At 41.1% G+C, this 144,179-nt stretch overlaps 1 long non-coding RNA gene across 1 annotated transcript; it reads right to left on the reverse strand.

The window, feature by feature from the left end:
* Positions 1-42,089: 42,089 nt before the first annotated feature.
* LOC114232597 (uncharacterized) lies at positions 42,090-100,846 on the reverse strand. Its single transcript, XR_008555840.1, has 4 exons — positions 100,773-100,846; positions 92,102-92,219; positions 43,994-44,226; positions 42,090-42,180 (listed from the first exon to the last, which is right to left on the reverse strand). It is a non-coding gene; the product is annotated as an uncharacterized LOC114232597 (long non-coding RNA).
* Between the last annotated feature and the right edge of the window lie 43,333 nt (positions 100,847-144,179).

A 144,179-nucleotide genomic window follows, 5' to 3' on the forward strand; every position in this document is an offset into this window, starting at 1 on the left:
TAACCACTTGAAATGGGAATGAGAATTCCCTTTTCTGATGTTTCACAGGACCCATTGTCTTTGTTACTTACTTTACACTTACCACTCACTGTGTTGCAAATTACTTTTCTTTTTCATTGTGCATTATCTTTTCATCCCCAGTGGAATCCTAAACCCCTTAAAGGCATACTTTTGGGCCATTCATTCATTCAATATGTGTTTTATGGGCAACCACCATATAGGACTTAATATTTGGTGCCATAGGGGACACAAAAATTGATTTTTTTAAAAATTCATTCTGGACCTATATTGTCATTTTAGAATTTGATTTAGAAGGCATTGACATAACAAGTCCTCTGAGTCCTTTAAAACTATAGAGGAATTCATTTCAATGATCAACCATACCATACCATTTCAATTCATTACAAGGATGGCATTATGTAAATTAATGGATATATTAAATGTTATTCTTCACTTACGTTTCCACATTGATTGGCCGTTGCTTATCCAAGCAGCAAAGACCTTCCCTATTGCATTGTAAATAGATGTAGACAAATTGTGATCGTTTCTAAAAATATTCAAAGTCATGTTACCTCACCAGTTGAGTCATGCTTTAAGATTAAAAGTCTTTGAGGAGGGTTATGACAACCTAGATAATGACAGCCTGGTGATTCTGCACAATACTCGGCACGTCCATGAACCGTGCACATGCATGCAGCACTGAGAGCTGAGACAAAGGAAATGGGTTCACACTGAAGTGAAGAAGAAAAAGTAGATTGAAACTGCTGGTGAAGGAATCTTGGTTAAATATATGGAAGATCTTATTAAAAATGAATTAACCTTAAAATGGCTTATTAAGCCCTCTTTCACCCCTAGAAAATATTAGGTATGTTACAGGAAGTGCAGATGCTAGAAAACCAGGGGATAAAATAAATAGCCTCTGGATAGGTCCTCCCCACCTTTCAAAGCCTAAATCCTAAGGCTCAGGCTATTTTTGGTTTCCTTTCAGAACGGAGCCTATACAATGAAAGCAAAAGCAGCTCTTTCTTTCTTTTTTTTTTTTTTTCTCTGACTACTCCAAGATCTGTTTTTGCCACAACTTCATAAGTATTTCAATTACTTGTTCCCTCAACAATCCTGCAGCGAAGCGCTGCCCCCACCCTCCTCTTTATAGATGAAGATATTGAGGTTAAGTGATTTTCTCAGGGTTACAAAGAGACCTAGCAGCAATGAAGGAATGAGAACTCGCGGTTCAACCTTCTGGTGGATGAATAGATGAGTTTCTGAGCAGCTGCTATTATATTGCAAAGAGGCCACGTAGATGCCTGGCTGAATGTGCAAAGAAACCGGGTCCAGGAAATGAAAGGGAGGCTGCGAGGACAGCTTTCTCCTTCCTATTAATGACACAGTCAATTGTTTAAAAGTTGGAAAGAAAGGCCCTTTAGAGAAAGAGCTCTTTAAAAAGAGGACAAACAGCAGGGCACTCAATTTGGGACCCTGCCTCAATGAGGCCCTTGTTGTCTGTCTTCTCGCAGACAGCGCGGCTGAGGAAGCTGGGCTGCAGATCGGAGACGTGGTGCTGGCTGTCAATGGCTCCGAGGTCAGCAGTGTGGAGCACGCAGAAGCTGTGCGCCTTGCAAGGAAAGGTAGGTGGGCGAGCCACAGACTCGACAGTTAATCCGAGGAAGCACAGAGCTGCACTTCACCAGGGAGTTCGAACAGGTGGGAGAGGCAACATAATGTTTTCATAGGAATAAAATCACATCTATCTCTGCCCATGCTCCTTCTGTATCAATGGCCAGCCACAATAGTGAAACCAGAAAATGGCAGTAAGCCAAATGTGCTCTATTTAATACCAACGTATTTCCTTCAATTCCCTCCCTCTATTGTCTTTCTTCCTTTCTCTCTCTTTCTTCCTTTTTTCCTTTCTTTCCATCAGTTGTTAGAGTTAAGAGACTCAGAGTTTAAATTTAAAGAGAGAGAGAGAGAGAGAGAGAGAGAGAGAAGTGAAGAAATTACAACTTAAAGCTTTTACAGATTCTCCTACCTAGGGCCACTTGAAGCCTGTCCTTAAAGCAATTCTTTCACGGATGGAAACAAGAGAACAATAACACATGCCCTGTACCCTTGTACCCACTCACATTAAACTTTGTGGGAAGGCTAACACCATCTTCCTCTCTGCAAACCAAGTTACCTCCTTTGGTGTGAAGTTACAAATCCTTGCCTCCACACAGACCTGAAAGCATGCAGCTGGCAATTGCTTTATTCCATCATCGGCTTACTTGGTGAGGTGCCCCCCATGCCTGGCTTCCCAAAGGCTGCATGCACACCTCCCTGCCCCTGGAGCATATTATCAGACAGTGATATTAAAATGGGAGCATTTGAGATGGGCCACAGGTGCCCCTTGCTGAGCTACATCACTTGCCCTTTTTTGTGAGGCCATTATGCCTGGGGGTTAGCAACAGCAAGAGACTTCTCTAGTGCAAAAAATCACTAACAAATGTTGCGTCCTGATAAGCTATTCTGGACTTTTTTAAAGAAAGAATTTAGCTTAGTATTTGGCTAACTCTGAAGGAGTTGTCATGTACGAGGTGCACCAGGAACCCAAGGACACGATCAATTCACATGTGCACAACTACTTGTGAGTCCTACATGTGCAGATGAGAAATTAAGATAATATGGTAATGACTGTACGAATGAATTGGTAGCATCCCATACAATATGGGAATTTTATCCCATTACTTTTGGATTTACCTGTTCCTAGGTTCTTTGTCACAAATGATTATTTTTTGAGTTAAATAAAACCTAATTTTAGTAATACTTATACTTATAGGATTTATTTTCTTTTCCCCCAAGAAGTTTAATGTTCTTTATAATACTGAACCATTCAGCCTCACTATATCAGTTAATGGAACATCTCTAAAACTTGAACGGAAGGTTTTCAGATTTCTAAAAGATGACGAACTAACATTGATACTGAGAGAAGAGCTAAATCTAACACCCTTGCTTGTGCTGTTCCTGGCCACTATTTGTAGGATGGATTTACCTGCTGCTATATTCTGGCTTCCACCATACCTTGGTTTCCCTTCCCCAAGAAAACACTCACCCTCGGGGCACCTCCCTGTGTCTCCAATCCTTCTCAAACCCAACAGTGGAGATGCTTCAGAAGCAGAAAGGCAAATTGTAGATCTGATGTTCGAAAGTGAGGACAGTAAGAAACTTTTGAGAAGACAATGTCATTGTGGATGTTCGGAGGAGTGGGATCTACAGCCAAGAGCAGAAGAGGGCTGAATGCCTCATGTGGGGCATAGCTGGGGGACCCTTTCTTAATGTTTTCCTCCCCTATGGCCCTCAGTGGGCCATTCCCTACCACTGAAAGCCAGACAAACAGAAGCACCTGTTCTGGACAGGTGGAAACATAAGGTGGCGCGTCAGCCCAGCTGGATTAGGGAGATGATTATTCCTTTCTCAGGCTTCCTCTCCCGCACATCTCTAAGACTAACTGAGAAATAATAAAAAGAAAAAATGCAAATAAAAAAAATAAAAAAAGAAACAATGAAAAAATAGTTTAAAAAATAATTAAATACTACTTTGAACTATATAACAATAAATCTGAAAACTAGATAGATAAAAATATTTTCCAAAAACATTCATGGTGCCAAAGTAAGTGCAAGAATAGATAGAAAATTTGTACATTTACAATAAATTTCCATCCTACTCCATCCACCATACAAAAGCCCAAAATACCAGTCCCTTTTATAAATGAAATTTATTTAACTTTCAAAGAATAAGTAATTCCTATTCTATAGAGTTTTTTCCAGAAAAAGGGAAAGAGAGAATGCTTCTTGGCTCGTTTTATAAGATTACTATAACTTTGATTCCAGAACCAGATAAATATATGATAAAAAATAAAATAATATATCTATTTTACTTATGAAGTATAAGAACAAAGAGTAGATATTTGAATCAAGCTGTTTATTCAAATTACACATAATACATCATAATCAAGTCAGGTTTAAAATAAAGATGGCTTATCATAAGAAAATATTTTAACACAATTCATCACATTAATGGACTAAAGAAAAAACATCACATGACTATTTCAATAGAATAGAAAATCATGTAATAAAGTTCAGAAAATTTATTTAAAATTTTCTAAACAATAGGAATAGAAGTTTCTTTTCATAGCTTTGTAAAGGGAATCTACCAAAAATCTAACCATGAAAAGAAAAAGTATATAAAAGAATGTACCCAACAACAAAACTTTTAATAGAGAAACTTTGGACACATTTCTTTTGAGATTGAGAAGAATAATGCCAATTTTAGCAACCTCTGTTTATCTAATATCAAAGGTCCTGACTTATCCAATAATACAAAAAAGAGAAATAAAGGTGTATTGTCTAGAAGGAAAGAAATAAAACCATTATTATTTGCAGATTATATAATTGTAACAAAATCAATAGACTAATGCTTAGAACGAATTAGGGAAATATTGACCAAACCAAGATCTCCTTATAAAAATCAGTAGTGTTCACCTACACCAGTAATAACCAAAAAGAAGAAGAAAAAAAAGGACACTAAGATATGATAAAAAATAGCAAAAAAAAAAAAAAAACCCTACAAGGTAGAAAAGAATTAATTTAATAAGGAATGCACAAGAACTTTATGAAAAAAATATGTACAACTTGACCAAAATACATAAAAGAAGACATAAGTACCTGGAGATGTACAGTATCTTTATAGGTGGAAAAAACTGTAAAGATATTAATTCTCCCCAAATTAATAATTAAATTTTATTAAACATATTTGAGTAGCTTGTCAAAGTTATCCTCAAATATATGCAAAAGAATACATGTCTACAAATAACTACATCATTTATGAATGGGGCAAGCAATGGCAAAGAAACTTTTTATACAAGATATTAAGGTACATTACAAAACCATAATAATAATAAATAAAAAGTGGTACTGTCACAGAAAAACACAAGTGGGATAGAATGAATTAGAAAGTTTAGAAACACACTAAAACAAACTAAATATTTATTAAAACTTGATGTATGATAAATGTATCATCACAAAACAATGAGGAAAGGACAAATTTTTAGTACATCATTTTTATACAGAACTATAAGTATGCTACCTTATACTTTATACCATCTACAAAGGTGGACAATAAAGAAAATTGTGGGATAGTTAACTTGGTTAGTGGTCAAAGAAATGCAAGTTAACAAGATGACATTTTAGATCCACCAGATTAGAGGGGGAAATTATAAATGATATGATAGCCAACTTTGGTAAGGATATGAAGAAATGGGAACCCTCATGCACTCTTGTTAGGCCATAGGCATTTCAAAGAGCAATCTGGCAACATCTAGTAAAGTACCTTATCAATCTTTTGCACTAGATTGCACTTCTGGGTTTAAAAGCCCAAAGAAACTGCTGAGAGGACAAATACAAGGACATTCAATGCAATGTTCTGTGTGGTAGAGAATATTTCAAGGAAGTCTGGTTGACCAATGGATATGTAACGTACTTGGACTTCTATGCCACACTTTGAAACAATAAAGGAGATGAGCATTTAGCATCATGGATAGATCCTTTAGAAATGGTTTTGAGTTGAGAGAGAGAGAGAGAGAGAGAGAGAGAGAGAGAGAGAGAGAGATTAGCACAGTATCATTTATGTAAAATAAAATGACATACACAAAAGAGTGTGCCCACAGTCCTATGCTCTATGAGTGCCTACTGTGAGGAGCAGAATGTTGGAGGAAAGTTAGGAACAGAGGGAGAAAATAAAGTAAAATAATACAAAAGGGAGCTTCATCCCAAAGACAATTGTGTGCAACAACCTGAGTGTCATGATGGGCTGGGCGGTCTGTACCCAAGTTCAAGAGTGACAGATGAACACCTCCTGAGCAGGGACCCACCCATACACAATTTTGCCTCCACCCACATTCTAAAATTTATAGGCAGTATGGTGAAGGAAGGCAAAAGCAAAAGCAAAACTGGACTATTGAGATGCAGTGGGTCTGTGAGAAGAAACTAAAAAGAGGATGAGAAAAGGGAAAAAATAATAGGAATAAGTTCGTTTTATGTAGTGCTTCACAGGTTTGATATTGTTAGCAAGCCTATAAACTGGTCAGGGTGTTTCTGGAACACAACATTTGAGACAAGCTTTTGGGTGTCCTCTCTGTGAGAGAAAGTCACCAACTTATCTGAAAAAGAGCAATATTCATAAAACAACTGACAGAGACTTTTGTTAAACTCACTGGATGTGTACAGATCTTGAAATATATATTTAAGCATCCATTAAAAAGAGGCTTATTTAAAAATCAAAAATAAATAAAATAAAAATCCAAATGTTTCTGCTTGCCTGTTGTATCTGTTTGCCTAAACTTCTTAAGAGTCTACCTGATATCATTTTGGCCACTATCTATTTCTGTACAGTTTCCTTCCCAAGTATTTAGACTTATAAACATTAAATCACTTTTCTCAAAACATTAAATCATAGATCTCCCAGTATGTGAGACTCACCAGAGACACTCTTTCAAGTACAGAGCTCCTGGTGGTGGCCTGCACGTTGTCATTTTAATCAGCTCTCCCTGGTGGTTCTTTCAGAGCCGGCTCAGCATCAGTACACAGCGCGGCATTGGCATCGGGGAGGCATGGCCAGAGGGTTACAGCCATAGGTCAGGAGTCTGTTTTGTTATCTTCCAGTGCAGGTGTTACCATATCTCCCTAGACTTGCATTAGAAAGGGGGTCCACCGTCTGTTATAAGGTCAATTTTTCAGTAATTCTATTGAACTAATAATTCTAGCCAATAATAATCATAGAATAATATAGTAATATATATTACAGAAAATTATAATATAAAAATAAAAGTAATTGAATAATAATCCTATTCAAAAACACTACTAATCACACCCACTTGTACAAATTACCTTAATGTTGCTGCTGGGAAACCCAGAACAGATTTAAGAAAGCATTCAGTATCACACCCAGAATGACCATAGTTCCATGTGAATCTTGACCTAATTAAGTCCCTCATATGCTCTAGTTTGGGTTTTTATAGACCTAGTTACTTGCAGACTCACATAGAAGGTTTAATGCTCCAGGGGAAAGGCTGGAAAGAAGAAAAGGGAAGGAAAACAATAAAGCGTCACCTCCCTGGAAGCCCTTGGCGTCTGAGGGCTCCTTGTTTCACTGTGAGCAGGCTTCACTGAAGACAAGGCAGGGTGCCCGCGGAGCGGGACCATGGCCGCTGCCCCAGTGCCCCCCCACCGAGCAGCCCCGAGGGACAGCGCCTGTCTGGCAGGTCTCCCTCCTGCGCCTGCGGGGGTGCTGGAGTTTGTCTGACAACAGAGGTGCGACTCTGACACGGTTTAAGATTGGTGGCATAATGGGAAGACAGTGATGCAAGGAGCAAGTGTGAATTAGAAAAAGAAGTCACTTTTCTCTCTCCTGTAGCTGTAAATAACCTCACCCACAATCCCTTACTTCCAAAATTCTAGGCCCAAGTGCTAGGGAATGGGAGTTTGCTAGAGACTTTTTTCTTTTTAAGGACATCATCACCAAAGAGCTGTGTTAAAGACACGATTTTCAAACTCTCATCGCATGAATAGTTCCCTTGACTATTTCACCTCAAGCCATTCATCTTCCCATATCCTTCCTCCCACCCACCCACACGCAGCAAGCAAGATTTCTGGGATGTCTAATAGAAAGCAATGGTTATGTGTGTTCTTTCTCTAGGGTGGAGAGATACTTAGAGAAAGAAGTAATCCATGGAAAAACTAATAATTTCGTGGTTGCAAAATATTGGGGCTGAAAATGAAAGCATGCAGGGGAAACTAAATCATAGTCAAGGAAAGGAAGAAGCGTGGTGGTTGGTAATAAAGCTCTGTTTATGAGCAGAGCTTCTCAGCAACTGAGAGATGCCTGGGGACTTGCTACTCAAACTGTGGTCTGACATTACCTGAGAGCCTGTTACAAATGCAAAATCCTAGGCCTCGTCCCAGACCTGAATGAGGACATGCATTGCAACAGACCCACCAGGTAATTTGCATCTGCCTTTAGTCTGAGAAGCCCTGAACTGGGACATTTTAATATTTTATGGTCCCAGTAAATTAATAGATAAATAATAATAAAACCAGGAGGTTTTAATTGTTTGTACGTTACATTGAGTTTACACACACACACACACACACACACACACACACACACTATAGTAACTACATAAATAATCTAATTTGGAGAGGACATCTAAAGTCTAAAGTCTCTGTGAACGCCTAGGTCCCCTGGCCCCTGATGGAATCTGCAGAGGATAGCACCACCATCACCCAGCAGCTGTTTGGAACTCAACAGCTCCCCGTGCATCAGGATCACGTCCTAACTCTGAACATGAAAAACGTTCCTTTAATAGATGGCACCATGCTGCAGCAGGACCATTTGCATCTTGCCCCCGAGAGAATGTTCTTGGTGCACCGAGTCGTGTTGATGGCTGGCTGAAGCTCAAGCTTAGCCTGATCAGCATCAGAGAAACCCACATGCAGTCTGTGTAAGCAAGAGGAAAATGACCTCCAGGGCAGCCCACTGCAGCAGCACATAAATAAGTTGGCAGATGTGTCAATGAGGCACATTAGTCCAGGAGTGCAGCTCTTTGGGGACTGAAGTCCAAAGACAAAGACATTTGTAGTTGCCGGTCAACCTGGAGCATTTCTGCTAATTTTTCTGGATGTGTTTTTGACAGGAGCTTAAGGGCAGTTCAATAAATTAAAATGTATTTACATGGCAATGAAGAATTATCTTGACACACAGAGTTATTTAATTACCAAAGTGCTTTGTGTGCTGCTAAAGTTAAGACTATGTCAGCCTTTCTGGGACAAACCTTTATTTTCAGGGCCGTGTGAATGATCCCCGGGTTGGAGCCTGTCATTTGTGTAAGCGGAGTCTCCTCACTGACCCCCATTTCCATAAACAGCTCTAAACAGATCAGTAATCTCAATGTCAGACATCATGATGAAGTCAGCACGGCCAAGGCCAAATGTCCCCCTTCCGGGATGTGGCCTGCCTCTCAGAGGAATTGTAAATGAAGCCATACCCCATTTGCAGTCTTCAAAACTTGTCAGGGTTGCTGTCTGTCTGAATGACATTCAGAGAATTTTCCTGAGGCATCAAGAGGTGGGCGTATGATGCAAGTCTGTGTCCATGCTGGCAGCATCAAAGCAGTTGGTAAACAGTGATCGCATATCACCAGGGACAGGGACAATTTCCCCTAAGCTATGCACCATTCTGATCCTATTGGAAAGGAGGTCCAGGCTGGAAGGAAGGCACTCGGAGAAGTCGAGGACACACACCTGGAAGCTTAGGGTCCAATCCTCAGCACTAAGTTTGGTAGAATTGCTGTCTACTTCCAAGTTCAAAGGTTTGGCATTGATTTTGGCCAGAGATAATATTGGTGACAGGAATATTAGCAGTGGCTTAGATCCTCTCTTTAACTAACCCAGGTCAAGGAGGCTCATTGAATAAAAGTAAGAAAGGAAAGCCAAACCATCACCTATCTTCCTTCTTAGGATGCAAATCAAAATACGTTAAAGATTTCGCTTGATGCTGTTACAGACAGTCAGAAGGAACAGACTTGAGTGATTCATGATCAGACCCAACAAGGCTGATGGTTGAATAGAGAGAGTTCTGCACCAGAAGTTAGGAAACCTGGGTCCCACGTCTGATCCAATCCCTTGTGAGCCGTGGGGCCTCACAAAAGTCACTTTACCTCCCCAGCTTTCATTTTCCTCTTCAATGCGAGGGACTGAATTACTAAAGAATGCTGACTCATTCCAATCGTGGGATTCTATTTCATTTATGAAAACTATAACCTCTTTTTCATCCATTTTTCCCCCCCTGAAAAGCAGCAATCCATCCAGCTGATTGAAAGATTCAGCCACTGAACCCTCCCAAATTCATTCCCCTAGGCCCAGACATCCTGACTCTGGTGGTGGGATCTGACATCAGCCGCTGTCCCAATACCCCTCGGCCCACCTGCCGCGGCTACCTGCATAAGAGGACTCACTCTGGCTTCGTGAAGGGTTGGAGGAAGAGGTGGTTTGTGCTGAAGCATGACGGCTGCCTCCACTATTACAGACATAAGAAGGTAAATTGAGGGCAGGTGTAAGGGCTGGCATGGGTGAGCACAAGAAACCCTTGGAAGTGCAGTCAGTCCATGACCAATGCATTGTCTTGCAAGGTGCTAGGATTCTGGAAACCGTGTTCTGTTCTGTGACTTCCAAAACTTCTCCACAAGGCTCAGAGCATTGTAATTTATTTTCTCTGCTGCCGCATAAATCGAGGTTGGCATACGTTTCTATCTCCTTTATTCCTATTTTCAGTTCCTCTGTGAATACTTCCTTATCAAGCCAAGAAAATAAGAACCAAACTGCATACTTCGTACCTTAGAGAAATCAAGGTGGGTTAAGGCAAAGCGCAGCCAATATCCCACTAGACCGCGTGCCTGGGCACTGTTCCCCAGGTTACAGTGACTGTTGTTAGCAAGGCTTTGGAAGCTGATCCCCAAGAAAGCCACCTGGAATACCTTGTTTCATCCCCCAGATTTCATTAGCGCAGTGATTTCTAACTATAGGTGAAGGCTGGACTCATCTGGGGAATGTTCTCCAAGGGTGCAAAGCCGGTCCTCCTCCCAGAGGTTTCTCGTTCTGTCAGTTAAGGACGTAGCCTGGGCCTGTTGGTCGGGGGAAAGCACTTCAGGGGATTCTAGAGAGCAATTCTGAAGAACAACCTGAAGGCTGTGTCTTGTCAGCAGATGTGTTTTCTTAGCCCTATGCAGTACGGTGTTTAATGATTTTAATATGATGCAAACATAATATTCAGAGACTTCATATAGAAATCCCAGTTTCCAAATTCGCCTGAAAAATTCCTTAACGACATTTGGTGGAAGCTAAATAGCGGCCCCCTCTCCTAGGGAGCACGGGAACTGTCCAGTTCAACAAGGCCACTCGTCCTGTGTCTCCGGCCCCGCTGGCCTCACTCCAAACCATGTTTGCGACCCTCTGTTAACAAGTGTTAGAGACAGGAGTTTGGGTTGTTTACCTTTTCATGACACAATCTTATTATTTCTGCCTTTATTTCCACTGCCCTAGTTTCTTCATTTTAAGCTTCTTTTTTTGTTATATATAAGTGTGTGTGTATGTGTGTGTATACTTTGAATGACCTTAATTCTTTCTAGAACAAAGAAAGGAATCTATCTATGTAAAAGGCTAATATGCTAAGTGTCCTTCCCACCTTCCGACCAGTTGCTATGACACGCACTGACCACCAGGGGCCAGATGCTCAATAGAGGAGCTGTCATGATGCACACAGAGAAACAGCCCCAGGTCCACAAAGCAATACTCGGCTTCCCCCAAGTGGGACACAGGCCCCGTCACCACCCCGGAGCGACAGCCCACCAAATTGCAGCCGATGCTGCTGAGACCCCATGGTGCAAAATGCGGCCCACAGCCCAGCCCAGAAACGTGGCTGTGGGTGCCAGGTAATGATGTCACGTAGCAATGCCTGGCTTCATCTCCCTAGTGATAACTAGTCCCCTTGCAGTTTCTTCAGCCCAGGACACAGGTGGAAACGTTTTACACTTTAGCCAAATGTCTATGAAGCGTTTTCCCGTGCCTCATCTCATTTGATCCTCACAGAAGTCCTGGAGTAGGTAGATAGGAGACTTGGTGGAATCCTATTTTCTTTTCATTAGCCAGAAAACAGAAATTTAGAAAGCTTAGAAACTTGACCCGACTGAAAAGAAGAAGGAAATGGTGGACCTTGAAAATGACTTCAAGTTTTCTCATTGTGCAGAATATGGTCAAACACTGCTGCAGTTAAATATTTTACCCTTTGTTCTCCCTGCGTGATCTACAATAATAACCTGCTTCGTGTTGATATTTATTGCTGTGTTGCTGACAATTACCTGAAAGAGAAGTTGGGGTGCTTCACTGGGCTGGAAAAAGTTTAGCTACATCAGAAAGCAGGTCTAATTACACAAGTTTATTCTATATCTATAAAAGGCTAAGTTGACTCGCACATGTGCGATACATATAAAGCTCTCGCTGGCACCAATCGCACGCGTGTGTTTCGATCTGTCATTGTCGATCGTGAATTTGGTTGACACTTTCATTATAGAGAAAGGGCGAATAGCGATATTAAAATATTTCTTCTAATTAATTTCCTTTCAATGTGCACAAATTCATGCACCGGGCCGCTAGTATATCAATAAAGAAATCAACACATATTTTAAAGTGAGGAGTAATTTTGCATATTGAACCTTGTGAAGACTCTCTGTTCTGTGATTATTTCTCACTTATCTGTGACACAGACTAGGATTTGTCTGCCTTTCATGGCTATGAGAGCTGCACAGCTACTTTGGAAAAACTTTGTCTCCCTCCAGTGCGGGAAAATAAGATTCTCTGTAATCAGAATGAGAAATGATGGTTCGGCCGTGTTCTCTGTATTCTGAGTATTAGAGGGGAACAGACCAGAAGTGTCCGATCTGGGTGTGCTTCAAAAGCCCCTGGAGAGTTTTCCAAAGTGCACACGCAAACCGTCTCCTTCTCTCTTACCTCCTAAGTGGGTCCTGGAAACCAGGTGTTCTTTCTTAAGCTTTCAAGGTAGTTATGATAGACCTGACTGGTAACCTGGCTGAGTCCCACAACAGAGTTTATTTCCATCTATAGTCAGAAGAAAAAAACGGGAGGCAAAAGCAAAGCTTGCCAGCTTTTCTTCCATGGTTCTTTATCCTGAGATTTTGTTCTTTTTGCTTTCTCTTATGAAATAGTGACAGCAGTAGATGCTGGCTTTTCTTTAATGGCCTTCCTCAGTAAAATAAATCCATAAAAGCAACCTTTTGTCAAGCACCCCATATATTAAAATTCCTGGTTCTTGAAAGTCAGAATGGTTCCTGGAGTCAGTGTTTTAGGCCTGGGTTTGCCAGGTGGCAATCACGGGACTGGTGCTGCCTGCAGGTGTTATGTTTGGCTTGCACAATATTTTTATAAATTTTTAATTAAATGCATTCAGGTGTCGCATGCGCTATCCAACTTACCATAATCCCTACTACTCCTCATTACCTTACTCTGAGCCCAGTAACATAAACTACCCACTAGGCCCTGTAGGGATTTGAGTATTTGAATCCTGGGGGTAGAATTCATATGAAAAATTAGTTCTGTGGTTGTATAGTGGTAGGAATTAAAATAGATTTTTTTTAACTGCTTCTAGTCCTCTTTGGAAAAGAAATGTGGATCTTACAGTAAGTTTGGACACAGCTAAGGAAAAACTATTTGAGTAACTGCAGTTGTGACCATCATTGCCACATAGGTTTTAATGTGGAGATGGTGAAATATAAAAACACAGTTTTATTCTGTTTATAAAGGGCCAAAATCAGATCCCTTGTGGTGCTACAGATTCCAGAACACATTATGCCTGATCTTTAGAATAGATAGCAATGACTAAGAAGAATTAATGAGGCATAATAAGAACATAACAGAATAAATTAGCAGAAAACTAACTCAGCCATACAGTATTTATTCATGCAAATACGTATTGAGTGCTTTTTATGAGCCAGGCATTATGCTAAGTACTGGGAACACACACATAAAATAACAAATATTGTACCTGCCCTGTTTGCACTTATAATTCCATAGAAGAGACTAATATTAAGAAATGGATTCACAAATATATATTCAATTATGACCCTGGCCAGGTGGCTCACTTGGTTGGAGCATTATCCCATACACCAAGGTGGCAGTTTCAATTCCTGGTCAGAGCACATACCTAGGTTGTGGGTTCGATCCCCGGTCAGGGCCCATTCTGGAAACAACCAATCAGTGATTCTCTCTCATATCGATATTTTCCTCTCTCTCTCTTTCTCTTCCTTTCTTTCTAAAATCAATAAAAAAATATCCTAGGGTGAGTATTTAAAAAAATATGCAATTGTGATTGGTACATAAGTAAAATTAAGGAGTACTAGTAGGTGAAGAGAATTGTAGCAGTCTGGATACAAGAAATACAATCCCATAGTGATTTAAACAAGTGAAGTTTAATATAGAATACAAGAGGCCTGGTGCACAAAATTCGTGCACTGGGGGTGTCCCTCAGCCCAACCTGCACCCTCTCCAATCTGGGATCCCTCAGGGGATGTCCAAATGCCGGGATCGGGCCTAAACCGGCAGTTGGACATCCCTCTCACAATCCGGGATTGCTGGCTCCCAACCGCTCGCCTGCCTGCCTGATTGCCCCTAACTGCTTCTGCCTGCCAGTCTGATCACCCCCTACTCACTCCCCTGCCAGCCTGATCAACGCCTAACTGCTCCCCTGCCAGCCCAATTGCCCCCAACTGCCCTCTCCTGCCAGCCCGGTCACCCCTAACTGCCCTCCCATGCATATTCCCTCTTTATTAGATAGGGTTTTTTCTTTAACATATTGGACACTGTACCTGCCGTGGTCTTGCCAAACCAGTAAAAATGTAAACCCAAACTAAAAGTATTATAAAATAAACTCCTTAAACAGGAATTTCATGAGACCTTGGAAAGGTGATATCATGTGGTTGTTTCCTCCTTTTTTCCTTCTCTTTCTTTTTCTTGATGTTTCATGTTTTGTCCTTTCTTTCTTTTCTCCTTTTATTCCTTTTCTGTCTCTCTTTATCTTAACTTTTCAGTTGGTAGAATCATCAGTACTTAAATCTGTCTTGCTTCCAGAAGATGAAGAACAGGGAAATACACCGTCATCTGAAGAAAAAGATGGAGATGGCCATCGACGGGAAGGCAGACTGCAAGATAGTGTGTGAGTGAGAGAATGAAAAAAGAGTGTGTGGACGTATGGGAGTGTATATTTGTGGGTGAGGGTCAGCTATACTCCAAGGGACTGTTGGGGACTGCCGGACCGGGCTCCTGTGACTGGGAAGCCTACACTGCTGCTTAAATCTCTCCCGGAGCGACGGGCTCTACCACGGAGACCACGCCATGGGGAGAGTGGCTGTTATCTGAAGCCTATACATCCCGCAACTCTACAAAGAGAATACCCAGGGACCAACTGCAAACCCAGGAACACCGGATCTCAGGCAGTGCAAATACGCTGACTCGGAGGAACTCTGCACCTTCTCAAGAAAAGGTCAGATTACGCCTAGGGAAAGGAGAGAGAGAACTACATAACCAGACACCCAGAGAAGAGAGACCATGGGGAGACAAAGAAACAGCCCACATATGAAAGAAAAGGAGGCAACACCAGAAAAGGAAGTAAACAAAATGGAGGCAAGCAACCAGTCAGAGAAAGAATTCAGAGAAATGGTCATAAGGTGGCTGAAAAGAATGGAAGACAAATTCAACAATATGAGTAAGAACCAAGAGGAAATGAAGAAGAACCAAGAAGAAATGAAAAATGGCATTGCTGCTATAAAGAACTCAATAGAAAGCATCAACAGTAGACTAGAAGAAGCAGAGGGCCACATCAGTGAGCTAGAAGACAAGGTAGGAAAAAATACCCAAGCAGAGCAGCATCTAGAAAAAAAAAATTAAAAAAACAGGAAGAGAGCCTAAGGGAACTTTGGGACAACACGAAACAAAACAATATCCGCATAATAGGGGTGCCAGAAGGAGGAAACTGAGCAAGGAATAGAAAACCTGTTTGAAGAAATAATGACAAAAAACTTCCCTGATATAGGGAAGAAAAAACTCCCCCCTTTCCTCTCACTCCAATCATTCGGCTGGGGGCAAGGGAAGTTCTGAGGCTGAGATCCTGAGGCTGCAGGTGTGTGTGGGTGGGATCACTTGCCAGGGACACGCAAGGTTCTGAGGCTGAGACCCCGAGATTGCGGCTGGAAGGGGATCGCTCCGTGGGGGCATGGGCGCTTCTGAGGCTGAGACCCTGAGGCTGCAGGTGTGTGTGTGGGGATCACTCCGTGGGGAGTGAATTTGTTTTGTTTTGTTTTGTTTTGTTTATAAAGGGTCAGGAGGACCTCTGGGCAGCATTCCGCCAGGCTGCTCATGCTGCCCGCTCTCAGCGGCCGCCCCCGCTGGGACTGGGGGACTCCAGTGGGGCTGAGAGGACTGGGGGCCGCCATCTTGTGGCTATGGGCGCCGCCATCGTTGTTGCAGAGTGACGGTTAATTTGCATATTATTCTTTTATTAGATAGGATTATTAAACTATGAGGGAAAAAAAATAACTATAGGCTATAAGAAAACTGCATGGTACTAAGGGAGAGTCCCCAAGGAAGGACAATCAGAGAAAGGAAATCCCTCTCTAAGGTTGAGGATTCAGATCTCCTTGGGAAATGCACTGCAACCACTGGATGGCAGGGCCACTCACTGGTTTGCTGGGTCAGAGCCAGTCTGCAGTCCCAGGACCCTTTGGAGCACGGGAGAGGCAGGGAATCGGAAGCTGGTAGCTGGTGCCTGGGTGTGTAAAAGGAGTGGGGATGCCGGTGTGGCGGGAGGCCTGCAGCATGAGGTGTGCTGTCGGGAAGGCCAGACAGACCTAGGGGAGAGGGGAAGCGAGCAGAGCTCTCAGGCACCAGGGCTGGCAGGAGACCTGGAGCAGAGGACATCCACCCGGGAAGGGTCACAGGAAGGCGATCACCAGGCCACATTGGGGCTGCAAGGTCTCCAGGGACAGCGTGTTCTTGGGTGCATGGCTGGGGCAGAGCACCCCCAAATGTCCACACTCCCACGCTACAGACCCACCCAGAGCACCTGGAGAGAGCAGGAGTGCCCCTTCCTCCTGAAATGTTCCTCTACTGCCCTCTACTGAGAAAGCGTAACACCATGCTTACTGCACAGGAGTTCCATCCATAACTGCAGAGCCCATATCGAGGGCTGAACTTGGAGCTGAGAAGCAGTAAGTGGACAACTGGCACACGAGTAAAACAGAGGGTCTAGTATAAATTAAGAGAAGGAGTCATATTTAATGAATTCCTTCTTGAGGATGTAATATTTCAACCGAGGCCTGGAGTTTGAATAAAAGTTAGCCAGACAGAAAGTTGGGCTGAGCATTCTCCAGGAAGAAGAGATAGCATGTGTGAAGTCCCTGAACTGGAAAAAGGCTTGGGAAGTGTAAGGAACTCGGAGAAAGGCCCGTGTGGCTAATTCAGAGTACAAGGGGGAGAGCAGGGAAGGCGGGGTCAGGCAACGCTGGGCCCTGGGTCAGTGACAGGAGTTTTGTATGTTCTTCTAACTACAATAAAAAGCCTCTAAAATAGCTTAGGCGGGGAAGTGTTGTTTTTAAGGTGTAAGATACCAGTATAAGTATGAATGCTGCTGAAGAGTAGAATCAAGCAGAGAGAAAAGTTAAAGGTACAGAAAAAGAGGAATACCTAATGGATACATAAGCCATCTATCCTAAAAGTTGGGTATCTAGTCCAGAGGTACCCGCAGAGAAACTGAACTTTATGAAGGCTAAGATTGAATGTTCGACCAGGTTAAAAACAAAAAGACACATTCTCTGTACATTGTAGCACAACAAGGCGGTTTTGTTTTGTTCCGTGAACCTATGTATGCAAGAACCCACATGTGGGTGTGTGGGGGAGAACCAGGGGCTGGGAGACACTTCACACACTGGGTTTCACAGATGCTCAAAGAAGAAAGCAGTGTTATGCCTTCAATAACTGCCTCTATTCAGGGCTTCTGATGGTCACAGCCTGTTTCCGTGGCTGTGCTGGAGGAGGAGTCCAAGGCGCTGAACAGCACACAATAGTGTGAGAGTCCTCATTTCGAACAAAGAGTAAAATGTGAAGCATGAAATAAGATTACTCCTTTGAGTCATGTGATCTTGAACCCCTTTTCTAAGTGAGACCTGTTGATGTGTTACTCTCCTTTATGAAAGGCAAATGAAGGATATGCCTTCCCCAAATTGCCAAGATGCTAACAATTCACTTTTAAAAGCTGCAAAGCCCTAAAACTACATGGAGGCTGGGTGAAGTAGAACAGAGTGTGGGCTTTGAATGTCAACCCAGCTCTACAGACCCCAACCTTAGACTAGAACGGTTCCCCTGACCCGCGGGGGCTTCCTCCCAGGACACCCTATGAATGCCTGACACCGAGGGTCGTACCTAGCCCTACTCCCTTCTGCAACTCTGCCAGGAAGGTAGCAGCACAGAGGCAGCCTCTCCAGTCATTTTTATGTGGTTTTTATTTTTCAGAACAAACCTAGTTCTGAGTCTGTGTAACCACCCCTTACTTAGTAAATGGCTTGGTGTCACTCATTTCAGAGATCCCTTGCTGAAGTCTCAGTGCTTTCTGGCGCAACACCTTGCCATCAACGAGAACACATTTTTGGTTCATGTCTTCCACCGATAAATTTAATGCCTTTTCCATTTTAACTAAGCACTTAAAATGCACTGTAGCTGTAACTTTTTGCAGCTTGAGGTGCAATAGCAAAACTAGCAGGAATTTCTTTTTTCATCTTCACATTTTCATGGCTGGAAGATTTATTCTTACCGTAGATCTTAGCAACCTCACCATACGATATTTTTCTTTCCTTATTAAGTTGAGAACTTTTACCTTTGCACTTAAAAGAATCACTTTTATGGTTTCTCTTTGGCATCAAATTGCCAGTATCCCTACTCCTGTGTTTGGGCCATTGTTAAATAGAATGAGGGTAACTTGAACACAAGCCCCATGATTCCACGATAGTCGATCTGATACGAGACAGCTACTAAGTGACTAACAGGCAGAAGTGTGGATAGGACAGATGGGCCGGATGGAGCAGGAAGGTAGGAGATTTCAGCACTCTACTCAGAACAGAGCACCCCCAATTTCAAACTTACAAATTATTTAATTCTGGAACTTTTTATTTAATAGCTTCGTATCTCAGTTGACCACAGATAACTGAAACTGCAGAAAGGGAAACAACAGGTAAAGGGGAACTAATGTAATTTTATACTACGTCTTTAAGCAAACTAAGCGTTACCAGACAATGGGTGACTCCTGGGACTTGCCCTAGAATTGATCCAAGAAGCAGAGGAAAAGCCGGCCCACAGAATGGGTTTGAATGGGCAGTGTAAGGCATCAATGCAGTTGATTTCTGATGACACCTTATGGCTCTGCTTGCTATCAACATGATTCCAGGTGACCATATGGAGGAGACAGAATGCTGGAGCTCTGGGGAGTGATCTGGCAAGGGCTGTGTTAATCATTTGCATATAGAGTTGGCACCATATGCCTTGAGGTCACCCAGGAAGAATGTCGGATTACAAGAGAAGAGAGCTGAGGTCAGAGACTTGGGGATGAGGACAGAGCCCGTCAGAAATCTGGTGCAGGGGAGAGGATCCGGCCTTAGAGGCTGAATAGGAACAGCCAATGAGACAAGAGGAAAACCGAGGGAGTCTTATGCTCTCATCAGACAGAGATGAATGTGTTTCAAAAAGGTGAGATTGGTCAATAGTTGTCAAATGCTGCTGTGAAGTAATGGCCCACTGGATACAGGCCTCTTACTGGGAGAGTGGACCTCCCTGGCTATGACTGGTCTTATGTGGAACTTACTTTTTTCCCATCTAAAAGCATATTGTCTCAGCTATTCTGAGAGGGGAGGGGAAACTGCCTTGAATGCACATTTTTGGGGACTAACTTTCTACCTTTCTTCCCCCTTTGTAAGGCAACCTCTTGGAAAGAGTTGTCTGATACTATCTTCCTCCACTTTCTTTCCTAATCCACTGCAATCAGGAGTCTACTTTCATTATCTAAGTGGCTGCTGAATTACAGTCATGCCCAGACTATTCGGGAAGAGAGTGAAGGATGAGAAAAACGTTGAGCCACCAACATTTAATGGGACATGATATTATCTACCTGATAAGATTCAGGTGAAGTGAAGTAGCATATATAAACTAATAATATAATCAGGGCCAGCACATAGTCTCAAATACTACTTTTTATCCCCTTGGCCCACTTTACCCTTTTCTACATACCCTGCCTATGGTCCCATGGTTCATCAGTGAGAACAGATTTAAACTCGTGTCTGCTTGGCTAAAAAGATCATGTTCTTTCTTTCCGTTATGCCAAGCTTCCTTCCCAGTACTTCCGTCCCATTGTGTGCCCACCTACAAACCACCTGCCCCTGGAAACCTCCGTCTCTAACCCGTTTCCCAGGTTCACCCCTAGGAGCTTGAACTCACTCTGCTCATCTGCGTCTACTGCAGGAATCATCCTCCTCTGGATGCCCATCTCATTTGTCCTCACGTCCTAACTGAGTCAGCCCCAGAAGAAGATGCAGCACAAAAGAGAGGCGGACGTAAAAACCAAGTGAGCTCTGTGAGCATCATTTACTGAATTTACAGGAATGGGGTGAATGCATACCCCACCAATGAAAGAGAGCTTGCGGCACTCAGAGAGCATGGAACGAGTCAGTATGTGCATGTGTCCATAGAAGAGAGGATCTCCAAGTTTCCAATAGTTCATTCCCAAGTCTCAGTACCTCATTGGAGTCTTACATTGTCATTTAAGAGATGCCCAGTAGGTGGAGCAGCTTACTCACAGATGGTTTTTCGTGGACCGCCGAGGATAGTATTTTGAATCATAAATTTCTTGTTAATTCAGGAGATTGAGAAACAATTGAGACCAACCTCCTCCTTTTCCAAAATACAGAAATGATAAAGATTATATAATTGACAATAGCATATCCAGCACTTAAACCAGGTGGCTGGTGTTCACCTGAAATCCTGATTATGCGATCTATGAATCTCCACCTTGGGGTAACATTCCATAAGAAGGCCACGCCAAGGCACCAAGCGGCACATTCTGGGTGAGGAGGATGTACGGACACACAGTGATGTTGTCTGCCGTTAGATGACCTCATTTCTTAGGATGATACCCTGTTGGAGCTACCTCTCCTGTATCCATAAGTCCCAATTTAAAAAAGGACATTTTAGAAAGGGCAGAGTACACCTCTTAGCCTTTTTTGCTTTCTCCCACCACCTGCTGCTGTTTCCCCTACAAAATCCCACCTGCAAAGTGTATGTTCAGGGTGTAAAGCAGAAGAAAGCCAATTTCCTGAGATGGCTTCCTTCCTCGGTGGTCCCAGTACTTGGAATTCCCAGGGATGAAGGCGGGGCCATGTCCACTTTTAAGAGATATTCACATCCATTCAGTTATCAGCAAAACACTTATTGAAAGCTTTCATATTCCTATGAAAATATTCCTATGAAAATTCCTATGAAAATACTCCTATGAAATTCCTATGAAAATATTCAATTCCTATGAAAATATTCCTATATGCCAGGAATAGAGCTGTAAAAAGAGTAGACAAAGCCAACAGCTCTCCTGGAATTACACTTTACTGTGGGAAGAAACAGGGAAGAAACAAGATAATTTCTGATACTGATAAGTATTTAGAATTTCGAATGCCTGAGGGAGAGGTGGGGTTGAGAGATTCTTTTCAAGGACCTGTCGAGGAAGCTTGTCTGAGAAGATAATATTTAAAACACAGATCTGGGAGAATGATTTTTGCAGAGGAAACGGCTAATACAAAGACCTGAACAGGGAGTGTTAAGCTGTTTTCAATTAGTTCATCAGGTTGCCTTTTTTTTTTTTTTTTTTTTTACTCTATAATCTTTTACTTTAAAAACTCACAACACATGGTAATGTAATAGTTATACTCAACGTGGGATGGGTTGGGTCACTGTGTTTGAATATTTGAAGTATTTTATTAAGAGAGATATTCTATTATAAACAGCTCCAATACTAGTCATGAGATGTCCCCAGAGTGCTTGGGGACCATCACAGGAATGTTTAAATACAGCATGCTTTCCTCTAAAAAACATAGAAAATTACTTTTTATGGATGAATTATATTTCAATTTGCTACCTCCAGATGTGGAAGGTACCAAGTCCCATGGGTCTGAATTTAAAACACTAAGCAGCTTTATTTTTCCTTCAGGGACCATGGTATCCGGGGTTTACATTTAGGTTTCAAAGCCAACCATTTCTCTAAGGAAAGGGGAAACATAAGAGAATTCTGCTGGAATATCTAAATTTAGCAAAGAAAACATAGGGGGGAAAAAAAGCCCTATAAAGGATAACAATCATTTTAACCGAGCAACTTCATCCCACTAATTTCTAGACCAAACACCTGTCAGTCATCTCGATGACACAAATGTCACTGAAGTGTGCTCTGAAGGGCAGGCGGATTGCTGCAGCGAGTTCTAGCATATTCTCGAGAATCAGAAATGCACGCGCACACACACACAGAGTAAGGGGGGAGAGGGCCAACCCCCTAAAATAGTTTGTCTATAGATTTTTAGCCTCGCGTTTTTTTAAACACAAAAGCACTTACCTTCTATCCTGAAAGACGGGCTCGCCTCTCCTCTGCACGGGTGGCCCTGGCGCTGGCAGGACAGAGCACTGGTCACAAAGCACTGGCTCTTCAAGCCCCAGGGACGGGCACGGCGCTGGTGATGAGCGGCAGGTGCAGGCGGGCACAACCCGGACGCAGGCCGAGCCGGCGGGCTTCCTTCTCCAGCCCGGCTACCAGCAGCCGCCCTCCCCCGGCCTCGGGATGGCTTTGCCCAACACGCGGGAGGATGCTGGCAACGGCCCTCCTTCCGCGCACCTGCACCTGCGGGCCCGCTAACCCGCGTCTTCTCACGCGGGGCCGGGGACGCACCTGGGCACCGAGGAGTTGGATGGGCCTCCCTGGTGGCTGAGCCCATTGGACTTCTGGCGCTGACACCTGCTGGGCACCCTGGAAGCCAGAGTCCGGATTTAATTTTCCCGAGAAGTCGTCTTTTTCATTCCGAACTTCCACGCCTGCGTCATCTGGAGATGCTCCAGGACAAAAAGGCGCCTTCAGGCGCTGAGGCGGTTTTTCCGGTGAAAGTGGTCAGATTTCTCCTCGATTCCATCCTACCGATCACTTGCGGAGCCTAGCAGGGGTCCTCAAACTTTTTAAACAGGGGGCCAGTTCACTGTCCCTCAGACCGTTGGAGGGCCGGACTATAGTTTTAAAAAAAAAAAAAAACTATGAACAAATTCCTATGCACACTGCACTTATCTTATTTTGAAGTAAAAAAACAAAACGGCAAAAACAACCGCATGTGGCCCGCGGGCCGTAGTTTGAGGACGCCTGGCTAGAGGTTGTAGCCCGGGCACTGAAATAGCTTCGGCGAGGGACACTGACTTCCTAAATATTCCAAGATGATTTCCTTGAAAAAGATCAGCTGTGGGCTCAGGGCCGCCTGGGCTCTTTGAAAGTGGGGAGGAGTCACTTTGGGGCACGCATCTTCCTGCTTGAATAGCTCCTTTGCCCAGGTTTTTGAAAGCCTCATTTAGACTCCGCTTTTGTTTTGCTGAAAGGTCTTCTTGGCCGGTGGTTTTTTTAAACCCTGGGGGCTACTAGGGCTTGCTGGACCCAAACCTGACTCCCACAGGAAATCAGCCCATCAGGGTGTGTTTTTGGGGTGTGTTTTTTTTGGTTAGTAAAATATTTTTTAATCTGATCAAATGGTTACCAGTTGCTGTGAGGCACCTTTTATTTTACTTTTTTAATCTTTATTGTTGAAAGTATTACATATGTCCCCTTTTCCCCCCATTGACCTCTCCCAACTCTCCCCGGGTCCCCACCCCAGGCCTTCACCACCCTAGTGTCCGTGTCCATGGGTTATGCATATATGCATACAAGTTCATTGGCTGAGTTCTTCCCACCCACAAGGGTGCTTCCCAAGTGCTACTTGCTACCTGGCATAAGGAAAATACTGAAGGAACTAAAGTTTAAATGAGGGAAGGGAAAGGGATGATCCTAGAACACAGCAGGTGTGTCCTTTTCCCAGCGGGGAGGTGGTAGGCAGCTGAGTCCAGCTGTGTGACATTAGTTCATTGGCTTTCTTCAAAGGTACAGTGTTATTCTCTGGAAGGTGTAATGTGGTGGGCAGGAATGTATTCTCCCTTAATCTCAAGCGCATTGAGCTCTCAACTCATCCTCTTCTGGGGTCACGATGGGCAGAAAGTTTCATTCGTGAGACTGTGGGTTGAGGGAGGCGATTTCAACTCCTGCCCAGACCACCAAGAGAACACAGCAAGTGCATTGGGAATGGAACTTGCTATCCATTCCTCATGTCTGCTGGTATCTTTGTATTCAATTTAGAAAACCCTGGCCAAAAGGCAAGAATAATCTGGACTTCTTACTTACCCACCTCCCATCGGTAATTAGGTATTGAGGTGTGTGATTTTAACTAACACTTCCATTCACCTCGCTCCAGTAAACAAACGAAAAGAGCAGGGTTATTTGGTTACCTGACACAGCCTGATGCATTTAATGCTTGATTTTTTTCATAGTTTTATCCTCAAAAACTTGAAGAGAAAACCCATGCCTTCTTTCTTCCACATATTTTTCTAGTAGGCCACGACGCCTCATAGTAGCAACAGCAACTGCAGTCACTAGTACAGCCACAGGGCCTTTGGAAAGATGTGTGTGTTTTTTTCCAGAAACCTAACAGCCTTTGCTTAAAGACTATTCAATCACTATTCACACTCTTCAAATGCTTTAACTGAAATGTCAGAGGCTGCATCCAGGTGGAAATTATTTTATGACTCCATAAGACATTATTTTTCTCTGCAGTAGCCTTATCTCCTTATTTCAATAAAATATCTGCTAAATATCAGCAAAACGAGAATGAGTCAATTAAAGTTTGTATATTTGTTCTTCACAAGCAATTTTCTAGGTACAAGTCCAAGAATGGACAATTAAGGCCAATTATTCATGAACTGAAGTGCCATTTGCATTTTTCCCTTCGGGATACATTTGTTATCATCACTTACAGGGAGAGTATTTGCTTGCAGATCTGCCCTTTTACCTCCGAACGGGAGATAATGTTTCTATTTAAACTGAGTCATCCTTGTCCTAAATATTGCAGTGGCAAGGACTGCCATCTCCTGTTTCCTTGGGCCAAGCATGATGACAAGGCAAACTAGGCTATGGTTCCTAAACCTCTTTGCACTCACTGCCATTTTGTGTGGTGGTCAGATGTGTTTATCATATTGCAGAGAATTCTAATACTGGATGAGTTGCAGAAAATTCTACCCTAGAAATTTTAAAATAAAATGCTTACAAATGAAGTGCCTGTTCTAGCTATGAAAAATGTGTTCTGAAAGCACTGAAGGAACATTTGCAACTTGAAACTTTTCATCAGAATTTGAGAGAACTCAAGGTCAGTTTAATATTAATTCTCCCCCAGCTCTTTCATCTAACAGATATCAAGTTGCATTTGAACCGGTAAAGAGATATGAATTTAGGTCAGTTTAGCCTTCAAAGAATGAATTTCTTGAGAAATATTTTGTACCCATCTATTTAGTCTTAAGTATCACAGGTTATTTTGAGGTAAAAATGACCAAAAACCTGCCTTTTTCATAGAAATGGAAATTCATTTCTGGTAAATTGAAATTGCTTTTGAATAATTTATGGGAACAGAGAATTCATCAGATCTGATAACATCAGTAGCCATGAGATTACCTTGTTCTGTAATGGGTGCTATGGGAACTGGAGAGCTGGAGTTGGTTAACATGAGACTTTCTATCCAGAATCTCATACTGGTTAAAGGCAAGCAACATTTAAGGAATGCAAAGACTTGGTCAAAATGATTTAAGAAGGAACCTTAACAGAAAATTGCTTCCATCTAAAGGATGTTCTCTATTCCTCCCTGCCTGATGCGGATATTCATTCCACTGCAGTTCCCAGTCAATATACAAGGACCCCTCTCTTAGTATCACCACCCTCTCTTCCTTTTCATTTGATGGGGTAAGGAAAACCTCCAATCCATTACTGATAAACTCCCTATTTCTTGTATTCAAATATTAAAATTCTTTCTCTCACTCTTTTAGACCTGCTGCTGAATCTAACTACCTTGAATCTCACCTGAAATTAAAAAATGTATAATCAGGGAACTCCTTCAAAAATACATGTTTAGTCTTCTTGTTCATTCATTTAAAATGCTATGTTGATCATCTTTTGTGTGCAAAGGACACAGCTAATCATTAGTTTAGAAACTAAGTTGAATAAGACGAAGTTCCTATTTTTAGCGTGGATAGAATTTCTGCACATATAATGTGGGAAAGAAAATTCCAGATGGAAGTAACAGCCTGAGGAAAGTCTGGACTAGAATGTGTTGGGACCCAACCATGGAACCTCAAGTGGACCAATTTGACTGCATCATGGGGTAGATGGAGAAGACCAATGGAGACTTCGATTATAAAGATAGAACAAAGCCAAATGCTAGTTAACCTTAAAATCAGAATAAAAAGTTATACTCTATTTGGGAGACAATGAAGAACCACTGAATGGTTTTGAACCTCAGAAGCATAACTGAGAGACATAGGAAGCTTTTTCTATTTTATGAGCCTTCCTTGATACATCGTCTAAATGCCAATTCTTCTGTAACCAAGCATAAGCTCAATCTCCATTTGTCCTTTTGTTGGTTTGTTTCTTAAAGAATTATTTCTATGTTAAATAAAATGCTGTACTCTTCCTGGATCTAGTTAGTTTGTTGTTGCTGCATACCAGAAGCCAGCAACTTTTCAAGGTGAATGCCAAGTCTCCACTGATTCACTTCCTTTTAAGTGGTAGCAGGAGATGAGAGAGGAATTTCCTTCTGGGAAATTAATGCTGCATGAAGCACGAGGACAAACCTATTGACCATCCAATGATTCCAATGATGTGGAGAGAGAGGGCAGGAAGGAAATTGTTGACTAGAAAATAGACAAGAGGGTATTTTCGGGTACAAAGAGTGCACCAAACATGAGTTTCCTCTAGAAATGACTCTGACTGCTCCCACTGAGTGATCTTGTATGTTAAGAATCTTGGCGCATGTGCATAAATTGATAACCTCTGTTACATAACTTCTCAAAGGGCATAGGCTTAGGCCACACACTGAAAATGAAAGCACAGTAAATATTTTCTTTGCTGACATTGTGATGAAACTAGAATAATTTTAACAGATTTTGTTTTTGTGAAAGTTCCTTCCAATTTACCTCATTTCCTATGACTAAGAGATGGCACTGGTGATAGAGAAAAAATACTATGTATACTGTAGAACTTTGTGGAGGGTCCCATGTGGGGGTTTTGTTGTTGTTAGGTTTTCTCCTCCTTTAGCTTACATATAAAATGACAAATTAAAATATAGTTTTCCAGAATATTGTACACAGAATTTTCATTAATAGTTTCTCCCATTATTGGAAGTAAATAATAAGATTTCAGGGGTTGTAACTGAACGTCTGTAACTTGACAGTTTCATAAATAATCAAGAACACAGGAATATGAGGTTTGGTCAGTAGATTGGAGCAGCAGATGCAAGGATGAGTAGGATCACAAAAGGTAGACTGAGCATTCAGAGACCAAAAGTGTCAAGGGATGAGAGTGGGCCACAGCAACTGCAAAGCAAAACGAAAGTGAAAAATGCTCACTGTCTGGCCACCGGGAAGTCATTGTTTCAATAAGGATAGCACGAGGGTGCTTTACCTGAGTCCTGTGCCCAGAAAGACATGAAGGAAGGTAACTGTCACAGAAAAGGTAAAAATTCATATCGTATTTAAACACAAATTATTAAAAAGGTACAAGGGCCGAAACCGGTTTGGCTCAGTGGATAGAGCGTCGGTCTGCGGACTGAAAGGTCCCGGGTTCGATTCCGGGCAAGGGCACGTACATGGGTTGCAGGCACATCCCCAGTGGGGGGTGTGCAGGAGGCAGCTGATCGATGTTTCTAACTCTCTATGTCTCTCCCTTCCTCTCTGTAAAAAATCAATAAAATATTAAAAAAAAAAAGGTACAAGGGATATGACATATTACATTTGGGGGAAAATAAGATTATGAGAATTAGGGTGAAGAGACCAATGGTGTTCCATGGTGGTATTCAAAGAGTCCATAGAAAAAAAGAAAAAAAAAATTAGAGAACAATGTATAAACTGTTCATAACTAAATTATTTTCATTTTAATGGTTTATCCTTTCTTCTGCAATCACATTCTTCTTAATTTTCTGATGTTAAACTGTCTTTTCTTTTTAAAATACAAGTAATAGATGGCAGTCTTTTCTTAAACAAAAAAATATATATTTTTTAAGAATTGAAAAGTATATCCAATCTTCCCAACTTATGTTAATTTTCTACTTTTAGAATGGGTAGTTCAGAACAGTGATCCCTGAACCTATTTATTACATATATCTTTCAAAAAAAATTAGCACACATCCCTAGCATATGGGACTGTATAAAGTACATTCATATGCTGCTCTATAATATATATTGATAATATTAAACTTACACAAAAATATAAATATAAAAGGATGAAATAAAAATAAACATTAAAACTTATTTTATTTATTAAAGATTCAAAAGACACTTCATGTTCTCTCTCATCTTAAAAATATTGTTGCGATGCCCTTATTTGATACATTTTATTTTTTTAAAATCTTAGTATAACACTTTGTGAGACAGAAATTCAGTTTATTTTTCCACGGAGTTTTAGTGGTGCCATAACTTAACTGCACACTTTACAAAGACAGCAGAGATCCGAACGGAAAAGTGCCTTACTGGCTGTACTTCCTGAATTATGATACTCATTTTTCAGTCCCATCCACCAATTATGCAAAAGCTTTTCCTTTAAATTTGGCTAGTAAATTTCCATCTGCCCTGATGTCAGTCATTCATCCATGCAAACTAACTGGGCAGTGTTGCATTCTGCTATTTTTAACAAATGGATTCAGAACATCTTATTTGGGCATTTTTAAAATTCCAAGTGCCTTAAATGTGGAGATATGAGTTTTATAGGTGAAACCCACTGTTTGTGGCAAGTAAATCATTACTAAGAACAGCATTCCCCAAATGCTTTTTTCATGAGTTTCTTTCAAAAGCAGTTCCTTTCTCATCCATTATTAAAATGTGACCTTTGCCTTGAAGAGACAAATCAAGTCTGCTTATTTTTTTATATATCTGCTAGGTAACACAGTACTGATAGCTACTTGTCATCGCCAAAAAGGTCAGCAAACCCAGCTCATGAGGGCTTTGTTTTGTTTGATTTTGTTTATAAACATAACCAGCAAACCTCTGTGTTGTGGAAAAGATTTCATGGCCATTGTCTCATATCCTTAGAAAGCATTCTAAAGATATTTTTAAATATAAGGTAATATATTTGTATCCCTCTTACCCATATATTAATTTCACATTGCACTATGCTGAACACATAGCGTGGTTGAGCAGTCAACACTTCAAAGTGTGGAACTCCCGCTCTGCCCTTGAGAGGTGGAGTCTTGGGTCCAGGTTCCTAACTGTAACTGCTGGAAATGCAGGCTACATGATGATGCCTGGGAGATACAGTAAATGTTTATAAAGCTTACTTTATTATCATGCTTGTAGATAAAAGTCTAAAAATAGAAGTTCTATTATTTTCTTCTTGCATCTCGGTCTCTGAGGTGTACATACAATGACTACCAAGGCCTTAGTTGATTTGGAAATTGTGCTTTTTTATTTTTTGAATTGACTGTCAAAGATCAGTAATTTTAATGGCAAAGATTATTAATTAACATTTTCAGTTGTCTTTATGAACATAGTGGTATATTATATAAAGTGTGGTATCCACGAATTCTTTAAGTTTTCCAAGAACAAGTTAAAAGTGTAAGGACATGAAGCCTAGAAAAATAATTCTGGATAAATTAAAATAAAGAATTCCTTTTTAATGAATAGTGTTAAAACAAATTCTAAAAAAAAATCTTTCTCTCCACATCTTTTCTAAAATATTAAACTGCCTGAGATGAAAGGAAATCTGTATAGCATATGTTGGAGCCAGACTTTCCTGCTAATCTATGAACACACAGCTTCTGTGTCTGAGTTTTCACAATAAGAACCTAGGCAGAGCCTTTCCTGGTTCCCTAACAATTGCATTCTCCCTTCAATTAAAAGATGCATTTGATTTCTATTAATACCACCTTTATCAGGATCTTGTGATTATTACTCAAAGAGATCAACCAATGGAACTTAAACACAAACAGAAATTTAATTGAGGATTACTAAAAATTATAAATAGCCTGAAACAAATATGCAAGGAATAAAATAATGAAAACATTAGCCTTTGACATTTTGTTTTAATTAATTTTTCACTAAATTGATAGTATAAAATTAGCAGATTACAACAAAACACTATAAAAGGATAATCAAATGAAATTAGTATCACTGGGCCATATACTAATAAATTTACCAATAAATAACAAGTTTCCAGAAATATTAAATAATACTTTGATATTTGCAAAGGTATATATTCTTTTTTTTTAATTCATTTTTTACAGAGAGGAAGGGAGAGGGATAGAGAGCTAGAAACATCGATGAGAGAGAATCATCGACCAGCTGCCTCCTGCACACCCCCTACCAGGGATGCGCCCGCAGCCAATGTACATGCCCTTGACCGGAATCAAACCTGGGACCTTTCAGTCCACAGACCGACGCTCTATTCATTGAGCCAAACCGGTTTCGGCAAAGGTATATATTCTTATGGTGTCTATTGATTAAATAGCTAACACACCACCTATTATATTCATTGTTACAAAGACAAATTTCAAAAGTACATTCAATTCTCATTATTCTCAGTATTATATTCTATAAAGTAACTGCAAATGCTGAATTCATGAATACTGAACCACTGCTCCTAGGAGAAACACAAGGTTAGGTTCCTGCAGGCCTCTGATCATAGCATTTTCATCAGCTAATCAATACATCATCTTGTTTTATATGTGTTTCTTTTTAAATATACTTTAATATATTTTTGATTCACTGACATTGGACTCACAGCTATAGCATTATAACTCATGCTTGAATGAAGCTTATTTACATGCAGATATTTTCTCCATGAGGCATGTCAGTCTTCTTGCACTTAGGAACACTAGCCAGCAATTCAACATTATCTTTGGAGACCATTTTAAAAAGTGAAATTGCCAACCCAAAAGAACATAAAAATACAAAGAACATGGCACTAAATAGACCAGGAGAAGGGCATTTGTTTACAAAATAAGAACTGAAATGAGAAGACAGAGCATTGCTCTGTTTGGCCTCAGCTGAGAACATGGGCATTAGACAACTCGATTTTTTTGAAACTTTACACGTGTCCATGAATGACCATGACAGTGCTACATGTATTGATCTGTGCGTTACAAATAAATTTTAGGCCCTAACTGATTTGGCTCAGTGGATAGAGCATCGGCCTGCGGACTGAAAGGCCCAAGGTTCAATTCTAGTCAAGGGCATATACCTTGGTTGCGGGCACATCCCCAATAGGAGGTGTGCAGGAGGCAGCTGATCAATGTTTCTCTCTCATCAATGTTTCTAACTCTCTATCCCTCTCTCTTCCTCTCTGTAAAAAATCAATAAAATATCTTTAAAAAAAATTTTTTTAATTTTAAAAATAAATAAATTTTAGCAAGCAGGTGAATTCACACATACAGAATCCATGAATAATGAGGACCTCTGTTCCTTATAAAACTTATAATACTAAGTTAATGGAATAGGGAAGCAAAATATGAAAGATTATTCTTTTTCAAGTCTACAACAATCCACTAAAGTGGTTAACACTATTATGCCCATTTACAGATGAGGAAACTGAGGCTTAGAAATGAAAGCAGCCCTGACCAGTGTGGCTCAGTTGGTTGAGCATCATCCCATGCAGCAAAAGGTCACCGGTTCAATTCCCCATCAGGGCACATGCCTGGGTTGCAGGCTCTATCCCCAATAAAAAGTGTGCAGGAGGCAGACTATTGATGTTTCTCTTTCATGTCAATGTTTCTCTCTTTCTTGTCTCCCTCTCCCATCCTCTCTCTCTAAAAAAAATAGTAAGTAAATACATACATACATACATACATACATTAAAAAAATAAAAATAAAGAAATAAAAGCATATTCCCCAAGCTCACCCAGCTATTACTTGGCTGAGCTAGGACTCAATGTAAGCTCAAAGGTCAGAGTGCTCCTACAACTCTATGAAATATGGCTTTCCTAAATTTAATTCTAGGTTCTCATTTTGAAATCAGTTAATAAACTTACCATAATGCCATTTTTTAGCTAGAATGTAGTTGCATTTTTTAAAGTTTTTCCTTTGTTCATGTTCTTGTAAACATTCTATCTAAATCATTCATCTTAACCATGCACAGTCATTCTGTTAACATTCTTGTAAACTCTGAGGAACGTAAAAGAGCCAAATGTAACCTTTCGGATAACACAATCCTGTTTTTCTCGTATTTGTTCAGAAATACACTCTTTTGTACACAATCTTACAGTACTTTCCTGGAAAGGTGGAAATGTGATCTTTCAGGAACACAGATGGTAATATTTGTCGCACCTTAAAAATACTGCTAATTCTTCTTTATATTTTGTTATAAATAATAGCGAATGGTGTCATTTTGTTTAACAAGTTTCAGTTATTTTTTACTATACACAGAACAAAGTAAAACTCCTCAGCCTGGCATTTAGAGTCCACAACATGAGTCCGACTTCCTCCATAGCATTCCTCAATGCTTACTCTGCTCCATCCAACCCATTTAATTTGATGCCACTTCAAACACCCTTTCCCTCCAATCATTCCTTCTACTTGGCTCTCTTACCTCCCAACACCTCTAGATGCAAAAATATGGTCCCCGCTATACAACATCAGTGTCTCCGGGTCTCAGTTAGTTTATTCCACCTTCATAGCTCCTGTATGCCCTTGTCTTTAAGAAAGTGACTGCACATCCTAGGTGCCCAACATATGTTAGTCAAACTGAAATGAAAGTGCCATGAATATCTACGACATAGGCATATCTGTTAGGACATCTTTTACAAAGGACAGCTGAGATATCATTGCTAACTCTTGTTGGGAAATAATTGAACTTTACATGGGGTCAGACTAGCTCTGGGTATTTGGTAATCAATCAATAAATCAACACTTTAATATAGCTCTTTGTTTTTGTTAGCATTCTCTACATCTTCCTTACTGCCTGTACTACCCGTAGATTTTGGTCAATCCAAATCTTGGGCTAGTGAGATCTAGACCACATCAAGAACTCCCTTCTGATCTGTAAGGGAAGCAGGGATAAATTTCATTTATTATGCTCTTGGGAACATAAATGTGCCTACATCCTAGCAGTTAACTCGCAGTTTGAGAATGAAGAGTGACTAATAGCACCTTCTCCGTGAAGTGGGGAGATGATTCTGGATTATGTAAGAGGGTCCAATGTCATCACAAGGATTCCTATTAGAGGGAGGCAGGAGAGTCAGACTCAGCAATGCAGACGTGACAAAGGAAGCAGAGGTCAAAATAGTGAGGGGCCACCAGGCTAGGAATACAAGCAGCCTCTAAAGCTGGGGAAGGTGAGGAACCATTCTCCCCTACAACCTCTAAAAGGAAGGCATCCCTGCCAACACCCCGATTTTAGCCCAGGAAACATGGTTTCTGACTTGGGGCTTCCAGAACTATAGGAGAATAAATGTATGTTACGTTAAGCCACTAAGTTTGTGGTATCTTACTGCAGCAGCAATGGGAAACTAATACAATGCCATGGCTTCTGATTGGGGAATGGCTTGGAGGGGAATCAAAGATGGAACTGGGAGGCCAGCTGAGATACTATTACAACAATCCAGACAAAGTAGGTCTGTCCAAGCAGAATGGTGGCTGCATAGACCTGAGACAAGGAGACCAACTGGGGCTATATTTTGGAGGTAAGGCTGACAGGACTGGCCAAATTCCCATACTTTCTAAACCATTCTTTGTTTTGGCAGAAGCTGGAACCCCTGGGTACTATTTGGCATGCTAGAGTCATCAGTCTTAGAAAGTAAGTGCTGCTTTACTAGGTGACTGATTTGACAAATAAATAATTTACTCACCACCGGAAACATCCAGCCAATGGAAAAAAAAAAAAAAAAAACAGCTCACAGCCTGGGCTAAACAAGTTTCAAGGCAAACTCTTGGGTTCTGTACTGTCATAAGGAATGGAAAAGCAAGGTCAGAGATAGCAGCAGGCACGAAAGTGGATGCCTTCAAGGGGAAACTGTGCCATGGTCTAATCCCAGGCTCTGCAGAATTTCCTCTTTACAAGAAGTAAGAAAAATTCTTTTCTCCACCATGGAAAAGAGAAGGAAAGTAATAGCCTTTTCACCCCAGTGCTATTTGTCAGACCTCCAGTCCATGCCTCCTGAGGGCCAGGACCCCACCTGGCTGATCGAGGCATTCCTAGAGGCACGATTCCAAGCTGGGGCCTCTGCCCACAGTTCTCTCACTGCAGCCCAGGGCAGTCTAAAATGCTAGCTTGAGCACTGAAGGCCCAGGGAAGGGGGACATCCCGCAGGAGACCAGCAATGCTGCCCTTCACACAATAGATGGTCATCTTAGGGAAAAGACTAACAGAAGCTCTCACTCCACCAAGCCACCAGGACCTTGCCTGCAGGATTTCCCTAAAATCACTCCCCACACCAGCCCCACCAGCCCACATCATCACACCTTTTCCTATCAGTACCCAGTTCATCTCAGCTTCCCGAGGACGCAGCTGACCCAGCAGACAGGTCTCAGGGCTACAGCATGACTCTCGCTTACCCCACAGCCTGCATCGTTGTGTGTTGTCCTGTGTGTGCCATGCACTGCCCTTTCCTCCAACACACTCTCTCTGGATTTCTAACTCTCTCTAGAAATGAAACCACTTTCATCACAACACAGAGGCGCCCCATCCCAGGGTTTTGCACTGTTAGTGGAGCGGGGGAAGGAGGGTGGAGGGAGGAGCATCCTCATTATCACGTTAGTAGCGGGATTGCCAGTGCTGATCCCTGAGGCTCAGCGTCTCCCGTGAGGAGCTCTTCTCCATAAGGGAAGAGGGAGTTAGTTGTGCGAACAAGGTTCAGAACGCTGCACACCCTCTCCTTGCCTGGCTCCAAATCCCCCAGCCTCGTGCATAATTGTCCTGTCCTCCAGCGTTTGGACATCATTTGCAGCTCCAGTCTCTTTTTTGTTTGTTTGTTTTATTGATTAAGGTATTACATATGTGTCCTTATCCCCCCATTACCTCCCCTCCCTTCATGCCCTCACTCCCCTGGTGTCCGTGTCCATTGGTTAGGCTTATATGCATGCATACAAGTCCTTTGGTTGATCTCTTCCCCCTTACCCCCACCCTCCCCAGCCTTCCCTCTGAGGTTTGACCGTCTGATCCATGTTTCTCTGTCTCTGGATCTGTTTTTGTTCATCAGTTTATGTTGTTCATTATAATCCACAAATGAGTGAGCTCATGTGATATTTATCTTTCTCTGACTGACTTATTTCACTTAGCATAATGCTCTCCAGCTCCATCTGTGCTGTTGCAAATGGTAGGAGTTCCTTCCTTTTTACAGCAGCATAGTATTCCATTGTGTAGAGGTCTCTCCCATAAGGGTTTCATCTCTAGCATTTACGGGGAACTCATACAATTTAACAAAAAAAAAGATAAACAACCTGATCAAAAAATGGGCAACGGACCTAAATAGATACTTTTTGAAAGAGGGCATAAGGAAGGCCAAGAGACATATGAAAACATGCTCAAAGTCACTAATCATCCGAGAGATGCAAATCAAAACAACAATGAGGTACCATCTCACACCTGTCAGAATGGCTATCATCAACAAATCACCAAATGACAAGTGCTGGCGAGGATGTGGAGAAAAAGGAACCCACCTGCACTGCTGGTGGGAATGCAGACTGGTGCAGCCACTGTGGAGAACAGTATGGAGTTTCCTCAAAAAACTAGAAATGGAACTCCCATTTGACCCAGTGATCCCACTTCTAGGACTATATCCCAAAAAACCAGAAACACCAATCAGAAAGGATATATGCACCCCTATGTTCATAGCAGCACAATTTACAATAGCTAGAATTTGGAAACAGCCTAAATGCCCATCAGCAGGTGAGTGGATTAGAAAACTGTGGTACATCTACACAATGGAATACAGCTCCAGTCTCTTATCCTAGAGCTTACGCAGCCTCATCTCAACCCAGCCGAGCTCATCAAAGGCCTAGTGTTCTTACTCAGGACAGCCAGAACAGATCACTCTACCATTTTTTAATGCACACCATTTTGACTTACTGGTCCCATTTCTGCCCCAAACCTCTCACTCTCTGGATTAATACCTCACTTTACCTTTTCACATCCCCTAGATTCCCAAAATGATTTATGGGCATCTCCATTTTTATTGATAAGGAAAATCAAAGTGCTTTGCTAAAAGAATAACACAGTGCTCATAGGAAGGTGCCCTCCAGCTCTGGTCCCTCCCATCAGAGCCAAACCTCATTCTTGGTCTCTATTTTGGGAAGCTTTTCATCCCATAGGCCACAAAGGCAGCCGGTTCCCCGAAGAGAACGGCACTGTGAAGAACACAGAGGTCACACTGGATACTGTGCTGCTAGTTGATTACACCCTTTTCCAAGTCCGTCCTTGGTACAGACGCGGTGAATGCCTGTGATTCTCGTTCCGGCAATTAGTTTTGATCTCTCTCAGGCTTAATGCTGTGTCCAGTTGTTCTGAAAGAGAAAAGAAATGCTCTCTGCCTCTGCACCATTTATTTTTATATCTGCATTCAGTGAAGACTTATTGAAGCCAAGGTCTCTCTCCGGCATTGTGAAGGATAAGAATGAGTCATTCCCCACCTTCAAGGAGCTAGTAGCATAGAAGAGAGAAAACGTGCAACCAGTATATGACATACAATATACTCCAGTATTTGAGGGAGGGAAAGGGCCCTTCCTTTATTCAACAGACAAATGCTGAGCACGGTTTAAGGCAGGAGGATACGGAAGTGAAGAAGGCAAAAGAGGTCTTTCCCTTCCTGGGGAGAGATGGTCATTAAACCAATACAAAAAAATTAAATATACAAAGTTAATTTAAAAAGTGACCAATACAATTCCTAGAAGAGGAATGGGATAGGGTGGGATGGAGGTCAGCTTAGAGCAGGTATTCGGGTAGACCTACCTGGAAGGTGAGCTTCTTCCTGAAAGACGAGCGGGTTCCCTGTACAAGGCCTAGGAAAGAACGGTGTCGGTGGAGGAAACAGGTGCCAAGGCCAGGAGGTGGGCATGGCGGGGGGACTTCAGCAGAGAAGTTAACTTGGCGTTTTACAAACACAATGGCATCAGCAAAGACACAGAGCAGGAAAAGCGTGAACTGCAGTCAGTTGGCAGCAAGCATGGATTTGAATCCCGGCATGGTGAAGCCTGAAGGCAGGGTGCGGCCGGACGATTTACGGAGCCCCCAGGGCCACGCTGTGTTTGTGAGCAGGAGCGCACGCAGTCTCTGGCTGGATAAGAATGTGCTTTAGGAAGATTTCTCTGGCCCCAGTGGGAACTAGCTTTGCCTTTGACAAACAAATAGCCCTCTGTGCTTCTGTTGAAGCTTCCTATTTCCTGATAAATATTCATCTTCATGCCCAGGTTTCTTGTAAGAGGCTGGGCTATAAAATAATTTTAAGTGCGCTGGCAATATAATTTGTGGGGCCCAGCACAAAATGAAAATACCGGCCCTTTGTTCAAAATGCAGTTTAAAAGCTTTCTCCGGCCATCTCTGTCATGGCTTGTCATGGTGTTTTGTGTCTGTTACTTAATATACCATAACTCCCTCAGGATGTTCTTGGGGGCAAGTGCAGCTGGTCACAGGCACCCAACGTCCCACCCTCACCCCCAGGCCTTCCCCCCTCCCCTGCACCCTCTGGAACCCACACCCAGCGCCCGGCAGCAGGGGAAGGAAACAGTGTCACTGAGTGGGACGCCCACACCCTGACCACAGAACAGACACAGAAGAGGAACCACACAGGATCCAAGGCTCCCCATCCCCGGCGCATGCTCCATTGTTCTCCTATTTCACATACAACACACAACTCAGAGGTACAATCATTAAGAATTTCAAAATGCGGATTGCATCCTGCTTATGGGGCTTTGGCGCACGTGCAGCCCGGCCTGGTTTGAGGCCTGATGAGAAGGTGACTGCATCTCACCATGGATTTCTTTTGCCCCTAGAATTTAAACTCAAAAACAAACATGCTTCCCTCGTTCTGCAAGATGTTGCCACTGGGAGAATTGAGTGAAGGGTAGATAGGACCTGTCTGTATTGTTTTTTTCAACTCCCTGTGAATCTACAATTATTTGAAAATAAAGGTTATGTACGCAAAGCCCTCACACATGCACTATTCTGCTGAAGGCAATAAGGAGAGAAAGAGGGATAAAACGAAGGAAGAAATCGAAGAGCAAGATTGAGAGAATGAAATTAAAGCCACTTAGTGGTACTCAGCCGGACATCAGTAGTTATCTTGCAACCTTAGCTGGAAAGGCAGACCTGTCCTTGAGCTGGGAAGGGATAACAGGACAGTGGTCAGGCTCACATTTCCAAAGGTGAAGGTCCAACCAGCTTGTTTCTGACCACACTCCCCTTTCAGCCTGTTCAAATCCATCAAATGTCGTCCACTGATTGCTCACTGTGTGTGAGGAATGCACCACCCTGCCCTGTGCCCTTTGGGATTACAATATGAGACAATTGCATTTTATGCAAAGAATGTTTTCTCCAGAACTGATGGAATCCAAGAAGAATATTGACAGAATGGCAGGTACTTCTAGTTACCAGGTAAAGAAGTACTGCCTTGTGGCAATAGAGTAAAAAGAATTCTTTCGGCCCATATGTTTTGAAATTCTTGTTCATTTTTTTATTTAATTTGGGAGTATATCTAATTTTGTGCCTAATGTTTGCATAATGCGATTGCAAATTTGCATAATTCAAATTGTCATAAAAGGAACTACACAGTTCCTAAAGGCATATTGTTGGCATTAAGCTAACATATATAAAGCATCTAACGCAACCTTGGAAACAAACAGGCAGAAAATTAAAGGTAGTCATTCTTATTATTGTTATATTCAATAATATTTCCAATAAATCACAGTCTCCAATCCCGAAGAATAGTATCTCTAGGCTATAAAGTTGGGACTTTTTTTTTAATCAGTATGAGTAGAATAAAAGTAGAGCACATAGAGTTAAAACATTTTATAGGAAAATACCGTTTAGCATTGAGGTTCTAAATGTTTTTCCACTGAAGGGAAAATTAATACCTAGTTAATTCTTTTGCTTCTGTGCAAATGAGGAACAGAGTAACACATCAAACCTACACATCATCCCAAAGCTTTCATCTAATCAGTGATTAGGATACATCTTCCATTATGTTATTTTTCTTTGTCCTCACCATGGGGGAAGGATTCAGAGATCAATGAGGCCTCTGAATTAAAGGCAAACAGTGGTAGAGGCATTCTGCAAGGTCATTCTCTGAACAGCTAGTGAGTAAGGTACCCCCTGAGCAGCAGAGCAGGGCCAGCGCACCAGCGTTCAGGGCACCCAGCACCATCCTTATGCAATCCAATGGCAGGCTTCCCTTTGGCTTTGGCCATTGTCATCTGTCCTGCGTAGCATGTCCTCCGGAGCCAGTCTTTTATCTTGGTGAGACCTTGAAGATCAAAAGAGGCCCAAAGTCTCCAGACAAGTAGCCTTCACACAATCCCAGGGACAGGGAAATTTTTATGAATATAACTAGGAAGAGTTATCTCTGGAAAGGTCATGTCATTGCTGTGAAGAAATACCAAAACAGTAGAAACATATTCCTGAACTGGTGCTGGATTCCGGGACTCTGGGCTCCTTAACAGTTGTCCACCTACCTGAGTACTTCCTCTGGATCCAGCACCGTCTTAGCTACTATTTGGGAAAAACGCAATGTCTGCTCAGATGGAGCTTGTCTGTACCCTGGTCCATCATACCTACACAAAACAGTCCACCTAACAATAGATTGAGAGCACCTTTTCTGGACCTCATAGACTGGGACCCAGGCTTCAACCCTGCGAACTTGCAACCTGGATGGACCTGGGCAATTCAATGGAGTTTTCTAAGCCTTAGAAAACTATAGGATGGGGATAATAACAGCCCTGACCTCCCAAGGTGAAGGCAAACATGATTTGCCTTTATGAAATAAATCTGATTTCCTAGAGACAGTCTCGTGTTGTGGTTAGGTAAACCTTGGTTCACATCCTGGCTTTACCACCTGTTAGCTGCATTTCCTTGGTCAAATTACTTAACCTCATGTGCCGCCCTCCCTCCCCCCCCCCCCCCCCACCACTTCCTTGTTTGTAGAATGGAGATAATGTAACCCTCACGGTGAGATCATTTTATAAGCATGCCCAAATCAACAAGGAGTATTAAGACATCTTTCTGGACACGTAGAACCAGGACGAACCTGCTGCCGTTTTAATCTTCACTCAAGACAAAGGCTAAACGGCATTCAGAAATCACCTACACTATATTTAGCTGTATGCTGATGGAATTTCTTTTCCTTTTTTCAAAGGTCTGAGTCATTCAGTTTTCTTGAGGTTAGCCAGAAGAGGGTTTGCTAGAAACTTCCATGAAACTCTATGGACATGACACAGCAACTACTAAAAGAGGGTTAGGTTTTCTGACCCTTTCTATCACCTCCCTGGGGTTTCACTGTGGATCACAGGATGGGTTATCTCACTGGAGGCAGGTTCAGAAGAAAGGCTTCTCTTTATCATTTACTAGAAAGACCAAACCAGCGGGCAGCTATGCTTTTCAGATGCGCAGAGAGATTTCTCACAGGAACATGACACATATGTCCTCTCCCTCGTTTGTACCTGTCATTTATCTTCTAAAAAGGGTGTGCCCTGACCTCATAATGTCTTACTTAAGAACAAGAGACTATAGTCCCACTTTGCTGATCTCATTTGGTTCCAAAGAAAAATAAGAGATTTTCTTGTTATATGGTGACTCTTAGGGGAGCACCTAGGCCCATAAATAGAGTATTGGAGGGAGTATCTCCCACAGGAGATGATTAAAAGTGCACACCACAGTTCGGTGTGCATAAGAACTCGATCTCAATAAATATTAGGAAAAAAACCCACACGAATCACAGGAACCAGGAAGAACAGCCCTCCTGCCGTGTCTGTCCAGTGTTCTGTGCTGGCAAAGGGGAAACATTTAGAAGTCCCAGTTCTCTTCTCACAAATCAGGCAACGAAGTATAAATTAGGGGCAGAGAGGCAACCTGTTGGCAGTGGCACCGCGGGCAGTGCAGTGGGAGCAGCCCTGTGTGGGTGGTATCGGATGGTTCCGATTATGTTGTTAAGACTTTACTGGTCTCGAGAAGCTCAGCCAGGAGGCTGCTGGAGCGATAAAGGCACGAGATGCCAAGGCCTCAGAGCAAAGTGATGTCAGGAGGAATAAACTAGAAGGTGGAGTGAGATATTTCAAAGGAAAAACAAAATTCTTCTCAGGTTAATCACCCTGTCACAGTCCATTCAGGTTGCTTAACAAAAATATCATAGACATGGTGATATTTATTTCTCACAGTTCTGGAGACTGGGAAGTCCAACATCAAGGCTCTGGCAGGTTTGTTGTCTGAGTCACAGACAGCTGTCTTTTCGATGGGTCTTCCCATGGGAGAAGGGACACTAATCCCATTCATGAGGGTTCGACCCTCAGGAGCTAATAACCTCTCAGTGGCCCTGCCTTCCAACACCATCACAGTGAGGGTTAGGATTTCAATATGTGACTGGGGGGGAGGGGGGGTGGCGGTTGGGGGGGTGGGGAACTTTAGTCTAAAAAACATCCCAAATTTTTAAAAGTAGAAAAGTGAGGAATCTGCAAAGAGCTTACAGACAGCCACTTTTCCTCTTCTTGGCAGTGCCAGGTATGCCGTCATGTGTACAGATAAACATCTGAATCCACTGAGAGCAAAACACTGCCCTCAGGAGAACGGGTCAGACAAGCCAGTCAAAGGACCATGAGTAAGAATGGGCACATTGGGTTTGGCGAGTTCCCATGGTCGAAGAACATGGCCAGAGAAGGGGCTGAGGAATTGTCAGGACTGAGACCAGGAAGTCAGTCTAAGACAAACGCTGTGTAGGGCCTTAGGGTGCAGCACTCTGGCAGGAGGCACAGACACTCAGTAAGCACTGGTGGGAGGAAGGAGGGTGGGAGGGTGGCAAGAGGAGAGAAATCTTTAAAATTTAGAATGTTAATCCAGGAGGGGCGGGGCTTGGCAAAGGTCTGAAAGGCACCCTTGTAGGATGAGAGCACAGAGGAGGCATAGACAGTAGTAAGAGTCTGGCTCTCAACAGCAGGGCAGCCTCTACCTGTGGACTGTGGCAGACTCTCCATCCAAGTGTAGCCAGAGGCAGGTCCTGGATCTCTGAGGAAGGGGCAGAGAGCATTCAGTGAGCTGTCACCTGAATGACAAGAATCCAGGTAAGAGAGCCAACCACTCAGATCATCACAACTCACTTCCAGGATGTGACAGTGGAGTCACCCAGCCTCCCTCCCCTCTGGCTGCTCCCTCAATCCAGGCAGAGTAGTACTGGGAGGAGGGCCGGGGTGGCCTAGGGCAGGAGCTTCTCTCACAGCTGCCCTGGGTCCTAAAGACAATGTAGCGATGCTTCATTTGCACTTAAACTGAAAGTGGACCCCAGACATAGGGAAGAACCTCCATTGAGCAGCTATGTGTCAAACACATTACATAGATGAACTCATCTCGTCCTCAAAGGAAGGTGCTGTTACCTCATTTTACAAATGATGACACAGATTTCAAGAGATTAAATCCTTCCCCTTGTTCCTACAATCTATTTTTTTTGGAGCAAACAAACAACAACAAAAAAAGATAGATAAAGAAATTTAGTTTAAATAGAGTCATACTGTCACCCATATTAAAGCTTCTTGGTAAACTAATTTTCTGGGTTCTTACTCTTCACTTTCATCAAATTTGTACATAATAATGAAAGCTAACATATATATATATATATATATATATATATATACATATATATATATATCACTTATGAAGGGCAAGGCAGTGTTCTGAATAATATATATTATATATACTAGAGGCCTAGTGCACGAAATTCGTGCATAGGAGGGGGGTGTCCCTCAGCCTGGCCTGCACCCTTTCCAATCTGGGACCCCTTGGGGGATGTCCAACTGCTGGTTTAGGCCCGATCCCTGGGGATCGGGCCTAAACCGGCAGTCGGATATCCCTCTCACAATCCGGGACTGCCTGCCTGCCTGCCTGATTGCCCCTAACCGCTTCTGCCTGCGAGCCTGATCGCCCCCTAACTGCTCCCCTGCCAGCCTGATTGATGCCTAACTGCTCCCCTGCCGGCCCAATCGCCCCCAACTGCCCTCCCCTGCCAGCCTGATTGCCCCCAACTGCCTTCCCCTGCAGGCCTAGTCGCCCCCAACTGCTCTCCCCTACCAGCCAGCTTGTGGCGGCCATCTTGCAATGGCCATCTTGTGACGGCCATCTTGATGACATGGGGGCGTCGTGCGAGGACCACCTAGGCTTTTATTAGTATATATTATTCTACAGGTAAAGGAAAGTGAGGCACAGAGAGGTTAAGTAACTTACCCAAGGTCACATAAGTGACAGAATAAGCTGTGCGTGAGGATTCCAACCCAGCTCATCTGGGTGTAGAATTCATCCACAAACCAACAACACAGTGAGTGCAGAGGGAAACCTTGTAGGACAAACATTCAATGGCAGGGCTTAAGAGGTAGCATGTCTTGATGTTATAGTTCACCTGGTAACTTTTTTACAACTTGGAACTAGTTCATGAGTATGACTCAGACTTACTACTTCACAGTCCTTCTGTTGTGATGAGAGTATTGGGTAGTAGTTGTTGTACTCTAAGGGATAGTTTAGGAGCCAAGGAAAATGGTGACAAATGAGACATGTGATTGAGAAGGAAGTGTCTCTTCAAAGCTGCAGCACCTGGGCAGCCCCGACCTGCATCCTTAGCAACCCTCCACTGGGCTGCCTCTCCAGCGGGAAGCCTGTCTAGGCCCACAAGCTCCTTCAGCCTCAGGGCTGCCTGTGCTTCCTGGAGCCCAGTCTCCCCGGAGCCAGGAGACAATGCGGTGCTGCCAGCATGCATTTATCACTCCTCAAAACTGGTCCACCACTCCAGGCAAACGGAAAAGAAAAGCACCACATCTGAGTTTGCAGCCGTTACCTCTGCTGATGCCACGTAGCCAGGCAGCGTTAGTAACGCAGGGAAAGAGCAGTAGTGCATTCACACTGGAGAGGTGCTGCGATTGGGCGGTAATGAAATTGCCATCGTCTCAATTTCGTGATGAAATCCACGAAGCTCTGGTGGTGAACATCTGCCTCGTACAAACAAGCACCTGACTTGCATGCTCACTATACTTTCTTTTCTCTATTCTTCATCCATCCTTTCTGGCCTACCTGGAGGGAAGAAAAGAAAGCATCTATAATAAAAGCATAATATGCTAATTAGACTGAACAGCCGAACGACCTTCCGAACGACCTTCTGGATGAAGCCAGGGCTGCGAGGGCCGAGGCAAGCCACTGCGAGGGCCGAGCCCCTTGCACGAATTTTGTGCATCAGGCCTCTGGACCAATATAAACAAACACATGCCTCCATAGATGCATGTCATAACCATGAGTGATGTAGTGAGGGGCTCACAGTGCCCAGAGTCACGACTTCTATTTAATGACAGGACGAAGGTAGCAGAGTCACTACAGGGAAAAAGCACTCTTGTATCTTTCCCTCCTTCTTGCCTTTGCAGGCTTTGCTGATCTCCTGATCCATTCAGCCAAGACATGGACAGAGGCCATCCTCTCATGGCTATCAAGGAGTGGTGGTTGTCCATCACCAGTGGGGAAGGTGCTTCCAAACTGCTGCCGAGCGATAAAGGGCCCCAGCATCATTAATAAGGCTCCACAAGACACTCATTCTTCAATTTTGCTTCAACCTGCCAGCTTTAAATATAGCACTCTAGCTGTATAAGTCATGCACCCTTTCATGTGGTACGTTGCTTTAGGACATGCTTTCTTGTCCTCTAAATTTATCTTGGCTCTGGCTTCCCCTCTGTGATTTAGCTATTTTTCATGGCTAAAGATGCCTTTTTTCCTCCTCCTTAGTTTGTGGATTTTCATGACTGTGCCTTGAGATAAAAGGAAATATGTTGGTATAGCTCAGTGGTCGGCAAACCGCGGCTCGCGAGCCGCATGTAGCTCGCGAGCCACAGTTTGCCGACCACTGGTATTGCTTTCCAGCCTTTTCTCTTTTCCTAATCAAAGAGGCCTAACCGTAACAATCAAAAAAATAAATAAATCTAGCATGTTCAACCCAAAACTTTGACCAAAGCAAATTAACTCAAAAACATCTGTAGGGAATTCTATTTTACCAGAGAGCCTAAGTTGCAGACAGACACAAATGTCCTTGTCTATTTTTCTTCATAAGAAATAATTAGAAGTGGATTCACTCTGGGCCGGGTCTTTGTCATTACTATTGTTTACTGTTTCCCTTTGCTGAGCAGTGTGACCTTTGGGATTACTGCTGTAGAAATGATAGACAATGTCAACATTATCCTAGGCCATCTGGCATAAGCAGCCTAAGTTCCTTTATTCTCCGTGGATAGCTTCTGGACTTCCCTGAGCAAATCCCTTCACCATCCCTGCTATTTTAATCAATCCTGCACACATGAAGCAGCTGGATCTCTGACTTAGCTCAGGAATTTTTTTTAAATGGAGCTAGAGCCTTTTCGCATCTTGGAAAGGAGAATATGAAGTTTTGGGAAACCCGTACCAACAAAAGTGAGACTTTTGGCAGAGCCAGAGGGGCGGAATCAAACAGACCCTATTTAAGAATTATTGCCAAACTGAAGGACTAAGTTTTGCTTAAGGGAAGAGTTGAAAACCCCACAGGCACAGTTGTAATATAGAAAAAGGATCCTAGTTGTTCTTTATCTCTTGAAAACATTCGACTGGGGACCATGGAACCACAGTCAAAGCAGCATTGGGATTAGACTGAATAGAGAACCTTTTCCAAATTCTGTGTCTCCACAGGATTGGAGCTTCAAGGTGCTTGGGCTGGTGAAACCCAAGGAAAGAGTCAGATGAGTAAGCACAGCTGCAGGAGCACCCAGCCTCCCACACAGGCTGTGCCCATGGTTTTCATTGCAGCTGTTTCCAGGGCCACCGCAGGCTTGTAATCGTGGGCAGAGAGGCAGCAGGTGAGATTAGTGACAATGGAATCTGGGCCAGGATAGAGACCATTTCAGACAAATAGCCTCATTTTCCATCTAGTCTGTTCACCAATCATTCATTCTCCCCCCACTGCTGCAACTTGAGCAGAGGGGAAAGCGCCTCCGGTGTGTGTCATATGCCATATGAGTGTACTCTCTTGCATGTTCCAACAGCAAAGGATGTGGGAGAACATGGTAGTTCCAAAGTGACCTCAGAGGGCTGACTCTGAGACATCAACATATGATATCATCTTATCTGCATAATGGGCCCAAACAAAAGAAGACCCAGTGAATATTTGCTTGTAGCAAATGAGCAGAAGAAAATATAACCTCCAGGATTTATTTATACTTTCCCTTCTCTCTCATTTTTCTTTATTTGTTTAAGATGCTCTTGGGGAAATTATATAAATAATTAACCATGATTTATAGTCATCTGAACTCTTTTTCCTTATTAAAGCTAATGAAAATATATTCTTTTGATTTCTAATGTCATAGTACTGGCCATATGCAATTATTATAAGATGTGCTAACTTTCTAATATTTACTAAAACTGAACAAAATTTCAGATTTCTGTCTCTATTAAAGAAAATCTGATGACTTCAGGAAATACTCTGTCTTTAAATGTTGACTACCCAGTTTTCATGTGTTGACTCTAAGAGTCAGCAGTCTCCCAAATTGCAGTGGCCCAAGAAGGCAGACATGTGAGAGAAGCAGTGCGGAAGACAGAGCCAGAAGACCCGGTTTCTTTCTCTAGAAAATTGTGTAGCATTAGCTTCCTACTTTATAGAATAGTTGCAAAGAATAAAAAGATAGAGTCCATGAAAATATTTTATAAATTGAAGTACCATACAACTATGATATATTACCTTTAGAGAAAGAATATCTTTGTATCCTTTCACCCATGAGTTGCAAGACATATTTGCATGTGTGTACATGCACACATACATATGCATGTGTATACAGGCACACAAACATGATTATACATTTTTGGTGGGGTGTCCATAGTTTTCATCAGCATTCTCGAAGGAACTCATTTTCGAAAATTGGTTAAGAACCTCTGCGCCAAATGGGGTCCCACATTATCAGTCATTAGAAATAAGCAAATTAAAACCACTAGGAGATACCACTATATACCCAGTAGGACAGCTGTTATCAAAAAGACAAGCAATACAGAGTACTGGTGAGAGTGTGGAGAAGCCAGGCCACTCATACGCTGCTGGTGGGAATGTAAAAATGGCACAGTCACCGTGGAAAACAGCTTGCCAGTTTCCTATAAAGTGAAAGCTGAATTTACCATGTGGCCCAGCAATTTCACTCTTAGTGATCTACCGAAGAGAATGAAAGCATATGTCTACACAAAGAGCTGTACACAAATGTTCTTAGCAGCATTATTCAAAATGGACAAAAACTGGAAAGAAAAGTCCCCATCAAGTTGTGAAGGGATAAAGTAAATGAGGCATAACCATATAACAGAATACAGAGTGGGGCAAAAGCAGGTTTACAGTTGTGAGTGCATGAAACAAAGAGTTTATTCTTGTATTATTATTTATTAATTATTGTATTCTTTTCCAAACAAACAACTGTAAACCTACTTTTGCCACATGTTGTATAGCTCAGCAACAGATGTGAAATACTAATAAGTGCTGCAACCTGAATGAGGCTTAAAAACATTACACTAAGCGAAAGCAGCCAGTCACAAAAGACCACACAGTATATGATGTCACTTCTATGAAATGTCCAGAAATGGCATTTTTATAGGGACAAAAAGCAGGTCTGTGATTGCCTGTGATTGGAGGGGCAAGAGTAGCAATTGAATGCACATTGGCTCAAAGAAAATGTAGTGGTTGATGGAAAAGTTCTAAATCTACATTGTGGCAATGGTTTCAGGACTCTATAAATTTATTTAAAAATCACTGAATGGTACACGTACATGAATGACTATGGTATGTAAAATATACCTCAATATATTTTATAGCTGTTTTTTAGAAAAGAGATAAATTATGGAGAGGATGTTTTGAAATAATATAAATAACAAAATATCTGTAAAATGATTTAGTCTTGCAAACATATCATGGTATTCTAAACTATTGTCATTTAAAGAAAAGTGTTCTTTATTCTCACTCTACTGCAGTTTTCTCATCTGTAAAATAGAGATAATAAATGTTAACTACCTCCTGAGCATTTGTGAAGACAAATCAATTAATATATGTGAAGTATTTAGAAGCGGTCCTGACACACGAGCATGAAATACATGTTAATTAGACACTAACTAGAGAGCTCATGTCGCTACCAATCACATACACTTTATAATATCAATTTCTTTTGATGTTCTTTTTTCCGATACTTTCATGAGATGGCATGGGTAAAATGCATATTAATAGATGCTCTTCAAAAGGGATGTGGGAAAATATCCTCGCTGGAAATTTGGAGCACCATGGAGTATATCATGGAAAACATAATCTACAAAAACTCATTTTGGTTTTATTTTTATTCCAGAACAAGCAATCAATTCAAAGAATAACTCGAGTCCTTTCCTCTCTCATTTTCTCCCTTATCTGTTAGTTGCAGCTCCCATGCTGACCCTCTTCCGTATCAATTGCAGGATGAAGGGAAATGCCCCCCTCTAGAGGTAATAAAATTAGAAGGCGCAGAAGTCGACATCGACAGCAGTTTGGGAAAACCATTTGTGTTTAACTGTGTGCCTCAGTCTGGAAATAGAACTTTTTGCCTCTGTGCAACCTCAAACCAAGAAATGAAAAGGTAATTCGTTCATCTTTTATCTCACCGGATTCATTGGAGGGGGGTGCTTCTTCAACAGCAGTCTTATAGATTATTGGGATTGGAACAGCAAATTCATAGCAGGAGTCAATAAAGTATCTGTTTCTTAGGTATGAGAAGTTTAGTCCTTCACTATCCTCCTAGGTTTTTCTAACAGAATTTCTAACGAACAGAAGCATCTTCTCCTAACTTGCTTACTTTGGATCTCCACATTTTCCTAAAAAACTTAATAATGCCACAGTTCATACCTAGCTTCCCCAAAAGTTACTGAATTTATATATTTTAAGCTAATTTGATGGGTAATCCCAGGCATAAAAGCAAAGTGGTGTGGCTATAATTTAACACACTACAGTGAGGTGAGCAACATAAATAATAGTAATGTAGCTTGGTGGGGAATGAATCCCCACCAAGTGACAGTTGGCACTTGTCAGCATACAACCCAATCAGAGGGTAGACGTGTGCAGGCATTCTCAGAAGGTAACCTACAAACTCCATTCATTTAGAGACTTATGATCATTATTCAGTGTATCACCCTGAGGGAATGGAGGTCATTGGTCAGTCCAGTGAGTCAACTGACAACTGTCATGTAACTACTGCTAATTTAGGGTGAGGGATGGGATGGATAGGGGTGAAGGAGACAATGACACAGAGGTAATGAGTGGTTCAACAGAGTTAATGTCAATGTCATAACTCTTTAAGAGAATTTGGCCTCAGCTCCAATTTTAAAGAGAGCCCTGGGTCTGGAACATCTTAGGCAAACAATATACTGTCCCTATATGTGGAACATTATATGTCAAATGCATGTTTTTTTAAAGGACAAACAGGGAAATATGATGATAGCGACTTGATTGTATTTTAATTCATGGACAAAATACAGGGTGAAACAAAAGAAGGTTTACAGTTGTTCATATGGAAAATAATACAATAATTAATAAATAATAATAAAAGAATAAATTGTTTCATGTACTCACAACTGTAAACCTACTTTTGCCCACCCCCTGCATTTATTGGAGAGCCTTTATATGTGTAAGATTGCTTTAAGGTTTCTAGGACTATTAGTATGACGAAGCCTTCAGAAAGCTCCCAACTAATAACATAGGGCGTTTATTCTAATATTTTTAATTCAAAGTAGAAATTGAGAAGTGCTGCAGGAGACGACAAAGGTGGCACAGGAACTGAGGGGAGGAGAGAAGGTCTCTGGTGTAGGCTGAGTGAGGAGTTTATGAAGGTGGGAGAGCAAATCAGATAAGCAAACAACAGAAGAAATGGAACAGAGGAGGAAGAGGGACTAAGTCAAACTTTTGGACGAAGAGCAAGCAGTATGGTTTTATTGGAAGTTACGGGGTTCAAAAGGAAATTTTAAAAGATTGGCAAGACGGGATGGGCTGAGGTGGATAGGCTGGTCATGGCTAAGAAGACAGGACTAAGAAAATTCACTTCTCAAGTAGAGGCACTAATTGCGCCCTAAAGGAGACCACTATGCCCAAGAGACACTTGAGAGTGACTATTGACTAGTCTTCCCATATTTTAACAACCAGTTCCTTGCAGTTAACACATGAGTTGCTATCAGCCCTGCTGGTATTAATAAATGCACATGCCTTAGGAACATGAAAAATGAATGAGTTTGCTCTAAGGCACTAATTAAACCATAGTAGAGAAGAAGAATTTATTTTAAATATGCCTGACAAGAGTGGGATTTGCCACCTAGTAACAGTAATTTTGTAAGAATGTGTTGCCCTTCAACCATGAACTTAAGAGAGTAAAATATATGTGAGCCTCAGGACCATTCTGTCGGGTTGATGGGTTTCAGGGAGAACAGCCAGCCCCTCCAAATGGCACTTATCGGGGACCCCCAAGGAAAGCATCCTCATTTTACTGTCTTTCAGGTGGCTTGAGGCAATGGACAAAGCGGCCCATCCTGTCCACCAGGTAAGTGTTCTCGATATTTATCTCGGCCTTCATTCTGGTTTTCTATTCAGAGCGGCAAAGGATCAAGTCAGATGCTGGGCAGTCCACCCGGGGACTTCTCAGATCTGCTCTAAAAGCTGGGAAAGAGGATTTTAAGTCAACAGGGTTTCCTACTCAGAGTCTAAGGGGGCTGGCATTCCTGCAGCTCTTTTTCTTTCCAGGAGTGTGTGTGAAAGTACTGTGTGGGAGTCACAAACGGGGGTGGAATTTGTTTCACACAGAGCAATCCTGTAGCTCCCCGTGAGGTTAGACACTGCTGCTGTTTTCTTTTCATCCCCAAAGTCCAAGGTGTCGGGGATGGCTTGGGATAGCGCTGTGGGCCGAGCAGCTTATGAGAAAATGAGTGTCTTAGTTCATATCCTTGTTCTGGAAACATATTAGGCCACCTTTCTTGCCCTGTCCTTGCTAGTTCATGATTCCTAGCCTTGGAGCAGTATAATTTTTAACTTCGATTTGACCTATAAACTGACAGATAACTTCATAACACCAACAGGTGAGTCATCACTTTAGCCCTAAGGCATGTGAGATTCCTTTCTCTGAGCTCATGCTATGGCCTGGGGGAGGCGGGGAGCAGGGGAGGGGAGTAAGGAAAATTGCTTTAATACCCGACTGTTCCACTTTTATACTCTGTGTATTATTTCTAACGAGGGGATAGATTTCCTTTAAACATGTTCATTTCCTCACAAAACGGCATATAAGCAAAAGGCATTTTCAGTCAGTTACCTTCTGTACATATTTTGGCGCGTGTCTATTTTGGAAAATTTGCCTCATTTGAGCTTGAGTGCACTGCCCCGTGCCCTGTAACTGTCCTTGCAGAACAATCGCTGGCATCATCAGATGACAAACAACAGGACTTGTGTTTCATATCACCTGGAACACAGAGCTCACTGCACTCACCCACCGCTTCAATGCGGGCTCCCAGTGAGCGTCAGTATTTTAAGAGGGATCTTTTCTGCTTAATGCCCTCAGTGTCCGCAGCCGAGTGAAAAAGGAACATCCAAACCCCCAGCGGGCTCCCACTTCACAGCAACGAATAAAGCCAGCTCCACATTCTGAAATCTTTCTCAATGCCTTGTTAAAACTAAAACTAAATAAAGAGAAACTGGCCCTGCGCCAGGCAGGGTGTTCTGATAAACTGGGATGAAGCACTGTGTCCTATGCCTCGGGTCAAGTTCCCCGGAAGAACCTGCCTCTAAGGCCTATGGACTGAGGACTACCGTCCAGGGTAGAGGATCTTGATTTGTTGTGGGCCTGCCATAAGAGCCTAAGGCTCGATCTGGCCTGGGGCATTTAACTTGTTCCATTGCACACATGGGATTTCTAGATAAAGTAAAGCATGAACCAGGGGCTGCTGTTAGTCACAGAGGACCCACCTGGAACAGGGCAAACGGGGACCATAGACAGCGCCATTCGAACTAGTCTTTGCTGAGATGCCTGTTTCCATTTCCTTTCTGTACATCACTGGTGTCCTCTTGATTTCCTCACAATAGAATCCAAAGAGAAGGGCTGTCTTTGGACATGAAAAGGGAGACATTCTCTATGGCCAAGAGATGAATTCAGGTTTTCTGGCCAGTTGCTCAAGTATTCACATTGCCTTAGCAATAGAATCACTGAGGACTGCGGCTTCTCTGAGGTCAAATAGCCTGCATGTGATGCCGCCGGCCCAGGGAATCTCTGGCGCAGGCCGATCACTCAGCCGATCCCTTTGTGCCGCACCTGCAGAACCATGTCTGGGAAGATGTTACTCTGCACAACAGTAGCCTCCCACCCCTGGCTATCAAGAACCCGGAGTGCCTGGGCCTTCTGCACCAACTGGACAGAAGCACAGACATGTGGGCCCAGCACTACTGCATTCTGAAGGATGGCTGCTTGTACCTCTACGCTAGCATTCGCTCCACCCAGGCCTCAGGTACGGACTCAACTTTCACATGAAATAATAGTGATTACAATAATAATAGTAATGACATCTTAGCTTTATGGAGCCCTTACCAAGTCTTGTGCTATGTAATTCACCTAAATTAACTCAATTATCCTCCAAAGAAGAGGTACTACTATAATTTCCATTTTACAGGGAAGAAAACTGGCTGGAAAGTCTACGTAACTTGACAAGATTACATGCAGTAAGCAATGAAGCTGAGCTCTGAGCACAGCCAAGCTCCAGAGCCTTGCCCCTGACCCCATGCTTTTACTGCCTGGAAATGTGAAATATCAACTCCATTCTAATCACATTCAGAGTCAGTGTAGTGACGGGTAGTGACTCCACCCTTTTCTCACAGTACCCCTAATCTTAGATAAGTCAGTAAAAGAAGAGAACTTTAGCTGTCTAAAGTTCTATCTCTCTTTCCCTCTCCCTTCCTCTCTGAAACCAATTTTCCCTGGGCAAGTTCTTAAGTTCCTAAAACTTTCTTTCCTCATTTATAAAATGGAAATAGCTATCTATTTCACAGGACTATTGTTAAGATCAAATAAGATAATTGCCAATGGAATGACTTAAGCTCTACATAGAAAGCTCTCTACATGAAAAGCTCTTGATATTTTATACACATATATAGGTATATATACATTTATTATATTTTATATTTATTAAATTGTATATATTAAAAACTATATATACACAAAACAAGTATTTAAAAAATACAATTTAATAATAAAATAATTGTGCCTGATTTCTACAAGAAAGATTACTTAACCTTCTTATCATTTTTGACAAAAGAGATCATTGGTGTTTTGTTTGCAGTTGGACTTTTTCCAAAATCCTTAAATAATATAGCAGTAGTGAACATTCTGCAATCTCGGTCATTTAATTTCTTTTTGTAGCATTAATGCTTAGGTTTAATTAACATAGAAAGACATGACAACTGGGAAATGAGTATCTTGTGACAATTTTCTATCTTCTTGGAAGGGTACAAAAGAGGTACAAAGCAAGCATGGCCCATTTCTCATCATTCAGGATGAACAATAGAATAATTCTCCCCACTTAATCGTCCTTTGGTTTTGAGAGTTAAAACATGACCCAGAATATCATTCAACTATTAAGAGATAGAGGGCATCTCTAAGCACTTACAGGACAGCCTGTTCCTGTTCCAGTCCAAATCCACAGCTTCAAGCACCTGATACCAGGATGGGAATGAAGTAAACAAAACAAACCTCCAACCTGGTCATTGCCTGGGACTTCTGTTATAAAGTATCATTATAAAAGTCTGAACATTTTAATTCCCAAATCAATGAAGCTCATTTTCAAGAGACTGTTTCCTCCCATAGCTAGGGAGGAAATGTTTAGGATTGAACGCTCAGATTACTCCAAACTGAAATATTAACACAGTGCTGCCAACCCCCTAGGGCCAGAGACAGCTGCTGATTCCAAAAGTTTAAAATAGCCAGCGGCAGCCACTAGATGGCCTCCCTTAATCTGAAAGGTCAGAGGAGGCCCTACTTAGAAAGTCCTAGTTGGAGAACTGGAAAACAGCTACTAATAAATGGCCGTGGCCAAACTTGCCGGTTCGTTCCCGGGTCATGGCACATACAAGATTCAACCAAAGGCCCGGCCGATGTTGCTCAGTGGTTGGGGTCGGGGGACCTCTTCCTGGTAGGGGCATATGCCCAGGTTGTGGGGAGCGTGCAGATGCAGCTGATCAATGATTCTCTCTCATCATTGATGTTTCTATCTCTCTTTCCCTCTCCCTTCCTCTCTGAAATCAATTTTAAAAAAAAAAATCAAACCAGTGAATGCATCAATAAGTGGAATAACAAATCGATGTTAAAGCACCCTGCACTCTACCCAAACATGGTCACATTCTATTTCCTTAGCATATCCCCTTGGGTGTTTTCTGACCCATCTCTTTTCTTGTGCTAACTCCTTCCCTGGAAACAGTCTCTACCTACTGATTCCCTAACACAAGTTGTCCAGATTCCACCTGTCCTTCAAGTGCTTGTTCCATTGTTAGCCGACTCTGCTCTAAAGCAATCCCAGGTGGTCCTGGATAACAAGCATCTCCCTTTTCTGAACTTGCACACTAACCTGTTTTATGACTCTTATCACCCTTTACTTTGTATTTTTATCTTTATTTAAGCAATCTTGTCTCTTCTAAGGCATTATATACTCGGAGATATAATGTATGTTTAATGAATGAATGAATGAACCATATTACCTCAATTGGCCATTATTCCCATGAAATGTGAGAAGTTTGTCATTCCCTCATTTAGTAGCAGAGAAAGATTAGAAAACTGAAAACTCAATTCAAAGATCAAACCAGAACTCAGGCCACCAGATAGATGCCTGGCCTTCCTGCCATATCACACCCTTTTCAGCTATCATGAATTACCTAATTTCTAATTCCTTTCTAGAAAATATATTATTTTGTGGTTTAAAAATTACTTAATCTGAAGCCATTCATTCTTTCTCAGCCTTAAGTCTTGAATATTCCTATCTCCACACGTCATCAATTTCTAGCCCAAATTATCTCAAATATGGATTGAAAGAACATTTTCCTTACTGAAATTCCAACAGAAATTGTATATCTAGGCCATGTTCTAAAATAGAGGCCTGTGATTTTTAGTTTTACATGACTCTGCTCTTCCTTGAATAAAAAATACCACTTGCCTGAGCACATACCTTGTTCTAAAAGGTGCACGTTACTGCCACCCCCTCCACACTCCCACCCTGACAGCTGCTGGGCCTCAAAGAAGCTCTCCAAGGGTTAATCAGGTGGCTGTTCCAAAACTCTTCTGAAGTCTTTACCCTTCCCTAGATTTCAATTTTAAATTGAGGTTTACAATCTATTTCGGGGAGTCCTGCTCAACCTTCTTGTACCTTTTAACTTCAATCATGACCCGACGTTCACAGCCAGTGATCTGGTACAGGAAAACTAAGATAGGATCGATGCATATCCACATCTCCAGTGGGAAATTCCCAGGATAAATATGCCCATCCCCATTGCCCTGGTTAACCACATTTTTTTTTAGATGACTAGACCACACTGCTCTGGTGTATTGAAGTGGGAAAGTTAGCATGTATTATTGGATGCCCCCTGTGTGTCCAGGACTCGGATAAGCACTTATGTTCATTATCTAAGACTGATACTTGCAAAATATCCACTGTTATTTCATGTTTCAATAAGTGAGAAACGAAGGCTTAGAGAAGTTAACAATATCCGATGGTCACCCAGCTAGTAAGTGACAGCGACAAAATGTGAACAAATGCTATCTGAATCTTGTGCCCAAACTCTTAGCCACAGTGCTACGTGTGGTTCTCCCTGACAGAAAGTAGTCTTCTGAAAGTAGCACTCACTCAATGGTGCTGTTTGTCTGGTTTCTGTACTCTGGACATCAGCAGTCCAACTGTTTATCACAGGCGCCATGGGAATTGTGAGGACAGCAGAGAAACTTACTGAGGATGGCTGAACCCACGATGTGCCATAAACACTACAGGCACTCAAATTCGCCATTTAACTTAATCATGTTACATGCATGGAATGTGAATCATTATTATATTCATAAAGATTATACAGAGTCTTACTACTCATTTTCAGTTTTTCCCAGTGATGCCAAGTGAGTGGCCTTGGTGCTGGTCGAATCTAAAATTCCTCCTTTACTTGTATTGTCCAAGCTCTGCTTGGCTCTGGCACATCCCACCCTAGTCTGGTTCCTTGTTCTCCAGCCCTGTGAAGGTCATAACCTTGAAATAGGTCACGATTACCATTTATACCAAATTGCAGGTTTTGACCCCGTTACTGAGTCATGCAATCAATGTAGTAGGTTGGGGCCAGTATTTAAAAATAGAATAGAATAGAATAGAATTGAATAGAAAATATTATGATATACCACAACAGTTTGTAAAATTTTGTCCTAAATGTATGAAAACACATAGAGGTATGTTTTTCTCACAGGCAAAACAGTTGGGAAAATACAAAAATACTGTCTCTGAATATATGCTTATTCAGTCAGTTTTCTGTTCAGAATCGTAGAGTACTTAAAAGGGCTCTTTTCTTTCCGTTATCTTTATAATATGCTGATCATATTAGTTGACTTCTGTGATCACCACTTCAAAGAGACATGGCCCACGGGCTATAGCATCCTTGTTGCTTTACTGTTTCATTTTTATTTATTTTATTTTTTAAATTCACTTTATTCCATTGATTTATGTTCTTTATGAACATTTGCTATTTCTCACTTCTGAAAGTTTCTGTAATATTTCGAGCATGACTTATTTCTTGTAACAGTCATCTGAGATGCTAAGACAATACTGAGGACAAGAAAGGGACGACAAGAAGAAATAACAGTGAAATGAGGAGAAAGAGCAAGATATGAGAAGCCACACAGCCCTGATTTCCTGTAAAAACCACATCAGATGCGAATCCCACATTTTACTTTCAGCTAGATAAATATGCCTCTAATGTGTATTGTGGGAGTTAGAAATAGCCGCAGACAGTTCCCTGAAGTCCGCCCTTACTGTCAAGGAAAGTGCTGGTACTTTTACAATATGGATTACTGGCTTGCCTGTGCCTGTTAATACTAAAAAGGTATTGTGTGAGGATTCTAGAAGCCCTTTAGTCAAGTGCCTCTTGACAGGCCTGAAGCCCTTTGTCATTCACCATATACTTGATTTTTTTTTCCCTTTTATCTCTCTCCAGCCAAAGCTGGAAGTAACAAATTGTGACTTTTAACTATGCTTCCTGAATAAGTCACAGCAAGGTCTGTGAGCAAATGGGACACGTAATGCTTGCATAGCTTTTGTGAGAAATTTCTGTCCAAAATTATGCCAGCTTGCTATTTATTGCTGCTACCCAGGAACAGATAGAGACTAGCCCAATGAGGTCACCTCAAATGAGGTAATTGGGTTATAATTGGATGTTTTCACTGCCAATCATTTCTACACTATAACTAATTATAAAAGGGGTCATATAACTTTCCTATTTGTAGTGGACACATTTGGACAGTATCTTCTCTCTATTCTAAGAAAGGGTAGGGATAGGGAAGGGTATTCATATCTGCTCAGATAGATGAGAAAAGGAAATCTCACAAGTAGGAAGATGTCAGAAACCAGTGCAGCAAGATATAAATGCTGTGTGCTATAGTTTGGAGCAGAAAATTAAGACAGCAAAATTACCCTCTGAATTATCTTTAGTTAACCTAGAGTCCTGAAACATCTATCATGTTGCTTAATCCACTTCTAGCATATACCCCCAAAACACATATTTATGCAAAATATGTACATGAATATTCATAACAACATTATTCATAACAAAAAATTTGAAGAAAATCCAATTATCCATCAACTAGTGAATAAATGAATAAATAAAATGTGATATATCCATACAATAGAAAGAAATGAAGTACTAACACATGATATAACATGGATGAATCCTGAAAACAGCATGCTAAGTGAAAGAAGCCAGTCACAAAAGACCACATATTATATAATTCCATTCATATTAAGTGTCCCAGGAAAAGCAAATCTATAGAGACAGAAAATAAGTTTGGATTGCTTAGGGTTAGGTTGGGGCAGCAGATGGGGCATGACTACAAATGGGTATGGAGCTTCTTTTTGAGGGGATGAAAATGTTATAAAATCTACACGAATAAAAGAGAAATATGTAAATTGACTGTACCTCCATGACACCCACCAGCCAATCAGGAGGGAATATGCAAATTAGCAGGACAAAGCTGGTGGCGGCCCCACCCCCCAGCCACTCCATGCGAGGAGCAGCTGGGCAGGGTAGGACACCTGCTATGAGGGAGAGGGTGAGGGGTGGAGAGAGCTACAGGAGCAGCCGGAGCGAAGTGAAGACTCCGGCTAGAGTCAGCGAAGCCTGCAGACTCTGGCCGGAATCAACAAAGCCTGTGAAGACTCCGGCCAGAGCAAAGACTCCAGCAAGAGCAAAGGCAGAAGGCGGTGGCCAGAGCAAAGGCCTGGGTCCCGGGTGCCAGAGGAAAACCGGTGCCGGCAGCCAGGTGAAGGAAGGCCTATTGCACGAATCTTTGTGCAACGGGCCTCTAGTTAGATTATGATGATGGTTATACAACTCCATAAATACACTAAAAATCATTGATTATACACTAAAAATGGGTGAATTTTATGATGTGTAAATTAAAGTTGACACATATAATGCAAAGAAAGAGGTCATTCTCTGATTTTAGTAAAAACCATTGTACGGGGTCTACTTAATAAAAAAAAATATCCAACCATTTCTAAAAATGAATGTTTTCCTAGTAGTTCTAAAATTGACTTTTTTTAATGAAAAATTAAAAAAACTTTAATATTATATCTAAATCCCCTTATAAAATAAACAAGTTTTCCTTTAATTTTTAAAGTCCAAAAGCCACTCATTCAGTTTAAAAAAGAAAATATATGACTTCCTGACAGTGCACATTGGTACCAGGTTAACCAGGTTAACCCATATTCAAAGGGACCAAATTTTCTCTGACAGTCCCTTCCTAATGCATGGGCATGAAATAGTTACTGTGTAGAGCAGCAAAAATCCAAGTCGTATTTTTGTCAGTACAGTGCACTAAAGTGGCTCCTAGGGGGAGGTGGGGCATGAGAACAAGAGTTAGCAAGAGCAAGAGAGAGGTTTAAATATCTCATCATCGCTGCTAATGATGTTGCCCGAAGTCTCTGCATGAGATGCAGGTTACCTCAGAGCATCAAGACACCATAAAAAAAAAAAAAAACAAAAAAACCTAAAAAAAATCCCACTCAAGTGTTTGATTTTTCAGCACCTTCTACACTGATATCCTCTCCCAAACCCCCAAATAATGGAAAGAAATTTCATGCCAAGCAATATGTAACCACTAACATAGATTCAAAGGACCATGGGGAGGAAATTATCTTTTAAAACCAGTCATTTACTCTCATTTTAATTCGAGTTGGCTCCCTCACTTCACCCTGTGGGTTCATATTTTAAATGTGCTTTGCATTAAATATGTACAAAGAAGGTAAGAATCTGTTGGTTATAGAAACTGCTGGCAGTCTACATTATTCTTCAGAAAGGATGCCTTGCCTGGGTGGCATGGCTCAGTGGTTGAGCATTGACATATGAACCAGGGGGTCATGGTTCACGATTGTGGGCTGGATCTCCAGTAGGGGGGCATGCAGAAGGCAGCCAGGAAATGATTCTCTCTCATCATTGATCTTTCTGTCTCTCTCTCCTTCTCCCTTCCTCTCTGAAAGCAATAAAAAAATATATTTTTAAAGAAAGATGCCTAAATAGTTCTGCCCAACCAATATTATTAAATTTTCCTCAAATGTGGTATTGCCGGTGTAATTCTTTAATACCAAAAAATTTATTTCAAAATGTGTTCCCCAGGTAAAGAAGCTAGCTTAGTAGGCCCACAGTAAACCAAAGCTCAGTACCAAACATACAGTAAGAAGAATGCAAAAATGAAAACCAGAAAATCCAAACTTTATTACCAATCTTGCCATTAATCATTAATGGCAAGACTAAAAAAGAACATCTGGACTAGTTTCCTTCAGATGCAAGTTTTTTTCTTGATACCGTTTCAGTCACATTTTCTCTATTTTAACTCTTTCTCTATTCTCCTCACTTGTTTTTTCTTTTCTTTCACCTTCTATAGGTGGCCTATATCTGCAAGGATATAGGGTCAATGAGCAGACCCTTAGCTTCAAGCAATCAATAATTGAACTCAAACCTCCATCTGAAGAATTCAAGACTTTCTACTTCTGTGCAGAAAATAAAACAGAAAACCAACGGTAAGTCAAGATCTGCACATTTTTTCTTCTTTATTAGTCCTGGCAAGAGCCTTCATAACAAACCCTTATTCTTATTTTCCAACTTCAACTCCTATCTTCAATCAAATCACGCCCTTTCTTTGCATAGTCTCTCCATAATTACCATTACCCAGGATTCTTTTTCTTTCAATGCATATGACTCTTCTCAAAGTATTATTTTCAAATAAAAAAGGAAGTTCACAATTTTTCCCAAGGCAGTGACTGACTCAGGCTTCAACATAAAAAATATAATGCCATAATCTGTGAGGTTGTAATTTACTAATTCAGATTTGCTGTTTCACCTCCTATCACATAACTCTTATTGATATGACCATCTGAATTTGATAATTTTTTTTTGGTGTTGTCATAAGCCATTGAAGAACATGGGACTTCCATCTAATTCCGTGGTCGGCAAACTGCGGCTCACGAGCCACATGCAGCTCTTTGGCCCCTTGAGTGTGGCTCTTTCACAAAATACCATGGCCTGGGTGAGTCTATTTTGAAGAAGTGGCATTAGAAGAAGTTTAAGTTTAAAAAATTTGGCTCTCAAAAGAAATTTCCATCGTTGTACTGTTGATATTTGGCTCTGTTGACTAATGAGTTTGCCGACCACTGATCTAATTCGATATGTTCATTGTATAACTTGGTATGTACAAATGGGCACCTGATTCATAAAGATTCTGGAGAAAAAAAGCACTAAAGTTAACAAAGACAAGATCATGAAGCAGAGGGAGTGTGCTCTGGTGTCTAGAGCGTCCTCCTGCATCTCTCAAGTCTCCCTGTCCTAACTCCAATCCCCAAGAGTGCCGTGCCCTCTAACCGCTTGGTGATCATTCCTCACCTTTATGGACACTTTCTCTTAACTAATAAAAAGTATCTAATAAAAAATTCACAGTAATTTATTAAAACAGATGATGTAATAAAATTTCCAGAGACATTTGCAAGAACTAGATACACTGTTTTAACCCAAAAGAATAAAACTCTGAAAGTAGAATTTCAGGATCTCCAGCAAGTGACTATTTGAGGAAGGGAAAAAGGATCTCCCTAAACCTTCCCCCATATGTAAATCTTGTCTGTTTCCTTCATTCCTAAGGGCAGACTAGAGCAAGAGGAAAATGAATATAGAATTGCTAGATATTTTCCAAGCTTTTCTTCCTTGGGATGGTACTATCCAATTAGGGTGGCAGATGAAGATGTTTCCCTTGAAGGTGAAGCTCCAATTGGCATGTACAGGAAACAGAGTTAACTTCTATTCAATAAAATGGACTGGCTTCTCTGAGAAGAGGTTGAATAGTTGGATCTCACCACCAAATCCATGAGTGGATATTATCAAAAGGAAACAATATGTAATCATGACAGAAATATTTCAAAGCATAAGAGCAAGAGTTTCACAAAGTGGTTCATGGAACTCTGGTTTCACAAGATATCCCACTCACAAAAAATAAGTGTAAGAAATGATATAAAATATTACCCTCTTAGATAATCACAATGCACACTAACTTACTAATGTTGCTAAGACACCCTGCCCTGGTAGTAAGAATCCTGGTTAATGCTCCATAGCTCCCATTACCCAAGCTTATCTGACCCAAACAATTTTTTTAATAATACCTATTAACCACCCTTAGAATAAATGTTATATATGCACTTTTAAAAAAAATCATCCAAGAAAATAAAAGGAAGGGAGAGGAGGAGAAAAGAAAGTTAACTGCTGTGGTTTCCAAAATTTAACACAGAATTATTTGCCCTAACGGCAATATTTGATTGCTATATGTTTGGTCAACTAAACTTTATCTTTAAATAGAAACAGAAATATTTGAAAAAAGTCCTATAGTTTCATTATTCACTATTTACAAATATTGTACCCTCTTTTGATTCTATTATTTATATGAACATAGTTTTATTTTAAAACTACAATTGCATATTTCTCATTTGGTGTTTTACATTTTTGTTCAATCTAAAACCTAAGAAGCATTGTTCACTTTATTAATTTTAAGCTAAATAACCAAGAGAAACAATTAAAAAATAAATGAAATGATTTTGTAACATTTCACCTTCTTAGAGTGGGATGATTTTTTAATGACTTGTCATACACTGTTATTTCTGCAGCTGGATTACAGCTCTGAAAATGTCTATCAAGAAATGGCTTCCTTTGCATCAGGCTATTCAAGACTTCATCAATCGACCTCTAGAGGAGACCAGAATGTAAAAAGAACCCTAATCTTAAGAGAGAATATCCACAAAATCATCACCAGCTAGTTGTGGGGATAAACAAAAACATTTCTCATTATATAGCCTTTCAAATGAATGTTTCTCCAATGTAGTAAAACTTTGTGATAAGATTATAGTTTTGTTTTTTAACTAAAGTACCAAAATCGATGTGACATTCAAATAATCCAACTTATGTCAACATTATTAATACCCCCCCTCATGTTTTCCCCCTAAGGCTGTACATGTTAGCATCAAAATATACTATGCCCTATCCCCTCCCTGTCTTTTGAAAACATAAATACAATAAAGTTGATTTATTTATTTTCTCTTTTTTATTCTTTTCTAAATGTTCCACTATCTGCTTTAGCTGTAGGCTTCTAAGAATGCCTACAGGCCATGATGTGGGAAGCTGATATTTGGGAAAATTAAAACATGGAAATGAAGTGGCTTAAATTATGAATAAATAATTCAGCTAAACAAGGTCCTCTCTGTTAGGGTCATCTTATAATCAACTGACTCAAGTGACTCCTAAGACTTCCCACATGAAAAAAAAAAGTAATATTATTTTTATAAAAATTAAACAAGTAAAGAATTAGACTAAATTTAGGGGAGAAAAATGCAAAGGCATAGGTCTTATTATTACCTGAATATTTATCATACTGTCAGGGGCAAACACAAAATAATTAAAAATGTCTTGCTCTTGATACTGAAAGTAAAATTCAGAGAAATTGGAAAGTGAATTCTAATCATTGGGTTAATTTCTCAAGGGAACAATCCTTAAGTGTATCCAAGATGTCAGGATGGAAGTCCTACGCCTTCACTAATGGAACACAAAACACAGATTCCAGGGAGTTCAACTACCAGATTCAAGTGCCCTGCAGCAACTCAAAAATGAAAAGAAAAAAAAAATTGAAATCTTGTCTTTTCATAAAATCATAATATTTCAGAATTCATATGGGCCTTACAATGGAACCCCTTTTCTTCATAGCTGAGGCTCAGGGAGGTAGTAGTCTGTTGAAGATCACATTGGTTGTTACTGGCAGAACTAAAACTGAATCCCGGTCTTCATCTCTCCATCCACTGCTGCTTCCATTCATCCTACAGCTCCTCATTGTGCTCAAGAATGTGGTGCATTTTCATAGAAACAGTGCAACCACCCTCTCCCCAAAGTTATCAGACTTCTAGTCTTTGGCTGAGAACTGAAGCACGTCAATTCCAGCAATGTTTATATTTCCTCAATCTCATGGAAGACTTCATCATCTTTCAAATTATATCCTTTTCCAGAGAATCTTAAATGTGAAAAATAGATCAAAATTTCAGTCATTTTTCCTATACTCTTCACCTCCACTGCACGCCCCTCTTCCCGAAACTGTGAACTCTTCAAATAGATGGCTCCAGTTTGCAGCTGCCTTTCACAACAACTCAGATAAAGGGGGTTTGTGAGTAAGCAGACGCTACTTAGTTGCCATATTAAGAGAAGCGGCCCACATGAACTCATGCCCAAAACAACACTGTAATCCTCTGGCCAACGTAATACCATAATCAAAAATATCCAATTAACAATAACAGATAGCCCTCTGTTCTGAGAATGGCTCCTTTGTTCTCCCGGCATTGACCATGATAATAATGAGGTCTTTCAGCAGGGGCGTCATCAGTAATGCTCATGTCAGAAACCTGGAGCTCACACATCCGCTCCCAGCAGGGTGCCCTGCGGTTCTGGAGCCCCGCCATGGAATGCAGAAGCTGCACAGCCAGCGAGTGCCCACAGCCAAGGGCAACACTGACTCGGAGCTTCCCCGCAAGGAGAAAAACAAGAGCAACTCCCTCAGGAAAGTGTGAATACGATTTTACCTGAATTAAGCAAGCACTCATATAACTCGCTTGCAAGTGAAGGGTATCAACATTCGAAGTTCCAAATCACAGCCCCAAAACTGTTGTTGTTAGTCCTGGAAGGTTGTAGACATCTAAACAATCCTGGACATCATACAAAAAAAAAAAAAGTGTGTGTGTGTGTGTGTGTGTGTGTATTTTTATGTCGAGAGGATTCTAAGCTTTTATATGATTTGCAAGGGATATGTGACCCAGAAAGAACTTTCTAGTTTTAAGATTAAGAACATTTCCCTGGATCCATAGGCTTCCTTCTCCAATAGACCAAATACGGAGGGAAAAGGTGCAGGGCCAGCCTTCTACATATGCACTACCTGACTGCACATTTTATTTTTTTTTTTATTTTTATTTTTTTAAATATATTTTATTGATTTTTTACAGAGAGGAAGGGAGAGGGATAGAGAGTTAGAAACATCGATGAGAGAGAAACATCGATCAGCTGCCTCCTGCACACCCCCCACTGGGGATGTGCCTGCAACCAAGGCACATGCCCTTGACCGGAATCGAACCCGGGACCCTTGAGTCCACAGGCCGACGCTCTATCCACTGAGCCAAACCGGTCTCGGCCTGACTGCACATTTTAGTGTTAGCCCACCTTCTGGCAAATCAAGAAGAGCTCCCTATGAGCCCGATAGTCACGGAGTCAATAAATTTTCATTGGACACCTACTGTGGGCCAGCTGCGGGCTGCCACTCAGCCTACCATTTAAGGAGAGGCCGAAAGAATTGTTCAAAGCATGCACTCTGCAGCCCAAGGGCCCGAGTTCAAATTCTAGCTTTATCACTTCTGTCCATCACCTTGGGCAAGTTACTTTAACTCTCCCAGCTTTAGTTTCCTCATCTACAAGTGGATATGATTATAGCATCTGTCACATGTTTATGAGACTTAAATGACTGGTGCATGAAAAGAACTGGAACAGTGAGCAGCCCCAGTGAACTCTCGGTCTCATTAGCAAGGACTGTCAGCTGGTTCTATACAGACCTCTCATCCCTGTGGACAGCTTCAGAAGGAATGCATCTTGCCTCCTTCACCTCACTACCTGCAGAGCATCCCATCAGGGAGGAGCATTGTCTTAAGTGGACTTAGGAGAAGGCCAAGTATAGTTTCAGGCTTTCTGCGTCGTATGCAGCATAGTGTTGCCTATTTAGAACCCCAAAGACTGGCCGACAGTTGTCAAAACTCTGCTAGCCCCACTCCTTGATAAACTTGGAAGAGTTTCCATCAGCATTCCTAGAAGCCCTAGACTAAGCCCCCATTGTTCTCAGGAGGTCCCGCAGGGCCTAAGTTAGTGCTGGTGTAACTCCAGTTCTTGTTCTGCCTCATCTGTGGACTTAATGTGCACACAATGAGGAAAACCCCTGGACTGTTCTGTACTTAGGAATTACATTTCGTGATGATAAACTAATAAACATCAAAGACACAGTAATTTGTTCCCATAGAAAAGGAACACTAGAAGCAATCGGTCTGTTTCCTTATTTGCCTCACCCACTCAGCCTGAGAAAATGATACCAATGATCCTTTGCCTTCAAATCACTTCTCAAGTTGCTTCCTGGGTTTGGAACAATCTCCCCCACCCTCAAAATGAGAATAAATGTTTTCCCTATTGAGGTTTGGCTAACATAGAAGAATTGTCTTTTCCATTCTAGTCCACCCAACAACCATGTAAAGCTCATCTCTAAGACATGCTCATAGCAGGATGTAAAAGCTTATGAAATGATAAAACATACTTTTAAAAAAGTAACCACTCCTTCTTACAATTATATCTTACTTGATATCTTAGATATGTATAATATTTATGCATGCATTATTTGGTTAAAAAATATCCCTTCATATTTTTTCAAATGTCTTTTTAGAATGAAACCATTCTTAAGCAAAGAATGTTCACTGTAGTGATTCTTCATAGGCTATGAATACCCAGGATGCATAAACAAGGTTCTGAATATGCTAGTGGATTATTTGATCATTTTTTGAAGCAGACTAGGAAGAATCTCATGCCTGTAATTACTGGTTTGATGATTTCACGAGGGTAGGAATATGGCTGTCTTACCGTTTTCCCTGAAGCTAGCTCAATAACTAGCCTACATTAAGCATTTGATATTCATATGGTAAAAGCATAAATAAATGAATTTCAGGTATTTATTTAATCACAAATGAAAACTAAATCTACTAATTTTGTGTTAGGAATTTAAGGACGGCAAATTACAGAAAGGTTTTAGAGATAAGTTAAGCATTAAGGTATTATAATTATTAAGAAATAGTGGCACATTATGGAACCTAAAGGCAAGAATGCACCTCAGAGGCAGCCTCAATAGGGATTGGAGCATAAGATACCCAAGGTATCTTCTCTCTCTGCTCTACTGCTTGCTGTCCATTTATTTCATTCTTCTTTCTGCACGTTGACTTTGTTTGATATAGAGAATGAATGCATGACAGTCATAGCCTCTTATCAGCATCACCCATGAAGATTGCCTAACCTGCATATTCATAAAGTCTATGACCAGAGGAGGGGGTAGACTAGCCTTTGTAGAATCATATCTAGAGTCAACATGTTAGAGTCGGCATCTCACCAGCAACAGCAACACTTAAAGGAGAACCAAACTCAAAAAAGGAGCTTTCCCTTTACCAACGATGAGATACAGGAGCCTCCCTAGTGCAAAGGCACCTGCTCCCACATAGAGGTAAGTGCCATCCCTCCACCCTTTCCAAGAGCTTGAAAGCTGCCGTACCTTGGATGATGGTACTCAGAGAACTAGGCAGCTGCTATTCAAGCAGAGCTTCTATCACTTGTCATCAAAGTGTCTTGAGTGATTAAGATAGCCACATGATTTAGCTTCCAAAGCAGGGCATTTTGAGAAAAGACACTATTTTTATTCATCCTCACCTGATGATATTTTTTCCATTGATTTTTAGAGAGAGTGGAAGGGCGGGAGAGAGACAGAGAGAGAGAAACATCGATGTGAGAGAGACACACATCTATTGGTTGCCTCCTGCATGACCCCAACTGGGGCCAGGGATTGAGCCTGCAACTGAGATATGTGCTCTTGACTGGAATCAAACCTGAGACCCTTTAGTCCTTGGGCCGATGCTCTATCCACTGAGCCCAACCCACCCACTAGGGTGAGAAAAGGCACTGTTAATAATTATACTGAAACAACAGATATAAGCAGGCAGTGTCTCAGCAAAGTGAAACATATGCCATCTTATGGATACTGGACAAACTGGTGTTCTCTGCTTCATCATCCACAGGGGCGGAACATGATTTTAGCTGACAGCTTCAAGTATGTATGTTCTCAGGTCCAGTTCCCTGTGAGAGAATGATTTCTCTCTTTCAATGCCAGTTCCAACAAATTGAAAGAGACTAATTACTCATGACCAATAAGTTGGGCTTACCATATAAAGAAATAGATTCTGGAAGCTGGGTAGCCTTAACACTGTGTTTGTTTGGAGTAGAGCAAAGGGAGGAAGAGCTGGATTTCCAGGAAAATGAAGTCCCTGGGAAGCCAAGGGTTGGGATTTTATTCTACTTAAATAAGTTGAATGGTGTGAAAAAAGACTTAGAAGCCAAAAAATGTCCATCAAATGACTATACAACTTAATGAATTAGCCTGCCACAGTTCCATGCATGCTTGCAGAAAACATGGGATTCTTGTGTCTGAGACAAGACTTTTTTTACTCACAGCCAAAGCACTGTTGTTGCTATAACCTATGACACTGGTTTCAGCTCTGTCACTAACTAGCTGCACCGCCTTCAACAAAAGTCATTTGGCTTTTCAGATATTTACTCTCATCACCTTTATTTTTGTGCTATGCAGACCCCGCCCCAAAATAGATTTCAAAACTAATTTACTTAAGCAACAGTTCTTGAGAAATATGGTGGAATAGTGGAATTAGTTACCCCACACTTTAAAGAAGTTTCTATATTATACAATAAACTAGAATGTAGTTTGAGATTATGAGGAAGGTATAGTAATCTGTAATTAAAATTATAAATATGAAACAAGAGACCCCTTTTGGCCAGACATTGTTCAAATAACACTGGAATCAAATTTGACCTTTCACAGAGCTTCACTACTGTGTTGACTTAGCAGCAAAGCAATGAAGTGTTATATTGTAAGTGTGAGTTTCAAACAGGAACTCTCATGGGTGAATGCCATTGAACCACACCAAATCCTTTATTTTACTAAAATACCCCTCTCAGACAACTTTCCAACTGATTATACATATTTGTCCTTTCTGCTTCATCAGTTTCTCAACTTGTAGATATAAATAAAATGTTTTGTTCATGGAATCTGTTCAATTGTAGTCACTGTAATTATGACTTTCTTTTTAAATGATCATGCTATATTTTTCTATGCTGTAAGATAAGTTAAAACTTTGTTTGGGGGAATTTTACTCTATTTCTTGTGCCAACATAAGGTAATATGATCCAGTCATTTTGTTCTATTTTCATATGGACTTTTCTAGCTTCTCTCACCTTCCTCTGGAGCCGTGGTTGGCAAACTGTGGCTCGCGAGCCACATGCGGCTCTTTGGCCCCTTGAGTGTGGCTCTTCCACAAAATACCACGGCCTGGGCGAGTCTATTTTGAAGAAGTGGTGTTAGAAGTTTAAGTTTAAAAAATTTGGCTCTCAAAAGAAATTTCAATTGCTGTACTGTTGATATTTGGCTCTGTTGACTAATGAGTTTGCCGACCACTGCTCTGGAGTGTTAATTACCTGTGAAATCTGATAATTGGACCAATAGAGTTATATATAGACCTAGTTCTTTCACAATATTATATTTACTGTGAATTAGTTAATTATAGATTTCCATGACAATATACAATGATGATATTTTCATGTTTTTTTTTCCTTATTCTCATGAGAATATATTCTTGATCTTCTGAAAGAAGTGTGTTTGTGTTTTGATCATCTTTCTTTTTTTAATCTTTGCTAATAGTTCCTAACTTTTTTTTTTTATTGCATGACAGGGTTTTAATTGAACACAATGGTCCTTGATTGCAACAGTGATACTGGAGGTTCCCCTTCCACAGAAGTATCATTAAAAACTGGAGGTTCCCTCTAGCCAGGCTCACCAAGAAGCAAAGAGAGAGGACCCAAATAAACAAAATCAGAAATGAAAGAGGTGAAATAACAACAGACCCCACAGAAATACAAAGAATTGTAAAAAAAATACTATGAGCAACTTTACTCCAACCGACTAGTCAACCTAGAAGAAATGGACATATTCCTAACAAAACACGACTTTTCAAAACTCAACCAGGAGGAATCAAAAAATCTGAATAGGCCAATAACTATGAAGAAAATTGAAGCAGTAATAAAAAAAACTTCCAACAAACAAAAGCCCTGGACCAGATGGCTTCACAGGGGAGTTTTATCAAACATTCGAAGAAGAAATAAAACCTATCCTCCTCAGACTATTCCAAAAAATTCAAGAGGAAGGAGCATTTCCAAGCTCTTTCTATGAAGCCAGCATTACCCTAATCCCCAAACCAAATACAGACAATACAAAGAAAGAGAATTACAGGCCAATATCCCTCGTGAACATAGACAACAAAATCCTCAACAAGATTCTAGCAAATTGAATCCAGCATTACATTAGAAAGATCATACACCATGACCAAGTGGGATTTATTCCGGGGATGCAAGGATGGTACAATACCTGCAAATCAATAAATGTGATACACCATATAAACAAACTGAGAGATAAAAACCACATAATCATATCCATTGATACTGAAAAAGCATTTGACAAAATCCAACACCCTTTCTTAATAAAAACTCTCAGCAAAGTGGGAATAGAGGGATCATACCTCAACATAATAAAAGCCATATATGACAAACCCACAGCCAACATCATACTCAATGGGCAAAAACTAAAACCATTTCCACTAAGAACAGGAACAGGACAGGGATGCCCACTCTCACCACTCCTGTTTGACATAGTACTGGAAGTACTAGCCATTGCGATCAGACAAGAAGAAGAAATAAAAGGCATCCAAATTGGAAAAGAAGAAGTAAAACTGTCCTTATTTGCAGATGACATGATATTGTACATATAAAACCCCAAAGACTCCATCAAAAAACTACTAGACCTAATAAATGAATTTGGCAATGTAGCAGGATACAAAATTAACACCCAGAAGTCTATGGCTTTTCTATATACCAATAATGAACTCACAGAAAGAGAAATTTTAAAAGCAATCTCATTTACCATTGCAACAAAAATATTAGGATACCTAGGAATAAACTTAACCAAGGAGATAAAGGACCTGTACTCAGATAATTTCAGAACACTGAAAAAAGTGATAGAGGAAGATATGAATGAACAAATGGAAGAACATACCATGTTCATGGATTGGTAGAATCAACATCATTAAAATGTCCATACTACCCAAAGCAATCTATAAATTCAATGCAATCCCCATTAAAATACCAATGGCATATTTCAAAGACCTAGAACAAATTCTCCAAAAATTCATCTGGAATAAAAAAAGACCCCGAATAGCTGCAGTAATCTTGAGAAAGAAGAACAATGTTGGAGGGATCACAATACCAGATATCAAGCTATACTACAAAACCATTGTTCTCAAAACTGCCTGGTACTGGCACAAGAATAGACATGTAGACCAGTGTAACAGAACAGAGAACCCCAAAATCGACACAAGCCATTATGTTTAATTAATATTTGACAAAGGAGGCAAGACCATACAATGGAGTTAAGACAGTCTCTTCAATAAATGGTATTGGGAAAACTGGACAGATACTTGAAAAAAAAAAAGAAACTAGACCACCAACTTACACCATAACAAAAATAAACTCAAAATGGATAAAGGACTTAAACATATAATAGGAAACCATAAAAATCTTAGAAGAAGCCATAGGCAGGTAATTGGCAGACATTTGTCGTAGCAATATATTTAATGATACAGTTCTTAGGGCAATGGAAACTAAGGAGAAAATAAACAAATGGGACTACATCAAAATAAAAAGCTTCTGCACAGCAAAATAAACCATCAACCAAACAACAAGAAAGTCCACTGCATGGGAGAACATATTTGCCAATGTTATCTCCAATAAGGGTTTAAGCTCCAACATTTACAGGGAACTTATACAACTTAACAAAAGGAAGATAAACAACACAATCAAAAAATGGGCAAAGGACCTAAATAGACACTTTTCAAAAGAGGACATTCAGAAAGCCAAGAGGCACATGAAAACATGCTCAAAGTCACTAATCATCTGAGAGATGCAAATCAAAACAACACCTCACACCTGTCAGAATGGCTATCATCAACAAATCAACAAAGACAAGTGCTGGAGAGGACATGGAGAAAAAGGAACCCTCCTGCACTGCTGGTGGGAATGCAGACTGGTGCAGCCACTGTGGAAAACAGTATGGAGTTTTCTCAAAAAACTAAAAATGGAACTCCGATTTCACCCAGTGATCCCATTTCTAAGAATATATCCAAGGAAAACAGAAACACCAATCAGAAAGGATATATGCACCCCTATGTTCATAGCAGCACAATTTACAATAGCTAAGATTTGGAAACAGCCTAAATGCCCATCAGCAGATGAGTGGATTAAAAAACTGTGGTACATCCATACAATGGAATACTACACTGCTATAAAAAAGAAGGAATTCTTACCATTTGCAACAGTATGGATGGAACTGGAGAGCATTATGCTAAGTGAAATAAGCCAGTCAGTGAAAGAAAAATACCACATGATCTCACTCATTTATGGATAATAAAAAACATTATAACCTGATGAACAAAAATAGATACAGAGGCAGAGAAGCATTGAACAGACTGTCAAATTACAGCGGGAAGGCTGGGGAGCATTGGGGGGTGGGTAAGAGATCAACCTAAGGACTTATATGCATGCATATAAGCATAACCAATGGACACAAGACACTGGGTGGGGGGGTGAGGGCATGTGCCAGGGGGTTGTGGAGGCTGGGGGAAGGTCAATTGGAAAAAAAGGAGACATATGTACTACCATTTCTAATATTTTAAACAATAATAATTAAAAAAAACACACACACACAAGAGAGATTATGGGAAATCAAGCCACAGGCCCTAAACAAAGAAAATGGCTTTGATCTGAACTTCATAACTTGCATGAAGTGCCACGAGTTTTACAGTAAGTAAAACTTGGATGTTGGAGAAATTAGATGGCATCTAAATTTTGTGCATTATTCATGTGGAGAGATTATCTACTAATTAACTGCCTGGTCAAAAATTACATTTGAAATCAACGTGAAAATTATGTAGTATTCTTTTTAAAATAAAATTTTCACCTTTAGAAAAAAGTTCACCAAGCCAAAAAAAACCCCACAAAAACACAAACACACACACACACAAAACTGGAGGTTCCACTGTTCTACAGCATCTGTTCTTCTGTCCATGACTGTGGTGCTTTTACTTCAGGAACCACTTAAAAGTGGTTTAAAATGCAGTAGCAGCTTAGAATCATGCATGCACCATTCAGCTGAAGAAGTTATAGGTGCTAAAGCGTGCATTCATTCCTAGAGAGGTAAAAATTTTCAAGTTCTTCCCAAGAATTAACAAACATGCCATGTCAAATAAGATCATTACTCCATCATGTCCTGCTACAAAGTTTCCATGCTTCAGGTATCAAGTAAAATAAGTGTGGCTTCTGAAAAACCTTCATGGAATTATCTTTCTCATGAACATTGGTTAAAACAGCAATAGGCTTTCATCTAATTGGTAACGAATCAATTGATCAGGGAAAAAAATTATGAGCACAGCATCCATATATTAAGTCAAAAGATAAAATCAGGTTTAAAATGTATTCAGACTTTTAGCTTCTGTGATCATTCCTTCATTCTCAGTATGTGTCAGGCCCTGGAGAACAGTTGCCTGGTGCACAAGGTCACTGTCCTCACTGTGGAGCTGACCTTCTAGTGGAGGAGTCTAGCATTAAACTAGCAATGCAGTAAATGAATGAATGAAGTGCAAAAAGTGATGAAGGCAACAAAGAAAATAACCAGCTTATTCTGAGAGAGAAGAAAGTGATCGTGTTAGTCAGATAGGATGGGCAGGAAAGGGCTCTCTGTTAAACTGAGACCCAGAAGATGAGAAGAAGCCTCTTTAGGAATAGCTGGATTTCTGTCAGAAGATGGAAAACAAGTGAACCAAGAAAAAGAGGTTGCAGATGCAGAAGAGTTTGCTAATCATGGAGCGGGAGCTGTGGAGGCACAAAGAGCCAAGGGAGATTGAGTCAGATTGGCAAACATATTGAGCCCCCCTAGAGACAGGTACTGAGCCCCTTACAGAGACAAGGTTATTACTATAGATGCCTGGGTGCTTGAGCTTCATACCACTGCTGAGGTAAACTAGAAAGGGAGGCATGATTCAATTAATTATAATAAATTCTTAGTTAAAAAAGTAAGCATTGTTCTAGCATTGAAGCTTCACACATTTTGCTGGGTGGGGTGACATCCTACAGTACACCAACTGACTAGCTATTATTAAAGTACCACTGCTCAAATTTGTGATGACATAACTTTTCATCAGTATTTTCAACTAATTATAATAGTTTAAAAATAAAATGTGATAAAATTGCGTGACATTTTCTTTGCACTACCTAATCCCTATACCTCTTGGTAGGCTGAACAGTCAAGAGAGTAGATAGAACTGGGTGCTAATGGATTCTGATTCCCCACCGCACCTGTACTTTTCCACTGGTAAGTACACTGTCATAGCATAGTGTTAGAATAACAAAGTATTGTGTCTAAATCATTTTTTATTTACCTTGAAAGCACTTGGCTCAGGTAGTTACTTGCAAGGTGAATAGATGTTTTAATAGGTTAAGTACCTTCATGATTGAATTAGCTTTGTTCTCTTCCAATGCCATAAGTTGCACTCTTAATACAGACAATTTCTCAAAAGACCGTGTTGTTTGTTGTTTTTAAAAGTTCTCTGCCATTATAAAAATAACTCCAAGCACAAGTCCTAAAATCATAGGTCAATTGTGTCACATGCAAAGGACATTCAGTACATTCTTTTGTCATATCGTAAAGTACTTGCTTTGTACTGAAGCAGAGATATAAAAAACGTGACTTACTGAGAGCATAAAGGAAAACAATGATAAAAAAAGAGAGAGAGAGAAGTGAATACCCAGGCCTGACAGTAAAGAGGAAGAAGATTCTATCTAAAAGATAAGCCCTACCACATGATCACTAACATGATACAGAAAGAAATGTCTGACAGTTTACAGGTGAATATGTTAGAACAAGAGGATAAAGGCTCAAGGTAACCACTACCTTGGAAGTTTACATCTTTCTTAAAAGAAAAAAAGACTGAAAAGAGTGAGTTTTTAAATCCTCATTTTCAAAATAAAGAAATTGAAGTCTGTTGGAAGCTGAAAAATCTAGAGGTTACCCCTAAATAATAGAATTAGAGACACCAGATCCTATAATAACATAGAAACACTAGTCTAAGCAGCAGAGATTTGCTTAGAAAACGCAATGGTTTATGAAGAAACTCCAGTATAATATAGAAAACAGAGAGAGAAAAGAAAAGATGGTGACCCGAGAAATGCATTAGGTTCCCTTTCATTCTTTAACAACTGAAGTCAGTTCATTGACAAAGAACCATAGGTGGAACCTTGGCCAACTGAGAGCTCAGTCATTGAGGTGGTGATTTCTTGATGTGTCTAAAGAAAGATGAATCCCCAATGGCATGATGATTTGGTCACCTGAAGCAGCAGTTCTGCTATGGGAATGGCTGCATGACATCATACAAGGTTCCCGAAAATTCAAAGGCCACTGATCAACACAGTAGGAGCATTTCACAATGACACCAAGAAATGAGATCAAGAAAACACTCTGAATTTAGGGTAGAGTAGAGTCAACTGGCCCCAGTGATAAACATGTTGTCATTGCATTGGGCATAAGGACAGGAGATACAGGTTCAGGCAGCACATCTGGAAAATGTGGTAAGTAGTAAATGTCTAGTTCTAGAGAACACTGACCTTCTGCTCCATGAAGGAGGAGCAAACGATCATGAATTACTACACTGGCTAGGAAGAACGAGCAAAAACAGGCCCACTACATCAAGGATCTAAAAGTTTACCATTCCAGTACTAAAAGCATAATAGGGAAAATGTACTTTCCTTGTTATAGTTTCCATGTCAAAAATCTAATCCAACTAAGAATGTCTCTGAAAAATGTAAGGTCCCCAGGTGGTTAGTACTAAGGAGCCTAGGGTAAACTATGTCAGTCACGAAGTTATCCTCAGCCAGAGCCTTTTAGCTATACATGTGTAAAGAGGCTGAAAATTCCATGGTGGTGCCAGCCAGCTTCGTGCTACATGTCATATCACTGAAAGAAGTGATGTTGACACATTAATTCCCCTTCCGTGGACCTTTGAGCTACAGTGAGAGAAAATAATAAGTACCTAAAGACACAAGACCATCACATTCTGAACCAAAGTGAGTTGTGCTCTCTCTAGTTAGAGCAGCACTGTCCAATAGGCAGCCTCTCGCCACATGTGGCTATTGAACACACTTGAAATGTGACTAGAGGTGTGTTGTTAGTGTAAAATATACACCAGATTTAGAAGACTTAGTACCAAAAAATGCAAACAATTTCATTAATGATTCCTTATATTTGTTACATGTTCAAACGATAATCTATTGAAGTTATTAGTCTAATTAAAATAATTTTTAAATCTTAGCTATGATAAGTTGTGCCGCTATGAACATAGGGGTGAATATATCCTTTCTGATTGTTGTTTCTAGTTTCTTGGGATATATTCCTAGAAGTGGGATCACTGGGTCAAATGGGAGTTCCATTTTTAGTTTTTTGAGGAAACGCCATACTGTTCTCCACAGTGGCTGCACCAGTCTGCATTCCCACCAGCGGTGCACAAGGGTTCCTTTTTCTCTGCATCCTCACCAGCACTTAAATAATTTTACCACTTTTTTTTTTAGTTTTCTAATGTAGTTACCAGAAACATTTTAATTACATATGTAGCTCACAATATATTTCTATTGAACATTGCAGAGCTTTAGCTTCCACATTATACTGATAAAACAACAACAACAACAAAACACACTTGCCCTAGCTGGTTTGGCTCAGTAGATAGAGCGTTGGCCTGCGGACTGAAGGATCCCAGGTTCAATTCCAGTCAAGGGCACATACCCAGGTTGTGGGCTTGATCCCCAGTGGGGCGGGTGTAGGAGGCAGCCAATCAGTGATTCTCATAATTGATGTTTCTATCTCTCTCTCCCTCTCCCTTCCTCTCTGAAATATGTGTGTGTGTGTGTGTGTGTGTGTATTATATATATATATATATATATATATATATATTATATTATTATTATTATTATTATTATTATTTTTAAAACAAACCAAACAGCAATGGAGACACGAGTCTCCTCTTCCAGGAAGTCTTGGCTGGAGACGAGCTCTGACACAGTATCACTAAGATGATGAGATACAGAGGCTCCACTTTTCCAGCTGACTAAGAAACTGGGAAGTCTGCGATCCTACAAAAATTAAATGAGAGCTATAAAAGAAACTGTCCATGCTGGAATGAGTACAACTTTTAAAAGTACAAGAGAAAAGGGGCTCAAAGAATCATGGGAATAGACCTCATTCAGACAGATGCAGTAAGATAATCAGTGTAAGGATTGTACAAATTCAGAGGTAGAAACTAAAGTGAGGCATACTCCAGGATGCATTTGTAATCATATTTTAAAAAATATATTTTATTGATTTTTTTACAGAGAGGAAGGAAGAGGGATAGAGAGCTAGAAACATCAATGAGAGAGAAACATCGATCAACTGCCTCCTGCACACGTCCTACTGGGGATGTGCCCACAACCAAGGTACATGCCCTTGACTGGAATCGAACCTGGGACCTTTCAGTCCGCAGGCTGATGATCTATCCACTGAGCCAAACTGGTTAGGGCCAGCGTTTGTAATCTTGCTGTCAGCACACATCCACATTATCCCAATCCCAAACACCGTGGCTCCTGCTGTGACATAGTGAGGGTTAGCTTGCTCTATCTCTATTCCAATGCCCTTCTGGATTTCCTCCTATGGATAGAGCGAGAAAACTGAAGAAAACGGCTTCAGTTCAGATAATAGTTTTTTGGTTCTGTCAGTCAGATGCACAAATAGGAGACCTGAGTTTGGAACTGCATACACGGGATAAGAGCAGAGCAGTAGCATTTATGTTGCAATCTTACTTCCCAAGCTGATACAGGGGAAGACAGAGCATCAGCTGGACAGGTGATTCTCTGCTGGTGTCGAGGGCAGCAGCTCCTTGGCAGCTCAGTTTTGTATGAAGATTCGGGAGCCTTTCCAAAAAGCTCAGTCTAATACTAGGTGTACCGGTTAATAATGCGGATTTTATAATCAAAGAAAACATGATAATTTAAAGTGAAACATCAAAAGTGCTATATTCAAAGTAATGTCCATTGCTAACTACACATTTCCCCCATCTTTCAGGTAATTTGTGGATACCATCCCAATAGAACTTTTCTTGTTTTGAGGCAAACCATTCAGAGACCCAATTTTCCACTTCTTCGTACGTTTAAAGTGCTGTTCAGAAAGTGCGTGTGCCATCAATCGGAACAAGTGGTAATCTGAAGGAGCAAGGTCTGGTGAATACAGCAGTGGGTTAATACTTCCCAGGCAAGATCTTTTAACGTGTCTTTAACTAGTTTTGAAATGTGTGATGGTGCGTCATCATGAAGCAAAATTACTTTGCCGTGTCTTCTGGCACATTCTGGTTGTTTTACAATCAAAGTGTGGTTCAAATTGATTATTTGTTGTCGGTAGTGATCAGTATTAATGGTTTCACCTGATTTTAGAAGCTTATAATACACCACACCTTCCTGATCCCACCAAACGCAGAGCATTGTCTTCTTTCTGAAGCGATTTGGCCTTGCAGTCGATGTTGGTGGTTGACCTGGATTAACCCATGATTTTGTGCATTTGGGATTCTCAAAATAAATCCACTTTTCATCGCCAGTCACAATTCGTGCCAAAAACACTTTCTTTCTTGCCGTTGAAGCAACAGTTTACTGATGACTTTTCGGTTTTCCATTTGTCTTTCGTTCAGTTGATGTGGCACCCATTTTCCTTCCTTTAAAAGCTTTCCCATTGCTTGTAAACGATCGGAAATTGTTTGCTGAGCAACATTTAATCCTTCTGCAAGTTGTTTTTGAGTTTGACATGCATCTTCATCCAATAATGCTTATAATTGTTGGTCTTCAAACTTTTTCGGTTGACCTGGACGTTCTTTGTCTTTCACATCAAAATCATCACTTTTAAAGCATTTAAGCCCGTGTTCGCAAGTATCTTGAGATGGAGCATGTTCACCAAAGTATCTGATAACTTTTTCTTCAAAATAAAGTAATGAATTAAAACTTCCTGCAAATACTCTTTTTTTTTTTTGGCATGAAATTTAACATTTTTAAGCGTAAAAATATCTATGATGTTAACACCTTCAGCAAATTTGACATATGAAGTTTTGAAGCTTGCTGTCAATACAACAAAATAGCATACATATCAAATCGCATATATATCAACATACGTGTAACTCCATCTATTGGAAAAAAAGCCACATTATTAAATGTCTTTTCAACTATAAAATGTACACAAAAATGGTCCGTATCGTATAGGCCATTTTGGATAGTCATAAACTACTGCACAAATAAATTTCTTTGTAGGGTTGGCATATTGATCAATACCTGTTAGCTTTTATTAGCATGTTAATGTTTGTTATGAGGATTTGAATTCAGGGTTTATCGTGAAGGAGGTTTTCATCGCAAGTGAGATTCTGTCTGATTACGTTTTCCTCTCACAGAGAACCGAGGGGAAAAGTCCCTTAATCTAGTCACACGTTGACTAGAAGTTGGAGAAGCACCTTTTTCCATAAATTCCTGAGAGATGATAATAACTCTCTCAAGCAGGTAAGCGTAAGAGACTACAGGCACCTGCCACATAGCAATGCTTCAGGAAGCTAATTACCTGGGGCTGTTCATGAAAACGTGTGCGGCTCAAGGGGCCATATGTAGAAATACCCATTTCAAAGTAACAACACAGAAAGCAAAATAAACAAAAATTCTTTGCCACTTAGTTCTCATACTAACGGAGAATGGTAAATGAAGGTTGAACTAATTTATTTTCCAAGACTACATTGCTGACTTCGTTTCCAGAGGGCACCATTAATTAATTCTTTACATGGTTATTAAGCCTCCATGTGCCAGGCACTGGGGATAAAATGTCAGAAAGCAAATCAGTGACCTGTAGTTGCCATAGCGAGGGGAGATAGGAGCTGAAATGAGATAGGAATGTAGTTTGACTAGAAAATCATAAATCTTGGAGACAGTTCTTGGTATGAGTAGGATTCAGCGGCATAATATTCCCCAAAAGTTTTTATCCCTTTATTTACACTTTAAATCAGCCTTCTTCCACATTCCCTTGCCCCACAGAGGACTAACAACCAACCTAGAAGCAATGCTATGAGCTGCTTGGCAAAAGTCAGGGGAGCAATGTTAACTTTTTAAAGCGAACTAAAATTTACAAAAAGTTTACAAGTATTGTACAAAGAAATTTATTCCTGAATCTCTTGAGAATAAGTCACTGCCATGATGCATCATCACACTCAAATACATTCACGTGATTTTCCTACAAGCAAGGACATTCGCTACACAACCACAACACAACAATCAAAATCAGCAAGTTAACACTGATACACTGCCACCAGCTCATCCTCAGACCCCATTTGAGTTGCACCGGTTGTTCCAATAATGCCCTTTAATAGGATCTGCTTCAGAATCCTGGGTTGCATTTAGTTGCCATATCTCTTTAGTCTTCTTCCATCTGCAACAGTTCCTGACTTGTGAACTGGGCACTTTGAAGATTATAGGTCAGTTATTTTGTAGTATTACTCTCAATTTTGGTTACTCTGATATTTTCTCGTGATTATCAAATGGCAAAAAATCTCTGTTTGCAACATTATGATTAACATTCACTTTGATCACTTTGAGCAAGGTGGTAATCTGCCAGATTTCTCCATTGCAACCTTATTCTTTATCTCCAATAGTTAAAAAAGTAGTTTGTGGAGAAACACTTTTAAACTACATGAATAACCCATCCCTCACCAATTATTTTTATTTATTCACTTATTAATTTATATCTCATGGTTTCTGATTTTAATTAGTGAGTTATAACCCATATTCTCATGACTTAGCTTGATGTTCAGATTGCCTCGGATCTGGTCAGTGCAAGTTCCTTCAAGCTGACTCTGTGTCCAGTTGATATTGCCCACATCATTCTATGGGCACTTTTTAACTTTCTGATGCAACAAGATGTTCCATATTCATATTGTGCTTTCCCTGCCCCATCCTGGAATCAAACATTTCCCTAAGAAGCTTTGGATTCCTTTAGGTTGAAGGTAATAGTATTGCCATGTAGATATAATTAGTTTAAACAATCTTGAGATGGGGGAGTTAGCATGGATTCTCCAGGCGGGTCAGTGTAATCCCAAAGGCCCTTATGAGAGAAAGGCAGGAGGGCAGAATCGGAGCATGAGATATGACAATGGAAGCAGAGGCCAGGGTGACACAGGACCACACGCCAAGGAATGCTGGCAGCTTCTAGAAGCTGCAAAAAGCAAGAAAATAGATTTTCCTCTATAGCTTGCAGAAGGAACGTAGCCCTGCAACATCTTGATTGCAGCCCAGTGAAACTGATTTTAGACTTCTGGCCTCCAGAACTGTGAGGAAATTCCTTTCTGTTGTAAGCCACCAAGTTTTTGGTCATTTGTTAGCAGCCCTAGGAAACTAATCCAACATCTATCACTACATAGAAGCCTTCCTTACCAACTCAGGCACTGATGCCCCATATCAGGTCACCACCCTCTGCACTCTGTGGGCTCCAGCATCCTGTAGTGACACCCCCTGGTGGAAGACCATCTCCTCCTGCTCAGATTCAGAGACCTCATGCCAGGCCACACTTTGTACAGATGCTCTCCTCACCCCACGGAGGTTCCAGCTTCCCATGCCCCACACAAAGCTGCCTTTCTGTGCATAAGTAATGCATTTCACAGCATTGCTTCGTAGCTTTCTTTGCCTCACTTCCCTTTTTCTTTACCGTCACCTACCTGGGCTTATACTGCCCAACCAAAGTGTCAAAACAGGAATCCCTGAGTTAATCTGTTTTTAAAAATGTATTAAAATATATCTCATTTCATTTTCAAAGTTGAGCTATCTGCTGTTAAAGTATGTATACATTTTTGGGGACACCTCTGTTGAGACAGAAGATTACTAATTTCCTTTATAAGTCTTCTGATATTACTGATTTTAAAAATTAACTCTGTATATTACTTTCATAAAATAAAAAAATAATTTTAAATTATATGATGACTACCATTATATGCATTTAAAATAGCTCACATAGCTTTCATAAGTTTTCCCCATAGTTTAGAGGAACAAGGTAACAATTATTTTAGTAGTATTCTAATAATGTTGACTTAAATCTCTGCATTTATACACATCTTATAGATTTTTGTAAAAAAAACCCACACACAACCCTTTTATGAAAAATGAAGGAAGATGTCATCGTAAGATCAATACCTCCTTGTATTCTGCTTAAAGTGCTATGTTCTTGAAATGGCAGCAAGTGCTTTATGGCAGAACAGCAATAAGTCAATCTATAGACTCATCTTAATGAATTATAGAGGAAAGAGCAGCAGCTAAAAAAAGAAACCATTTTATTTTTACATTGACTGTCTTTTGAAAAATGGAACTGAGGGTGGAATTAATGATTTAATTAAACCACTTAATGTTTTATTAAAGTCAATATGGTCTAGTGTTCCCGTGCAACCATCAGCTTATCAATAAAAGCTCATATTTATTTTTGCCAAAGAAGTCATATTTAGTGTAAGATGTGCCTGCATTATAGAGCCTCTAATTGTCTTCAGGGACTTTCCATTGGAGGATCACAAAATTCTACTGAAAAAAAATCGGGTCAGGCTCTGAAGGCATGATTTATTCAGCTTGGTTACTACTCGCCACGAGGAGCTCTATTTCTGCTCCGTTCAGCAGAATATCTGCTGGACTTTTACAGCAAAGGAGGGACTCAAGGTCACCAGTGCAAAACCCACTTGAGGCTAATGTAGCCAGCAGCAAACACTGAAGCATGGAAGAGAATTTTCTCATCAGAACCTGTTCGTTCCTCCCCCTTCTTTGGAATGTGTCTTTTCTCATCCCTAACTCCCCATTTCTCTAGCCAATGTAAATTACTGAAAGTAAATGGCCAGTTAAGGGAAGAGGAAGATAGATTAGGAGGGGCCTCCAAGATAATATACAAAGGTGAGCCTATTTTCATTTGAAGCATTGAGGTTCCATGGGAGCAGTCCTGGCAGAGAGAAGAGTGTGCAAATGCAAATCCAACAAAAGAAAAAGTGTTCCAACGTGTATACCTTGCCTGCCACCCTGCCTTTCCCTTGATGCGGCTTCACTTATATACCTGCATTTATAAGACCTAGGACAGTTAGACCAATGACCAGCTACCGACACCATGTTTTTATGCCCAGTCCTATTACTAATTTTGCTTTAGTCTATATATTGCTAGAGGGAAACTTTCCAGACAAAAGCTGCCTTTTAACCAGAACGAAGTATCTGTTCCTGTAATGCTGACGTTGATGTTCACAGATCAAAGCCTCAGTGGGTGGGTCACGTTCCCACACTCTCTTCTCTAGCCCCTCATTTAACAGAAAACACAGACACACAGAGGAGTGTGTTCATCAGGTTTATGATACACATGCTTCAGGCTGAACCAATGTTACAGACTTGTTTTCTCCACACTTTGGCCCAAAGTATTTTTATAAGATTTATTTGACACAAATTAATTTGTTTTAAATTCACATTTTTTGTTTTTTAAAATATTAACCAACTGGCTTGATTGACTTTTCACATAATTGACTTGCTTTGTGAAACAAATATTCAAATAAGGCCATATGTAAGGTTATTTACTGAACACTAAGGTATATATATATATTTATATATATATATATATATATACACACACACATATATATATATATATTAAAGATTATTTACTGAACACTAAGATATATATATATATATACCTTAGTGTTCAGTAAATAATCTTTCCCCCTAAAACACAGAAAAAAACATCGCCTATATTCCTACAATCCATCCTCAGAATTAATAGCTTTTAATATTGAATTAATTGCTCTAATACCTTTTTCTGTATGGATAATATTAAATAAAACTACACAAGCAATTTATGCTTGCATTATCTTAAGAAGGGAGGTGGAAGGGAGAGGAAGGGAAGGAATAAAGTTCTCCTTGACAACCACTAACCTCATTTCTCATCTCCCCTCTTTATTCTCTGCCCCACAGGCAACTCCCCCACACCAGGCAACACGTAGCATAATATACATAATTTTTTCAAAATTTTCATACTTATATATGTATCCAGAAATAACATATTGTACATATCCTTCTGCCACTTGCTTTTTTACTCAGCATTAAGTTTTCGAGCTCTAGTCCTGATGATTTATATAGATCTAGGGCACTGTCATTCACATCTTTGTCAAAAGTTCCCTTACTACTTGCTAAGAAAGTAGCACCATTTGCTAAGTACCAGGGACAAGCTCACTCCTTCCACCCACGTGAAGTGCTGAAAAATGGAAGTTACTTTGGCAAATTCATAGAAGGACAACTTTACAGTAAAGTCCTGATTTAAAAGCAAAATGAAAAGCTTTTCTTTGGAAAGCTTAAATAATTTTACACTTGAAAAAAGCATTTCTCCAGCTGACTAAATTCAGGCACTACAAAAGTTCAATCCAAGAATACTCCTCGGCTTGAATCCATTGCCTTTTCTTGTGGTTGGAAATCAGATACTCTTCCTCCCCAAAAGCTCTTGCCAATGTGTACTTTCTTCTAAAAGAGTTAAATAAATGTCAACAGGCAAGCCAGCTTCCTTAATACTTCCTTCACTCGGTAACCTATTTTGGTTGAAGTTTTGCATATAGCGATGCATTCAGCCTCCTTGACACATTTCCAGAAAATATGCAAATAAGGCTCATATTCTTCTAAAGTCTTTCGAGCCCCTAATGTTCAATATGTAATATTCCTTCTCCCCACTGCCTGAAGCCTCACTATCTCTTTATTTTGATGCCCTCAGAAAAAAAGAAAATGTTTTTAAGACGTTCTTCTCTTTCATCCCTTACCCTGTCCTACCAGCGAATGTTTTAGGAACTGTTTTCAGATAGGATCTACCTAGCTTTCCACTTACTTTGCATTTTTAAGCTCTCCACCTGGACTCCCCTGCTCCTTCACCTTTAGAATTTTGAAACAAGCTCCCAGGAAAGCACACATCTGCACAGAGACTCCGGCATTGTGCATACATGTACCAGGAGGGTGGTGTCCCTGAATTCACCCAGCCTTTACCAAGCCATGCATCCTCCCTCCACCCACCCCATGCTCTTTCTGGAACCTCTCACCTGCCTGCACCAGCTATGCCCCTGCTTTCTTTCCTCCCACTTTCCCAAACTCTTGCAGTCTCAGTCACAAAACAAACTATTTCTGCCCAAAAATGCAGGCAAGGTTGCTTGGTGGTCTCATTTCAGGAACCGTAAAACCTACCCCATACACTCTGCTGAAAAGTAATGCTGCTTTCAGCTATTGGTGGGATAAAAGTTGGTGTTTGCAGACGAGAAAAAGAAGCACGGTGAATGAAAAGAGAACAAATCCACTACATATTGAATGGTACACCATATCTGTACAGTTAGACACTCTGGTTGATCCATTTCCCCCCAAATGTTTCCAGCCCCTTTTCTATCCATTCTCTACATCATATTGCTTCTCTCTATCCCTTCTACAAGAAGAACTTAAGTGTCCTGAAGGTTAAGGCCCACAGGTGTTAAAAAAGAAGAATGGCTGGTCATGCAAGCTGCCAAGAACCAGCTCACTCCAGATACTCTGAGGCATTCAGTACTGAAAACAAAGAAACATGACCTTTGTGTTTGGGGATATCACTTGCACTATGTATTTTTTTTCCAGGTCTGCCAGGAATTTTTGGTGAAAGCAAGTGACAACTGAGGTAATACCTAGACAGACTCATCTTAAGCCCTTCAATGACTCATCTTTGATTCTACCATCTGTACATTAAGAGGAAAAATATAGCATTTCTTAATTACCTGTATGTATGTTATTCTCCTAAACATTTGATATTTAAGGTGATTTCCCTTCAACATACTTCAAAAGGAAATTCCCCAGTCACCAACTGACTCATACTGAGAGAATACAAACTTATTTTAATATCAACCTCAGTAAAAACCACTGTGGGAGATGTTTGTGTTGCCCAGAATTATAAACAATATTCTTGAGTCAAAGGTACATAATTTAGGATTGAGAGATTTATTTTGGATATTCTGTACTTATACTACTCTCTATCTAATAGTTAGATAATTATTTTATAAATAGATATAATATCTGATAAGTAGGTAATTGGTATCTTATTGTTCACCCCTCCGAGCTTCTAGAATGACGTTTTTAGTATTAAAAATGAAAACCAATATATGTCTGTAGTGTCCTAGTCCATGTAATCCTGTCTCTGTGTCAGAGAAATTGTGGTAAATCTTTGATGGTCTGGATTACGCAGCCTCACACTAGGGTGAGACTACTGAGTCCAAATGTTCAATACCAAACTCACCACCTTTCAAACAGCATCTCATGTAACCCACCATACATCTGTCAACAAATCTGGTCAGATATTCCTAAATACCCTAATTGAAGTCTACATCTTTCTGATTCTTACTGTCATTGCCCTCATGGTTTCTTATTAGAACATCATCCTTTCTCACTGTCTCCCTAGACTTACTCATTCTCTACCTGACTGCTGAAAAATCTTCCTAAAATGCCACTTGCATCCTGTCAGGACCTTCTCCTGAAACCTCTGTTTCCCAGCAGTGATAGGCAGCATAATGTTTCCCAAAGTTGTCCACATCAGATACCTGTGACATGTCATGTTATCTATAATAATAAAAGCGTAATGTGCTAATTAGACCAGACGTCCTTCCAGACATCTTTCCGGATGACCTTCCGGACGAAGCCAGGGCTGCGAGAGAAGCCTGGGTCCCGGGTGCCAGAGGGAAGCCGGTGCTGGCAGCCGGGGAAAGGAAGGCCTACTCTTGCACAAATTTCATGCATCGGGCCTCTAGTATGACATAAGAGCCTTGGCACATATAATTAAGGCTACAGATGTTAGAATGGGGAGGTTATCCTGGGTTACCCAAGTAGGCCCAGTCTAATCACATGAGCTCTGAAAAACAGAGAGGAAAGACCCTAGCTACTAGTACTGTTACTGGTTCAAAGATGAAGGTCAAAATGACAAGGAATGTGGTGGCCTGAAGGAGCTAAGAGATGGTATCAGCCCACACTCAGCAAGAAAACAGACTTCAGCCCTATGGCCACAAGAAATTGAATTCTGCTAACAACCTAAAGGAGCTAGGGAACAGATTCTCCCCCAAGGCCTCCAGCGAAGAGCTCAGCCCAGCCAACCCCTTGATTTCAGCCTTGATTTCAAAGCCAAGAAAGCAGACTTCTGACCTACAGGACCATGAGATTATACATTTGTGCTACTGTAAGCCACTGAGTGTGTGGTCATTTGTTAGGACAGCAGTAGACGAATCAATCCAAACTCTCCCCATACTTTCCAAGACACATCCCAGTCTAGGCCTGCTCAACTAATCTTTTTTTTTTTTTTAAGGAAGAGCAAAGTTTCATTTATTTAGTAAATTTTACCTGTAATCACTGTTACACATTTAGGAAGATAAAGATACTAAATAACCAAAATGGTCTGCTTAAATCAGAGCTTCTAACTTCCACAGTTAGGCCTTTGACAGTTTTCTTTTTTTTCAATTTTTTTTTATTTTTTATTATGGTATCACATAATTGTCCTCATCCCCCCATTCCCACCCTAAACCCCTCCCCATGTATGCCCCCACCTCCCTGTTGTCCGTGACCCCTGGTTAGGCTTATATGCATGCATACAAGTCCTTTTGGTTGATCTCTCCCCGTTTCCCCCACCCTCCCCTACTAATCTTAATTAATTTCCCTCTGCTCACACACACCAGCTCTTGGTTTCTGCCAGACCAGGCTCAGCTTTGACACAGAGCTTACATTCTTTGCACAAGGAAAAATAAAATGGTGAGAAATAGCTAAATATTATAAATTCAGGGAGTTTGTGGTAGATGGAAAGCTGTGCTCTCCAGAACCCCTTCAAGAAAGAAGGTGCTGTCCAGCTGTGGGGAAGTGTGGTCAGCAGGCAGCTCCAGCTGCCAGCACTTTCAGGACCCACTTGAGAGACAGAGAGCCACCCTTCATATGGCCATACCCTTTCCAAGGAAGTTTGCATCTGATGGCTGAGCAAGGGAGCAGGGATAGAGAGGCCCAGCCATGTTGGCTCAACACAGGCCACTCTGACAAGCAGATTTTACCCCAGAGCTTCCCACAAGGCTGGTGGAGGCTTTATCAGGCCCACATCACAGTTTTACTTCTTCCTGTGTCCAATCCTGCTCCCTGCTTCTTTCACAGATTAATTGCTGATAAACGACTTGGAACCCAAAATCTACCTCAGTATCTGCTTTTGTTGAATTCACCCTGTGACTAATAAGCAAATAAGGCAAGTTAAAGAGAGAGTGTTTGGGATAGCAACTCAGAGGAATGAATAGCCTGTAAAAATTGTCATGCTACAAAGACTCAGAAAAGTCAAATGAAAACATTTTAAAAATTATGGCTAAGGTCATATGAAAGTAAGAGATCTCCCAAAATGCAAGAAATAAAGGTGAAACTAAAAATCAAAATAGTAAGAGTGCAAGCTGACATGGTATGAGTATGGAAATAGCTGGACCTGGAAATAGGACTTGATGGCTAGGAGATTTGATTGTCATTCACACACAGGAACAGAAGAAAAGAACTTAGGCCTATGTGAAGCAGAAATTAAAGCTGAGAACTTGCATAAACCTGGCACCCTAAGAGATTTACATCCTCAGTAGAAAAAACACTCAATTCATCTTCCAATGAAATTATAGGGAAGCTTGTTTTATGAGTAAGAAAAAGAAATATCCCATGAGAAGCCAAATACCCAAGATTGCCCCAAAGATGCATTTGGAGTTCCACTTGAACTGTAAGAATTTCCTATCCTTAGTAATATAAGAATTTCCAGGTTGAGAATTAAAGTAAGTATGGCATGAGCCAAAATATCTCTGGAGAATCAAGCATCAGCAAATCGTCTGCCCTTGATTCCCTCAGAAAAAAACAATACCAGCAGAAGATGCGACACAAGTTAGGGATGGATCCAGGATAAGTGAGAAGCAGACAGGATGGATTATAAAATAAGCATAATTAAACTAATACAAGAGATTTAAAAGGTATAGAAGCTACAAGAAAAGATGCTGAAAAAAGGGAAACCTGACAGATTTGAAAACAAAAACTAAAATAACCCCTAAAATAAAAATCTTAATCATTGACTGTGAAACTCATTCATGGTTAGGTTAAACAGCTAATCAAACAGAACTGAAGAGAGAATTAGCAATGTAGAAAATGGATCTGAGAACATTTGCCCAAAATTCTCATAGAGGTGTGCCATGCAGATCTCCCTATAAGATATTCTGTTGAAGAGAGCTTAATTAACCAATACCCCCAGCTACTGAACTTCTGGATTCACACTGCATTCACTCTGAGGACTACCTAGTTGCAGGGGTACTAGAGTCAGCTCATTGCCACTCAACATACAATCTTCTAATGGTAACTTTTGCTCAGGAACTCCTCATCAAAACATTCCCAGAACTACCCTGCAGTCTAAGCTCTTTCTTATCAAATCCTTCTATTCTTCTCGCCCTTCAGAGTTGTCAGTCTCGCATGAGGGTCTGAAGGCTCTGCCTATCTATTCCTGTTCCGTCCCTCTTTATCTTTTACTTCCTACAATTGATCTCTTTCTTGCATATCTAATCCTACCTTGGCTTCTGCTTCTCAGAGAAGCCAAGCTTATACAAAAACTAGAGGCCCGGTGCACAGCATGGTCCCTAGGCCTGGCCTATGATCAGGGCCATCTTCCCAGCTGCTGGCAGCTGGCCCCACCCCCCACTGCCACCCATCCCTGGTTCCCCATTCACCATCAGGTGATCAGAGCCTGCCAGCGGGGGGTAGGAACCAAAAGGTTGGCCGTTCCTGTCCGCTCATTGACCCTGCCCCCGCAGTGGGTCACCCTCTGCGTGTGGGGTGATCGGCAGGACGGGGGTCTTGGCCTGGTACCGCCCACATCCCTGCCACCCACGCTCGGTTCCCCATTCGCCACCAGGTGATGGGAGCCTGCCGGCCAGGGAAAGGGACCAAGAGGTGGTCAGTGCGCCTCATAGTGACTGGTTGAGCGGTTGTTCTGGTTGTTCCACCATTAGGGTCAATTTGCATATTACCCTTTTATTATATAGGATAGAACTAAAATGACTAAGAAACATTAGCATTGAATATAGGATGAAGGAATCAACATTAGTATATTTAATAATGCTTTTATTGTATAACTAGTGGCCCAGTGCATGAAATTCGTGCACGGGAAGTGGGTGTTCCTCAGCCTGGCCTGCACCCTCTCCAATCTGGGACCCCTCAGGGCATGTCCAACTGCCAGTTTAGGCCCAATAAACTGGCAGTCTGACATCCCTCTCGCAATCCAGGACTGCTGGCTCCTAACTGCTCACCTGCCTGCCTGCTTGATTGCCCCAAACCACTATGCCTGCTGGCCTGCTCACCCCCAACTACCACTCCACTGGCCTTCTTGCCCCCAACTGCCCCCCCACTGGCCTGATTGCCCTCAACTGCCCTCCCTCACTGGCCTGATCACCCCTAAATGGCCCTCCCCCTGCCAGCCTGCTCACCCTCAACTGTCCCCCCCACTGGCCTTCTCACCCCCAACTGCCCCCACCACACTGGCCTGATAACCCCCAACTGCCCTCCCCTCCTGGCCTGATCACCCCTAACCGCCTCTGTCTCGGCCCTGCCACCATGGCTTTGTATGGAAGGTCTCTCAGTCTAATTAGCATATTACCCTTTTATTAGTATAGAAAGCAAGGAGTTTGCCAGAGAGTTTATTAGATTTATATTTTGCTAAGAATGAGTATTTAAACTGTAGGGACAAACTCTTAAAGATTATAAATAGGGTTCATTATTATAAACCCAAAACGAAGGAGAAAAGAAAACTATATTAACCTATTAGCTGTATGAAAGAAGAAAAAGCAAAGTAAGAAAAAAGTGAGATAACTAAAAAGAATAATTTAAGATGGCAGAACAATACAAGCAAAGTAATTACAATAAAATACTGAAACTATTCAGTTTATTAAAAATCAAGCTATATGCAATAACAAGAGAAACACCTAATCTTAAGGTTCCCCAAAATAGAAACTAAAGTTATGTAGAAAGATGTTGTAACAAAAGACTTCCTAAAAGAGGGGTTGCTTTCTTAATATTAGGAAAAAAACCAAGGTTTAAAAAAAATTTTTAAGCATTACAGGAAAAAGGAGGAACATTTCATAATGATAAAAGAAATTTACTAGAAATGTCATAATCCTGAACCTGTAAGCCCCTCACAACATAGTTTGAAATACATAAACAAAAATAGGAGGAAAAAATTTCCAAGGGAAATGGAAAATTACACACTCATAAGAATTTGATATACTTCTCTCAGGAACTTAGAAATCAAGTGAGTAAAAATGATTGAGGACATAGAAGATTTGAATATCACAATTAACAAGAGTAATATAATAAGTATATATACAATCCAGCACAAACTATTAAAGAATATATACTATTTTTAACTACACATGGAACATTTACAATAATTGATCAAATTTTGTTGAGCAAAACTCAACAAACACCAAAGCATTGGCATAATACAGATCTCATTCTCTGACCATAATGCTATAGTAAAACTAAATATCAGCAACAAAATAACCCCAAATCCCATACATTTGAATAGCTTAAAACACAAGGATTAAATAATCTGTGATTAAAAAAATAAACCAAAAGAGACATTTTAAAAATATTTAGAATTAAACAGCAATTTTTAAAACACATTATTTATCAGAACTAGTGGGATACAGCTGAAGTTATATGGAATTCACAACCTTAAATTCATGTATTAATGGAAAAACGAAAAATAATGAGTCAAGTATCCAATCAAAGAGTCAGTATAATACTTAAAAAGTAAACTCCAAAAATGTCAAAGTAAAACAATAAAGAAAAAGAGAATGAGTGGGTAGGATAGAAGTGATTATTTATTTCAGACAAAAAGGTAAAAAATGGACAGGTCTTTTAGACAGAAATATGCCAAAAGAAAAACTTTCAGATATTAATAAAATACTTTTAAAATAACAATATGCATATTTTGCTTTCTGCTCTACCATGGAAGGTGACAGAAAATTGGCTTACCAGTCTGCAGTTCACAGCAGGTGTATATATAGAGTGGAAAAATCATGCATCTCTTGGCTCATGAATCCTCCCTCGGGGATGAAGTCATAAATGCAGCAAGTGCGATGAGAATAGACCCCTGGAGGAAAGGATGATGACAGACTGTGTGAAGGGCGTTCATACCCCTGAAATTAGAGAACCTCTCAATCCTGCCACCCCGTTATCCCAGTGAGAGTCAGCAGCAGCAACTTGTGTCCCAACCCGCACAACACTCCACCCCTGGCTTCTTAACAACAAGCGGGACTGCCCTTCCTGCTGGCAACATCACAGGACTTTGGTGCCACGCAGAGGCTTGTGCTTCTAATCCTAAAGCACCTTTTGCTCTTGTATCCTGTTGATCACCCCATCGAGTCAGCCGATTACTCACATTCTCCCAACAGATGATTCTCCCATCATAGTCACATCATTGTCACCAATGCAGCTCATCCATCATCACCCAGACATTCATCCCTCTCCCCACCCACACCCCCCACTATTCGGTAGCTCCATTAATTAGGTCCAACTGTCCACACCTCCCAGCCTTTAGAAAATCCAACATGGAACTCCCCATCACATCTGTTTGACTTCTCTGCCTAGGACTTATCATCTGGTCATTTTCTTGCTAATTTATTTGATTGTTTCTTTCATGTCTTCCCCCATGAGAACATAATCTCCATGGACCTTCTGTGTCTTTCTTGTTCACCACCATATGCCAGCTCACAGGAGTGCTTAGCAACTTGTGGAAACATAATACATTTTTGGACATACGATCTACAGTAATATAAGTAATGTATGAATTTCTCCATGTATATCAGGGAATCTTCTCTCCATATGCAGGCAAGAGGGAAGATCATTAGCACTAATGTTCACTCTTTAGTATAATCCTGCCATTTCAGAATTTGTAAGCGACGGTAGAGATAATGTTGTGCAGCCCCCTCACGTCCATCTTTCTCTGCCACATGAGAATTATACTCCTGCTATTCTGGTCCCATGCCCAGATTAAAAGGATTATACTACATCGATTTTAGCTGGGCAAGATGCCAACCAAGGACCATTTGGGAAGAATTCCCCACAGTAGGCAGAAAGTGACACTTCCCATGCAAGCTTAAACTGCTCTCGGCAGCCGGCGATGCTAAGCAGGCTCCATGTGACACTGCACTGTGGAGAGTACACCTGGGCATTCTGGAACATGACATCAGCAGCCCAAACTGTTTCTGGCATAAACCCCAACTCTGGCAAACCTACTCACACAGAGGGAAACCTATTACAGACGGTTTGCAGCCCCTAATGAATCCCTGCCTCTTTGAAGGGTTTCTCTTTGTCATTTACTTACTTCTAAGTTGCCTACCAGTTCAACAATCAACATCTCAGGTGATTTTATTTACATTATTTTTGTTTTTGTCAGCAAAGATGTGTGTAGATTCAAAAAAAATAAAATGGCAATTGAGAAAAGATGGCCCTAGAATAGTAATGGTATTTTAATGAATAATTTCCTTGCCAAATACTCATACTGTAGCAGAAAACTAATTCTAGCACTTGATGAATCATTTGGTAGAAATTGCTAAAGACTAAATTTTAATAGGTAAAACCGTCAGAATTTCAGCCTACTCGGCTAGCTTTCACTGACCACCACAGGCCAGTCACAGTAAGGTCTAATTCGCTATCTTCCAGGCTTTTCGAATCACCTTAAATTTTGCTTCCTTTAGAAAGAAGAAGGTTCTTTACCCCTTTCAAGACTAATTTAAGTTGTTCTTATAGAATCTTCTATTGACTCTTGTTAATTTTTATTAACTCTTGTTTCCTCAATAAAATATAAGCTACTTAAAGATAAGGATTATGTTTTGCTTTCTCAGTGTGTCCATGGGGCTTAACGCATGGCCTGGGTTAGAATGGGTGCTAAACAAGTGCATTTGGTTGAATAGATAGATGAATGGATGGCTAGATGGACAAAAGGAGTGATGAATGAACCAGAGTGAACCAGTATAGCAGACTCCTTAGGTACCCCGTATCACAAGGCCCTCTGGTTTTAGGACCTCTACAGTAGACAGTACAAGAAAGCTCAGACTAAACCCTCTCATTGCATTGCACCTCAAACATAATCTGCATGTCTTCCTGCTCAGAGTCTTCTCTGATGCTGCAGGTGCCCATTCAGCCCAGCACAGACACAGCAGGAGAGCTTACACCCTCCAGGATCCTCAGGCAATGAGGTGCAGGAGCCACTGAATGGACATCCAGCCTCCTACCCTCAGTAGCATCTGGGCATGCCTCATCAAGTCTCAGCAGAATGGAGCCCCTGTTGCCTACAGCAGTGCCCTTGATACTACATCCTCATGCTGTCTTTCACTCTTCTCACTCGTTCAAGTCTGTCCTGGGCTCATCTGCTCAATAAACTGCCTGCACCCAAGCCCTTGTCTCAGGCCTTGCTTTCATGGAAACCCAAAGAAAAGTGTCATAAAATGAGAATCTCAACCTGAGAAAGAGAAAGATGTCCAAGGACCTAAATAATCTCAGACATGACAGCCTCAGAGAACATATGTACCATATCACATATAGTCCATCACTAACAAAATAATGAAAGAGCCCAGCCGGTGTGGCTCAATGTTTGAGCATCGACCTATGAACCAGGAGGTCATGGTTCTATTACTGGTTAGGGCACATGCCCAGGTTGCAGGCTCCATCCCCAGTGTGGGGTGTACAGGAGGCAGCCGATCAATAATTCTCTCGTATCACTGATGTTTCTATCTCTCTCTCCCTCTCCCTTCCTCTCTGAAATAAATAATAAAAATTTTAAAAATTAAAAAGATAATAATAATGAGAGAAAGCACCAAACACAGACCCTAGGTCATAGCAAATGCCTGACAAGTTGTTCCGTCCCTCTTTCCTGGCTAATTCCCATCCTTTCTGCATTGCTTCCTCTATAAACTCTGTGGGAACCCAAAGACATGAGCCTCTCAGCTACTCTCACCACCTTCTATGCAAATGTCTGAGAAGGTTTCTTACTCTAAAAATGAAGGCTCTTGGTGAGTAATTATATTTACACAGAGATCAAGAGAAGTGATCAAAAAAAGTTGTAACAGCTTATGTTTAGTGTAAAAAAAAATACAAATATATTCTAGTGTTTGTATTTAGCTCTTCCACTTTTACAGAGAGTAATAATTGATTAATTAATATTATTGGTTGACTAAATGAATAAATTAAATACCATATTACAAGTACTGGAGGATAGTCATTCTTACCTATACAAAGCTTAATTGCTGGATCCATCAAGTTAAATGTAGATGTAGTTCCCAGGTTAGTCATATGTAGTCAAGCCTTATAAATCTGAATCTGCAAAATTAGTGTAGACACTGCCACTTCTCCAAATTGCATTTTCATTTTAGGATTTTACCCAAAGATGTGAGATATCTTAGGGATAACCAGATGAAGAGATTTTGGGAACAGATTGACCTCATATCAAATCATATAAGTATTCAACCTGAGATAAGATCTAAACTTATTCCCTGATAAACATTGCTATCCATTTGATATGCCAATAGTGCCATTCATATAAATATGAAAAATACTATAATTTTTACTGCCTTTTGAACACAGAGTTAGAAAAGCCTTGCCTTGTTCAAGCAACCAAACTTAAAGTGAGCAAACATCACAGATCCTGTAAACATCTTGTGTCTTAGGAAAGAAATCACAGCACATTTGCAATTCTCAACTACTTTTTCAAACACCTTGTTTCTGCAAAGAGGGAAATCGTTCCAAGTCTAGGAATTAGTGGTGAGTGAAACTGGCAACATTTGAATTCTTCACATGTCTAATCTTAACACTGTATTTTAAGCAAATTAAACTTAAAACAGAAACCCTAAATATATTTTGGACAGAATTTATCTACAGTGGTGGCAAAATTGAATTGCAGCCCTACCACTGTCTCTAACAATACCCCAAAGCCCCCAACAAGCATATGGTTAAGTAATGATCTTTATTGGGCTTGCTATGCAAATGAGGCTTTAAGTGGAGGCCTGTTTTTTTTATCAGCATCAAAGTCATCTCTGATAAGCATGCAATCTGGGCTTGCTATGCAATCATAATGTCAAAAACAGTGGGCTTGCTATGCAAACATAATGTCAAAGCCAATTCTAGCTCTTCTTTCCAAGCGTATTGTCATCCTAAACCTGCTTTCATAGACACTCAGGGCCCACTATCATCTATTATTTAATTTTCTAAATTTTGTAAGTGAGTTAAAATTTATAGTAACCATAGTTAGCCAATGATATATTATGTGATTTTTAAAATACTTTATTTTCTATTATTATTACACTAGTGACCCAGTGCATGAAATTCATGCACATTAAAGGGGGATTAATTAGAGGAAATAATTTAATATTGCTATTTGCCCTTTCTCTATAATAGAAGCGTCAGAGATGAAAGAAAATTAGTAAACCTTCCTCCTGTCAGAGTCTGGGGCTCACCACGGGACCCAAAGTCAAGTCCCCGCCCACCCACATGCACCTCAAAAATCACGTGAGACCCAGACCCAGCTGTCCCCCCTCCCAACTGGGCTAGATCCAGACCTGGCCAGTCCCACCCTTGTCAAGCCCTGCCAGGCTTGGGGCATAGCCTCAGGTCCCCTGGCCTGGTGCCAGGGTGGGGGCGTGGCCTGAGGTCTCCCAGCCCAGCCCAGGCAGGGGACGTGCCTTGAGGTCCAACATCAAGCCCCACCAGGTGGGGGACACAGCCTGAGATCCCCTGTCAAGCTGCACCAGTCAGGGGGGTTCAGCCTCACGTCCCCCAGCCCAGCATCGGGAGGGGGGCGCAGCCTCAGGTCCCCTGTCAAGCCCCACCAGCAGGGGGGTGCAGCCTCAGGTTCCCCGTCAAGCCCCGTCAAGTTCCCCTGACCCAGCACTGGGAGTGCACCTTGAGGTCCCCCGTCAAGCCCCACTGGGTGTGGGGCACGGCCTGAGGTTCCCCGTCAAGCCCCGCCAGGCAGGGGGCTGCAGCCTGAGGTCCCCCGGCCTGGCGCTGGGGCAAGGGGAGCAGCCAGAGGTCCCCTAGCCCAGCACCAGGACGGGAAGCACACCTTGAGGTCCCCCAACAAGCCCCGCCGGGCGGGGGGCGTGGCCTCAGGTCCCCTGGCCTGGCACTGGGGCGGGGGGTGTGGCCTGAGGTCCCCTGTCAAGCCCTGCTGGGTGGGGGATGCAGCCTGAGGTCCCCTGTCAAGCCCCACGGGGGCAGAGGAGGGCTTAGCCTCAGGTCCTTGCTGATTGCTTGTTAAGGCTCCTTATGGGAAGTTGGCCTCAGCTGTGGGTGCAGCCATCTTTGTGATGGAGTGATGGTCAATTTGCATATTACTTTTTTATTATATAGGATTAGATTTTTCAAGAAACTCTTTGAATGTTTTCAGAACATTTGTTTTCATTAAAAATATGGAAATAATTCCCTTGTAAAAATTAACAATTTAATACCATCAGACTTGACATAGATTTCCAACCAATTTTGTCAAGTGGACATTCCTGTCAGTTAAATAAATGTTCTGATCAATTCCAGGATGCATATTTTTGGACCTTCAGCATTGGTTTCCCTACTTCAGCAAGGACATACAAGGAAACAAACTGAAGATTTTCCTCTGTGTTGGGTGCTCTGCCATCCCAACACCCAGGGGTGATTAAACTTTGCTCCTGTCTCTCCATTTATAAATGGGAGCCTGGCTTCTGAGTTGTTCACTAGCTTGCTCAAGGTCACAGTGACAAGGCAGAACACAGACAACAGAGGTTGAAAATCACTTGCTAGAACTTGCTGCTGATGATGCCAAAGAGAGTTAATTGGATCAAACTATATGTCTCCCTCTGTCTCATCTCATTGGAATTCGAAGAGAAGCTGCTACGATGCCGTGACTAGTGTGTACCACATCTTGTTAGAAGATGCTCTGGGAGTTTACTAGAAAACTTCCTTTGAAACCAGGAGCTAGAGATTATTAAAAGTAATGAGAAATATGATCATTGCCCACATGGGGAATAGCAAGATCAAGGAGCGAAAACAGACACACAGAGCTTGCATCACTACAAAACCGTTAGCAGAAATTGGTAGAGTGTCCGTCTAAGAGCAGGAACAGGCCGAAACCGGTTTGGCTCAGTGGATAGAGCGTCGGCCTGCGGACTCAAGAGTCCCAGGTTCGATTCCGGTCAAGGGCATGTACCTTGGTTGCGGGCACATCCCCAGTAGGGGGTGTGCAAGAGGCAGCTGATCGATGTTTCTAACTCTCTATCCCTCTCTCTTCCTCTCTGTAAAAAATCAATAAAATATATATTTTTTAAAAAATAAAAAATAAGAGCAGGAACAGAGAGGATTGGAGTGTGGAGAACAGTTAAGTGGGAGTTCTGAAGCTATGTCTTGCCAGATGGTAGTTTAGTTCAAGCCTGTCAGTGAGTTTCAAACCATCAGAGAAGAAGACGAGTAAAAAAAAAAAAAACATCTTTTCTGTAAATTCTTCAAAATGTACATTTAGCACAAATCATAATGCAGACTAAAATGAACTCTGGGTTTGAAAAATAAAAATAACCTTATTTTTTGTAAGCTGTTCCAAGAATCAAATGTCCACTAACCATCAGTCTCCTTTCTTCAAGGTCAAGAGGCACACGAAGGTGCTGTGAGCAGCACGTGTGAGCATGAGCAGCAAGTGCTCTCAGGTGACACACCTCCGTGCTTTCAGAGTCGGTGCCCACCGAGAGCGAAAGACCTGCACGGGGAAAGGGGGAAAGGGATGTGTGCGCCCTGTTTTGTGAGTCTCCCCACTTGAAAAATACCAATGATCTGGAAAAAAAACAGTCCAGTGGCCTGAGGACGGGATTAAATGAAACAACGATTTCTTCCTGGGGTTGGAGGGCCGGGGGAGGTGAGGAGCGGATAAGCCGCAAAAATCCGCACTCCTCAAGGCCAAAATATTAACAGCAAAAAGGAACAAAACACGGGCACACGCCCACGGAAAGGAAGAGCCCTGGGATCCTAGGGTTGCGGCAAACAGCTGCATCTCAGAGATGAATAGCCCTCAGCCTCTTCAGCCTGCAGGTCTCCTTTCACCCGGGAGCTTCATAGGAGCTCTGTGTTAATTATCCATCACAATGACACATGGGCGCGGGCGCGTGCGGGCACGCACACACACTGTAATGATCATGCCGCTATTGCGGACCGGCTCTGGAACTTACTCAGGTCACCTCGGCCCCTGTGGATACGACCTTTACTGTCTGGTACCTCACCCTCCTTCTCCCCGGAGATGATTACCGGGAAATGAGCTTCCTCCAAAGGGCACACTATTTGTCAAGGTTTTCCAAGGGAACAGATTACAAATGTCGTGTGCTACGCAGTGACTAAAAAAAAAAAATGTGTATGTGGTGACAACATCAAAATGTCCTGGCCATACATCCTGGGCAAGTGTGGCCCGGTGTGCTGGGAGGGCCTTCCTGTACGTGTGGCAATGCCTCGCGAGGCGGTCGGATCCAGAACGTGGCTCTTAGGTTGCAGGGGAAATGGATGTTGAAGGCTTTTCCTGTCGTCACAGCAGTTTGGGTGATTGCAAGATGGGCTGGGGAACAAAGACTCGGCAGAAATATCTCCGCACTTCCCCCAAGCCCAGCTGCCTGCCCTTGACATCTCGAAACTGGCACTTCAATGAGCTCTTAGCCTCTGAGAGCCGCGCATAAAATATAAGGCCAGAAGCATCTATTTATTAAGCTTGGTCACTAAATTAATCTTTGCCCGTGCCCAGCTATGAAGTGGAGTTAATGAGGATGAAGCAGAAGCTGAACTGGGACATATTTAGCCTTGGGCTGCGCCCCAAGGCCTCACTCCCTGGCAAAAGAATCAGGACATCTCCCGCCTGACATGGAAAGGGGGTGACAGGGACCTACTGGCAGAGAATCCAGGCAACTTTTCCTTCCTTCACCCCCACCCCCTCCATTACTGAACGCCTGGCAATATGTTTGCTCCAACACAATGTTGCCTCCCAGGTCTGCAGCCTTCTCAGAAGAGCTGGGCTTCTCCATGTGTCAATCGGTCCAATAGTTATTGATTTACTGTGCCCCTCCCATGTCTGAGCACTGTGCCGCGTGCTGACGATACGGCCGTGAACAAAGCAAACTGCCTTCTCTCAGAGACCTCACAGTGCAATGCGAGTAACGAACAAGGATGCGAACAAATGCACAGACGTTTTCAGGCTGCGATGAGGCCTTGTTGGAGGCTGCAGCACGGTTAAAGCAACCCTGCCTGGGTGGCCAGGGAAAGCCTCTCTCGGGAAGTGTTGCTTCAGCTCTGCCAAGCCCCAGTGTGGAGGCCCAAGCACACGCTCTAAAAAACGAGGGAGGAGAGATATCCAGAGAGTTAAACACAGCAATGCTTTGATAAGTGCTCTTGCATTTTATCTCCCCAATCAATTACAGAGAGGTAGTTATTATTAGGGGCTCAGCTGTGAAATGGATTCAAGTTGGTTGGTCACTGAAACCCCAAAGAGGCCACATGATATAATGCAAAGAGATGGGCACAAGTCCAAATTCCCAACATCCCCATGGCTGGGTAACTTTGAGCATGTAATTTAATTTCTACGTGCCTCGGTTTTCTCATTGAGAAGAGTGGGTTGCTACAAGGATTAAATTACAGAGCATGCAAGAATTACCTGGCATAGTTCTTGGCACACAGTAGGTGCTCCAGGAGTGTTCATCAGAGCCAACAGTTGTGTGCGGGCTAGGTGTGAAGGTAAGCCCATTGCAGACTTTTTAAAACTTAATTCCCCTAATGGACACTATTGCTATCACCGTTTTAAAGATGAGGAAGCAGAAGCCGAGAGGACCTAAATAAATTGCTCCATATGTAAAGCTGGTAAGTGCGAAAGCTGGTACTTGACCCTGGTTTGACACGAGAGCCAAGCAATTAGCTCACTTCCCTATTCCAGTATACCCATACGAGAAGTGTCTAACCCCAAGCCAAGTTCCACCTCTTCACATGGCATCAGAAGCCATCCACCTTAATATTCCACTGCCATCTCATCTTCCCCTGAGAGGATCAAAAGAAAAAAGGTTCCATTCCATTTTGACCATTTCTTTTCTGGTTTCTTCTCCACTGACATGGCACGAAACGCCAAGATCTTTTGTTAAACTCTCTTTATTAAGAAAATAGGCTGGAATAAGCAGAGCTGGGGTGAGATTCCTATTGTTTTGTATGGTTTACCTCTCTCTCTCTCTCTCTCTCTCTCTCTCTCTCTCTCTCACACACACACACACACACACACACACACACACTGTCACACATTAGTTCAAAGCGGTCTATGAACAGTATACCATTTTGCCACTTATCTCCAAAGGAAAGCTGTCTCCATAAGTATGAAAACTTTGTCTGACAAATCAGAAAAATGCAAAACAGCAAAAGTTTTAATGAGCTTGTCCATGAAAAAAATCCTGTTTTCTTCCATATTCCATGGAGATTGAAAATATACAAGAAATTAGGTAATCAGATACACATTAACAAAAAGAGGGGAGGCAAACCAAGAATTAGTTATTTTAATAATAATAACAACTGTGATGGCTCTATGAGAGTTTTAGGAATACAAAAAGTATCTTCAAAAGTATATGGGTTTTCATTCATTTGACCCACAGAAATTTATTCCTGCATACCATATTCCTGACACTGCTCTCAACACTGGAGATATAGCAGTAAACTAACCAAGAAAAATACATACAATCAAAATAATAATATCAACAATAAATGCCCACCATCATGGAACTTTATCTGTGCAGATACTGAATATTATACAAATATTCTTCGTTTTTTTGTTTCCTTTACTTTGAAGTTGACTTCTACTTAAATGTAAACATCGGACATACAGTATGCTCCTTTAACTGGTTACCAGTCAAGTCAACCTTACCCATTCACGAGTTTCCTGGTGGGAATAAAAAGGAGCATGTAATGTGAGTGCAGGAGGAGTTGGTGCCAGGTGAGGTGGTGGGACAGGGGAGGAAGGAGGAGAATGGTGCCTCTTATAATTCTGCCTACCAAAAGCACTGGCAACACAAAAGTAATCTCACTATTATTCTAATTAAACCACCGGCTACTGCTTTCAAAAAGGAAAGAAAAAAACCTCACATAACACATTTCAAAGTCAGAAACAACGCTGTATGGTCTGAATTACTATTCCTTCCATTAGCATGAATAATCAAGTTTACTGTGTGCTCAATCAAAGCCAGCCCCAAGTGAGTCCTAAAATACAGCATTTGCATGGATTCTTCCCACTCCTGCCCTGCATAATGGGCCCTGAAGGCGAAAGAGTGTTCAAACAGGCAGACGCACAGTTCTCAGTGCGTGGGTAAATCCACAAAAAGTGTAGCATTTTACACTAGGTAGGAGAAAGGCAGGCACGGGTGGGGCCTTCCCTGAAACACCAAGAATAGTCCCTTTTTGGAGGAAAGAAGATGAAGCCAGAGTGACAAGATGAGATCTGATTGGTTGGTTACTCTTTCATCCCCAAAAGAAAACTCCAGGGGATTGAGACCATAGACTAATCCAAATGTCAAATATTAGTTAGTCAAAAGAAATGTGTGTGTGTGTGTGTGTGTGTGTGTGTGTGTGTGAGAGAGAGAGAGAGAGAGAGAGAGAGAGAGAGAGAGAGAGAGAGAGGAGAATAAGAAGAGGAGAGAGGGAGGGGAGAGGGAGGGGCCGAGGGAGAGGGAGGGAGAGGAGAGGGAGCGTGGGAGGCCCTGGGAACTGTCAGGTCTCTGGGACAGGAACGGCACCATGATGCCTGCATTGGGAGCAGTGGCCCTCCTCTTATCCTAGTTTCAAAAGAAGCCCCCTCCATTCACCTTCTCATTAAAACAGCCGCCAGGAAAAATGCTGAGACCACACAAAGCAGGACATTCATCACTAGGGCAACCCACGTACTCAATGAAAGCTGGCAAGCACAAAAGGCTCGCTTCAGGCTTTGCAGGGAAGCTGGGTCTCTTTGCCTCAGATCATATTTCAGATTTAACATTGAACATAGATAGGAAGCATATTCTATTTGGGGGGGGGGGGTTGTTGTACTAGGCGTGCTTATGAAGAATGAAATCATCCTTTTAATCTAATTTCACTTTTAAAGCAGGCAACTTCTTGGATAGTATTAAGGACCAATTTTTTTATTTACCAAGACACTACCACCAGCTATATCCCATCCCATTTTATACCACCCCGTTTATGCCATCTAAATTCAATGTGGCTAACTGTCTCCCAGGATGGACTCGAGACTAAATCTTAAGAGCCATTCAGATACACTTCTCAGCTTTGCCCCTACCTGCCCACCCCCACCCCACCATCACAAGTGGCTTCCACCCATCCACCCTGCCAAAGACCACACACACACACACACACACACACACACACACACACACACACAAACACACACACACTCCTCAAGGTCAGCAGGAGCCTATTCAGCTATAGCTCAAACATAATGTGTGAAATGACACCAGAATCTGGCTACAGCACTATTCATACATATAATGGAATTTAATACAAGTCATTTTTTTTTCTTATATATTCTTTTTAAGGACTTTGAGATTTTAAAGTTACCAAAGAAATCTTCATTCCTTGGAGGCAAGGGGCAGACTGTCTTACAGTAAAACCATCATAAACTAAGTTTCAGTTAGTGTGTATAACTGATCAACCCTGCTTTATTCCTGGTCCTCCTTCAATATCTTTCTTTTCCTGGAGATGGAATAAAATTACGACATTTGGCCGGAATGATTATACTGTATCTCAGTGGTATTTTAATTTGCTATTGACAGAGCTTCTTCTCGGTCACTTTTCACAAATAACATCTCCTAAGAAGTCACTTTAGCACATTAGAATCTCAAGCAGAAGTTCCATTGTGGACACCTGGGGCAATTTTCTCAGGGATAGGACAGACTTCAGCTGGAATGTGAAATTTGATCCTTTTTTCCTTGTCTTTTTTTTTTGTGTGTGTTTTGAGGAGTGGGGTGAGTTGGTTTTGTACTCCTGTTTCATAACCTATTCTTTCATTTTGTTTTAAATCTACACAAATTAGCTAAAAAAGAAATTTGAAAAGAAACTCAGCTGAAATACGAGCTAACTTCCATTTACCAACAGAGAATTAAAGAGATTGGGAAAATAATCAGATAAACTTAATAATAACCCCCCCCCCCAAAAGTATTAAGTTCTGAGTCAGGTACCAGGGATTGCAAGATTAGTAAAACATAAATTCCGCTCATTTTAGGCAACAGAGTATTTATCCATCTGGGAAGAGAAGGTAAACATCTCAGAATAGATAATACCTTGTGGCTACACACATAAACAAGAGCTGTTTGAACTCCTCTGTAAGTTTCAAAATTCTAAAAGGGGTCCTGAGATCAAAATGCTTGAAAAAGGCTCTTCTAGGAAATGAGGAAACAGAGAGTAGAAACAATGCTTTCAGGAAGTTTAAGTAGGAAAACAACAAAGAATTATTGTTAGAAGGGAGCTTTGGAGTCAAAGATTGTGTGTATGTGTGTGCGTGTATGTGTGCATGTGTGTGAAGAGATAGTATTTAAACGTAAGCATGTTTAAATACTAAGGGTAAATGCCCATTAAAAAGGAATATACAGCCCGGCTAGCATAGCTCGGTGGTTGAGTGTGGACCTATGAACCAGGAGGTCACTGTTCAATTCCAAGGTTAGGGCACATGCCCAGGTTGTGGGCTTGATCCCCAGCCTGGGGCATGCAGGAGGCAGCCGATCAATGATTCTCTCTCATCATTGATGTTTCTATCCCTCTCTCCCTTTACCTTCCTCTCTGAAATCAATAAAAATATATATTAAAATAATAGTAAAATAGGAGATACTGTGCAGTTGGAGAATATTGATGTAGAGAAAATAAAATACCTTAGAAGAAATAGAGACTGGAGAAAGGATGGCTTAGTCCTTTTAACAGGAGAAAATTAGAAAAGAATTGCTTCTGATGTTGAGAAATTTTGTTTTTGTGGCAGGAGTTTGAGAAACCTCTCCTCTTATGGCTGTTAATATGCTCTGCAAATTAGAAGGTAACGTTATGTGCTAAGGAGGAGGGGAGAGGTTGGGAGGAGGGGAGGAGTTGGAGTTTGGAGAGAATGTGGAATATTTGAAAGTGTTCCTATAGAGAATGTCAGGAACATGACAATGAAAACCCAGGCAAGATTGCCAAGAAGCAATGAAAATCCTGTTGACCTCACAGGAAGCTATCTAGAATCTACCTTTAATCTCCTCCAGCCTTCACACTCTCCCCATCCCCAGGCCACAGAGGGCCAGGCCCATGGACACAGAGGCATTGGCCCATGATTTTCATGGTGGTTACCAATACTGCATCCCAGAAGCAAAATAACAGGCCAGTTCACGGAAAAATGATTATGGCCACAGAGTCTGTGAATATCCGAAAACAGTACTGCCAAAGGCAAATATATTTCTAGATGTGCAACTGTGGATACTATGTGAGATGACCAGTGGAGAAGACTGTTTCTTTTTTAGTTTTTTTTATTATTTAATTTATTGGGGAAAACTGTTTCTGAGGAATGTCCTTGCACATAAGAGCTCACAAACAGAGCCAAAAGAGAATAACAAGGACCACAACCAAAACCACAACAGGCTGCAGGGGCAAAACAAAAAGCAATGTTGCAAACACCAACACACCCTGATGCAAGCACGTTCCCACGTCCCGGCAGGGTTCCCAGGAGTTTAGGTTGGCATTAGTCCTTGCTCCTAATTCCTGTCATTAACTCTCCAGAGCCCCCCTCCAGGCCAAGGCATCATCCCATGAAATACGATGTCTTCCTTTATAATGCATTTTCAGTTTTGCCAGTAACAGAATCTGTGGCTTTGGTGTTCTTTTACAGAAACACTGATCGAATTACCCTGAGACCGTTTTGTGTGTTCTGGGTTACTGGGCAGAATTCCAAAAACAAACGCTAACATTATCCTCAGATACAATACCTAATTTTTAAAGACTACTCAGAAGTAGATATTTCTCAGTCATTCCAGGCTTGGTCATTGATAAAGGCACAGTCCACTTGACATCCCGTTCTCTGGCCACTAGGTTACACAGGCCACATATAATCTTATAACCTGTAAAACAGTTCCCGTAAAAGCTCTTTGTAGCCAGAGCATCCTCTGCTCTCCACTGGAAATGTAAACAGGACACGTTTCTCTTAGTCTACTCCCTGCACAGTGCAGACTCGTTTCCCAACCTTATTAGGCCTCATTGTTATTTCCATTCCATTCAATCAATTCACTTAAGAAATTTCTGCCTATTTCATTCAGTGCTCAGGAAAAAAAAAATCACATCCTTTTTTCTCCAGTATGTTTCAGCATTGTGCAACATTTTAGAAGTTCTTTCTAGTGGCATCCAGAAAATCTATCATTTAGAATAAAATTAAGAGTAAAGTCTATGACAATTATGTAGCTCGTTCCCCTAAGGTGACAGTTGGAGAAACTGAACCTACAGTTTAAATGACTTGTCCAAGATCAACAGTGTCAGAATCAAGTGCAGTATTCATTCTAGTGGTTTCCTACCATATCACTCGCATCTTAAAATTTGAACTTTTTTATTTGCTTTATGCTGCCAGGATTCCTATAATTTTTCCTTTTCCTACAAATACTGCTGATTACATGCTTTGCCTGCATCTTCACCAAAAAACAAAAACAAAAAAAACAACACAATACATCTTTTTAAAATATACATAGGACTAACAGAAGCTGACAATTGAATATACATCATGTCAATTTGACCTTGAAGTGTCAGTGTTATTTAATGTGAAGCTATGAAGATGATAGCACAGCAGATGCTGCCAAATGAAAATTTTGCTGCAATGAGCTTTTTATGAAATATTGAGGCTAAGCAGAGAACCGGTGCCTCTGACAAAAATATTCTCAGTCACTCCCCTCACTAAATCACGATGTGCAGTTTGCAGCTACTCTGGGCTTTCCATGGCCAGCAATGACATCCGGAATGTGCTTAGCTGGGAAACACCCAAGATCAAGAGATAACCTTCCTATTGCAGATTGTGAAATCATCTTCATTCCCATGGGCTTACATTCAAAACAAAGGTTTTGTTTTGCGGTTTTTTTTTTTAAATTAAATGGTATTCAAGAACTTTGTATGAAGTAAAAAATACCTCCTACTCCCCAGCTGGTGTGGCTCAGCAGTTGAGCATCAACCTATAAACCAGGAGGTCATGGTTCAATTCCTGTTCAGAGCTCATACCTGGTTTGCAGGCTCAATCCCCAGTAGGGAACGTGCAGGAGACAGTCAATCGATGATTCTCTCTCATCCCTGATGCTTCTATCTCTCTCCTCTCCACCCCTCTCTGATAGATATCCTACTGAGCAGGAAAGGAAGTGGTGGACTGTCTCACTAGGGCTGCATCTTGGAAGCATCGTCTCACATCTTGGAAGCACACTGTGTTCTCTCTCTTCTACATCAGTCCTAGTCAGTCGCCACTCTCCCGTCAGGTGGAGAATCTACAATCCCATGTGTAGAGGAACGCCTTTGGCCTACCACTCAGTGAGGCCAGCTCGGTTTAGAGGAAGAAAAGGAAGTCATAACTAGAGACACTGCACCGGGACAACCAGGATGTGCTGCTGTACATAAGGAGTGTGATGGTAAAGACCTCCTGAGGGGCTCTTCTAGTGTCACCTGATAGGTACTTTATATCAGATGACATTTATTAAGCAGCCGGGAGGGGCTGAGATCGCAGTCATTGTTCTGCTGAGCGACAGGTTTAGGAGATAAGGGGTATGCTGCATGCCTCCACAGATGCAGAAAGCCAAAGGTCTCTCCATCCGGTGCACTGAGCAGGGGCTGGGGTGGAATAAGGCATCCAGTCCAGCTACTGTTCAAGGGCCCGCCCTGACAACACCATGGTAACCTTTAGTTTTACTGACTGCTATGGCCCCACTGTTCTATTCCTGGCACAATGCTCACTGCTGGCCAGGATTCATTTCTCCCAATTCAGTTCAAGTTGGAGTCACATAATAAAATGCACAGTGACAAGATTTCCTGAGGCTTTCAGGCGCCCTCAGCCTGGCAAGCTGCGAGTTGCTACATTTCTAGATCCGAGGGTTAAAGGAAGGCGCCCATTGATCCTAGACTTCATTTAGAATCCAAACAGATGCTGCCTAGTATTAGTTATTCAGGAGGCAGTTAAAGATCATTTCATTCATTTATATGACAAAATACTTTTAGAGTACCAACTATGTCCCAGGCATTATGCTTGGCCTTGGATGATACAAATATAAATAAGACATAACCAGGGGAGTCTCACAAGTAAGTGAGGGAGGGAGAGAAGTACACATGTAATACAATATGGTGAGTGCAAGATTAGAGATATGTGCAGGGTCCTCAGAGAAAGAGCATCTAACCCAGTCTGAAATGGATAAGACTTTGTTAAGAAAGTCTGGCAAAAAAAAAGAAAAAAAAAAAGAGGGAAAGTGGATTAAAGAGCATGGATTACAGGCAAAAAGAAAAATATAAGCAAAGGGAAGGAGAATATATATATATATATATATATATATATATATATATATATTCTAGTATATATATATACTAGAGGCCCCGTGCATGAAATTTGTGCATTGGGGGGGGGGGGGGTGTCCCTCAGCCCAGCCTGCACACTCTCTAATCTGGGACCCCTCGAGGGATGTCCGACTACCTGTTTAGGCCCTATCCCAGTGGCTCACCTGCCTGCCTGCCTGATTGCCCCTAACCGATTCTGCCTGCCAGCCTGATCACCCCCTAACCACTCCCCTGCCAGCCTGATCGATGCCTAACTGCTCCCCTGCCGGCCCAATAGCTTGTAACTTCCCTCCCCTGCCAGCCTGGTCACCCCTAACTGTCCTCCCCTGCAGGCCTGGTACCCCCCAACCCAACTGCCCTCCCCTGCAGGCCTTGTCCCTCCCAACTGCCCTCCCTTGCAGGCCTGGTCCCTCCCAACTGCCCTTCCCTGCTGGCCTGATTGCCCACAACTTCCCTCCCCTGCTGGCCATCTTGTGGCTGCCATCTTGTGTCCACAAGGGGGTGGCCATCTTTGACCACATGGGGGCAGCCATCTTGTGTGTTGGAGTGACGGTCAATTTGCATATTAGGCTTTTATTATATAGGATATATATATATGATGCAGCATGCTTTGTGCACAGAGCTACCAAGGACAAGTCATCCCATGTGTGTGAGAGACAGGGATGGCGACTGACCATTAGCTAGGAATTAGGAATTCAGGTAGAGGCCAGGTCAGAAGAACTGTATGTCCTATGTAAGGAGCTTTATTCTATAGGCACTGAGGAGCCATTGAGCAGGGGAGGGGCAGTCCATTTGCACTCCTGAAAACTCACTCTGGCAACAGTATAGAGGAGAGGTCTGGGGCTGAGTCTAAAGGAAGGGAGAACAGTTACGAGCTTTTTTCAAAAGCTGAGATGAGTAACAAGGGCCTGCCTCTTGACCTCTCCGAGAGCTGACCACCACGTCTGGAAACCACAGACATCCCCATTTATGCACAGAGCACAATCAGCATTGAACCCACTGTAACAAACCTACTGTGTGAAATGTGGCAGACTTAACCTTGCTATGTCCTCCTAAAGCAGATGGAAGCCAGGGGAGAAAAGGTCCAGAAATTTCATCCACACCCCTACTCCCTGCCAGTCTTTTCCCCAGTTCCTTAGGCTTCTGGCCTCATTTCATGAATGCTCAGACCGACCCACACCTGGCTGTGGCCTTGCTTGCTTCTGTTACACAGGGTGGCTCTGCCACATCTGGGTCTGCTGCTCGTTTTTCCTGTCTCTGCTAAGTCCTGAGGACTTGCTTCTCATCTGTCTTACAGTCACTGTCATTTCTGCCCCTTTCTAAATAAACCTGCTGAGTTGGCCCCTCCACACCAGCTCAGTTCTATGGCTGCTGAATAAAGGCATGGTGGCTACCTCCAATGACATGAGCAAATGACCATTCAGTTAGATATGTCCCAAGGTATTCCGAGGGTGGCACCTCTGGGAAACCCATGACTTATGCCCCAAGGCATTCTGAGGACCACACTTCTGGGATACACATGACCTACAGGCTGCAGCTGGCATGGAGAACGCTCTGGCTTGGAGGTTAATATTTTTCTTTTCGGGAGAGTTTTGATCTTAGGCAGGTGTCCCTGAATAGCAGGTTAAAAAAAAAACTAATCAAAAGAACAGAAAATTTTGCACTGGAAAGAACAAGAAAACTTGTGTGCACCCTCTGATAAGAATTCTGCGTGCACTAGAGAGATAGCATCCATGGTGATCTTCAGTGACCAAGACTTGGGCTGATGCTGGACAAAATTGCAAAAGGCAATTTTCTCTCATGCCCTCTCGTTTCCCTACTGGCATCTTTTTCATGACAGTTCCAGCGATGGGGCTCATGACACTGGAAATCATTCACAGCAACATGGAACTTGTGGGGAGATCAGGTATGTCAAGTTACATTAAGCCTGGCGTGAAGCCAAGCACATGGATCTGAACTGGAGGTACTATCTCAGTTGTACCCAGACAGACCCCATGGTGTCCAACGGGCACAGTTAACTTTAGGCATGATTTAGACCAGCGGTCAGCAAACTCATTAGTCAACAGAGCCAAATATCAACAGTACAACGATTGAAATTTCTTTTGAGAGCCAAATTTTTTAAACTTAAACTTCTTCTAACGCCACTTCTTCAAAATAGACTCACCCAGGCCATGGTATTTTGTGGAAGAGCCACACTCAAGGGGCCAAAGAGCCGCATGTGGCTCGCGAGCCACAGTTTGCCGACCATGGATTTAGACAATAACTGGCATCAACTCAAATCTAGCATTTAGGGGAGATTGACTTCTGGCATGGCAGAGTGAGGAGCTCTGCTGACCCACTTCCCAGTGAAACTGGTGAAAACTATTAAAAAGCAACACACCAACAACCAGTTAAAGCCTCTGGAAATGACCCTAAGAGTATACAAAATAGCAAGCTCCCACCACCAACTTGGCTCATCCTAACCCCCTTTCCTGCTTTCTCTTTCTCCACAGTACTTGTTACTACCTGACATACTATATATGCACTTGCTTCTCTGTTAATTGTCTCTCCTTAATAGAATGCAAACTCTATGAGGACACAGGCTTGAGGTTTTTGCTGCTATATCCCTGGTGCCTAGAACATTCTAGACCACGGTATCTGCTCAAAAAAATATTGTTGAATGAATGAATGAATGAATGAACGAACGAACGAACCAGGATTCAGTAGCCACAATTGGGCCACCGAATCCCAAGTCTCTGAGAGTGCACCTTTATATTATGATTATCACTTAATAAGACTGAAGCTGATGCTTGCATCCATAAGAGCACCATACTCTTATCCCCTTCCTACCCACCCCATTGCTACTCTATATGCATTGCTTCTAGCTGATTTACATTGAACCACTGCTAAGATAATTAAATTGTTATTGGCTAGGTTTAAGGTATAATTCATTTAAGATGTCTATGCATTTTTATTATATCCAGTAAGGATTTGCTGAGTGTCTAGGATATAAGTTTACTATAGGATTGTGCCAAGAGCTTTGGAGCTTCACATATTAGAATAATGATGAAGTTTATAATCTCATTTACAACATCCAGAAAGGACAGTTGGAGATTTAAATGCATTCAAAACTCAAAAAAAAAAAAAATGCAATTATGGTCAAATCAGAGATGGTGAAAGTTTGATCTATAGTTATATATATAAATTTATATCCACACCCCCAGGGGTAGGCTAGAGCTGGCTTATATGAGTGCCTGAAAGCCAATTGAATTTTCAGAAATTTTGCATGCCAGTTGTTAAATACAACCATTATTAAAAATTAAATTATTTAAACTTTAATTAAATAAATAATATTAAAAAGAAAGGTAGTAAAAATACATAAAATTATCACTTTCTTATGATTTTATTACATCTTATTACCATTTAAGCTCTCAAGGTTATTTATCTATATATATAAAAGCCTAAGCAACCGTTATGACCAAACAACTGGTTGACCAGTTGCTATGATGTGCACTGACCACCGGGGGAAGACGCTCAACACAGGAGCTGCCTCTTGGTGGTCAGTGTGCTCCCACAGCCAACCTCCCACAGCTGGCCAACCTCTCGCGGTACCTCACCCCAGCCGGCTGGCCCCAATCGGGACTGGGCAAGATGGCCCCGATTGGCCCTGATTGCCGGCCAATGCAAGGGACCCCACCCGTGCACAAATATGTGCACTGGGTCTCTAGTGTCTATTATAATCGTGAGCTACTGAACATCTCTTCCAGACTCCACATTCCATGGAGGCCTGAAATCTGCCATGGTGAAAGTGTTCATATCATGCAGATCTGTAGATTGTTACAAAATAGGGCTTAATTTATTTTTTGTTGATTGTTGAGACTTAGGAAAGTGATAGAGAATATGTTAATAGTTTTGATTAAAATTAAGATTGTGACATAACTGCAGCTGTTACATTGTGAAAACTCAAAATGTTCTTCCAGTATTTGAAATCTATTAACTGAGTCAATGAAAAGGTAGCTCACGTCATTGAGAAATCAGTAATATTCCAAAATACATCTTTGTTGCTTCACTAATTCATGTCATAACATGACATTCATGTTATAATTATACCTCATTATAGTTGATGAAGGATACAAATGTTTGGAAGAAATTAATGAAGGAATTCTAAATATATGGAATTTGTAATTAAGAGTTGTATATTTTGTTACTCATATTGTAATTTCTTTCTTTATATCAGAACAAAATGATAATAAACTTATGTATGTATAAATTTGCATAACCTTTTTTTCAGCAAGCTGGTTGTTAAATGTTGCCAGCACAGTACTTTCTACCCCACTCCTGTCACCTACATTATAATTAAGTACATTAACTCAGTTTGTGTAACATAATAAGAAATACATGTTCAATCTCTGTCCTGAGTTCCTGGCATAGAGCTCCTAAAATCTTTGTAATTTCCTGAAGGATAGGGGTGAAAGGAGCATCTTTAGTCATTATATTTGTTCTGCATCCCAGCTTCCTAACACAAGAGCTTCTAAGATCCTTGGAATCTCTGGAGTGACAAGAGTATTTTTCGTTTGGTCAGGAGATGACTGGTGGCTGCAGGCCCTGGACAGCTTCAGGATGGGGGTGAGTCACCAGAAAACTAAGACATGCTTACAGGGTTGGAACTTTCAGGCCCAGCTCCAGCCCTCTGCAGAGGGGAGAGGGGCTGGAAATTGACTTGATCACCAATGGCTGGTGACTTAATCAATTGTGCGTACACGATGAAGCCTCCATAAAAACACTAAACCATGGAGTTTGGAGAGTTTCCAGGTCTGTTCCCACAGGAGAGTGGCACACCCTCTAACTCCAAGAGACAAAACTCCTGAACTGAGACCCTTCTGGACTTCACCCTATGTATCTCTTCATCTGGCTGTTCATCTGTACTCTCTGTTGTATCCTTTACAACAAACCAGTAAATGTTAAGTGTTTCCTTTAGTTCTATGAGCCATAAGAGCAAATTACTGAAACTGAGGAGTGGTTCAATATAGGGTGAGCAAGCTACAGCCAGATGGTCAAAAGTACAGGTGACAACCCAGGACTTGCAAGTGGGACAGCCACTTGGGACTGAGCCCTCCACCTGTGGGGTCTGCACCAACTCTGGGCAGTCAGTGTCAGAAGAAGTTAAATAATAGATTATAGGGTATTCAGTTAGTGTCTGCAGAGAACTGGAGAATGCTTGGTGTGAAAAACCAGCACATTTGGTGTCAGAAGTGTTGTGAGTAGAGGAAAGGGTTTTCCTTTTGCTTTGTAACATTTTTATTCTATTCTTTCATGTGAGACATTTTCTAATCTACATCTATGACTCTACATACAATTTTATACAGAAATATATCATAGGGTTATCCACAGAGCAAAGAGTGTAAGTAGTTTGTAGTGGCATATTTTCTCTCCTGCTACATCTGACTAAATCAACTTAAGTGATTTATTAATATATTTGCATACGCTAATAACCCTTTCCATTTAGACTTGTAACAGTTCCTTTTTGTGATAAATTATAGCAAATACAAAATAAAAAGACAGTGTATGATTTTCTTACAATTCACACTTTTACAATCCTGCACTTGGAGTGTGTGCTACCCTGCACAGAGGCGTCACTGGCACAGTGTGGGTCAATGTGTAAACCAAGTAACTAGTAGGTGCCTGAGCACCCCTGGCTCTGCTTTATTTCTCTGCAAGGTCGTTATCATGAAACACAAAATGAAGTAGCTTGCTTATAATTAAAAGCAATAGGATGTGACACAATAACTTTGACAAGACTTCAAAAATCTGTTTTGCTTAGCACTCAAAATGTGTCATTAAATGTGTTTCGATGTATATAACTGTTAGGTCAAAGCTGTTTTATTTATTTTTGTATGATAGGAAAACATTTGCACTTTAAATGCCTTTTTAAACAAAATGGCACCAGACATTTTTATTCTATCTTCCAATATTTTCAAATAAAACTAAGAATCTTCTGGCCTAGTTTATTGTATAAGCTTTTCTTAAACTATTAGATGCGCACTTTAGGGTCCCTTCCTGATAGACCCACACTGATTGAGCAACCTATAGAAAAAATTATTCTACATATTGTGAGAGGCACTCTCAGAAATAAGACTGTGGTGGAATGAATCCTCCCTTATTATCTATACTGTTTGTCTGGGCTTAGTGATGCTGGCCAGACATTGTGTCCACCAATTCATAATAATTACCAGTTGACTGGTTGTTCAGTCCAATTGTTTGACTGGCTTGAATGTACAGAGCTGGCATGATTTCTCTCAAAGGAAGTTTTCTGGTTGAATTTTCCAAAAATTAGAAAGCATTTTCCTGGAAAGTATTGTGTGTGTCTGGACTTTATTTCCTCCACCATTTTGACAAAGCCTGCGGCTGCTAGACTTCCAGGCACTAAGAACACAGCATCTTTCCAGGCTTTCTGTGTATCTCCAGCATATTGCAGAAAGGAGCTTGGCTTTGGAATATCTCTTCATCTGTATCTCCATGATGACAACCCACAAACAAGGGAGAAGTTGAGTTAGTCAGCTGATTGTTGTTTTTTACATAACCCCAATAGCTTTGGTAGATTTTCTTCCCCCTGTCATGGCTGATTGTTTGGAAGCTATCAATAAAGAGTTTGATAAGTGTGAGATTGAGGAGTATAGAAGTGATTAGCTTTAATATGATTGTGAAAGTCTACTTAAAATTAAACACTATAGTGTACAAATAAAAAATAACATCAAAATGATTACCATAGGCATTGTAATGAATGAGGAAGAAAAAAAACCAGGAGACCGAAGACACAATTTTGCTTTCCGTCCTCCATGTGGCATCTTTTTAAAAGACCTGTCTGCACATCCTTCATGGTGGCTGTTAGATTTTCAAAATGATGGTCTAATAAGAGGACTAGCGACTTGATCTGTTCACTCTGGGCACCAAAATCTTGCCTTCACTCACAGGTGTCCAACTTGGTTGAGTCTCTTTTGCTAACCTAAAAGGAACTTTTAATGAGTCTTTAAAAATGGTTAGCTGAGAAAAAAATAAACTTCAATAAGGAACAAGAAAACTCTAACTATAGACTATATCTAATAATAATAATAATAATGGCTGCAATGATTCATTTTATGTATCATCTTGACTGGGTTATGGGGTGCTCAGATATAAGGTCAAACATTATTCTGGGTATTTCTGTGAGGGTGTTTTTGGATGATATTAACATTTAAACCAGTAATCTGAATTAAGCAGATTGCCCTCCCACTGTGGATGGGCCTTTTCCAATAAGCTGAAGGCCTGAATAGAACAAAAGGCTGACCCTCCCTTGAGTAAAAGGAGTTCCCCTGCCTGAAGGCCTTCCAATTAGAACATCAGATCATCCTGGTTCTCCAGCAGCTTCCAGCCTTCAGACTTCAACTGCAGATTTGGCCTGACCTGCCTCCATAACTGCATGAACCAATTCCCTATATTAAACACCTCTTTCTCTGTCCTCTCTCCATAGATATATTGGTAGATTGGTAAGTAGATAGATGATAGATAGATAGATAGATAGATAGATAGATAGATAGATAGATAGACAGATCCTGTTTCTCTGGAGAAGCCTAACTAGTACAATGGCTATAATATACTGAGCACTTACTGTGTCTCCACCACTGTTACGGTTATTACCTCTACCATTTCATTTAATTCACACAAGCCTGTGAGCTGGGTTTCACGCATTATGCCCATTGTACACATGATGAAGCTGATTCAAAGCAGGTATATGACATCCAGGGTCAGTGAACTAACCCAGCCATTACAGCCAGGGCCTGGAAACAGAGGCATTGCTCCCAATGTTGCATTTTTACATATTTATTATTATCCTCTTTTTTAATGTGGCATAAACGATTAGTGCTCACCTAAAGTCCACGTGCTCCTCTACATTTCCCAGCCTTCCTTTCAGTTATGTTGGGCTGTGTGAATAGTGCTGCTCAATGAAATATGTGTGGATGTGACATGTGACCTAATGGAGTAGGCAATTAAGAGCTGATATGACACCTTCATTTTTCTTTCCCTGGCTATTCAACCCTGGAGGACACCTGTCCCAGCTGGCATAGTTACAAGATGATAGCAGCCCAGGTCGCTGAGTCATCTTTTGGATAAGAGCCACACAGGAAAGTCATCTAAGCCACATAAAACTTGGAGTAGGAAATAAACTTTTATTGGGGCAAGCCACTGATATTTTAGTGTGTGTTACCATAGCAAATGGTACACTATTAAATTCCAATTTATACCAATATGAGATAATATAAAAAATGATCAGCAATTGACACACTTTATGAATTTATGTATATAATGTAGCATAGCAAGAACCTGGCTACGTAATTCAAATACTAATTCCACTAGGATTCGAGCTTGGACAAGTGACTGACATTGGATGAATTACTTAGCCATTCTGTGCTTCTCATCTAAAACTGGGGTTATTATAATAAGGTGGCTGTAATAATCAGGTAAGTATGGGCATACCTCAGAGATATTGCGGGTTTGGTTCCAGACCACCACAATAAAGCAAACATCTCAATAAAGCAAGTTGTAATCTTTTTGCTGATGGAAGGTCTTGCCTTCAAATTGTAAAAAACACAACATCTGTGAAGCACAATAAAGCAAAATACAATAGAATGAGGTATGCCAGTATACTTAAAGCTATATGTTGGTATATATGAAAAGTATAAAATATGAGATATGTAAGTAAACAATAATATACATTGCCAGTGTAAAACAACTTTTTACTATCATTCACTCAAGTTTATTAAACAAACAACAAAATATTTAATAAAACCATGCGGCTAACACTAAACTAGTTTCTGGGGGTAGGAAAATGAATGAATGAAACATGGTTCTATTTTACAGAGTTCACAACTTATTAGAGGAGCCATGTGATTAATGTTGCAATTCAATAAGCACCATAAAGAACCATTTTCTGGACTTAACAATTGTGCCTTTGTAAAAAAATATTTCATTTCCAGTGTGAGATTTTTGGCATGAGTAACCCAGGCTATGGTGCTGATATGGTAGAAGGAACACGTCTCCCAATTCACCTTCCGGCTTAGGTTTCTCCTCTCTCCAAACCATTCTCTAGGCTGTCTGCTAGAACACAGATTTGATTAAAAATGCTACTACTACTTGAAAGTCTTTGAAGTATCTCTATTCCCTGTAGAATAAAGTATTGGAGAGTAGCAAGATGCACCTGCAGCCCTACATACCTGCAGCTAACACCCTCTCACGTGAAAGAAGAATGGGTGGGAAGTCATATAAAGAGAACTAGGAACCCTGAAGACAGGACTAAATTCGGCCTCTTATTGTCTTTGTAGCCTTGGATAAGAATCCAAAGTTCTCTAGATCTCAGCTTCCTTATCTATGAAAAGGAGATGTTACCTGTTCTTTAACAAGGTTGCTAAGAGTCGGATGACATTGTAAATGTTAAAGTGATTTATGATTTATCACACACACACACACACACACACACACACACACACACACACACACATAACTTTAGGGAAGAAAAAAATATTCTTTCTAGGATGTTTTTAACTAAATATTCACCCAAGTGTCTTCCCCAAAGATCTTAATTCAGTAAGTCTAGAGTAGAGACAGTTAATCTGATTTTTTTGCCAGACAAGCCAAGTGATTCTGAAACTGGTGGTCAATGGACCACACTATGAAAAATGCTGATGAGTGCGGGGGGGGGGGGGGGGGGCAGGGATAAGGGCAGAGGGTGGGGTGGGAACCGGGTGGAGAGGAGCTATGGGGGGAAAAAAGAGGAACAATTGTAATAATCTGAACAATAAAGATCTATTTAAAGAAAAAAGAAAAATGCTGATGTAAAGTGTCATAAAGTCCAGAAAGAAGAGTCCTAACCAACATAAATATTTTTGACCCAACAAAAACAATCTTGGTCAATATCTACTTGTCTATTTTTTATCATTCTAAAAATGGAAATTGTTGTCAGACTACTAGCAAACTGGAAATTGATATAATTATTGAGAAACCCAGAAAGTTTCATAGGCTTTCACTTCATTTTAGGCCTTGGAAAAAATAAAAGTCTACAGTTATAGTCCCAATTGGTGAGACTTAGATGTGGTAGAAATCTCTAGTGCCATCTGGAATGGCATTTGAGACTTTCAAAGCCAGAGTAGGATGGAGCCAGAACTGGCCAGAAGCCAGACTTCGTGGGAGATCTTGAGGTGTAAAGGTGGCTATTATCAGTGCTGGCATCTGCTTGAAATAAAGTGGTTGTAATTCATTAACAGAAAAAACTTTCAGGAAATGAAGCAAAATAATAAAAAACAAAACAGAAAAATATTTTAAATAGAGGAAAAATCCTGTATACTGTTCTATAGCCCACTATCCACAGATTAAAAAAACACCACTGTCACAGATGTGCAGCAGAAACAGAAATTCTTGCTTGCACTAATCTGAGCGAACATCTGTTATTAGGGCTGACTCTGAGATACTTCTGTCATCACTTCTGAAAACGAGCTTTTCAAGTGTGGAAAGGGGAATTTGCAAATATGAGAGGGAAACTTCAGGGATATAAATTTGGCTTTTATCGGTCCTGAAGTTCATCACCTTTTAAACTCACAATCAATATTTTTCCATTATAAGCTCTGCCTCCAGACATTTTTATATGGAAGCTTGAAAATATCACTTCTATTGTGGTTATTCCTCTTCACTATATTGACCACATTTTGAAGGAACTAATACAAAAGTTTAAAATTCTTGTGCTGCAGATAAACTTGATATGAATATATCTCAACATGTACATGCTCTGGTGACTCAACCAAAGGGTACTGTAATACAGTGACAAATAAGTAGCACAGGCTTTACACGCAGATGGCCCACATTTAAATATCACGCTTACCACTTTGTGACCCTGGATAAATAATGCAACCTCTTTGCAACTCTATTTCCTTCTCCGACAAATGGTATCTATTAGTAGATAATAGTATCCACTAATGTCAAGGATGCTTTGATGATTAAATATTATACCTTTGTATATATATATATACATTTGCATATGTGAAGTATAGGTATGTGCATGTGTGTGTGTGTGTGTGTGTGTGTGTGTGTGTGTGTGGCTTAAAGCCATGCCTATCACATTATATACATTCTTTAAGTGTTAAATGCCGCTGTTGCTGTTTATTATTAGTGTCATTACAAAGCTATTATACTGCTTAACCTACAAATCAGACTGGGGCACTGATTAATTCAAAATCTGTGTCTGTAAAACTTAACTCATGAGAAAAGTCCAGCTAAACACATTTCTTTTTTTTTCTTTTTTTCCACTGAGAATTGTTTTTGAAGAACTTAAATTTACTGAATGGACTGCCTGTTTGGTGTGGTGTACACACATGGAGAATATGACTGTGATTCATCTCAAAGCTGTTTTCTCAAATTCAGTTCTCAGTCATGAATCAGTTAGAGGACATTGAAGAGTTCTATAATTTCACATTCAGTTGTGGCAACCAGGGGGATTTGGTTGAGTTAATAACCTTAATGACACATTTCAACTTGTGCTTATCCAGTATTTTAGCATAAGATAGGATTCTTTGCTGCATTGTTTGGTTAGGGCTCTACTGAGGCTGGCGCCAAGTTTTTAAGTCTCTAAGTGGACTTGATAGTTAATACGGGGAGTGAGGTGTTATTTTCCAAGTGAGAGAGATTTTGTTTTTAACCATTTTTTAATAGAAACCAAAGAGCCATATTCTTTTAGCATTAGCAATGTAATTTCATTTTATCTTCAATAACAAAAATATATAGTTTGTATATAAAAAAAAAAACTGTTACAGGATCATTATTCTTTCTTTTTGCTATTAAAAAAATCCCAATTCTTCTTTTTCTGACATACTCTTCTCCAAATAGCTTTTCTAACTCTGCCCTTTTAAAATCATCTATCAGACATTGATTTTTTCAGCATTTAATGGAATGAAAATTAAGAGGACCACACTGTGTGTGTGTGTGTGTGTGTGTGTGTGTGTGTGTGTGTGTGTGTGTGCTTTTTAAAAAACCCTCACCTTTGAGCTCCTTATTTTGATAAAATATGTTTTCAGACACCAATATATTCAGGTGTGTTAGCTCTAGCTTCAGACGAAATATGATTTTTCATTATCTCCTTCTAAGTCCACAGGGAAAGGACTAAGTATGAGCTTTTACAGAACTATATCAAATATGTGAATTCTTGTATTCCTTTTTACATTTTTCAGTAACTCAGTGGTAAATTTTTCCAACTCAGTGTCCTTAAGTTGAGCCTGGTCTTGAGGCTAAAATCTCAACCATGGCTCTTTATTTGCATTGTCATTTTAAATATTTCAACAATGCATTAGTTTTAGTTGATTAACAAAAAGCAACTGAAAGGCAAAGGATAATAGAATAATAAGGCAATTGATAGCATTCTTCCTGCCAGATAAACATGCCTCACAGAAGGCTTAACTGTTACATACCTACAGTTTCAGCTGTTTGAAAGTTTTGATAATAGCCTGACATGTCAAAATTCAGCTGCCAACACCAAGCTGTCAGCTTTCAAAACGTTCTATGGAGTGTTTGTCCCTTAGGGCATAAATTCCAAGGAGCAACTGAGCTGCCCTACAACTTGACAGCTATCCTAGTTCTGGGAGAGCCTTGCATCTGTGCAAATCTAGGAAATGTAACTGCAGCTCGAAGATGAGGAGCTGTGATTGGAGCACAACTGCTCAGAAAATAGCACAGGGGCCATTTGGGTGCCAGATAATCAAAGGGCTTTTGAGGTCTCTGGAAAAGAAGCTTACTTCAGCTACACTAGCTGGTGCAGCTGGACAGAAAGCACTTACACAACTGCTTCGGCCAAGATTCTCAAGGTGGAAAATGATATCCTGGAACCACTCCTTCCTCTGCTGGTGACCCTGCTAAGTAGAAGCAATTTCCCAGATTATGACAGCAATTTCTCATCAAGCATTACATAACCCCTATCATTTCATCTTCCTAAAATAAATTATGCATGGCGTTTGGGAATTCATCTGGGAGCTGCAGGTCAAATGCCCCATTTGCTGCTAAATTATTGTTAACATTTTTCCTTTTTTTCTGATTTATTAGCTATTTACACAGAATATTGCTTGGATATAACACACTTTCCTCAGTACAGTGTTTCTATACTGTAAAGCAAATCTTTATTTTCTTTTGACTCCCCAAGGTTAAGTTAAGGACTATCAGTGGCCCTGAAAAAAAGTAGAGTACCATCCTCAAAAGATTCACATCATCTACAAAAAAGTTCTCACCTGACACTTCGATGTTTTGACAACAGAAAATGGCTGTTCTATGAAGACAGTCTAGCGTAATGGAAAGTAGTCTGACTGTGGGATTGGTATTCCAGCTCTTCCATTTCCTGGATGTGTGACAAGAGGGAATTTATTTCCGTCTCTTAGCCTAACTGGTGTCGTCGCTAACATGAACACATTGTTAGCACCAGTTTTGAGAACCATTGTAAAAAATCAAGTTAATGAATACATAGAGTGTTTATACCACTGCTGGACTTAATTATGCTTGTAAATATTAACTATTATTTTCTACATACTTAAATTGTCACATTATCCTGATTTGATCTTTCAAGATTCATTATTTTTTAAAAATGATAAATTAGTGAGTCAGCAAGCAGCACAATAATGTTACTTGTGGAATGTGTGTTCCTAATGTAGCCATGGAATCTGAACACTAACCTATAGGGATTAGTACTAGATGTCCACGCACGTACCTAGGAGAGGGGGAAGTCGCACCCTCACTAGGGACAGCAGCAATATAAATTCCTGAGACCCAGTTCTGACCTACCCAGATGCACATCCTCTGAGGGCCCACCCAAACATACCATCTTGTTTATTTCTTGTTTATTTCTTTCATAGATGTAAAAGTATCTGAAATTATCACTTTTAAATTTTTTATTTATTTACTCCTTTATTTGCTGACCACACCCACACATTTTTCACACATTTCTATTTCTACTTCTTTTTCCCTTCCACAATATTCGTGGGAAAACATTCCTTCCGCCCACCATTTCTCACCACGTTACACAAAGGAAGCAATGCATGCAACAAACAGACCCTTCAGTGTTCTCCTGCTGCCCATGTGAAGCATCAATGCAAATATGTGTGGCTGTAATCAGAGGAATCAGAACTGTAACAGTTGTCAACCATCATTGCTACATTCCAAATTTATGCACCACCATTGTGTAGATGTACAAGATGATTGAAAAAATGGTTATTTCAGCTCTTGTCTCTTGTTCTGATAATGTTATTCCAGAAATAAAAATGTACACTCTAAAACAAAACTGTATTATTCTGATATTCATCTGGGTCATTCACTTTTAATTAATTAAAAGACATAAAAGTAAATATTGTCCCATTAAATGTGAAGATTTCTAAACATACTGGTCTCCATTAAAGGTATTCGGTCACTGTTCTGTATCCACAGGTGCCATGCATTTTCTATCTGCCACGTTTGCTTCCTTTTTTATGATATTAAGTGATAGCATAAGCGATCATCTTTGGCCTTGGATTCAGACACAAAATTATGTCAACTATGACAACCAGGTGCGATCTAGTTTGTTGATCTGAGCATTTTCATGTTGAGTATAGCAAGTTCTTTGTGCTGAAATTACTGAGGCACTCGTATATTTGGTTAGCTTTCATTTGCAAGAGTCCAAATTTAGAAAGTATTTTTACAGCCATCACTTTTCACATGGGATTGACCAAAGTCACTAGGTGGTGTTCAGTTGGCAGAGGAGAGATCCCAAATCGATTCACTCACATATCTGATGCCATGACAAAAGTGGCTGCAAGAGGGCTGTTGACCAGATTGCCTCTGCATGGCCTCTCCAGCATGGCAGTCTCAGGGTAGTCTGCATACATAGTTGCTATTCAACATATGTTTTCTCAATAAATGAATGAATACAGTTGTCACATTGATTATATTTCCATTGGAGCTCTCAACTAAGGTTTAAGAATGAGCAATAATGTACCTCAATGCCCTGAAATAAAAACCTAGCGCCATAGGGAGCACTTTCCAGGGGGAATTCTGTCCATACAAAGTACAAGACCCTCTGGTTTGGAGAGCAGTCCTTGAAGGTCCTGCTTGCTTGCTGACTCTTGCAGAAAACCTGCCAGAAGATGACTGAATGGTGGTAATTTACCGTAAAGAGCCATTACCTGTGCCCAGCACTGGAAACATTTCTGGTTGGTGGGAAGGAGAAACATAAGGATGCTCTTAAAGACACTGAGCTGGCAGCAAATGACCAATCACATGAAGCTAACTAACTCTCAGGATCACAACTCTAATATACACTGCAATAATTAAGTGCAGAATCACCGGATGTCGTTGATAAACAGTGGTAGAGGGCAAAAATAAAACAATACTTGGAAAACACAAACTAACTGTACTTGTTGGAATATATATTTACCTCGCTAAAATAAGTGTATTCTTTGACAATATACTTATCATGAATCTCAGTCCACAATTCTAGGTGTGTAAATAATTCTATGTTATTTCTGACTCAAAGCACCATTTCTCTGAGATTGTGAACAACTTAATACTAGCTGTCGTTGGGTTCCCTCTTTAATAGGGTCTGTCAGAGTTCTAGGACCTTCTGCCAAGCCAAGGCATGGAGAAGAATGTGGAGAGTAGAGTACTCTGTCCTCAGTCACCATTCAGACAGGTTGCTTGTGAGGTATATGATAGCCTTTCAGCAGGTGTGTAGGTCTTTGCTGCCTCTGTGGGGAAGCTATCGATGGTTCTCTCTGCCCAGACAGCTTCTCCCCACCCTCACCCCGCAACACCAGGGGATATCAAAAGTGAATCATGGGTCCTCTTTCAATCCCAGTAGCCATGGACTTTCCTCTCTTCCTCTCATCAGGCTGGGAGCACCTCTTTACCTAAAGGCATTTTCTCTAAAGCCATGACTCCTACGCCTGAACTGGGGCTGTTTTTGGTAGTGGAAATGACAGGAATGGACATTTCATATGCAGATCACTTTTCAGATCATATTGTACCCATGGGAAATCAAGCCACTTTTGGTTGATTTGCTAGTCAATTAAGTCTATATTACCAGGATTTAATCTTCAAAATGAGTCTGTAAAGGCTGGCACATGCTTACAGCAACCAGACCGATGAGGAAACGAGTAGAGATGCTGGCTGGAGAATACAGAATCTAAGGGGTGTGCTGTCTCTCACTCCAGACCTGTGGTGAGATCACCCAAATTTCAAGGGATGCTGAAGATTTTTGTGTTAAAGCTCTTAGATTTTTAAAAGCCGACTCATTTGTTGTAACACAATATGTTCATACATAGTGTAGGCTAAACAAAATACACCCCAAGGTAGATAGACCCAGTCCATGAGTTACCAATTTGCATAATCTAGATATAAGTGTATCACTTGGTCAAAGAACTACTTTACCTAATACTATAGAGAAAGGATTTCTTTTAATCAGTGATTTGTAAAACTCAGCTCTCTTTTTCCATTTCATAACAAAACTCAAATTTCTGCTGCTACCAGTTATAAAGGCAGGATGTAAGATTTACTATTATAAGGAAATGTGGTATCTCTGGCTCTTCGGACATCACCATAAAGATAAGGAATCTATTTTCTTGGCCTTCTCTTTCCCTTTCTTATCATTGCCACTTTCTTAATCCTTTCAGAACACCATCAGCACAACCCGGTCCTTACTCAGAAACAGAGCCCCATTCCCTCAAGCCCTTTCAGTACATGTTAGTAACTGCTATGATCCACAGAATCATTTAGAATCAGACCAAAGTACAAAATTGCACCATCCACACAAACAAATCCTGACAGTTACTAAACTGGTGGTATTCTTTTCCCAGAAACCAAGAATTTATATATATATATAGTACATATATATATATATATATATATATATATATATATATATATATTCTATATAATAAAGAGCTAATATGCAAATGGTTCTCATGCCCTCATGCAGTCACGCCCTAACAGCTCAGACACTCAACACTGGGGAGAGAGGAATGTGGACCAGCCAGGCACAAATGAGCTTGAAAAAGAGGAATGGGGACCAGCCAGGCACAAATGAGCTCGTGAGAGAGGAATGGGGACCAGCCAGGCTGTGGGCTGGGAGAGGGACAAGCCGCCTGCCCAGTGGTCCCGGGTGCCAATGGCTGAGCTTGCGGCCCAGGAGAGGGACAAGCCGCACACCCTGCAGTCCCGGACGCCAGCGCCTGCAGCTGTGGCCCAGGAGAGGGACAAGCTGCCCGCACCGCAGTCCCAAGTGCCTGTGACTGCGGCCCAGGCAAAGCCACCTGCCCACGGTCCCCTGCGGCTGTGGCTGGCCTGGGCAAACCTGGCTCGGGTCCTGGGAGCCTGTGGCTGGCCAGGGGGAGGAAAGCCCAGGCCCCAGGTGCCTGCAACCGGCCAGAGGAGGGAATCCTGGGTCTCGGGTGCAGGACGAGGCAGAGGTGGTTAGGGATGATCAGGCAGGCAGGCAGAGGGGTTAAGGGTGATCAGGCAGGCAGGGAGGCGAGAGGTTTGGAGCCAGCAGTCCTGGATTGTTAAAGGCAGTCGGACATCCACCGAGGGGTCCCGGATTGGAGAGGGTGCAGGCTGGGCTGAGGGACCCCCCCGCAACATACACGAATTGTGTGTGTGTGTGTGTGTGTGTGTGTGTGTGTGTGTGTGTGTGTGCCATATAACCACCCAAAATTTAATCTCTTAAAATGACAATGATTTAGTATTTCTTATCATTCAGTGCATGGCTGGGCAGTCCTATCTGGTTTTGCCTGGACTTATTCATGTGCTTTCACTGAGCCAGAGGGGTGGCCAGGCTAGAAGATCCACAATGGCCATACTCAAATCTGAGAGTGGGTGCTGGCCATCAGCTAGCATGTCTTGGTTCTCCTTATAATAGAGAGCCCTGAAATACATACACACAAATATAAACTACTTCTCAACAATGAAGCAAAAGCAATACAAGGGAGCAAAGAGAGTCTTTTCCCCAATGGTGCTGGAACAACTGGACATCCACCTGCAAAAAAAAATGAATCTAGATACCGACCTTACACCCTTCACAAAATTTAACTCAAAATTTATCACAGATCTAAATATAAACCACAAAACTATAAAATCCCTAGATGGTAACATAGAAGAAGACCTAAATGACCTTGGGTATAACAATATCTTTTTAGATACAACACCAAAGGCATGACTCATGAAAGAAATAACTGATAGCCCTAACTGGTTTGGCTCAGTGGATAGAGCGTTGGCCTGCGGACTGAAGGGTCCCAGGTTCAATTCTGGTCAAGGGCATGTACCTCGGTTGCAGGCACATCCTCAGTTGGGGGTGTGCAGGAGGCAGCTGATCAATGTTTCTCTCTCATCTATGTTTCTCTCTCATCGATGTTTCTAGCTCTCTATTCCTCTTCCTTCCTGTCTGTAAAAATCAATAAAAATACATTTAAAAAAATAACTGATAAATTAGACTTTATTGAAATTAAAAACATCTACTCTGCAAAAGAGAATGTCACAAGGAAGTAAAGACAAACCACAGACTAGAAGAAAATATTGACTAAAGACATTTAATAAAGGTCTATTATCTAAAATATGCAAAGAACTCTTACAAGTCAACCAAAAGAAAACAATCATATTTTTAAATGTGCCAAAGACCTGAACAGACACCTCACTCAAAAAGATAAGCATAAGAAAAGATGTTCAACAACATATATCATTAGAGAACTACAAACTAAAATAATGATATGCCACTGCATAACTATTAAAATGGCCCAAATCTGGAACAGTGATAATACCAAATGCTGGCCAGGATGTGAAGCAACAGAACTGTCATTCATTGCTGGTGGGAATACAAAATGTTCTAGCCACTTTGGAAGACAATTTGGTGGTTTCTTTCTAAAGATACTCTTACTATTTGATCTGGCAATTGCACTCCTTAGTTTCCCCCAAAGGTGTTGAAAACTTATATACATAAAAAACCTATACATGAATGTTTATAGAAACTTTATTCATAACTGTCAAAACCTGGCCACAACCAAGATGTCCTTCAGTAGATAAATGAATAAATAAACTGATACATCAAGACAATAGAATATTATTCAAATGAAATGAACTATCCTAACATATAAAAAGCCAGGGGCCATCACGACCTAAACAACCAGATGGATGACTGAACAGCAGGCTGTGTGGGGCAACCAGGCCATCAGGGGGATTAGTGAGGGGTGACCAAACGACTGAACAGCATGCTGTGTGGGGCAACCAGGCCGGTTTGGGGGGGCAGGGGCGAGGAAGCAGTTGTGGGTGACCAGGCCGGCAGGGAGGCAGTAAGGGGCAATCAGGCTGGTAGACAGAGGCAGTTAGAAGTGATCAGGGGGCAGTTAGGGGCGATCAGGCAGGCAGGCAGGCAGGTGAGCAGTTAAGAGCCAGTGGTCCTGGATTGTGAGAGGGATGTCCGACTGCCGGTTTAGGCCCAATCCTGGTCAGACATTCCCCGAAGGGTCCTGAATTGGAGAGAGCGCAGGATTGGAGAGAGTGCAGGAGGGGCTGAAGGGAGCCCGCCCCCCCCCCCCCACCCCCCGTGCATGAATTTCGTGAATCGGGCCTCTAGTATATATATCTATATATATATCTATATATAGATATCTATATATATATATAGATATCTATATATATATAGATATCTATATATAGATATATATATATAAAGCCAGCGACCAGAACGCCGTAACAACCTGACAACTGGTTGCTATGACATCCACTGCAGCCAGCGAACCTCCTACAGCCCCTCCCCCAAGCCGGCCCCACTCCCGATAGGCCCCCACCACCCCAATCAGCCCACAGCCCCTCCCCCTGGCTGGCCCTACCTCTTATTATTCCCCCCCCACCCCAATAGGGGGCAGGGTTGGCTGGCCAACCTCCTGCAGCCCCTCCCCCCAGCTGGCCCTACCCCCAATGGGCCCCTACCACCCTGATCAGCCTGCGGCCCTTCCCCCCAGCCAGCTCCGCCCCTGATTGCCCCACCACTCCAATCAGGGGCAGGGCCGGCTGGCCAACCACCCTTGACCCCTCCCCCAAGCCAGTGGCCCTCAATCATCCCCCCCACCCCAATCGGGGGCAGGGCCTGCTGGCCAATTGCCCATGGCCCCTCCCCCCAGCTGGTCGGCCAACCTCCTGCCATCTCCTCTCCCATCAGGCCGGGCCCCGATCCACCCCGATTGGGGCCGGGCCGGCCGGACCTCACCGGTGCACGAATTTGTGCACTGGGCCTCTAGTCAAGTCTTAAAAAGACATGGAAACTTAAATGCATATTACTAAGTGAAAGAAGTCAATCTGAAAAGGCTATATACGATATGATTCCAACTCTAAGATATTCTGGAAGAGCCCTAGCCGGTTTGGCTCAGTGGATAAAGCATCGGTCTGCGAACTGAAAGGTCCCAGGTTCGATTCTGGTCAAGGGCACATGCCTGGCTTGTGGGCTCAATCCCCAGTGGGGGACTTGTAGGAGGCAGCTGATCCATGATTCTCTCTCATCACGGATATTTCTACCTCTCCCTCCCTCTTCTTTCCTCTGTGAAATCAATAAAAAAATATTTTTAAAAAATATATTCTGGAAGAGTTCAGTCACACAGACCAATTCTGGCTCTATCATTTAGCCAGCTATATGCCTTAATCTCTCTCCTTTTCTTAAATTACTCACCCCTGAAAGGTGAGTAAGGTTGCCCTCCTCATGGGGTTTGTCTGAGAATTAAAGAAAATAATGCATCCAAATTGATTAGCACAGTGTCAAGCAGAAAGCAAGCCCTTGCCAACTCTCTCATGTCTGAGAAGCATCCTTCAGTACACTCTAAGAGATACAAAGAAGATAAAGCATAAAAATGCCCTCCAGGAGTCCTAATCTAGTAGAAACTATGAAAAGGTACTGACATTAGTTCACAATAAATTTTGTCATAATTATAAATGTGATTTAATCAGGAGTTAAAGGCCTTAAAAGGGAATTTCCGTTGTAATCTATTGTAAGAATAGAAACCTTCAAACACCAGGGCAAGTACAAAGACTGTCTCAGATATGTTCTGACCATATAGTCTTCTGCAGAGCTAAAATCCTGGTATTAGTCAGCTTTATAGCTTTGATGAACATCACAAACAGGAAGCCACCAACTGCTGTGTCAGTGCTATATTTGGTGCTGGTTTGCCCTTACTTAGAGAACCCTATTCCGTATTGATCCTCCTACCTCAGAAATGATATAACTACCCTTGGGGAAGTGAAAATATACAGAGCTATGTGAGCTAAGCTTAGCTCCAGGATTTATGGCTGCAAGATATGAAATGCTAAGTAGGCAAGAAAGCTCAAGAACATATTTTCATCAAGAAGACATAGAGACTTGCAGTCCCTGCTATACAAATAACTCCCTAACATCCATACTGGAAATATGACCACACAAAAAAGACAATGTATCTGAGTTGTTAATATGATTAAAAATATTGACACACTTGACCCACTAGAACCTCCTACAAGCTCACTGGACAGAGTAGAAATCAGTACAAGGGAGATTATTAAGGATAAGACATTAACTTTATCCCAAACCAACTACCAACACTTTTAACACTAATGAAGCTTTCTTGGTGTGATTCTAAAGATTATTTAGAGTGATGTTCTAACTTAGTTACATGAATTACTTTTAAGCATCACATGGCAGAAGCATATTAAAGATAGAATTTTTACTGAATTCAGTGAGTAAAACAGTTGTAAAGAGTCACTATCATGACTTCTAAAGCAACACAATTTAATGCAGTGTCTAATCAAGACCTTTTGAAAGGTCTAATTAGATACAGCATTAAATTGTATAAAAATTAAAACAAACTTTTAAAAACTTATTTAAATGACATGACACCATATCTGACATTTTATATATGCGTCACTTTTTAGAACCAAAGTAGAGAATAATGGCATATTTATCTTGCATCATAATTCAACTAATGTAATTTTTAATCCAAAATTGATCCAGTGGCAAATTTCCATTTTTGCAGAAAACCCATTTGTACAGAATATCTGTGGTCCAAAATCATTGTTTAAAAACAAACTATTAAACATTGTCTTTTTGGTTTTTGATATTTATAGTCAAAGCCTATACAAGCATAAAAGACATTTGTAGTTTCAGAATGAAATGTAAATATTAACTTGACCATGTGAAAGCCAATGTGCAGCTGATAGATGGGGGAGGTGGAAATAGGAAAGGAAAAGTGAGGAATAAAATAGGGGTCCTACTACTTAAATGTACTAGTTTTACAAAGCAAGGAATCATAAAAGTCTGACCTTCCCCCCCAAATGAGCTTATAATACTATTTAAAAATTACAAAGGCTTAGAAAAACTAAAAATAGTATTAATACCAAACTTTAGCATAGGAGACGGGAATGGGAGAGTAATGGAAGTGAGTTATTACCTCATCTTTCATAATAGGAATTCTATAGGCGTGGTTTATTGATTTACGGAAGAGTACAGGAATAGGCACATTATCTAAAGTTATCAAGGCAATCTTCAAAAAACGTTTTAAGTAGCAGCTAAAAGATGTTGTCTTTAGGGAGAATAATTGGGAATGGAGAAGTATGGGTGAGAAAACGTTACTTTTCACCATAAACTCATCTGTATTATTTGATTATTTACCATATGCATGTGGTATTATGAAAGAACATATTTTAAAAAATAAAATATATATGCAAATTGGCATTATTTATTAATATGTAGAGAGAAATGCAAGAATAGGTAACTTTAAAAGAAAAGATTTACAGAAAATTTTCATCATAAGCCACAATGCACTTAAAAAACATTCTGAAAAGCTCAGTATTTTCTAACTTATTAATATTTCCCTAATAAAATATGTACATGACAGAAAACATTCCTTTTTAATAGTTGACAACCACTCAGCAGTGTAACAGAGAAACAAAGAAGAGACCGCACTTCAGCCACAGCCAGGAGTACATGTGTGACGTTGGAAAAGTCCCATCACTTATTCTACTGGGGCCTTAGTTTCCTCTTCCACTGGATGAAAGGGTTAGCCAAAAAAGGCCTTGAAGGCTACTTCAGGCTCGACCTTATATATAGCAAAGCAGCTCATTTCATGGAATTAGAATCAAAGATTTCAAAGATTGGAAAAGAGCTTAGAAGTCAGTCTTTCAACCTCATTCTGCAGAAAAGGAAAGTGAGGCCTCATAAAACTTCTAGAGCCACAAGAGCTAAGGGTGGTGGAATCAGAAATAGAACCCATATTCCCAGACTCTCATGCTGCCATACAAATACCATAGAACCAAAACACCTGTTCTGGAAGTTGGAAGTCTGAGATCAGGGTATCGGCATGGTCGGGTTCTAGTGAGGACTCACTTCTAGGCTTGCAGATAGTAGCCTTGTCACTGTGAGCTCATATGGTCTCTCCTTGGTGAATATACATTGGAGAAAACCTAGTTCCCTTCCTCTTCTTATAAGGCCACCAATCATATCAGATTAGGACCCCACCCTGTGACCTCGTTAACCTTAATTGCCTCCTAAAAGCCCTTTCTCTAAAAACAGTCACATTGGGGGTTGGGGCTTCAACATATGAAGTTGGGAGGGAACACAGTTCAGTCTATAGCATCTTCTTTCATAAAATGTATGACACAACTTTTTGTTGTTGTTGTTAATCCTCACTTGAGGATATTTTTCCATTGATTTTCAGAGAGAAAGAAACATCGATGTGAGATAGACACATCGATTGGTTGCTTTCCACACGCCCTAACCAGGGCCAGGGATCTGAGTCTGAAACCAACATACATGCCCTTGACCAGAATCAAACCCGAGACCCTTTAGTCCCAGGGCCAACGCTCTATCCAATGAGCCAAACTGGCCAGGGCAGGATGACACAACCTTTTCACATCTCTTCTCCCTGCCAACATAACACAACAACTCTTGTCTATATATTTCAACTTTTCAATATGAGAAAATTATACTTGACTATAAAAAAAGGAAACTATTTTACAGCTTGATATTGTTTCTCGTTTCTCAGTGATGACTTAAGGAGACTAATTGCATAAAGATTTGCATGTGATATATTTTGCACTTTCTCTACATCAAAGTGTAAATTCAAAGACACAAACGTAGAGGTGCTAAGTTACCCTGTGACAACCTTCCATACACACTTATCAGTTGCTCTAACAATATCCGCAAGAGTAAAATATGCCCATTAAAGCTAATAGATTTCTAGGAAGAAAAATGTTTTGTTCTTGGTTGAACATTTCCTTCGCAGTCCAGTTTCGTGAAACAAAACCCACGTCTTCCTTTCAAACCGACAGAAGCAAACAATACAGTCAACATCTGGGTGAGGTAAGGGTTATATTTTCAGTTCAGGGTTGAGGAAAAAGAGCTAATTTGCTAATCATAAAAAGCATATGAAGTCACTGAAACTCCAAAATAAGGAGCTGAGAATAGGAAACTTAGTTTTAGAGGAAACTACTACTTAAATTACAGCATGTCTAGAAATGGGAAGGGATGCATAAAACCCATGAAGTTGCAGATAGTATAATTTATTTTGTAAAAAAAAGATAAAAACAAATATAAGAGAAAAGGGTGTGCACTATAGATCAAGTAGAAAATACAACCTCAAAGAGATTTATATGACTTTATACTCACAGACATGTGAGAGGAGATGGTGTAGTCATCCACTAAAACTCCTTTCCAGGGCCGCCCCACCCTATTCCTCCTCCCTCTGCTGAATCAATCAGCCCTTCCTTGGCTCCCAGAGCACACGGGGTAGACACCTTTGCTGTAACCCTTATATATTGCCTTGCAGTGTTTTTCCAAGAGTGGTTCTCACACCATCTGCATCAAACTCACCTCCACTAATCTCCAGCCCACCCATCCCTACATGCTTATTAAAATTGCAGATTCTTTGGCAGCTCTGTAGAAAACATCTCGTTGAGAATGAGCTCAGGAATCTGCATTTTATCTACTTGCAGATTAAATGTACACTGCATTTTGAGAATTGCTACTACCTGTTAGCTATTAGCTTGTCTCTCACCAAACTGCAAGGGCCTTTGATGACAGGTGCTGTGATTTATCAACCTCTTTATCAAATGGCAAGCTCGAGTAGATCCCTGATAAACACGTGTTGACTGGGACCCTGAGGAGCACCTCCTAGTAAGCAGAAGGCAGGGAAGTGGAACTCACAGAATGACTGACCAAAATATAAAGAATGGCACTCAAGCCTCAAAATCGAGATGAAATAAGCAAGAAATGATGCTGGGTTCCGATTCAGAAGTGACTCAACACTTCGCAAACTGCTTTTGAAATATTTACTAATTTTGCTCTGTGGGAAACCAAGTGAGGGCTAGCTGAGACTCCAAGGCGTCCGGCCACTTGCGTTGCAGTGACTTAGGCAGGACACAGCAGTGGTACCAATGGATGCCAGTGAGGAGCAGCAGGGAAGATGGTCAGCAAAGAAGCCAGGAAGTCCCTCACTTCTGGGGAGTGCCGAGAAGGATTTGCAGCTGAAATTTGAGGTTGAGTTGAAAACCACATGAGAAGCAAGGTGTCGAAATGAAGCATCTCAGACTCACAGAGGAAGCCACACACCAGAGGCTGAACTGGCCATCAAGCTGATGCCTACCGTGCATCTGCACTTGAGAAAGTACTCATCGCAAGTGCAGATCAGGACTGGGAGCGACTTTTCCAGAAAGAAGAACACTGGGATGACAGTTCGTCAGCAGAACACTAAAAGGGGAATACTGAGATCTTTGTTTAAAGCTGTGACATCTTGCCTCTCACCTGAATAGGGAGGGCGTAGGGTTTAGACTAGGCAACTTCTGTCTTGCTGTAAAAGAACATTCAGGCTTGCAGAAGCAGAATATGTTACTGTCCAAGGAGAAAAGCTATACGATGTAATATAAATGCTAGGTCATGTCCAGTTTTTGTGGTCATGTTGATCGACCTAATTATGATACCAACGTTTAAAAAGGACTATATTTAAGTTTGGTTTCTGGGAAAAACATGCTTGAACTCGTTGTTTTGTTTTTATTTGTTGGAAGTCATGCAGGTAGAACATGTTTAGTCCTTTACAAAAGGAAATGTGTCAGCCTCAGGTACATTCTGTCTGTGCTGAGGTTTAAACCCAGAAGGCAGCTCAGAGCTGGTGAGCAGTTCAGAATGGAAATAACTAGAGAGGTGTCTCTCACATCTAAGTAGCTAAGAGCACCTGGAGAGGAAGAAACTTCCCAACCTTGCCTTCTGATGGCCTGGCATTTCTTCCTATATCTCTATTCTGCTCCTGCTCATAATTCCAGAATAGTTATTCCAAAGCATCTTCATAAGTCCCTGACCCCATTGCCCTCCTTCTCCCTTTACATGAGGACTTCCTATTGTAGATCACAGAGAAAATAAGGTGCCAGTGGTAAGAGTTCATTTTCCTGCTTGCACTGGGCCCCCACCCATCCTCCCCTAGTAAACATGACATACACACATCTGTCTTACACTGTTTGTCGCAGTATGTGCTTGTCAGACATCCCAATCAGTCTGCAGGGCACAGAGCAAATCCCGCTTCTCACCCCTCTGCTTCCAGTTACATAAATGCTCAATAGTGTTCATGGAAGGAAGCAGACAGGAGAAAGGCAGCGGTATTGGCAACATGTTTGAGAATATTTAACATTCAAGGTGAATGGCAGGGTAGTGTTAATTCAAGGAAACATTTAATATAAATTTAAAACCAACGAGACCACTTTAGCCTACCTACATAGGCACTTACCTACGGCCTCATCAAACCATGGGTAAGAATAAGATCATGAGCCACATTTAATTATTATTTTTTTAACTATATAATTTATTTATAACTATATAAATAAATATACTTTGGGAGAAAAAAACCCATAAATAAAAAAAAAAAACAAAACACGATTTCTCTTTTGCAAACCTAAGGTCTTCAGTGGAACTGTTCTTGGTGATTCAGAAAGTCTTAATTATTTTATTTTTAATTGTGGTAAAATTCATATAACAAAATTAACCTTCTTAACCAATTTTAAAAATGTTTTATTACTTTTTGCTATGTTTTTTCTCTTTATCTTTTTTATTAAATTCACCAGGGGAGACATTGGTTAATAAAATTTCGATAGGTTTCAGGTGTATAATTTTACAATACATCCTCTGTATATTGTATTGTGTGTTCACCATGCAAGTCGTCTCCTTCCGTCACCATTTACCGCACCCCCCCCCCACACACACACACATAAGAAAAAGCTCACCTTAACCGTTTTTAAGCTGAGTCGTGTTAAATGTGTTCACATTGTTATAAGCACACCACTTTTAATGATATAGAACGAGGTTACATGTTCCTTTTGTAAAAAGGACAAATAAAGGCATTCGAAAGATCTGACTGAAGAAGGCTAGGTTCGTGCCTAAAGCACACATAGCAACTTCGTGCCTTAAGCACATGTAGCAGCTACGCAGGGCTGCCTGAAGGATGCACCACTAATTACCTGGTAGCAGCTTCTGGGGCTGACAGCAAGACGGTAAAATCACAGTAATTGAAGGGTGTTTTCTTCCAAAGGACTCGTGCCGCAGACTACATTTCTGGTGCTAAAAATCCCCTGGGCTTGACACCTGCCAGCAATAGCCAGTCGACTTTAGGCCTGGCCCTGATTAACCAACAAACTAGACACTGAGTGATTTTAGAGAAGCAATACAGATCCAAAATGTACCAGTAAGTAAACAGCACATCATCCCACCTCTTAACCCCCAAAAATGCATCTTCATCTATCCCTAAACTCTCTGGACTGGACCATTTGGCAATCTTCCACAGCAGGTGAGTAAGAAAGAGACAGGAAATTTGAAATGTATTGACAGTATCAGAAGTCAGGCAGTTAATAGATTCATTGCACCAATTCTAACATAATCATTTCGCAGCACAGGGTCAATAGCCACCTAGAACCAGGGCAGAGTGTTTTACCTAACAACACAAAGCTTCAACTGCCTCTTGAAGGACTTAGAAAAGATGTAAAAATACATTCCACAGCTACTTACTGAGGCTTTACTATGGACCAGCTGTGTGTTAAATAGTATAACATGAATATTAGCACACTTGCTCCCAAATTTCAGAAATAAAACTTTCAAACTATGGAAAATATGATTAAAAGTTATATAACAAAAAAAGTTATATAACCATAAAGGAAAAATGACAATATTTGCTTCTTGTAGAGAATACACACTGACAGAAAATCTTACAATGGACTACAAAGGGAATGTCCTAGAAGGAAAGAAACTGAACGATTTGAAACGATTATTCAGAATTGGATGATGATAATTTTCACAATTATTTGATTACTTTTCTTGGTCTGGAATCTATTTTGACAGTAAGAAACAGAATGTTTCAACCTCTTATAAGTAAACAGTGGTGTTTACTAGAAAGAGACATGGATACTTTATTGAACCCAAAGGGTAGAGAATACACCTGTGCTATGCCAGGGAGGGAAACACGGGATTGGGAGTTAGGAACTGTGGTTACTCTCACAATTGCCCTGGAAGGTAAGATGCTCCCATTTCCACTTCTCTGTTTGCCTCCTTTCTTCTTTTCCTCTGCAGACAGGCTTTCTCTGCCGGGGGATGCACAGGGCCAAATATGAAACCCCCTCTCCCACCAAAGCCCTGTTATTCTCGCCCCTCGCATTCAATAGGGATGCACTAAAGCTTCTGAGACCTAATTTCAAATTCTTACGTGGAGAAATTGATGAGGATAGCTTAGGCCAAGTATTCACTCCCAGGTGTCTATGACTTTTCCAGAAGGTTCTATTTCCTGTGATGCCAGATATAGTACTATTTTTGATGTTCTACCCATAGGATTGCAGCATCTTGATTCATCAGTAACCAAGTGAAGTTATAGAAATGTGAAGCAAGAACATTCTGTGCCAAATGCTTAAATTAACAGATCAATATTGTTGGTTTTCATCCCATCCAACAAAAAGCATGTGCAGTTTTTCTTAAGTGAAGAGTTGCAAGCATATCCTTAGGATGTTCAATCTGTACTATGCTTTTTTTTTCCCCCACAGGAGATAAACTCATCTTTACTTACTGGAAAAAGCAGTCTGTGTGGTTGTTCTCATCATCAGCGTGGGAGCTGCTCTATGAAAGGCTAAGCACTTATCGACTTCAAGACTGTTGCAACACACAGACAGAGAGCATAAACCAGCATTTCTCACCACAGATGCTTTGTCTTAGAGACTAGGAGCTGTGCTTGGTAACAAATGCTGGAAGGCACTGAGGTATCAATTACTAACTATTTAAGGACAATGTCATCTTTAGCAAGGAATAGCACAATGATAAAAACAGTTGATTCTGTTGCAGGAGTCAAGTATTTCCATACTCTCTTTAGCAAGCCTTTATAATCTATATTTAATCACAAGTTTCTTTGGGGATTCTTGTCTAGGGACAAGCTTAAACCATTAATTAAATCACTGCATCTGTAATGCTGGAGTTGTTCCTTCCTTGTTTATAATACGCACTTGTCTACTGGTCTGAATGAGGGGAATGGGAGGCAGAACCCAGTCTGTGCCGCCTTGTCCTGGGTTGCATTGTCCCCCCTCCCCCAATTCATATATTGAAGTCCTAACCCCAGTACCTCCGAGTGTGACCGTATTTGAAGACAGGGCCTTTAAAGAGGCGATTCAGCTAAAACGAGACCATTAGAGTGGGCCCTGATCCGCGATGACTGATGTTCTTACGGTAAGAAGAAATTTGGACACGCAAAGGGAAGTTTGAGCATCAGGGATACTAAGCACAGAGAAACGATCATGTGGGGACACAGCGAGACGATGGCCGTCAAACCTATCAGCACCTTGTTCTTGAACTTTCAGCCTCCTGAATTGTGAGAAACTAAATTTCTGTTAAGCCACCCAATCAAACATTCTATTATGGCAGCCATAGCAAATTAATGTGCTCCCCTGTGAGAGATTTTAATACTGGAGGATCCCCTAATACTTTTCTTCAGGTGACCCATTCACAAGTGAAACTGAACGTGAGCTCACTTCATCTGTTTCTGAACCTAGACATGGAGAGAAACCATAGAGCAGTTCCCACAGTGCAGGGCTGCCTTCCCTCGTGGCAGCAATTGGCTGGGACATGTAGCAGCTGCCTCCTTTCTAAGGGCCAGTGTCACACAGTCCCAAGACTGCCTACTGTCATACACATAATTGCTCCCCCCATTTACAACATCTCCCTGACTTCTGCAAGCATTTGAGCCGCTGCGATGGTCTGCTCAGAGCCAGGCGCTGAAGTCACGATGCCTCCATGACAGGGGCAGAGGCGTGGCTCAGACAGCCCCTGAGCCCGGGCAGCAGCACGCCTACCACTCACGTTTCCTCTAAAGCCAGTGACATTGATTTTTTTATTATTATTATTAATGGCTATACCTCCGAGGACAAAACAGAGTTGCAGAATCAAAGAAGCAATAATTTTTCTCTGGCCATTGTAATTATTGAAGTGGAGTCACCTTGTGAACAAACCAGATTACAAAACATGGGGATATCCTCCCCCTTCCCACTTGCTTATTTAAAAATGTGTTATCAAAAGAAGGAAGCTGATTATGAGTCCAAAGGGGGATGCTGTGGTTTAGTACGAATCAGGGGTTTGAGTTGTTGCAGGACTTCTTGGTGAAGAGTTGAAAAGATTAACTTCGTCCACGTTGGGGTTGGTTCAAAGGTTGTTCTTTGCTGGTTTGTGATGCCCCCAGCACTCTGTTTCCTTGGTCCTTGGTTAATTTACAGAAGTTGCAAATAATCAGGAAAGGCCTCCAGAGATAGTCTGTGAGCCCTGTGACCCTTCTTACTCCCATGGCCAAGGACAGTCCCCCAGGACAAAAGCCAAGATGCGCCAGGGATGCCAGGGCTGCACAGAGCTCAAAAGCAGAGATCTCTCTCCTAACTTCTCTCTCTCTCCCTCTCATTTTCTCTCCTGCTCACTCCACTCTCATTCATTCACTCTCTCTTGCTAGAGCAGATTGAAAAGATTTTCAACTAGGGTGTCCCCAACAATAAGAGTTCAAGGGGGGCTGCTTTTGGAGGAGGCTCAGGACTTGGGACTCGCATTAGAATCTCCAGGCACAGGAACTGGTTAGCAATAGCCTTTGAAGCAAACAGCATCTCAACATTGATCTGTGCTCCCCCTTAAACTAAGGATGCAAAAGATTCATGTGTTCAAACGGCCCAATATTAATTCAGCGCCCTTCCTGGACAGAAGCTAAAGGCACACGTCCCACCAAACACACACACCCAACAACAACAGCCCCTCCCACGTACACACAAGAACCACCCTGCTCACACACCACAACAACTAGCACGTACACCACCAGCTGCCACACCCCCACACATCGTCAGCCACTACTCACCCACACGCATGTCGATAACAAACACCACCCACACACAACGCACCCCCACACACAGTTTCACAATAGGCACGTTACAAAAATGCAGTCCTCATAAAAGAGTTAGAGGGAATATGAAAAACAAGAACCCTCAGCAAGATCATCTCTGTTCTTTATTCTTCTCGTTGTTTCAGAGTCTCTACCTCTGCTTTACACTAACCCAGATTTTAACACTGACTTTTGAAGGGAAATGTCTAGTACCTGTGATAGCAACCATTTGTTCTATCTTCCCCAGTGTGTTTGTCCGGAGTCTCCTGATTCTGTCACTTTAGGCAAGAGGGTCTGCTGTCGTGTTCCTTGCTCGGTGTGTGTTAAAAAACAAAGGCACAGCTGCATTTTATAACCCGATACCAGACCACATTCTCTCATCATGTCTGCCTCCTTGCCCCAAAGCAATGAAAGCTCCTTCACTAATGGAAAAAATTCTGCGTAAGGTAATCGGGTCGCTTTAGAAGGGTGTGGATTATGTGCATTTTAGGGCATGAGGGGTGTGTTCAGTTTTTCAGAAATAAAAATTGGACATATCACCCTCCTCTAATCTGGAAAGAGATTATTCAAAAGCAGTCAACTCTTGATTACACTAAGCCTAATGTACTTGAGCCTTGTTTTTTTGTTCCCTCTGCTGCCTACTCTTCCTCAGTGTCACTGTTCATTGCCTTCTTCGTCATTGTGTAAACAGAAAGGTCATGGTGATATATAAGTCAATCCCTTTCACTTTATCTTTGTAGCTCTGCAAGAGATTTGGAAGAGGAATAAGCTGAAACTTCAGGATCACCTGAGGATTTTAATTACTTCTGTGCTCTCTGCCCCCCAATTTGTACCGTTTAATTGAGTTTTTTCACATGAGATAAATGTGTCTTTATCTCTCCATCCTTGCCTCAGTACAAGGATTGCTCCAACAAGCAATTTGGCAAATAAAAGTGATCAATAAGAGCCACTGCAAAGGGCTTGTTAACCCAAACTATGATGTCTGTACCACATTCCTCTGCCAACTTCTAGGTCATCCACACCAAAAGTTCGCTAAGCTCAATATCCTCTGGAAGGGTTTGACATAAAAGCGAATTGAATGTGAACTGGGTGTATGACTCTGTAATGCTATAACTGCACAGAAAACTGTTGTCATCTCTAGCCACTGATAAACTCTACTTGGCATAAAGAAAGACATCTAAAATTTATGGACTTCAGTAAACCCATCTACAATAGATTCATTGCCCAAATTCATAGTGAATGACTGCGAGTTGTACATAAGGGCTTTTCAAACTGTTCAAGAATTTTAACATTCCATTGTTTGAGAATGATTAATAATTAATTCATGACTAATACAATCAGTATAATTAATAAATGGTTGATACAATCATTACTATATGACACATTGTATAAAATGTAAATACTAGTAGATAGGTTGACTGGGCATTAATGTTAATGGAGGACAGTTTGCACTTATGTAATTAGACATTTCATTGTTGGGTGCATAATCAATTGGGATGTATTGCATAGAATGTATTGACTGCTAATTAACTTTAATGATACTTACTCCATTGTTTAAATAAAAAGTATGAAAACTAATCACTGCAGAATTTCCTGAAGCTCTGTTCTTTGTTTCAATCAATATTTGCTTTCTCTATAGCGTAATACTTCAGAAATTATCTCAAGCTTGACCAAGAATATTGACTCTGATTCACCACAATTTTAAAAAAAAACAAAACGTTATCATTTCTGTAATGTTGTTGCTCATTTCTGAGTAATTGTTGTTGCTTGTGGTATAATGACTTCACTCTAAAAGGCATGGGGAAAGTAGCTAACTTTTTCCCTGTCTTTGGATATCATTAGGAGTCAAAATGCATAGTGGCTGGGAGTTCAGGGTTTAGAAATAGTGGAAGGGAGCTGTGCTTTTTCTAAGAATATGTTCTGATTCTGATGATTCTAGCTAAAAATTGGGTAGGGAAAGTTTAGCTGCTTTAAATGAACAGACTTACTCATGGACTAGGTCAATGTCTGAAATCAGATTTTTATCCACTCACAGTAATGATTTAATGTATATGAACAGCCACTGGTTAAATGTATAAAAAAATTAATGCTAGTGGGCCAAAGAGCAGTTTTATGCAAATAAAAAAAACCTGACATTGCCATTTTAGTAATTTCTCACTAAGGAGAAAGAATAATAAAAGCAATGACTAATGTTAGTTGAGCCTTTTCTAAGTCCCAGAAACGACTATCCCAAGTGCTTTATATGGATTATGTCACTGAGTCTTCAAACAACTCCATGTTGTAAAATTGAGACATATTAGAAGTCAAGTAATATGTTTAAGGTCACACAGTTATTAAGAGGCAGACTAGATCTGAACTGAAACATTTTTACTCCAGATCCCCTATTTTAAACTAGAGGCCCAATGTATGAAGATTCGTGCAAGAATGGGCCTTCCTTCCCCTGGCTACTGGCACCACCTTTGCTCCGCCCAGAGCCACCTTTCTGCCTTCCCACACTGCCCAGAGACCCAGAGCGGCTGGGGCAAGTGTCCTGCCCCCAGTTGCTTGGCGCCTGTGTATGCAAATTAACCTGCCATCTTTGTTGGGTTAATTTGCATACTCACTCCTGATTGGCTGGTGGGCATCGTGAAAGTATGGTCAATTTGCATCTTTCTCTTTTAGACTAGTAAGTTACATAGCCTGCAAACTGAATTATAAATCATAATTCTACATAGCCATGCCTGAAACTGTTCTGGATTACCAACAAAAGGACAAATTCGTATCATACCATTATACAGTTTTCCTTCCCTCCATACGTCAACATTCAAAAAAGCACAGGTGATATACATCACCTTCTGAATTTCCTAACTCTTCTCACATCTAGAGCACAGTTCTTTATTTTTCTGTATTAATTGGAAAACAGCACATACAAGAGTGCATAGGATCATGGTGCAAAATAAAGAATCACCTTGTAAAAACCAAATCAGCTTGGGGATGAAAGTGAAGTAACTCTGGCTTGGTCAAGGAAATGAAAAGGAAAATGGAGTCAGGAGTTTATAGTCTTATTTTCTTTTTCCTCAGGTGACTCATATCACTTCAACCTTATCTCAACATACCTGCACACACCCAGTCTGTTCATCATCCTATGCCCAACACGAAACCTTTTTTCTTTTTTTTTATATATATTTTTATTGATTTGAGAGAGAGAGAGAGAGAGAGAGAGAGAGAGAGAGAGAGAATGATGAGAGAGAATCATTGATTGGCTGTCTCCTGCACTTCCCCTACTGGGGATCGAGCCTGACACTTGGGCATGTGCCCTTACTGGGAATTGAACGGTGACCTCCTGATTCATGGGTCAATGCTCAACCATTGAGCCACACGGGCTGTGCTCTAAACCTTTTTCAATGGAAAAACAAGGACCTATAACACAATTCTCCCTCGAAACCAGTAAGCCATTGTTTGCTATTAATTTCAAATCTCCCAAAGTGTAATTTTCCCTATTAATTCATTTAAAAATTATCATTAGAAAGCTATGAGTTAGCTATTAACCCTTGATATTGGAGTTCAACAGCTACTTTTCCCAAATTCTAACTAATTAGTATCCACCTACAAATATACCCTTCAAATGAACATACTATCAAATTTATGTTTTTATAAATTCTTCAATTTTTCTATTAGATTTCTATGGTATCTGATATCTTTCCAAGTATCTTCTCATTCAATAGCTACTAACCCATATCACCATAATATAAGTGTGGGGATCTTCAATTTTTTGTCAGTATAAAGATTTCCTCATAATAAAAATATTTGACACCTTTGAAAAGCACATAAGCTATTGATGAGTTAAATTTGTTGACTATTTTAAAGTACACTATATTATTTGTTGGAAACGGGTTAACTCTATCACAATGTGAATTTGCTTGTGAGTGTGAAAGTAGCTAACACACACATTTTCAGTATACATCAATTTGCTTTGTGCATAATAGCAAATTGAATAGCAATATAGTAGTCTTAATAACACCAAATAACAGCAGCATTGATGGGCATTTAATGTCTTTATACTCATCTAGATAGTTTATTGTTACTTAATAAGAAAAATT

Source organism: Eptesicus fuscus, chromosome 4 (assembly GCF_027574615.1).
Source record: "Eptesicus fuscus isolate TK198812 chromosome 4, DD_ASM_mEF_20220401, whole genome shotgun sequence".
Lineage (NCBI taxonomy): Eukaryota > Metazoa > Chordata > Mammalia > Chiroptera > Vespertilionidae > Eptesicus > Eptesicus fuscus.